The 141,979-nt window shown below is 42.4% G+C and overlaps 1 protein-coding gene and 2 long non-coding RNA genes across 5 annotated transcripts; 1 reads left to right on the forward strand and 2 right to left on the reverse strand.

The window, feature by feature from the left end:
- Window positions 1–20,905: 20,905 nt before the first annotated feature.
- On the reverse strand, window positions 20,906–52,769 carry LOC102027222. 3 transcript variants are annotated; one of them, XR_264621.1, is made up of 7 exons: window positions 52,326–52,769; window positions 41,732–41,892; window positions 37,768–37,862; window positions 36,103–36,194; window positions 30,852–30,978; window positions 21,863–22,108; window positions 20,906–20,979 (listed from the first exon to the last, which is right to left on the reverse strand). It is a non-coding gene; the product is annotated as an uncharacterized LOC102027222 (long non-coding RNA). The 3 variants fall into 3 exon arrangements; XR_001231908.1 differs by lacking the exon at window positions 20,906–20,979 and having other exon boundaries at window positions 21,190–22,108; window positions 41,732–41,889; XR_001231909.1 differs by lacking the exons at window positions 20,906–20,979; window positions 41,732–41,892 and having other exon boundaries at window positions 21,190–22,108.
- Window positions 52,770–72,819: 20,050 nt separating this feature from the next.
- LOC106147143 lies at window positions 72,820–91,973 on the reverse strand. The gene is made up of 3 exons (XR_001231911.1): window positions 91,785–91,973; window positions 75,065–75,220; window positions 72,820–74,176 (listed from the first exon to the last, which is right to left on the reverse strand). It is a non-coding gene; the product is annotated as an uncharacterized LOC106147143 (long non-coding RNA).
- Window positions 91,974–92,034: 61 nt separating this feature from the next.
- Window positions 92,035–103,224, forward strand: Dynlrb2 (dynein, light chain, roadblock-type 2). The gene is made up of 4 exons (XM_005409345.2): window positions 92,035–92,137; window positions 94,678–94,753; window positions 100,039–100,206; window positions 102,980–103,224. Exons 1-4 carry the CDS (start codon window positions 92,135–92,137, stop codon window positions 103,021–103,023), a joined length of 291 nt encoding a protein of 96 aa, XP_005409402.1. The 5' UTR covers window positions 92,035–92,134; the 3' UTR covers window positions 103,024–103,224.
- The last annotated feature ends 38,755 nt before the right edge of the window (window positions 103,225–141,979 follow it).

A 141,979-nucleotide genomic window follows, 5' to 3' on the forward strand; every position in this document is an offset into this window, starting at 1 on the left:
TGACAAGTGCTACAGATATGCAGATGAGAAGGGACTACTATGAACAAAAATATGGCAATACATTCAACAGCACAGATCTTCATCACAGATCAAGTCATAAATTCCTGGAAAAAAAGAAATAAATCATCAGACTTCATAAGAAATCATGGAAAATCTGGATACTGCTCTATCTGTTGAAAAAAACAGTTTAAAGTTTTTCCATAAGAAAAATTCCAGGCCTATGTGGCCTCAATGATGAATTCATGTATTTAAAGGATAAATATTACCAATCTCATATAAACTCTTTCAGAAAAAAGGGAAGAGAAAGTTTCCAATTCATTTAATGATGCCAGTATAACCCTAATACAAAAGCCATGCAAAGACAAGGAAGAAGGGAGGGGAAGAGCAGGAGGAGGAGAGAGCAGAAAAGAAAGAAGAAAAGAAAGAATAAAGGAAGGAGAAAGAAAAGGAAAGTCAAATTTCAAACCAATGTATATCTTGAACTAAATGTAAAACTCTTAAATAAAATATTTGCAAATCAAATCTAGAAATTTATTTAAAAATAATATACCATAAGCAAATGATCTTTATCAGAAATACACAAAATTGTTCTAATATCAGGAAATCAATCACTCTAATTGACTACATCAGCATTATAAAGAAAAATATATTAATAATTCATCTTCTCAATAGACTCAGAAAAGCATGTGACAAAGTTCAACTCCTATTCATGATTTCAAAATGAGCAAAGTCCCTCAATCTGATAAAAAGCATCTTTAAAACAACAGCTACTACAAATAATACCACACTTAATGGTCAAATGAATTGTCCCCCAAGCTAAGGAATAAAGCAAGGATTCCTGCACCTTGAGATCATAATTTAAGTGAGACAAATCAGACTCACAAGCTTACATATCACATTGTTTCTCTTGTATGGGAAAACCAAAGTATAAATAAACAGTAAAATAAAAGATTATAGGGAGTAGGGCGATAGATCTTTCTCAAATGGAAGAGGATCAAGAGATGCAGGGAAGAAGAGGGTGAGGGAAACAAGAACAAAGAACCGAGATTTGTTTTGCACACAGACCAACTGCACACAGGAATGTGAACACTATGCACTGCAGGCATGTACTGATAAAAAATTTTAAAAACGTGCAATAATGTAAAAAGAAATAAAAGAAATATACATTTGAAATAAACAAGTAAAAAATGTCTTTGCTCTCAGATGAAACAACTAGGTACATAAAAAATCCTAAGACAACTGTAAAAAAAAGTTCAAAAACTAACAAATGAATTAGCAAGATCACAGAACACACAGTAAAAATATAAAAATCAATTTCAAGACACTAGTAATGCCAGGTATGGTAGCTCATGCCTGTAATCCCAGCACTTGGGAGGCTGAGGCAGGAGGGTCGTCGTGAGTTCAAGACCCGCCTGGGCTACAAAGTGAGCTCAAGGCCAGCCTGAACTGCACAGTGAGACCCTGTCTCAAAAAGACAGAAAAAAAAAAAGCTAGTAATGAATAGTTACAAAATGAAAGTTAGAAATTATACCATTTACAACAGTATCAAAAATACTTAATAGTATTTAACACAATACATGCAAATCTCATACTCTGAAAACTATAAAATACTGCTGAGAGAAACTAAAAATTTTTCTAATAAACATCAATATATCACATGCATGGATCTGAAGATATTATTAAGATATAAATTCTTTTTTGATGTGATCTATACATGCAACGGAAAACAAATCTAAATCCTAGCAGGTGTTACTTTTAGAAATTGACAACCTAGTTCTGAAATTTATACAGAAATGTAAAGGACAGATTTGGGCAGTGTCAGCACAGGATGGACATATAGATCGATGAGGGAGAAAAATTCCTCGCACATATTTTCTTTATAAAGTCATCAGACAAATTTGATGATGAAAGGAGCTTTTAAACAAATGCCACCACAAAACCCTGATACCCATTTGGTAAAACATGAACTTTAACATCCACTTCAAGGCTCACATGAAAGTCAGTTCAAGATGGGTCACTGACCTACACATACAAATCAGACCATAAAACTACCAGATGAAGACTTAGGTTACATAGAAACATTAAAGTATCTACTAAAGAAAAGATGATGTTAAACTTGAGCAAAATGAAAAGCCATTGCAAATACCATTATAAAAATGTACAGACAAGCCACAGACTGAAAAAAAGCACTTGCAAAATTTATATCTGGCAACATTAATTTACATCCAGAATAAATACAAAGATCTCTTACAAATCATTAGTATACCTACCAACAGCTCAATTTTTTTATTTTTATTTTCAATTTTTTTTCAATTTTTAAAAATAGAAAGCTAGCCAACACTTTAAGAAGAAAGATATTCAAATACTCAATAAGCACATGAAAAAAAGCCCACTATCACTAACCACTAGTGAGGTACACATCAAAATGAAATGAAGGCCCAGGGATATAGCTCAGCAGCACAGCGCCTGCATGGCAAGTGCAAGATCATGAGTTCGATTCCTGGTACCAAAAAAAAAAAAAAAAAAGAAATGAGATACCAAACACAATCTCTAGAATGACTTCAATAAAAAGGCTGTCAGGTACAAATTCTAGAAAGTATGGAACAACCAAAATACTCCACACACTTTTAGTGAGAACATAAAATAGTACAAGCACTTCTGTAAACACCATGGTAGTTTCTTACTGCACTAAGCATACCCCTACCCTGTAATCTAGCAGTTCCAATCCTAGCTATCTACTCAAGGGAAAAGAAAACTAGCATCTGGGCAAAGACCTGCAAAAAAAATACTCATAATAGCTTTATTCATGACCATCAAACCTGGAGAAGCCAAAAAGCCATTAACAGGTGAATTAATAAATAAAATATGATATACCCGTGCAAGGTAATATTGTCTGCAATAAAAAGTAAACTATTGATACATGCAACATGGATGAATCTAAAAACAACATGTTCAACCAAAGAAGCTGTAGATGAAAGAGTATGTACCATTTGATTGCATTTATATGAAGACTTAAAATAGGCAATAAAAACTAATCTATAGAAAGACTACAAAGGGGGTGATGGGAATGGACTGGTGAGGGCCACAAGGGAACATTCTGGAACAGTATTAATGTTTTATCTGTCAGTTGGGGTGTCCATTATACACAAGTGTGTGTTTGTCAAAATCCACTGAACTATAGCTTAAAATACGTTTTGGTATATTTTTAAAGATTAGGCCCTGAGAAACTCATGAGTAGAGTCTTCCTAGGAATATATGCCAGCAGGGGGTAACTGATCTAATAGCCTTTGATCTTATAGTCAAAAGAGCTTGAGCCTAAGCCCATACTTATAAAGTGGGAAAATAACAGTACATACCTGAAAAGGTTAAATACTAGAATGCATGTAAAGTGCCTAGTATGATATCTAATGAAAAGCAGCAAATGGTTGCTTCTCTTTTCCTTTGCGTAGTTTTAAACCCACATTTTAGATGTGGGTTCTCACCACGGAGCAAAATTATCTTCAGTGTCATTAGGCTGGAGGGATAAAGCAACTAGTAACATACTGAAATTTTAAAAAAGAAACACCGTCCTTGTATTTTAACATTTTCCCATCAGTAGGATGCAGGTAAAACTACCCCGGTAGGACTGTATACAAGCCAACAAGTCTGTGAAAGAAAGCAGTGTGCCTTCAGCATTATCCTTCAGTCTGATGACTCATGAACAAACCACACGAAATCCCAAAAATCCTAAGTCCTGGGAGATAAACGTTACAGCCTTTCTGATCAAGCAAAAGTAACTATAGCAGCAACAACCTCCTCAGAGCAACGCACCTCTTTGGCTTCCTTACTGTGGTGGTGAAAACCCCCACCTTCGAAAGCTGCTGCTTCAGAGACAACGCAGAAGAATAACAGGGTCACAACTTTTGAAGTCACACAAGCCAGATGGATTCATGTGCCGGCAGTGCCATTTGTAGGGTATGGCACTGCGCACAAGTAACAAAACAAGGTGTATCTGTTTTCTTATCCATGAGCTCTCCCCCAAAGCAACCCGTTTCACTGTGTTGATATGAATAAACTAACAAATAGAGATACTAAAGATTTTAGCTTTAGATTTTAGATTTCTAGTGGTGGTCATATGAGCATTAAAGGAAGTAGTTGATGTTTCAACACTCTGTAAGGCTTTGAGCCTTTAAACTATGATACATCAGTCTTTGTCACCTATTTTCCAATCTGAAGGGGCACTGTAGAAGGGGGCCCTTATACTGTATATGGATCAAAATTCTAACATGCTCCTGATTTTTGAACCTGTACATGTTCATCTTTGGAAAAACACACACACACACACACACACACACACACACACACACACACACACACAGAGCATTCATCCTAAAGAGAGCTTAGAGGAAGAGAGAACATTGAATTTTTCAGCAGTCCTGACTTTCCTTCTTGGTAAACTCATGTTCTCTTCTATATAAAGTGGTGTCTTACCAAAACAAAATGCTGACTTTCAAAAATATGCCCTGTGGATTGTTAGCACTATTCACATTGAAAGCATCACAGAACAATCATTGAGGAACGTTCCAAGATTTGCTCATAAAACCAGTAATTTTTTTGTCATTCATTGCCATTAACAAGTAACTCGTGACCTAATAAATGTCACTATCCATTTTCTTTAATTAAAATAATAAATACTATGCAGTGACACAGATTGGCATTTATGCCTTCATTTCTGTGACGTGGGATTTATCACCAAGGCTTTCTTTGAGGGATTCCACAAATAAAGGTTATTAAGCTGCCACTGGATGAACTGAAGCTCAGGTTAATGAAACTGGACAAGAGAGGGCAGTGATGGATGAAGTCCTCATCCTGGAAGAACAGGGGAATCCCCACCCAAAGCAAGAAGCATCCCTGGGCTGCCCAAATGCGTGTTCTATTATTGTAGATGGCTCTGCAGATAATGCAGGGTCAACTCCAAAGCACCAGCAATCCCGCCAAGCCCATCCATCCAGTGTGGGTGAATGTGTGGGTTCTCCTTCCCCTGGGGAATCACTGTTGCCCACTTTATGGTTCATTCTAAGGCAGGAAGACTTGGATGCCAAGGGAACACAAAAATGACTCTATCCTTTCTCATATGAATCTGCTACCAAAAATAAAATAAAGTAAAATAAAATAAAATAAAAAGAGCATCACAGTGTCCCAAAGCCTACTCTGCAAATGTGGTCCTACGTTCTAAAAAGGAAAGAGTTGCCCTTCACAAATATAAAAATAACAGCAACAGAAAGCCAGCAAACAAAGACACAGGAAGTTAGGTTTGAAAGCATTTCCCCAAAGGATCTTTGCTTACCTCTGGGATTCTGCTCCTGCTCAAAGTAAAGATGCAAATCCAAGTCTGTCAACCTGAGACCCATCCCCGGCTCCGCTCCACCCTCAACTGATCCAATCCAGTCACTGCCACCCCCGCCCCAGCCCCCAACCTGGAATCCCGCGCGGTCACAGGGACCCAAACTGCCCTCCTGGGCAAACGCTCCAAATGCTGGCTCGGAGAAATACTGGACAAAGTGGAATCATACCTCTACCCTTGAGGTTTATGTCTGTGGATTTATTTACACCTCAGGACAGCAGACACCTCAGCTCACATCACCGGATACAGCTCCAGGCTCTGGGAGGAGGCTGAGCGGGCTGAGGGTGCTGATTGTACCCGGACTACCGAACCACAGGAAAGGCCCGGATGCAGGACGGAGGTCCCGGCCCCTCACACCTCTACTTCCAGTTGCTGTTCTCCGCTGCAGCTACCCTAGAAGGTATCTGTCTAAGGAATCACTGAGGCAAGGATTTCTCAATCAGTGGGTATTTCAAAGAAGAAGAAGGAAACACACCACTCTGCTGGAGGAGCCTCAACTCCAGTAGCAGCAGGAGATGAGTTCAGATTTTGCTTCTGCCGTGTACTGGAGAAAACAGACAGAGCAAGGACATAATACAGGTTCGGGGCACAGACTGAAAGCTTTGCCTTCCCATCCCCTTTGGTGCACCAGATAATCTAAAACCTGCTTTAGCCAGTGCATTTCATTTCTTTCTCTCACCCCATTTGAGGCCCAATCAACTAATAACTAAGACTTATTGCATGATTCCTACAACTAAGAGTTATTGCATGATTCCTAATAACTCAGAGTTACCACATGATTCCCACAGGGCAAGTGCTAGGGCATGGTGGATCGTTTCATTTTCAAGAGCTTTTTGAAACAACTGGAAATAATTATGCCCATTTTAAAGATAGGGAGACTGATTCACAGAGGAGCAGAGCACTGAGACTCAGTCTTCAAGATCAGCATCAAGACTACTGGGATTTTCATCCAGGGTGTATTAGAAAATTATTCCAGTCAGCAGACTGCAGAACTTTTTTATCATTTTGTTTTGAAACCCTGTATCATTTTTATTGTTTTTGCTTTGTTTTGTTTTTGTCTATGTTGTTGTTGTTGTTGTTTTATTCTCTTTAAACTAAAAAAAAGAAGAATGCAGAACAAAACTTCAGATTATAGAAAAATCACTGTGATAAGTTATTGGAGAATAGAAGAATACTTCATCAGGTGATGCTTCCCTCAGACCCAGATGTCTCTGAGCTGGTTGTTCCTCTGGGAAAACTGCAATATCGAGCTCCCAAAGTGGCCCAAGATACGTTCAAGTCCAGGTTTACATCACAAACTCCATTACATTCCTCTTTCCTCATCTACAGCTGCCAAGTTCAGGCAGCCTCTTCTATGTCAGGGGGGACCACATGAATAATAGATATGTCATTTTTAACTGTCAACAACATACCTTGTAAATGGTGTATGCAGGCTTTTAAATACCTAGTCAAGCATTCATCTGACATCATGTTTATACCACACTTTGCAGTGAAACTGGAATTGATCTAAAATATTTTTTAAAACACACACACATGTATTAAACTGTAGCACCACGCTTGCCTCAGTGCTTTTGTCTGTGTTTGGTATTTCACTGGGTTCTCCACACCCCATCCCCATGTCTCCATTCCTGTAACAACAGTCTGCTATTGAAGCAAGACACTTAAACTATTTCAGCATCACCCACAGTTAAACAGGCTCATCTTTCCCTCTGATAGGTATTGCACGGCAACGAGAGGGAACAGCTGTCTCTCATGCCTACATATAAATGACATTAAGATGATAGACAAACAAATGGTTTCTTCCCAGCAAGGCCCCGGCTGGTCACAGGTACACATAGCTTTGGGTTTAGATAAGGTGACATGAGTTTCCCATTTAACTGAGACGAAGGGACATTTATCCTAAGACAAAATCTCATCCCAGACTCACCTGCCTCTCCACAAAGTAAATCTTTGGGCCTACTTATCAGGGAATACAAAACCGTCATATTACAAAATAAATAGATCTGTGGCTGCCCCTCAATTCATCCATAAAGACTTCAGCAAATGCCAAGCAAATTATGAGCACTTCACTAAAATTGAAGTTTAATTAATAAGTGATTAACCTAAAGAAGTGGAGTATTTTCAATTATATTCTCTTGACACACTTTACTTTTAGAAAATTTCAAACACACAAAAGTAGAAAGGGTAGCATACTGACCCCACTAATACCCACCAGCTTCAGCAATTTATTGACTCAGGGAGATATTATTTCATTTATATTCCACCTACTTTCTTCCCACTTTTGGATTTTTGTGAAGCAAATTGCAGGCACTGTATCATTTCATACAGAAATCTCAGTTATCTTCTAAATATTGTTCAAAGATATAGTTCATTACAGCAGCCACAAGAAATGAATACACATGCACTGAGCTTCTGAATCTAACCCTTTCTCACCATTATGGTTGTGAACACATGAGGCAGGAGGAGACCCAGCAGACCAGGGCTCCTCTTCATGCAGTATCTCTCATATCTTCTCTTTGGTTCCATTCCTACCACCAGTGTCTTCTTGACACTGAGACAAGTCTGACTGCCTACCAGCTGATTGCCCTCCCTTGAGTCTCAAACCTGCCACTCCGCTGCTCTGGCATCTTTCCCAAGTAGACAACCAAACATGGTACCCTTATGCTCAAAAACATTCAAAGGACTCAATCACTGAGAACATATCACTCAAATGCCTTTGGCTGATGTTCAAGGGCCTTAGCCATGGGGCCACTATCTATCTTTCAGTCTTATCTCTCAGTATTTCCCAAGACACTCCAACATGTAACCACATAAGACTTCTCTGGAGTCCCTGTTCCCCGAAGTATCCCAGTCCTCATTCCTTCCTTGCTGTCGAGCTCTTATAAATATGATCAGTGAGACTTCAGTTGCAATGTAGAAAGCCTCCTGGCTTCACCAGGGAAATGGATAAGATAGTCTGGCCCAGGAAGAGGGAATGAAGGTCCCTGTCCGGTAGAGAGCAGATGTGCCAAGGGGAAAAGACACAAGAATAGAGCCAATCTCACAACCCTAGGAAAAGCAATCGCGTCAGGAGACAAAATAAGTGAATGATCCAAGATGCAGTTTCTCTCTGACTCTACAGAGAAAAGAAGAGAGACTACCCATAGGAGTAGAGGCACACCCATATGAGTGTGCCAGAGATTGTTCAAATGTAAGGGACCCTGTACAAGTTAAAGGAACATTGCAGGGAGAGTAGATAGTGCTCTTTCTGATACTGTGTACTGGGGCAAGGCGGCTTGGATAGGTTTTGTTCCTATGCCTTGATGAGCCGATGAATAGACCATAAAATGCAGCGAACTCGCAATGAACCCTAACGATTCCCTAACCCTTCAGCGCATGGGTGTGATCGTGTTGCTGGACTTCTCACTACAAACAAAAGGTATGGGCATGATACCGGGGCAATGAGCTGTGCACAGCCTCCTTGCCCATGGAAGGGGAGGCAGAACGATGAGTCACACTTCCTGCGGCCCGGCTCACGCTTCTTTCTCCCCTGCAGCACCCAAACTCCACACATCCGCATCCCACCCATCCAACATCTGTCTCCCGAAACCTCTCATTTTTCCCTTCTTTTCAAACCCTCTCCCTCTTCTTAGCCCCCATGGTCCTTCATCTCAACACTTTCCCTATGCTATTGATATTCTTCGTGCTCTGCTTTCCTTCCTGCTTGAAGGAAAACTCATCTGTGCCTGTCTGCATCCAACTCAACATCTGGCACTGAGCCGTCGCTCCGCAAACACGTACGGAACAAGGGAATAGATGGGACACCATGTGCTACATCATGAGAGCTAAAAATCCTGTTCTTTTTCATATCACAGGGCTCACTCATTTTAGTCTAGCCAAGCAGCATAAGAATTTGATTCTTGCGGTGTCCTTCTAAGTAAGTACAGGTAGACTTTGACTCCAAAGTAGTCACTGAACTCCTCCCTGGACACAGAAATTAAAGGCAGCTAGCACACACTGAGTATTTATTGTACTCCAGGCATTGTTCTAAATATTGCATTAACTCACTTGATCCCGATAAGACCTGTCTTGGTTACTTTTCTCTCATTGCTGGAACAAAGTACTTGACACCCAAAATTAAGAAAGAAAAGGTTTATTTTGCTTACAGTTTGTGGAGGTTTCAGTCCGTACTTGGCAGATTACAAGGCAGACTGGCACATGGCAGAGAGCTACAGCTCATGGTGGCAGAACACAGCAAAGCCAGAAAACACACACACCAGGGAGGAAATGGCCAGAAGCACCCTCTTTCTCTCCCTTACATATGCAAACTATCCACCCCAGGGCGGGTATAGCTCTCACACCCATAATCAGTCAAACTCTGAAAGCCTGCCCCATGGCCGCATGAGGCTTTTCGGGGGGACACACAGACACAAACCATAACAGACCCCAAGATAGACACAATCTCTCCAATGTGCAGATGAGAAAACAGAAGCACAGAAAAGTGTAGCATCCTATACATGGCACATAGCTAAGAAATGTTCGGGCAAAGACTCCAATCCAGAGAGCCTGCCTCCATGGCACACAATGCTTTGCCATCTTGCCACGGTGAAACGGAGCTGCAGTGTTGGAAGGCTCTCAGAAGTGGAAGCTATTTATATTGATCAGGAATCATTCTGTTGAGAAACCAATTTAATTAGCTATAGGAAAAACAGGAATTCATTGGTTTGGGTAATGGAAAAGTTTAGGGTAGAAGGGCCTGCAGACACAGCTGAGAGTCTCCAGTAATTTCATTAGGACTTGAAAGTCTCTTCTCTCCATTTCTCAGCTATCGCATCTCCTAGTTGGTTCATTCCGCAGCTAACTTGTTCCACTCAGTGCTTCCCAGAAATTCCACGTTTACACCCCCAGCTTGGTGACTATAGAGAAAAACAGCATTTTCCTCCCAAGGATTATTGCAAAAGTTGCAGACTTGAGTCTCATTGGTAGCCTGGGGTCACATGGCCTTCCCTGAACCAATCACTCCTATAGAAGGATGAGTATGTTGGTCAGCGAATCCTCCGGATGAGGAAGCTAGGGTTGTTTCCAACCAAATGGGTTGGAAGAAATAAAGAGGTTCACTAAGGAAAAATCACAGTGTTAACAGGACAAGAAAGGATTCTGGGCATGCAAAATATGTATTCACTTTAATATTTTCAGTTCTCTTATGTTCTACACAGACAGGGCTCCCTGGCCTCATGTCCCCCAACAATGCCTTCCTCTAGCCTGTGCCCCTGCTAGTTTGTCTCACAGCCTTCTCAAGCCCTCAGAATGCATGGGCCCTACACTTTCTCGCAGCCACTGCACGGCTCAAATTAGTCACTCTGTGGGCCCCTTCCGAAGCATATCAGAGACCAGCTGTGCAAGGACCTGTCACCTTCTTGTCAGTGAAAGTTTTCTGTCCAAAGAACTTTCGTCATCGCTCCTTTCTCAAGTAGCTGGATGTCACTTGAAGAGACAGCTGAAGTCACTCACAATGGCTGGTCTCAAATCAGCGCTCACTGGCCTTGTCAGTAAAAGCCTCACCCCGCAGCGAAAACTGTCACTGATCATGTTTAGATATGTACGCGGAGGTATTAGATTAGAAGAGAGAATGCACCAGATGGGAGTTTAAAAGAGGCCAAGTTGCAAAGGAAATCTTAATGGGAAGAAGTGAAAGCTTAAGGTCGGAAGTAGTAGGGGGCATCTCTTTCCAAAACCTAATTTATACTTCCCAATGAAACCAGAAAAACCACACACACACACACACACACACACACACACACAGAAAACACCTACATTATATGCAATCAACCTCATAAAAGACACACACATTTCTTACCAATGTGGTTTATAAAGACCTGACCTTAGCCAAGAAGTCAGTGTTTGCCTTATCTAGACTATGACAAATAGGTAGTTTTTGCTTTCAGATGAAAACACTGCTAAACAATGTCAAAAACAATATTAGTTCAAAAAACTAAATTGCTTTGTTGGAGATCAAAAGGAAAAAGAATCCACATATTGATAAAATTGCGTTTATTGTCTTTCTCTCCCTGTGCTCTTTATTTAGGGGAGGGCTTCCCAATCTCAGCATTACTAAGTTGGATAATGTATCGTTTGGGGAAGGTGTGACTCTCTTGTGTGTTATGTGATTTTTAGCAGCTTCCATAGCCTCTACATCATAGATGCAAAGAACATTCCCCTAGTCATTGCCAAATATCCCCTAGGGGCACAGTCACCCCTAGCTGAGAACCTCTAATTTAAGGATTCTAACACTATCATTAATATTACTATGGTATGATAATTGGCTCACTATGTATTAATATGCATCAGCTATTGATGAATATCATGCTTCAGTTTGTGCTAGTGCTGGCTGGGATTTCTGTTGATGATTAATCAACATTTATGGTTAAATACTGATGAGACTTATGCTACCTGGGTGACTGACAGTCATTGCTGCAACCATTTTTCCTAAACCTTGAGAAAGACCATGGTACGGTAGAAGAGAAGTTGCATTTTCAAAGCAAACAAGTTGGAGTTGAACTCAGAATTGCTAAAGAGGCTGCATAATTTGGGGTTCTTTTCCCGTCTTCCTTATATTTGGGTTTTTGCCTCTATAAAAGGGAGATTGTAATAGTTATCCCACAGGGAAGCTACAAGGTTTTATGAAAGGTGATTATATTCAACACGGTACTGACGTACACTAGAAACTAGATCAAGGCTGGTTTACCTTTAGGACACACTTGGCTGTAAAAGAGACTTGTGCTATGACCTGTGCTATGACTGAAAATAAACCCCGACATCCACTGTGAGGGTGATTAGTCATGCCAAGTGAAGAGCAATCACAGCCCTGCTCTGCACGTATAGCTCTTTGTTTTCCATGGAGCTTTAAATTGCCTTTCTATTCTCCACCAACTATTTGTTGTTATCAAATCCAAAGTATTTGCCGTGTTTCAATAATGTATAAAAGGCTTTCTTCTCAAAACGTCTCTTTTCTGGAGCCCCCCGGCCTTCCATTGCAATCTAAACAGCGTGGTACTAACTGAGCTCAACTACTTCCCTACAGTACTCTGCTAAGTTAGATCAACTTTTCCTGAATCACTGGGCTTCCATCAGTTTTACTGCTGTGCATCTTTTTGGTGCACATACTACTGCAAGCATTGGCCAAGATTAGGTCATGACCTTAACTCCATCTTCGTATTTCTAATGGGAGGAAAACATACCTCCCAGCTTGGGCCAAATTAGAGAGCTAAGAGGACTCCCAGAAAAAGTATGAATTTTCTCTGAAAGACTATATTTTCTCTTTTAAAAGTGTTCATTTTCCTTTCTATAAAATATAATGTTAATATGAATTTTTTCTGAGGTATTTAAAATCACATAGGAGGTTCAGAAAGATACAGAATATACGGCATCATATAATCCTTCCTACAACTCTTGGGAAGAATCAGACCCCATATTAAAAAGCACAAGGAAAAAGCAAAGGAATTAGCAGGCTGAGAACAGAGTCCACCTGACAGTAATTTGCAGAGGAGCTGGTCATTCTCTGGCTATACTCTTTCTCCTAGGATCTCTTATATTCTGATGACTTTAGACACCCTCGATGTCCTAGAGTCTCCCAACAGTGTATGTCTAGCTCTGACACCTTTTCTGATACCTACTCTACTCTGCCTACTCATTGCCTCCTCCTAGAATCCAAATTAGACTTCTCAGACATGAGGTGTCCAGAAACAACCCACAACTTTAACCCCAACGCCCACTCCAATCAAAGCCTCCTCCATCTCAGCTGATGGCAGCACCTCCTACCAGCTGTTCATTCATTTCTCTTTCTCTGAGACCTCACACCCAGTCCAGTGGCAGACCTAGATGGCTGAGACTTCGAAATATATTCAGAATTTAATAATGCCTCCTTCCTCCATCGCTACCACCCTGGCCCAGCTTTCCCATCTGTATGACAGAGCTGCAATAGTTGCATCATTTCTAACTTTGAGCCTCCACAGAGTCCTCTCCCTACAGCTGAGTGGTCCTTTTAGAACGTGAATAATGAAGTCACTCCTCTGTTCAAGACACCATAACTGTCCTACTCCCTGTGTGTTGCTCACATTAAAATCCACACACCTGGGAATGGCCTCCCCTGCCCTGGACTCTTTCTTAATCTCTTGGACTTCATTTCCTACTGTTTTCTCCTTTATTGCTCTACTCCAGGGGCCAGCCTGCCTACCGCTTCTTGGACATACCAGGTGCACCCAATCTTATGGATGGTCCAGAGGTGTTTTCTTTGCCTGGAATGCTCGCTCCCCAGATATCACACAGCTATTCCCCTCACCCGCTGTCAGTTTCTGCTCAAATCTCTTCTTCACTGCAGGCTAACCTGACTGCACCACTGAGCTGTAACCACCCTCCATTTCAATCTTTGAGCTGCTTTTTCTTTTTCCACAGCATTTAAGACTCATGTATATATATCATGTGCCCTGACGACTGTGTCACCCTAAGCTCAATGAAGGTGATAACCTTCATTTATGGACACAACCCAACATTTAGAACAGTGCCTGACACTGAGTAGATGCTCAGATACTAGGTGTCAAACAAATGCATTGAAAGATTCCATTTCCAAGACTCTTCCTAGAAATGCTGCAATACCTCAAACATGACTTGGGTTTGTGGAAAGCTTGAAATTTCCCAGAGCAAAGCAATGGAAAGTCGAGGCAATGGAGCTGTCCAAAGTGATGTACAAAGTAGCTACACGAGAGTTGGAGGTTGAGTGGTAGCAACAGCAGCATGCACAGTGGTTTGTACTTTGCAAAGGAAGCTGGCAACCCCGAGAGAACAAGGTTGAGATGGAGCCATGCTGACCATTAGGATGGCCAAAACACGCGGGAGTAGAGAATGGCAGGATGGTGTCGGGGGCAGCTGTGGGTCATTATCAGAAAGGGCCATTCTGTACCAATTTTAAAGCACAAACAATTGAAAATGGAAAAACTAATCAACAAAACTGACTAATACAGAGATCCAGGGAAGTTTAAAAGGCATTTTGAGTTCTCAAGGCGTATAATTAGATTGGAGTATTGTCATAACATAAAATGAAACTAGCTAGGATCATCTAAAAAATACTTGACTAGTGATCAAAATGTGCTGGTTAAAACAAAAGTAAAATATTGTATGTACACATTGTCATAGGAAAGACTTAAAAGTGAATAACATACTTGAGGAAGTGTAGTAAGATAAACACCCTGAAATTTAAGGCAGAAAGTAGAGCTTAGACCATCCTTTTGAAAAGAAACTTACTAAATGAATTAAGACTATTAAAGTATTCATGTGCTTTGGCCAGGAATTCTACTTCTAGGAACCTATGCCAAGAAAAATTCAGAATGGTGGCAGAGATTTATGTATAAATGTTCAGGATAATGGAAAACAAACTCCCCCAAAAGTATTATAATGATGATATAAATTATGACATTTCTATAAAGCAGAATGTTATGCAACCATCAGTAATTACATTTATGGAGCATGTTAATGACTTGGGAAATACAGTACTCATGTGTAAGGTCAAACGAACTGAAATAGGGACCATGCCACAAAGGACATCTGGTCTCAACTACTAGCATAAGAATTCATTACATTTTATACTTTATTTAATCACTTCTAGGGTTATCAACAAAGTTTATTGAACTTTTTAAGAAAAGCAAGAGTGCAGCCATCTTTTTTTTTTCATACAGAGAGAAGGGAATTAGTTAAAATTATATCGTTTTAGAATGGTTATTAATTTGGGCCCTGAAGATTATTTTCTTATGCCTAATGGATCATGACTGTGGCTTTTCTATTGTGAGACACAGTGTAGTTTTCTGGACTCAGGCTCCTGGTTTTCCAGATGAAGCAGAGTTCACTGGATCCCCCTAGCACAGGGCGCAGCCAACTCTCTCCGTGAAGGGTCAGATAATAAACATCCAGATTCGTGGGCCAGATGGTCTCAGTTCCAATGCTTCAGCTCTGCTGTTGTAGCAGGAGAGCAACCACAGATACCAAGTAAACCGAGGGCTATGTGCCAATAAAACTTTATAAAGGCACGCATCTGGATTTTGTCCATGGGCTACTATGATTGATAACTTTTGATAAACTGGAAGCTCAGACTCCATTCCTGAGAAGAGATGAGAAGCAGTATGGAAAGAGAACATTTCCTGTAGGCTCTTTCCTGTAGTATGGAAAGAGAATCTGGTAGGTTTCTGAACTGGGAAAGATCTGACTTTGAGACCCGACTCTCTTACTACTTGTAGCTCTTGTCACAAAATACTTTTATCACTGTGAGTCTTGGTGTCCTGTTTTGGGATCATAGCACCCACTTAAATGAGGCAACAGAAGTCAAAGCCCAAGGCTCACACCGGTAAATGAGAAGTTCTTGTTCTTAAGGTCGCTCTGAAAAGTAGGCAGATCACAACCCACAGGTGCTGAATGATTCAGAGGCCATGGTGTAGATAGAAGAAGGTAGTGGGGCTGCAGCAGGGAATAGGCGGGATAATAGAGGTTGTGCTGCAATAACTAATTACCCCAGCGTCTCAGTAGTTTAAAACAATAATATTATATCCTACATGCCACATGTCCATGGCTGACCACCAAAGGACTCTTATTCATTGCTTTTCCCCCAGGGCCATCAGGAGCTTTGCCAGTGAGGTGAGAGGGGGAAAAAGTGATCACACACAGGCAGGCTCTTAAAGTTTGCCCCCGAAATACTGTGCGTCACTTCCACTCCTATTTCATTGGGCAAAGCAAGTTACACAACCAGACATGAACAGGGGTCTAGAAATGCCAGCTGCCAGATGAACTGGAGCCAACAGAGCAGCTGCTTTTTGCATCTCTGCTGTGTGGGATTTGTCTTAAGTTGGAATACATGATTTGGACTAAATTCAAGGCCTGCATTTACATTCTCAAGGACTCTGTGTGTGTACGTGATTGTCCAAACATGAGACTCACAGGGTAGAATTTTACCATTCTCTCTCTGTGAAGAACGTGCAGGGGTTAACTTAATTTAAAGAATGGCCAAAGCACATGGCCTAGACCAGAAGAGATGCTCAACAAATATATTCTTTCGCTTCGTTTTTGTCCAACTAGCCCCCAAGGTTTTGGAAATCCCAAACCTGCACATAATTAAGCTGACAAATCTGTATGAGAGGAAGAGACAGGGGAGGAAGTAGAGGAAGTTGAGGAGGAGAAGGAGGAAGTAGAGCAAGAGGAGGGAGAAGAAGGCCAGTCAAGAAGTACCGGGCAAGTATAACAGTGCCAAGCACTTCCCATGTTCTCTCCTTCCTGCCTGGCAACCATCCCATAAGGCGGACACCATTAAGCTTCCAGTGCCAAGGAGAGAGCTGAAATGTCAGAAAGAGGAAGCCACGTGGCCCCAGCCCCACAATCCTAAGTATCTGGGTTTTCCTCACACTCTAGTCCCTGCTGGTCTCCAAGTTCCAGCCTCTTCCACATTGCATCTTCTAACTAAACCTGGCCTAGAATCTGCCCTCAGTTGTTCCATTGCTTGCTACTGCCTGTCACAGAAACAAAGCCCTAGAATGTATATACCCTGTGGCCCCACTCACTGGGTTTACATGGGAGGGAAAATATTTCCAGAAATGACGCAGGGAGACATGGAGAAGCGAGGAGGCAGAAACAGACTTACAGACAGAGGCCAAGACTCTAATAAGAACACAGCGGACAATTCTCCTGCGAGATGCCTTCACTGGGCCTCAGTACCCCTGTCTACAACCTGAGAAAGTGGTCAAATAAGGGACAAACCAGCGGCCAGCTTCAACATTACATCACTGGCTGGGTTTCTTAGACCCACTTAGCCGAAATCTTCGGAGCCTCTACTTTTCAGATCATCATCTTAATGTACAACACTGCCCATCTACCCACAGCAAAAACAGGAGAAGCAGTGGACTTTCTTCATAAGAAATGTGAATGGAGAACAGGCAGAATACAGTCCCTGAACGGCCCTGGCTAAATGAAGATCGGAGTCACAAAGGGAAATCACATTCCGCAAGTTCCTGGAGGGGGAGGAGAAGGGAGGAAGCTGCTGCTTCCAATAAGGACTCATTCCAGAAATCCCACATAACGGCCTCGCAGCACCCTGGTGTGATAAAGAGATGACTGTTTCGGTTGAGAGGATGGAGTCCTCCTCTGGGAGAGGTGGGAGGAGGATGTGGCGAGGGCTCTTTCCAAAGGGATTGAGCTCACCTCTTCAGACCGGAATATTGACTCTTGCATTTCCACTGTAATGACTTTAACCTGGTGAATACCTTGCCCCTGCCAAAAACCTGTCGCTATTAAGTATGTTTTCAATTGGGAAATGGAAGTGCATTGGTCCTGGCAGGAAAACGAGGGAGCGAATCTTCATTAGAGCCTTGGAGCTCAAGCCAGTATCTGGGTCTGTCAGGGTCCCCGCTGCCAACACGAGGGAAGGGGTGCTCTGCCTCTGCAGCCCAGAATTCAGAACCAGAGAACACCAAGGCAGTTTTCCCTTTCTCCAGTAAATTTCCAGGTTGAAAAACGAAAAGAACATCACCAAAGAAAGAACACATTCTGCTTTTTCATTTTCAACTAAAAAAAAATATATGTATATACAATTCCTCTCTGTCTGTATGGCCCCCTCTTCTGGGCTTTTCCTGTTCCTCCTCTGTTCTGGTCTCTCCACCCTCCACCCACAGAATGAATGCCTGTGGGCAGCCCCCACATCCCATGGCCCCCTGCCCTTCCTCCTAGCATGGCGCAGGCACATTCCACTGGCACTTCCTTGTGTACTTTTCACCTGCCCTCTCCCCTTTCTCGACCCTCTGTTAAACACCAGGAAAGCAACGATATCCCTGGAAGACCAGGAGCCTTGCAGGCTGGCAGGACAGTGGGAACCCCAGTCCCACCACCATGTACATCACTGTGAACTTCCTCGTTGGTGACATGGAGCCATGCGGACTTCCCCACAGGCTTCTTCCATTGGTGAGATGAGAAAATATCTGCAGAGAGCCTCGTGTAGGACCATCATGAGCTGCCCTGCCCTTTCTCCTCTTCACAGGCTGAGCACAGCAGCTCAGCTGAGGCCACATGCAGGGGAAGCCAGGAGACACATCGCAGGGGGGGGCATCCCTGGGTCCAGTATCTTTAGGGCAGAGCCCGAACAGGTAGCACCCAAACCTGGGATTTGGTATTTTTCTGTTTTGTTTTGTCTTGAGTCCATGTTTGCAGAACATAATTTCTCATGGGGAGTTGGTGCATGTCCGTAACACATCTTTTTTGTCATCCCTTTTCCCGTTCCTCCCTCTCCCCTTCCTGCATCTCTTGATCCCCTTCCCCTTTAAGAAAGAGCCATCTCCCTACTTCCTAGGATCTAGCTTTTATTTTGCCCTTTATTTATACTCCGGGTTTCTCATGCAACAAAAACCATGTGACATTTAACCTCCTGTGTCTGATTCATTTCACTTAGCATTATGGCCCCCAGGTGCATCCATTTTCCCACAAATGACTCAAATTTATCCCTTACAGCTGAGTAGTACTTCACTGTGTGTCGGTACATTTGCTCTATCCACTCACCTGTTGATGGACACATAGGCCACTTTCAAACTTTAGCTATGATGAGTTGTGCTGCTATAAACACGGGTGTGCATGTATCACTGCAACATGATGCCTTTCACTCTTTTGGAAAGCTACCTAGAAGGAAAATAGGCATGTCAGTCAGCATGATAATTAGAAGCACATTCAGAGAAGGAGGGGGTGGCAGCCTCATGTAAAGGGGACAGTGTGACAAGGCACAGGAGAACAGAACAAACTGGAGAAGCCGAGGATGTGGTAGTGGGAGAGTTTGGGGTGTGGACAGGGAGAAAGAGCCCTCTGGTCACTCCACCTGGCCTATGGAGGATACTTAGAAACACCGAATCTACTAGAAAATGAACCCATCACTAACAAGACTTCCTTGGCTTTGCTTGAAACCTCTCACACTCACTACCCTGACCCTCTGCACCAGAGAGGAAATCTTGGCTCTGCTGGCTGCCAGTATTTTTTTACCCAGGGCTCCCGGAGCTACAGAGTGGTTGCCATGCTGCTGGGTCCCAGGGATGTGGGAGCTGCCCAGATCCCGTGCCTATTTATTTCCCTAAGAGCCACACCTCTTCTCAGCACCCCACAGACCAGCAGTAGGCTGTGACTTAGCCCAAGCACCTCAGTGCAGGCAGCCGCCATCACTCCAAGGCCTTTGCGGCCAACAGGGTTTTGTGCAGTCTCACAGCCCATGTCTGGGAACGCACCGGGAAAGGATGGAGGCGGAAGAGCCGTACTCTTGCCCATCCCTGATCGCACAGGTGGCCTGGCTCCGCACCCAGGCACCTGTTTGCAGAGCCACACCCACACTGACACGCCTCTGCGCCTTGCCAGGCTGACTGATCAGCCCGGGCAGGAAGAAGCCCGGGTCTTGGATGTGGCGGCTGGGTTTTGGGACCTTGTCTTTGGACATTTGTATTCAAAAAGAAAAATGAAAACATGGAAAGCCATTTGCATTTCTGTCCGAGCTGTGCCAGGGGTGCTGTTCACGCACCCAGGACTGGGGTGGTGGGTGGGGCTTAGGGCCTTGTGCTTCTCTGTGGATTCCACACAAACAAATCTCCCACGAGCCAGCAAAACTCGTTCGCATTTGTATACTGTGGATTACAACTTCGGAGTGAATGCCTTCTTTTCCCAAACAGGTTTCCTTATTTTCCCCAAAACTTTTGAATTACTGCTATCTACAGACTACCAAAAATAATCATAATAATAATAATAATAAATGAGGAGAAACTAGAGAAATGGCACACAGAAAAGGGGAGAACAGATGGAGAAAAATAATTTCACATTATATGTTCATATCATACACCTATTTTATTGTTTTCTTTTGGTTTAATACCAAAGAAGCTGACTATACTTGCTCATCCTGTTTGTGACGGGGACCAGCGATCCTGTGCTCACACATCGCAGCTCCTTAACTGTCCGACTTCAAAGGGCATCTCCCTGCTCCGTTCCGCGAGGGGAACATGACTTCACCCTCGCAGGCCCCACAGGGACAACTAGGCACCATGAGAGAGAAGTGTAATGCTGTCGTTGCTGTTTCACAACTAGCAGAAAGAACCACAGTACTTGAAACGAGAAAGGTGACACGAGGTCCTGCCGCCAGACAGCTACCGCTCACGTGGTGGGTGCACGCCTTTCAGATTCTACCGTTGCACCAGACCCACGCCTTACATCATGCATGCACACATGCAGGCATGGGAGCACATAGACATTCACATGGGTCCCTGGCATCTGTCCTCAGAATTGTGTGGAGGACCCGGCTGGAGGCCCCTTGGGACACACAGGGACACTACCACCCACTGATGGCGTCCATGAAATGTCTAGGGCAGAAGCCAGTAAACTTTTGCTAAGGAAGGTGGATCATAAATACTTCGGGCTTTGCTGGCCCCATGATCTCTGTTGCAGGCACACAGCTCTGCTGTTGTAACACAGAAACAACAAATACAGAACAGTGATTGTGCCTGTGCTCCAATAAAGCTTTATTGACAAACCAGGAAGTGGCTATCTTTGGCCCAAGGGTGGTTCACAGATCCCTAGATAAAAAGAACATACTTTGAACTAGTAAGACAGCAGGGCAGGAGGCAGATCCAAGCACACATGCATGCACTTGCACACACACATGCCCCCATTGAAACACAAACTTATTTTCAGTGGCCTGTGCTGTTTTAACAAATACCTCAGTTTTAATGTGCAGCCTCTGAAAAATAAGGACTGCCACTGGATTAATTGAAATTCCCTTTCTCACCAAACAGCAATTTAGAAATAGCCAGTTTCCCTCTGTTTCACGGAGGGAGTCAAAGCGGCAGTCACCCCACCGCACTGTCTAAGAAATGCAGTGCAGGGGGGACAGGGTGATACCTCACTCACGCCAAGTACCCGAGATCACACACAACCGGCAAATGATTTATTAAAGACTACAAGATAAATATGGTACAGTTTTCAAATAGAGAGGCTCATGACATCAGCACAGGATGAGAGAATCAGGATGATTAATAGGGAAGGAGACAGGTTACAAATACCGAACACTTTCTCCACCTGTGGGAGGCTCTTGGAGAAAGCCTCTCCTGTCTGCAAACAGCCTTCCAAAATAGGGTGATAAAATACAAGCCTAATAACAAAGGCCATTTCGCACCATTTTCCCCCTAGGTTTTGAGATGTAATTCACAAGTCCTCCTAGAGTCCATCCATGAGCTTGTACGGTCTATTCTCAACAGGCACCTACAAGACAGCCGCGGCTTCTCTCCGTTGAATCTTAATGACCGAGCGGATCTTAGCTCGCAGCCCCCGGTTGGGAGGTTTTTCCTGTTCCCTCCCGATGCCCTCTCTCCCCGGATGAGCCGGGCCTTTCAAGGATCAGTGCCTGCACTTAACTCAATGTTCTGCTCAGCTGCCCACTCCAACCTCGCCCTTTCTTACAGCTTCTGCAGAGATGCGAGAGGTCTTCAGGGGATTTCAGCCGACGTGGGGAGGTGACACTCCAATTAAACCTTCCTCTCGCGATGGTCGCCTTGACCTCGCGTCCTCCCTGTGCACACACTCAGCCGCACTTGTTTGCTAGGCAGGTACCTGCAGAAAGACACCCTTCGCGTGCCCGGCTCAGCGCTGCGTGCTGGGGATGAGACGATTAAGAAGCTGCAGTTGGCGCCTTTCATAGCTCATGACCTATTCGGTGAGACAGAAATGGACACAAAGCCCCGGCCTTGATGCAATCGGCACTGTTAGTCAGGTACGGGAGCAGCGCTAAAGACAAGCAAATACATGCACAGAAAACACCTGGAAAGAAGCACGCAAAACAGATAACGGTGGGTGTCTCCCCTTTCCAAAAAGTGGGTGAGGGGTCAGTATTAGGCAAGAAAAGCCACTAGGGAACATCTGAGTCTATACTTACGTGTGTGTATGCCTTTTTCAAAAATGTTCCTAGTCTTCTTATTCCTACTACCACGTGACTTCATTTAATCCTGAAATGCCCTAAGTGAGCAGGGCCAGGACCGGGGTGAAGGGAGCAAGGCACCAGGGCATGCCTCTGGGAGGCGCTCACTGTCAGGGTCATGGAGGCTCAGGGCCAGCTAAGCACACAGAGAACGGAGCAATGGACTGACAGGTCTGAGGAGGGCCCTCAGCAAGGAAATGGGCCCTGAAGATCGAGAGGGGCTTCCCTGAGAGAGAGCTTGCTAGGCAGACAGAGCAGCATGTGGGAGGGTATGGCAGAGCATAATGAGTCATTCCCAGTGCCTACAATGTAGAAAGTGGGATGGGAAGGAGAAGAGAAAATGCACACAACCCCCAGCACACACATGCCTTAAGCTTAGGAAAGTCTTTCTGTGGCAGGGTCAGCGTGTAGGGCTCAACACCGGTGTCTAGGATGAGACTGGGCGTCCACAGGCCCTCATGAGACTCATCATGGCTGCTTTCCTCTGAATGGAGCCTGTTTCTATTGTCTTGATGTCCAGTTCTGACATCTCATCTCTTCCTTCTCCATCCTTTTCTTGAGTTCCTTCCTTCTGGAGATCACATGACTAGGCTAAGTCATCTAATCGTTTCCCACACAGTAGGCCAGACATTGTTCCAACTGCACACCCTACATGACCTTATTCACATTTCACAACAGCCTAACAAATGCGTTTTGTTATTATTCCCATTTTATAGATGAGGCAATGTGAGGTCAGTCTGCTTTAATAACTTACCCAGGACACAAAGGAAATGAATGAGGATGCCAGGACTGAAACCCACAGGGTGGTGCTGGACGTTATGCCAACTACTGTGCCTCCTGCTGGGGGTAAATTGCAAGTGACATCTACACAAGATGCACCAAGTGAGTGCAACAGAGGAGAAGTGAAGGGTCAAATAGCCCTGGTCCTACACCACACAGGCGAGGACTGCATAGTCACCCGCGCAGTCTTCCCATCAGAGAAGTCAGGAAAACTGCCTGCAGGAGGCTGGGGCTGAGCCCTTCCTCCAGAAAAGATATCAGGATTGTGCTTGTACAGTGTGTTTCTGTTCAAAGCCTTTCTGCACTTTAAATATGGTAGGGACATGGTTTTGTGCTCGTGTTATGGAGACATAATAGGGGGACATTTATCCAAAAGCCACTAAAGGAGGCTTTTAAGGAAAAGCGAGATGCAAGTCAACCGAAGCTCAAGCATGGATTGTTCCACTTCCGTGTGCTCAGCGTACAGTGCTCCAAAATCAGACCAGAGCTGTTAGCGAGCAACAGCTTGGCCATCCAGAAGTAGGGAAACCACTTTCCTTGGACCAGTTGTAAACACGCTCTCTGTGCCTGCAGGGCTTTGGATCTCCCCAGGGAGGTTGAGCTGCCCCAGTCACATCCCAAAGTTGGAACACCGTGACCTGAGAGAGCTCGCGGCCTGGGCAGAGAGACCTGGTGCGAGGAGCAGGCTGCCTGGGTGCTGACAAGTGGGGCGAGCGGCGAGGCTCGCCAGACAATGGCAAAGGAAACATCGCCATCTGGTGGCCGCAGGGGAGATGGGCTACCTTCCCCGCCATTGTCTCAAGCATACACAAAGTGAGTTCAGCCAAAAAAAAATTTAGATCATTTGGAAAAAGCAGGAGAGCCAGGCCTTTGGTTTTAAAGACAACAGAGGAACCAAAACTCAGCCCTGGCGCATGCTGTCTGTGGCAAAGGAGGAGAAAAAGGAGAGTAAGCGGAGTCACCCTACCAAATATGGATGCTCTTGGCAACAGCAAAACATTCTTCCCTGGGGGTTGTGAGAGACCTGCTCTCGGCCCAACACAGAAGGCCTTTTTGGTGTCCAAAGGACCAAGATAGACATTACAAGATCACACGAAGGAGGGAAATACTCTGATGATGTCAGTAACGACAGGCTGCAGACTAAAAGCACTGACGTCATTTTTGCACGCACGGATGAATACATAATTAATCAACTGAGCAATAATAATAATAGATAATTAAACAATCACTGGACATTAACTCTCACAGCAACCCCATAAGAAGTAAAATGCTGCTACTAGCTCCATTTTACAGCTGACCAAGCCGAGTCCCTCAGAGGCAGGCACACACCCTGAGCTGGATCCCCCGAGAGGCCAGAGCAAAGCACGGGCCCATCCGACCCAGTCCCACACTCTGCACCATCACCCAGTGCTCGTCCCTCGGTGTGGTCCATCTGCACTGCACACACAGGCACATACTAAAGCACAGCATCTGCAGCTCCACTCCAGATGCGCACAGTCAGACTGTCTGGGTGGGCTTGACAACTGGCACGTTAGCAAGTTCCCCGAGCCATGGGATAACCACCTACGTGTGCTATTGCTAAGTTGTGTCCCCCAGCTCCAGTGTTGAAACCCTGACCCATCATGTGATGGTGTTCAGAGGTGGAGCTTTTGGAAGGTAGTTGGTTTTTCATGGGGCTATGAGGGTGGAGCCCCTGTGACAAAGATTAATGCCCTGAAAAGGAGAGGAAGAGAACAGAGCTCTTTCTCTCTCCACCATGTGAGGATACATAGGGGCCATGTGCAAGCCAGAAAAAGGGCCCTCACCAAACTCCCACCTTGCCAGACCTTGTTCTTAGACTTCCCAGCCTCCAGAAGAATCAGGACTGTTAAGACACACCATCCATGGTAGTGCGTCTTACTTAGCCCAAGCTTACTAAGACGCAACGCCACACATCCTTGTACCTGCTCATACCAAATGCACGGTAGATTCCCACTGACTTAGTGAATGACCCAGCGTGCGAGCTCTACTGCACTGCAGCTTGGAAGAGATGCACTGAGTGTGTGCGGGTATAGTTTCCATCACGTGACCTCTTTCCTAACCGGGGAGCAACCCTGGAACCTGCTTTCTTTCAACCCTAAGAAGAGTAGGTCCCCTCCCTGCATCTTTAAGGATTCGTGGGGAAGGCTCTGGAGAGCAGAAGTGACAGCCTGGTGTTCTGCCTTGCATAGTGCTTTCCAATTCCAAAACTCTCTGGCAGACAGTCTCTCTTTAGGTGACTGGAATTACCCAGGACGTTGGGGGTCCGGATAATTATGATCGTGGTTTAGCAGATGATAACCAGACTGAGGGAGTTAGAGCCCTGCCCATAGTCACCCGCTAGCAACATGGAGGGCTCAGCCCGTAAGACAACAGAAAAACACAAGTTCACCAAAGAATGAAATTAGAGGACACAGCATAACACGGAAGAGGGGCTTACTAGCAGCAAGGAAAATCACCCCCGACAGCCCGCATGGCAATAACTAACAAGATACAGGCAGGGTTAAGGTCACAGGCAGAGTGGGGGGCCCTCTTGGGAGCAACAGTGAGGTGAAGCTGTTAGCACTCCTAAAAGTGAAACAGCAAGCAGAGGAGGAGGTAGTGTCATGAACCAGGAAGAGGGGCAGGAAGTGAAATGAACAAGTAACAAAGGCGGAAGTCAAAGCTTTTAGAGAATCATCGCTGACTCAGCTTTCTCACTCTCCTAAGCAGTAAGTGCTGTCTTCCAAGAAACAAGATGCCGGTGGCTTCTGGAGGGGTCCCAACCTCAGTTACCCTGGGAGTGGGCTTGAGCACTCCCTGCCTGGGGACATTCTGGGCCTGCTCTCAGGGATCACGCAGACCTTGGTCTTCTTTCAGCCCAGCCCACCCAGTGGTGGAGTAGCAAAGAGGCCAATGACTGAGAAGTTGAAACGACACGACATTTCTAACAGAAAAACTAAAAGCATATCCCTGCTGCTGAGATTGTTTACTCCTCTGCCAAACTGCTCTGGTGGGTTCTCTGCGGTTACACAGAGCTTTGAAGACAAGCATGTAATATTCTTAAGTACCTCTGAGACAGGTTTTCTTAACTTCGCCCAGATGGCTCCCTGAGCTGGCATGTGCCTTACAGAACCTCAGCAGCACCCTTGCCCCACCCACTAGATGTCGGTAGCACATCCCTCCCCCCTCAGCTGCAGCACCCCAAAATGCCTCCAGACACTGCTAACAGCTGGGGGGATAGGTCAGTCCCCCTCCCCTTGAGAATGCCTGTTCTAAGCCACTGTAAATTAACGAGCTAAATTCTTCCATTAACAATAGGAGAGCTAGCTTAGAGTGATGATTTAAAATAGTCTCCCTTTATTCAAATTCGGTGTAGCACTCACTCCATGATGTTCTGTTCATCATGGATTTTTTTGCATTAACTTTGATTTTTTTTTAATATTTCACTAAAATATTATCTTTGGTATCTGCTTAAATATACCCCAAGTATCTTATTTGCCTCCCTGAGTCCAGCCCTAGGCAAGGTGCCACCGGGGCCATTAACACCAGGAAGGGGAAACTGTCCCCTTTCTTTCTCTGTCACACATTCATTCATTCTTCCCCTACTCAGTCCACAGAATCTTAACTTGGCCACTGTTCACAATGGCTGTGCACAAGCTCAATGTGCAGTCACCGTGATTTCCACACATTTCCTGCATAACCGGGAAGAGTCATGAGAGGTGCTGTACTGAGTGCTATGTAAAGAGTATGTCTTAGTTACTTTTCTCTTGTAGCTGAGGCAAAATACCCAACTCCCAAAATTAAGAAAGGAAAGATTTATTTAGCTCACAGTTCATGGAGGTTTCAGTCCGTATTTGGCTGGCTTCAAGGCAGAGTGGCACATGGCAGAGGGCAAATGTTCATGGAGGCAGAAAACAGCAAAAGCAACAAGTGCAAAAGGGAGGAGTTAGCAGGCAGCCTCTTCCTCTCCCTTACATATGCAAGCTATCCACCCTAGAGGAGTGTAGCACTCACAACCATGAATCAAAACTCTAGAAGCCTGCCCCATGACTGCATAAGGATCTGAGGGGACATGCAGACACAAACCATAACAGAGCACATGAGAAGGGAAATGCTAAGAGGTGAGGGACCATTTGTAAGGATAAAGCAATTGTCCAGAGTAGATGACTGTGGTTTGAACTGGGAAATTAGCTGTGGACACAAAAAGGATTAGGAAGATTAAAATGACAGACTCAGTTAACCAGTTTTTGATTCGGGGGTACTAATAAAAAAAGACAAAATCGACAGATATTGGTGGTTAATCCAACGTAAGGGATAAGGGTAAGAGTTGTCAGGGGAAGATCCCAGAATTCTAATGCATATAATTGGGTGAAGATTATGATGAATCAGAAAGCTGCAAACCTGGAGAAGGAGCAAGTTGAGAGGAACCTGGGGTCCAGGATCACAACAAGGGTGTGGTGGTCAGGCGAGATGCCTGGGGTGTTACCACACAGAGTCCTTAAAAGGGGAAGGGGCTGGAGATGCCACTGCAGGAGTCCGGTCCTCAGATGGCACCTGAAGCTGTGATGTGCAGCAGCCTCCCTGGGAGGCCTGGAGAGTGACAAGAGGTGCTGGGACCCAGCCCTAAGGAACTCTCAGCTCTCACAGGCAGGTGGAGATCAACAACATGCTGAAATTAGTAGAGGGAAGTGTGATACCAACAGGATATTTGCATAACCTCACAGAATCTCCCCCTCGAGACAATTATTAATTACAAGGTGGAAACTGTAAGATTACAGTGGGGGAACCTGGCCCATGCCACCTCTACCAACTACTCAGAATTAACCTACAACAATCAGATGTGTGCACCTCATGTGCTTCCCGATACGACATGATGAGATGGACTCAGCACTGCCTCTGTGATTGTCTTGCCAAAAGTGCATCACGTCAGCCTAATTGTGGGAAAATGTCAGAGAAATCCAAAGTGGAGCACCCCAATATCTGGCCAGATACCTTCAAATCTGTCAAAGTCATGAGAGACTAAAGAAGACTGAGAAATTGTCCCAGGTTGGAGGAGACTGAGGACTGCAATGGACTGGGATCTTGTATCAGACACTGACAAGAGAAAGGACTAGTTGACCAGTTGGAGAAATCCGAAGACCTACAGAGGAGTTTCAAGTAGAGCATCAATGTTGGTTTCCTGGTTTTGAAAATTACGCTAAGGTTATGTAGGATATGAACATTCTTGGAAGATGGATGAAGGGTATGCGGGGATTCTCTGTTAATACTTTTGCAAATATTTTAGTAAATTGAGATACAAGTTTTTTAAATAAAAAATGTAAGTGGAAGAGGAGAAGTCAGCTAAAGAGCAGAGTAGTGGCCAGAGAGGAAGACAGGATGGCCCTGGGCAAGCCGAGCCAAGAGCCACATCAAGAGAAAAGCGGGTATTCAACGAAGCTCAGCGCTTCTGAAAATCATGTGAGAATTTTAATCAGTATAGAAGATTTTATCTCTCTTTGGGTAAACTTTTTATTTTAATAAGATAGAAAAAAATAAAAACAATACAGAATTTCAAAACAAGATGATAGGAAATTAACAATTATTATTACATTGCATATTGTTATCTTCAAAGTATTTGCTCAGATTACCAGGTACAGGCATGCCAAATTGATCAAACAATATAAGCACTAACTGTTCCTTTCACTGAACTAATAGAAATTAGTAGTACAATTATCTTAGCTATCTTGTGTATATATACATATCTTTTTTCCCCTTCCTTCTTTTCTCTTTTCCTCCATCCCAGTTGTTTTTTTCCTTTTGAGTAGTTTCTTTCCCTTTCACAATACCTATTGTACCTTTCAGATTTTATTTACTCTCTCAGTTTCTTACACTGGGGAGACAATACAATGTTTACATGTGTAATTCGGATTTATTTCACTTATGAGTATGGTTTCTAGTTATATCCATCTCCTTAGAAAAGCCTCCAGTTTATCTTTCTTTATAGCTGAGTAGTACTCCATTATATAAAAAATACCACATCTTTTTTATCCATTTCTTGATTGATGGACATTTGGGTTTTTCCAAGACCTAGCTATTACAAATTGTACTGCTATAAACATGGGTGCACATATATTGCTGTGGTATGTTTTCATTTCTTCTGGGAAAATATGTTTGGATAAACTTTTCATTGAATTCTAACATAAATGAAAAACTATACAAATAATGACTGGTTTGGTAAGTTTTTAAGAGACAAGCACCCATGCATAGAAGCCTCTAATTTAATATATAGAACCAGTAAGCCACTCTGTGTCCTGTCCCAGTTATTAACCCCCCTCCCTACAAAAGTAACTAGCATTCTGACTTCTATCACCATAGATTAATTTTACCTCTTTTTAAAAAATTTTTATAAATGGATCTTTACAGTGAGTCTGGTTCTTGCACTCAGTACTATATTTATGAGATTTCTCCATGTTGTCCTGTATAGTAGTTCCTTCTCGTTGCTATATTATATTTCATCACATGAATTTACCATGACTTACTATCCATTTCACTGTTGGCGACATTTAGGTTGTTATCACCCTGGGTTTGGTTATTAGAAATAGTGCTTCTGTGAATGTTTTAGTGTATATAGAGGTGTTTATCTGCTAGGTAACTATCTAGAAGTGGAATTTCAATTGGGATTTGCTCTGTGGATGGCACAGGAAACAGCTTTTTCAAAGAGTCATTAGATGTGTTTTTGGAGGTCTCAACGTGTATGGATGAAGCTCATGTTTCCACAGAATACTGCAAATGCCATTTTGTCCTTTACCCCCACAGCTCATATTTATTGATGTCGCTGAGAAAAAACTAAATGAATTCATTTCATGAAAAAAAAAATCACCTCCTAGAGCAAGGGAAAAATCTGAGTCAAAAATCCCTGGATACCAACCCCCAACAGTGCCATATTATTTGTTTTAGGCCCTGGGCAATCCCTCTCAATTCTCTTAATTTTTGTTTTCAGTTTTAAAATGTAAATAATATCTCCAGTTCCAAATGTAATCATGCATTTGGCATAATACCTGGCCTGTGGGAGAAATGTGATAATGTTCCTAAGAAAAGTACCCTGATGGAAAAATTTTGATCTAGCTTTTCCTAAATTCCCACCAAAGTACTTATGCAGAAAAGAGAAAAAATTTAAATCCTGCAAAAAGAAGCCAACCAAACACTAGTATCTCTGATAAATTTCTACTCCCTACAAGGCCAAGGGAATAAAAAATTAAAATATATCTGATAGATACTCCATGCTTTTGAGAATTGTCCAAAGTTTCTCTTTTGGATGTGAGTAGAAAATTCTTCTCTCACTATGGACTCCCACGTTTCAAAAAAAGCACAACCTATACCAGAAAGAAAACAAAAATAAATTCTACTACTTCTCTTAGACAGCCATGCAGACACTACAATGTGCAGAAATCAACACATCAGGACACAGGTGCTGGGAAACCTGGGGTGACGCCACCTCGTAGGTGTGTGATCCCCACAACACAGATGGTGCTGGTCTTCCTGAAAGCAGAGATTTTCATACCAGTCCTCCCATTTCCACCTAGGAAGGCTCAACTAGAGCAAGAAGATAACGGACAAGAAAACACACAGCAATCCATCCCAAAATAATGGTTTCCTACAAAAGAAGCTAGAACAATGATTACAAATTGTGTTATCTAAATCATAATTAGAATTTACCCAGTTGGTAGCACAGGAAGGTGGAGTGTTCCTCATAAAATCTCTCCTCCCTCCAGGTAATATCCATGAAGCCTTCAGCCAGACTGATTTCGGCAAATGTTTCAGCAACAAGCATTATGAAACAGCCCTATAAAATTCCAACCAGGAAAGAAAAAAGATATTTAGGAAGGAATGAAAATTAAGTCTGGTATCAGTCTTCCCCTTTATAATGTGAAATATCAGGAAATAAGAAATATCTATAGCTTGGAGGAGGAAATGATTGCAATTCAACTATTTTTATTGAGTAAACAAGAGGAAATTCTCAATTTTTATTGAGTAAACAAGAAGATATCATCTCGCACTGATATCAGCATCACTCATGTATTCCCCTTCAAAATAACTGCATAGAAATGCATTCCAGCTAACAGAAACATTATGTAAAATTAGGTTAGATTAGGCTCCTTTAATATAAAAGGACCATACTGAATATAAAATAAAGAGACTCTCCTTGAGCCCTGACAAGATTATTAGTTTCCCATGGCTATTGTAACAAATTAGCATACATTTGGGAGCTTAAAGCAACACGTATATGTGATATTAAAGTTCTGCAGGTTCGAAACCTAAACTATGTCTTACTGGGCTAGAAACAAATGCTGGCAGAGATGCATTCCTTCCAGAGGCTCTGAGAGAGGGCTGTTGCCCTGCCTTTCCAAGCTTCTAGATGTCACCTGTTCTGTGGTTCATGGTCCCTTCCACCATCTTTAAAACCATCAATGACCCAAGACCATCTCACACTGATATCTACAATATCTGGTTCTGTCTTCCCATTCCTTCTTCCTCTTCTACATTCCCTTGTTGTCACAGCAGGCCCACTTAGATAATCCAGGAAAAACTCCCTATGTCTGGGTCAGCTGATTAGCAACCTTAATTCCATCTGAAACCTTTATTTCCCTTTGTCATATCACCCAGTTTATTCACAAATTCTGAGGGTCAAGGTAGAGACATCTTTAGGTGACCACCATTCTATTTACCATACTGGACATCATTAACTAGTTCATTTAGTCTTGTCTCATTTTTATGAGGTAGAAATACAATTAACCCATGTTCAGATGAGGAAATAGAGGCTTAAAGTTGTCTTAGAATTCTTCCCAATTAATTTAAAACTTTTCTTGTTCATGAAGACTTTCCACACATTGTTCCTACTCCTTTTTTTCATTTTAGTGTACCACAAGTAAATATTAATAAAGAAAATATTAAAAAACACTCTTCTCACCCTACTTCTAATACATTTTTGCTGATATTATTATCCCCATTAGTACTCCAATTGAGACACCAAATTCTGTGGGAGTTGAGTGAGTTGGCCCAGGTTATTCAGGTAACAAAGGACAAAGTGAAGATCTGACCTCTGAGGCCAAGGGTTTGCTACTAACACCAGAGTCTTTCATAAAGTACATTCTTATTCAAAAACTGAGTATTTTGTTCCCTGAAAGAGCAAAGAAAAATTGATCATTTGCTGTGTTTTGTCCTAACATTCACTCTAGAACTTAGCCTACAAACCCAGAGCTTTACAAAACTGTAATTGTAGTACTCACAGCACTGCTCAATACATGGCCCTGAGAAGCAATAACATCAGTGAGGAGGAAAACACACCATTAATCCCATTACCCCCAGAAGCAGAAGGGTTTGGTGCTATTGGTGAGGAGCTTGGGCCACAGTCTTCAGGAGAACAAATGGGATTTGTATCACAAATTTGCCTCTTTGGGAGTTGACCCCATGATGAGCCACAGGACCCCGAGCAGCCAGCAAGGCTACTCCATAGCTACCAGGCCAATGGGTTACTTCCAGCTTCCTTAGCAAAGGGCTCCAGGTGTGTCTTCGAAAGCTACACAGAACTGCTGCTAGGTCTTGGCAGAGGTGAGTTTATAGAAAGACCAGCTGAGGAACATAAAATGTTGTTAGCTTATTTCTATCATGTGGAAAGGCAAAAAAAAAAAAAATCAGAAGATGTGGATTTAATAAGTAACTGGTATATTGTTTTTACTCTCTTCACACACCATAAATGTCTTTTCTTGTACAAAGAGATATTTGCAATCAGACTATGAGAAAATGCACATCCAAGTTCTAGTTACTCATCTATTTCTTCATTCTTGATGCTCAGAAAGTGGTCAAGGAGTAGCGTGACTATGGGGATACAGCCTAACTACAACCTCTCACAGTCTGGGGTGTTCCGGTCCGTTCACTCATCGGTTATTCCATGACGTAGCTTGTTAGCTTGTTTGTCTACTTGTTTTGTTTGCTTGCTTGTTTCAAAAATATTGGCTTAGATTCATTTGGGAAGAAAACCTATAGCATGCCTTGGAATCAAATAAATTGTAGATCCATGGCCAGTTGAACACTGGCCATGTTCAATATAGTTGACATAATTTTAACTACCATCCACCCTATTTCTACTATTAATTCTCATTCTCCTATTCTCTTCTATTATCATCTGCTTCAGTATTAATCAAATGCAATACGAAATGTATAAGTCAGCCAAAATAATGCTGTATAACAAACCAACTCAATGCTGGTCAGTGGCTTAAAACAGTAATTACATTTTCTTATAATCATGAATATGCAAGTCAACTGCAACTTACTTGGGCTAGGCTAAAGTTCAGAGTTTAGGTGTCACACAGTAGGGTTGGTCCAAGTTGGACCTAACATATTTTTAGGGGATCAGTCTACTGTACAGTTGCATTCTCATGCTAAAGCTAAATGTCCAACAACTACCCCCAGCATGTTCCTTTCCTGATTGATCCCTGGACCACAAAGGGCATGCCCAAATGTATAAGTACTTTTTTCATATTTATGCTCATGTCACATTTACTAGCAACATTTTATCTGCAGCAAATCCCATGACCTCACTGTCTTGGTTACTTTTCTCTAGTTGCTGAGACAAAATACCCAACAACCAAAATTAAGAAAGGAAAGGTTTATTTAGCTCACATTTGGGGAGGCTTCAGTCCATACTCGGCTGGCACCACGGCAGAGTGGCACATGGCAGGGGCAACAGTTCATGGTGGCTGAAGACAGCAAAGACAACAACCAGAGCAAAAGGGAAGAGTGGCAGCAAGCAGCCTCTTTCCGTCCCTTACATTGTATGCAAACTATCTGCCCTGGGGGGGGGGGCGGGGCGGGGGCGCGGGTGTAGCACTCACACTCATAATCTCAGCATTGGACTATGAATCAATCAAATATCTAGAATAGAAGCCCGCCCCATGACTGCATGTATCTTTTGGGGGTGCCCAGATGCAAACACTAACACTAACCCAATCTCAAGGAGCAGGAAAATACATCTCACTTTTAGCAAAGATGCTGATATAAAAGTACTAGTACAGGGTGTTGAAGAATAGAGGCCAGTTGTATAGTATCATACCACATTAAGATAGAATAGTGCTCATCGTTGTGAAAATGATAAAACTGACCACTGATAAATAGCAGTTAACATAACAACACATAAACACACTTTATATCTAGGGGCATAAAATAGAATTTATATGGACCAGCCCAATACTGGCATTTGAACTTGCAGTTTCTCTGACACAAGTGAGGTTAGGATTGGTCATAGATGGATCATCATGTCACGAGAAATGTTCAAGGGAGAGAGGGACTTTAGGTAAATACATGTTCCAAATTCTATTCAAATGGCAAAACAAAAGGTCTAAATAATACCCTCCGTAGTCCCTTTCAGCTCCACCTAGCCTTGCTTCCTAGCCCAGACCAGAAGTAAATGAAGACACCACGTTGTCCCTCCACTGTAAGAGTCACAGCACTTGCTGGCTGTCTTGATCATGGCTGGGGCTCTCAGTAGACAACACAGTCTTGTGGGAAAACCTAGGGCTCTGGAATCTTGCACCCCGGGGTCACATCTCAGCTGGCCTCGGGCCCACTGGACAAGTCCTTGACCGCTCTAACGGGCCTCAGTTTTCTCCTCTCTAAAATGAAAAAGAAGGACCAAAGTTTATGACACTTTGTGTAAGACAGTTTACTCTCTTAAGACAACTTGACCGCCTGGAGCAGTCGGGGAAGAAGTGGCCCAAGAAGGAAGTGTAGATTCACAGAGGCAATGAAAACCATGTTTATGGGCACAGACAAGGGTTGAGCTAATAGCAGCAGATAGTTTTGCTTTAGGACTCACCGTGCTTCCAATGCTTCCCCGATCCACCATTATGACTCCTAACTTTTCTTCTAATTTCCGTGTATGGGGTAAAGTCATGGTCTCTGGAGCAAGACTAGGTCCGCGAGGGCTCCCAGCATGCAACCCCTCTTCGCCGAGTCTCACAGTACTCCCAAGGCCTGCGCTTCCACACAAAAAATTCCTCTGTCTCCACAAATGAGACCACAAGGGCCATTTCTCCAGCAGCCCAGGAGATAGGAAAAAATAATAACACATGCAATAAAAGGAATTTTTATACAGAAATGTATTTTGAGGCTACGATATAAAGTCCCTTTAGCAGGAGCCACAATTTTCTTAAATAATCATTCCCATAATTGGCTACTTGTGGGAACAACTAATTGTGCATGTAATCATTTGCCTGTACAGCTCAGCATCAACCAGTAATTAAAGGCAGAGCCGTCTTTGCTAAATTTGGCTCTAGAAATAATAGTAATATTTCCAAGAGCCCAATGTCTCCCTGACAAGGAACTCTAAGCCCCATTCAAGTGAGTATTGTTAGGTTTTAAAAAGTCTTGAAAAGGGGAGACCCACATCCCTGCCCAAAGCAAACACACACTTAGAGAAGAACTTTAGGAGAATAACCTTCTGTTTGCATTTACTCCCCCAAAATATGTCCAGAGTATACGATATATCTTCTATGTGTGGGGTCAGACGCTTTGCTAAACTATCATCTCCTCAATCTTCTGAGCCCTTCTCTTCGTCCCCACTCTCAGAGGTGGGTAGAAAAGTCACCCAACTTTACAGAAACTGACCTTGATTAATTTCTTCCAGGTCATAGACAGGTCCCAAGTAAGTAGCATCTTCCTCCTCCCTCAGCCCTCGCCTGCCATAGGGCTACCACACTGGGGCACTCTGTCAAATACATCTGGGAGCTTGCAGCAAACCCTTAGCTAGTCCTCCTGGCTCTGTTTTTATGCCTCCTTTTCTTCTCCAAGAAAGCAAGCAGTGGTCTTAACATTAAAAGCAGATCATATTATCTGCTGAATGGCAGATGATTTATGTCTCCCAAAAGATAGAGCCATTTCTAACCCCCAGTACCTATGAATGGAATCTTACTTAAAATGAGATTCTTTGCAGATACAATCAAGGGTCTTCAGATGAAATCATTCTGGATTTAGGGTGGGTCTTCAGTCCAATGACTGTCCTCCCTACCAGAGAACAGAGAGGGAGAGAAGACACAGAGACATTGTAAAGCCATGTAAAGATGGAGGTAGAAATTGTAGGGACACTGAATATTCTGCCTGTATCCTCCACTTCCAGCCTCCTCTTTCCCATCCCCCCAACCTCCAAGACTCTCCTCGATCACCCTAAACCATCCCACACTGGCTCCCAGGCACAGCTTCCGGACGTTAGCCTAGAGAAATGTGAAGTCCGTGAAGGTTTGAAGTTCAGGGAAAGGAATTGATTGGATTCATGCAAACTAATACGTAATACAATGGCATAAAGGGCCCCTGATGATCTGCTTCACCTCTGACCTCTACACTCAGCCTGCCTCCCTGATCCTACTCTTTAAGCCACTGGGCAGTTTCCTCTACTCAGGAATGAGCAATATACCTTTCCACCACAGGACTTTTGCATAGATAGCTCCTTCCCATAATCCCCATCCAAACCACCTTTCCCTTGCCTTTTTTCCTAATACACGGGACAAAACTGATATCCAAAAACCTGATTATTATGCTATTAGAGACACAACCTAATATTTGGAATATTTAACTTAGACTTTACCAATAAACACTGCCTACATAGTTCTGTACTGAGTTTAAATTTTACCAAATCCCTCACAGTTTGGGAAAAGGATGCAGTGTTTTAGAATAGGATCTGGCAAACTTTTACCGTAAAATATAAAAGGGAAGCCAAATAATACACTCTTACAACTTCATAGGTCACACAGTGTCTATGGTAACCATTCAATTCCCCCTTGCAGTGTGGTATCATGACGCAGAAACAAAGGGGCTCACCTGAGTTTCTATAAAGCTTTATTGACAATAGCAGCCAGTGGGCCAGAGATTACTCATACCCATTTCAAAAGAAAAATCTTAAAATATCTAATGGTAGTCAACCTTCGTTTCGCTTCCTCTCAAATGCAGTCTAGCTATCAAAGCCGGAAATTGGCAAACCGCTCTAGGATAAGAATATAAAAGTACCCTGGCCCCTGGGGTCTGAGTTGAGACCTCTAAGAAGAAAGTTTTACAAGCAAAAACTTGCAGGAAGGCTTTTTCTCCCATTAAAAGTTAATATTTTAATGACTTTCTCTTAAATAAATGGATCATCTTTTGAACAAACTAATCCCTAATAAATGAGAATCTTTACACCAAACCGAACTGAGCAACTGTATTCCCACAGCTATGTCCCCACACCCTGGACTGCTTTAAAGATCCATTGATTACTGCCAAGCCTCCATTGGTGGGATTAATTAATTTATGAACTTGTCATTACAATTCATTGATTAAAATGTCCCTTCTTAAAGATTTAATTATATCCAAAGATAAAAGATCTGCTAATTATTGTCCTTTATCTAATTGAAGCTTTGTATTACAAATAAAGTTCAAAGGTTTAAGACAGTTGCCCTTTCAAACAGTTGGGCAAAGATGAGAATTTAATTAGAAGCAAGACACCATTCTCTCTGATCTATTCTAATGAGAAAAAAGACATCAGTCTGGACTAGATTGCTGGTCAGAGTAGGGGGACCTGAGAAATCTGTTAACCTTCTCTTTCACTTACTGGTTCTTAGCAAACAGCGCCGGTCCTGTGTGCTGTCAAAATGGCTTGGTTTGCTGGCACAAGAAGAATCACCCATGGTGTCAAGAGCAGGAATTCTGCCAAGCAAAATACACTGTGTTTTTAAGTATCCTAAAAATGCTGATACATTTAAAAGACTTAGGATTACTTTTTCTTTTCCTAAAATCATTCCTATGCTATTCTGAATGGTAAGTCAAAGTTCTTTGGTACATGAACCACTGAGATGCGGGAATGCCAGTTGAAAGACACAATTGCCCTAAAGTCAGGACAGCCTGGATTGAAGTGTGAATGGAGGACTGAAAGAGGAACCTCCTGGGCCTGGAACTATGTCTCGTGGTGAGGGTCCTGCAGTTCAAGAGGGCCCAGCATTTTCCCTTGCCCACACAGGAGTGAGGTTGGGTTATGGGAATCACTGATCTATGCTTGGTGATTGAGTGAAGCTAACCTATCTATGGGAAGCAAGCTCTGAGGATCCTTTCCTCCTCTACTGAGCTCTGAGGATCCTCCCTTTTTCCCCCAGACAAATAAGGGGCAGCAAACTGCTCTTCAATCCTTCTTTTCCCTCAGTTGCCTTCTCCCAGAATCTTAACTCATGAGAGGGAAGGATAGGAGAAGACACCAATAGTCCCATTGTCTATAAATCTATAACCACATTTGCCCATCCACTTGACCATACTAAACACAATATTTTAATCGTTGTTTGGCTCCTACATCTATCAATTAGCTTTGAATTGATATGACTGGACATTTTGATAATCTCTGAATTTCAGGCCTCCCAGTTGTTAGAGGAGAGCAGTAGAATACCTGTCCTCATGGTGCTGCTGCAACAGTCCCAGTGGAATGAAGAGACTTAGCAGGGTAGCTGCACGTGCTGAGAGCTGGGTGCACAATGGCTGTTAATAACGCGGTCTTTGAACAAGGAAGACAAGGAAGAACAAGCTCTCTGCCTTAAGGCAGCTCACACTGTGTCCTTTCCACGTTCAGAATGTTTTTATTCAGATGAAAGCAGGAAGCAAGTGATACCAAACATTGGAAGAGCTCTAGTTTCACATCTGTTCCTTTGAAACAGAAGTCATCTGCACAAAGATGTCCCTCACCCGTGTCCCCTGAGGCTGGAATGGGATGGGCACTCTAGGGCAGGGAAGAATATTATGTACTTGGTGGGGATTCTTTGAATATCTAATCACAAAAGCTGGGTTTGTCTGGGGAAATGCAGAGAGCTGGAGAGTTTGAAGAGATGAGCTAAACCACTCAAGATGTCAGAAGGAAGTATGTCTGGGGTACAGAGCTGAGTATAATGTGTGGGAATGTGAACTGCTGTCCTACAAGGACCAAGGTAATAAGGGTCAACAAGTGCAGACTGACCTGAGGATATGAGACAGGCAGCTCTTTAAAGTGCCACAGGACTGCTGGGTGCAGGTACCTAACACATCCTGTGCTATGGTACCGTCTAGGTGTCCTGGTCACAGCAGACAATGAGCTCTTTTTATGCACTTCACATGCTTTATCTCCTTAATATTCCTAGCACATCATAAGCATATTCTTCTACGGTACCTGTTTTACAGATGAGAAAACTGAGAGCTGTCAAGGTTAAGCCTCATAACTGCTAATCTTGACTGTCAATTTGATTGACGTGAGAGGTGCCTAGGAAGCTGACAAAGCACACTTCTGGGCAGGCCATGGGGTGTGACCTTGAGGATTATATCTGGTCCCTGGCCCCATCCTCTTGGGCTTTTCCCAGATCTCTGTTTCTTAAATGCCATGAGTTGAGAAGATTCCTCCACAATGCCTTTCTGCCACGTTTCTGCCTCAGGGCCAACTGCCCATGGACTGAAGCCTCTGAAGCTGTGAGCCAAAATAAAATCTCCCCTCCTTTAAATTGCAAGTGTCAGATATTTGGGCCCATCATTTAAAATCTGACTAAGACGAACCTTCTGGCCTATGTCACCCGGTCTGTGGTCATAGAGTGAGGGCAGTGGGTTCATATCTTAAAGCTGATTTTGGGTCACTGCATGGAAAAATATCCTGCCATAGTAATGAATAACATCACTGGTTACTTTCTGACATAGTAAATTCTCAGGTATTGTCAACTACAGACTATAATACTCAAGGTGTCAGATGGTTATAAATGATGCCTAAGCAAACTAGGTCAAATTTTTCCAAAACCACAACCAAGTTTTGTTTCTACTCCAAGAATCTATGATGCAGTATTTCTCATTTCTTCATCAGCAGACCTGAAGAGCTCACAAGTGAAGGTGCAGCTTAGGGAGCATAATCTCCCAATTCCCTGCTGTGCTGGACAAAAGAAAATGATATAAAGAGTCCCATGTCAATGGTTAGGCAATGAGGTTTAGTAATTCTTACAGGGTACTCAGCCATCAAAAATAACATCACAGATACACAAAAGGGGATCTTCAGTACTAAGGAGGAAAAAGGATACAAAATGGAATGGAATGTGCAGTGGCTACATATATACATATATATATATATATATATATATATATATTATATATATATTTTCACACACATATCAGAGGAGATGAAAGAGAGAAGGAAGGGAGGAAAAAGAAGAAGAATTTCTATCAAGTTGTTATCTCTATATAATTGTTATCTCTATATAATTGAATATTTGGGGAGTTTTGTTTAAATTTTATTTTTATTATCTAAAGTATACAGTCTTCTATAATTACCATGTATTTATTTACTAAGAAGAAAAAAGTACAGATTTCAAACCAGGTAATTTATTATCCTAGAACACAAAACAAGCTACATTTGAAACCCATTTTTCCATAGTTTGATTGCCCAGCCACCACACCTTGTGGGACTTCCAGAATAACTCACTCTTCACACCTTACCAGCCAGGTTGGACATGTTTACTCCCTTGGTGCCCAGGGAATGGTGCCCAGAAGCTCCTCAGGCTGCTGGCCTAAGACTCACTCTTGCCTCTGTCCCTTGCTGTCAGATAAAATCATGCCCACACTGGCCCATGGAATGGTTTACCTGTTGTCTCCTTGAGGTTATTACCAGATGCACATACATTCCTGAGACTTTGTCTCCAGAGCCCCCACTGAGAGCCCCCATCCACCTGGGTGCTCCAGTTTTTGGGTGGGTGCTCCAGTCTTCATTCTACAGAGACAAAACTGAAAATTCAGACCCTGCTCCCCAAGCCTTATCTTCACCATTTCTGATCATTTTTGTCATGTCTTAAAAACTCTACAGTTGCCAAGACTGAATCCCCAAAGAACTATAGTCTTTCTCTTCCATCCAACCCAAACCTTTTGCAGCTGTGATCCTTGCTAGTAGCTGAAAGCATATGCCTTTTGCTTTTGCTGTTGATCATTTTTATTTGTTGGTTGGCTTTGGTTGTGTTTTAACTGTAAGCACAGTGCCACTCTACCTGAAGGAGGTAGAAAGGCTTCTCTCATTTAACTCCAGTGGGACGTTTGGAAGGAAAAATAAAACTAGTCATGGAAGAGGAGAGGCCAATACCTCCCAGCAACACTGAGGAGTAGGACAAGGTAGTGGGGGCAAGCAGGAAGGAAAGATCCTCACCAAGCAGCAGGACATGTGTGACATGCAGGCTGACTCTGCCAGAGCCACACCAGGTGCCTGGGGTCATGATCACAGTGGAGTTCATGCTGTCCCAGCATTGTATGGTTGCTCTCTCCACTACTGAGGAGGGGGACACTGGACCCAAGAATCTCTCAGAATGTTCCGACCAGAAAGGATTGCAGGACACAATCATGAAAGCCTGTGGAAGCCCAAGAGGAGGCTCATCTGCCAGTTTCTGTTCTCACCCCTGCCTTCCCTCATTCTAGCATGGTAAATCTATCTATGCACACTTCCCAGGCTAACTGCCCTTGAGAGCAACACACCCTCTACCTCCTCCCTTGTCAACAGTTGAAGACAACCTGAAGAGCAGTGACCATAAAGTCCTTCAACCTACCTACAGGATGTCCTTCTAGAACCTTCTTGACCTGTGATAGAGATCCATGCCCATATGACCTTCTCACCAGCAGTCCACAACTTCTGAAAGGAGGTCGGATGTGCCCAAGGTGTTCTGCATCTCCAAACTATCACATGTATTGAGTCTATTTTCTTAGCCTACTGAGAAAATTACTTGATACTTGTTATGAATTTAAGAAACAACCTTACTAATGACATCACACTATTGAGCAGTATTCACTGTCAATTTACATTATGTAACAGAATGTGAAGCTCGATTTCCTTGTGTCACATTTATAATGATTAAATTATCAGCAGATGTAGTCATTCAGAGCTGTAACAAGGTCCTATAGGGTGTTAATTAACTTGGCACTTTTCTAAAAAGAGACATTCTAGCACACTTCAATAGGAATTGCTGCCACTTGGGAATACTTATTGGTCCTCCAGTAGCATACTTAGGACATAGTTCGAAGATTTTTCTTCTGTCCTTGTTGCTACTGCCTGGGAGGAATAATACTATCATAAACATACTGATCTTCCCATTTGGGTCCAAAACCCATACTGCAGCAAACTCTATTGATTCCAAAAGAAATCATCTTCTATCAATGATATAGTTATTTCTAACATTGGTGAAACAGTCAACAACTGCAGCTCACAGAAGCCCAGCAATTATGTCTATGAGACTTTAGCAATGTTCAGATTCCAGTGATCTTTGCTGGTTGGGGAGAATCATGATCCCAACAAAGGCTCAGAAACACTAACTAAATGGTCATCCCATAGATTTCACTTCTGTGATCTTAGAATTTTTACAGATTCTTCTAATAGGGTGAAGGTCAAGACCACAAATTGCTCAGGTTTATTTGTCACTATTTTGTTAATCCTTGAGGGCTTTATAATGAACAGCAAGTACTATACATTTTTATCTTTCTTTCTCCATTCAAAATGACTGACATAATATTTTAACATTTTTTCTTAGTGGCTTAGGAATGATCATAGCATTACAGTTATATGTTTACAAGATGTTTTATCATTTAAAAATATACATTTATAGTCATAGGTGAAATGACAAAATGTCTTGGATTTGTTCTAAAATGATCCAGTGGTAAAGAGGAAGAGAAACATATAAATGAAACAATATTGCCCATAAACTGTTAATTGTGGAAGCTGGCTCCTGGGTATATGAGATTTTCCTACATTATCTCTATGTTGTATATTTTAATTTTTCCATAATGGAAATTTAAATTACTTAACATTTTTAAAAGAGGATCAGTTTGTAAAAAAAAGTTTGTGATCCTTTGGATATAAACTAAGGGAATGATAGATTTAGGATGATCACTTTTGCAGTTAAGGCTGTTCCAAAGTGTCTCTTAGAAAATAGAATTAGGTGTGCATGACCGACACTTGGGAAATGTTAACTTATTTGAAAAAAAATAACCCAAGATTTTATTTCAGTTCCTGATTGAACTGAGAGAGTCTAAAATAATCACAACGTTTCTATTTTTTGGATATCATAGGTGCAGAAAAACTAGCAGTGAGACAGCCATGAAAGGTCTGTGTGCCAAAATGCACGGAGAAGGCAAGGAGGCATGGGAAAAGAAGTCTCACCTACAGGAAGAGCAGTTTGAAAACACATGAGCAATAGACGGACTTAAGGTAGTAACTTGGCATTGGATCCCCGCTTGGGTTTCAGTTTGCAAAGAAAGGAGAGGGTCACAGCCTTCCAACGAAGGGCAGGTGCACTAACACTCTAATTTTGTAGATAAGAAACAGTTCCTTCTCCAAACCCATGAAGGTGATAAGAAATAGAGCAGATATTCAAAGTCAAGTTGGGTTTGCTCCAAAGCTCATACTCCTCTTACATCATGACTCTCAGCTGATTCTAAGGATGAAAGTAGGAAATAGACAGGCTTCCTGAGCATTTCCAAATACAGGGACTGAAATCACACAACTCTTGCCCCATCACGAGCAGTAAGTTGTGGTAGAACTACTCATCTTTAAATCTGTGAGTGTTCAGCAAGAGAAATAGCAGTCTTCCTTTTGGACTGAGATGTGAGGAGGAAAAGGTTTTTCTGGTAGATGACAAAAGTTATAATGCATAGTATTCAGTAAAATAAATTTCATCATGGTTCATGATTAACTCCTCCCAAAGGAAGGACAAGAACTGGAAGACCACCTTGTATAGTCTCTTGGGTCAGGACCACTCCTTTCTGCAGAATGAGAAGCCTTAGATATTCTACCCTCAGGTAAAACAAGACCTGAGAATGGAAGATGTTTCTAGAAGTCACTTGAGTGTCCACAAAAGGGTAACACACGCATTTCTAGAAAACCAAGGAGACCATCACAACTAAATAAATCTATGGAAATTAAGTCTCAAGTATACATGGTGTTTTTTACTCTTGCCTCCTTTTGGAAAGTAAGAGAAATCTATTGAACACTCTGATACACCCTTACTATAAAGACCTGTTGAATTTTGAATTTCCCCCACACATATTTGTCTTTCACCACGGGGCCACTTTTGCACTTCAGATTTTAGCACTGCATGAGAATGCAGTGCATGGAGATACCTTTTAAAGAGGCATAGATGTACTGGCGGGATCCTAGGGAGTTTTATACAGACTCCACTTTGTAATCAAAAGAATAGGAATAGAGATTAATACCCCTAGCCACAGACTGTACATCCAAATTGGCCTCTAACCCAAGGTTAACCTAAAATTCAAGTTAACTTCATAAAGAGATGATAGAATCTAGGCCATGTGGTAAACTTAGGATTCAAAAGAGAACACATTGTGGATCTCAGGTCCATTGTGATCCACAGAAGCAGCTATTTGCAAGGAGTAGAATTTGAAATGAGTAATAAGAGAAGGGTAAATAGAGATAGGAGGGAAAGGGAGGACAACAGAATTATTTCAAGCAAGGAGAATGATGTACTCAGGTTGCTTGTTGCTTGGTCATCACTGATCAAGCCATATTGAGAATCATTTTCTCTATCATGTGCATTATGTTTGATATATTTTTAAATGGCAGAAGCTCAATTGAAAACAATTCCATACTCATATGGGATTAGATAGAAGTACTTTATTTTTCGGCCATTCTAAATAAGTCAAAGGATATAATAGTTGTGGCTGATTTTTCCCAGCTTCTGTGAATGTGTCTGTTATGGTTAGAACCAGAATGTCCCCCAAAATGCTCATGTACTCATAGGACGGTAATTAGATAATTAGATCATTGATTCAGAGCCCAGTGTGCTGTTATGAGGTGTGGTTTGATTGGAAGAGGCAGGTCATGGGGCCATAACCTGAAGGGTGTATCTGCCTTCTAAGGTCCTAGCTTCTCTCTCTGCTTCTTGGCCGCCATGATGTGAGCAGCTTTTCTCCACAGCAGACCGCCCACCATGCTGTTTCTCCCTTGGAACCTGCCAGCCATGGACTGAAACTTCTGAAACTATGATCCCAAATAAACCTCTCCTCCTTTAAGTTGTGAATGTCACGTATCTTGTCCCAGTGACAAGGAAAGTGACTAAGACAGTGTCCTAATAGATTAAATCTAAATTCTTATTAAGGCTATTATCTCTGTGGCTTCTCCTGTCTACTAGAGTTACTTCGTCCCAGAAGGCTACTAAGTGATCCTATGAACCAGTGTTTTCCCAATTCATTAGTGCTCATGGAATTTAGTTAGAAGGCCACAGTCTTGTGGGAATTATTTACAAATTAATTTGGGCCACTCTGCAAGAGTATTTTTCTAAGTAAGAAGTCTGCCTGCCAAAGACAATGGTGCAATTACCCTGCTATAAAAGGAATGTGAGTTTGACAAACAGGGAAAGAGGATGGTGCTTGTTGAATGTGTGGATGTGAGAACGTAGGTGGAACCTCCCACTAGTGGGAACCTTCTCTTCAGGAAACCTCCCCACCATAATGCAGTAACATGGCGGCCATGTAGCTTACCATTTCCAGTCACATGTGAGACATGCTTTCTTTTTGTCCCTGACACTGCACGTATACATAATTGACCATGAATATGAATTTGAGGTTTAAAGACAATATCATCCCTATGGGCCTAACCCCCTCACCTTCATGAGCAGAAAATATGCTTCTACCTCACTGTCCACACAGCCTTCTTGGTGACCTCTTGTCCCTTCCTTTGATGGACATACATGTTATCAGGGGTGGGTCAAACTTCAGATTTTCTTCACTGTGATCAGTCCATCTTACAAGTAAGGACACTGACTCAGACAGTTTAAACTGACCACAGATGTACAGGTATTTTCCTTTCTAAGGGTGTTGTGGTTGCCTCCATAAATCAGTAGAGTCTGTAATCAAAGATTATGCATGTAGGGGCTGGGGATTTAGCTCAGCGGCAAAAGCGCCTGCCTGGCAAGCGCAAGGTCGTGAGTTCGGTTCCCGGTACCGGAGAAAAAACAAAAAAAAAAACAAAAAAAAAAAGATTATGCATGTAAAACAGGGGGGCTGTGCTGAAATGTGACTAGGGAACACCCTAACTGGTGTATATTGAGTCTTATAGATTGAGGGTCTCTATCTCTAAAAGACTCTTGATTCCATGAGTGCTGGGTTTTGCTTGTCCATTCTTTTTAAATATATATATAAGGAGGGGAGGGAGGAACTAGTAATATTTGTCTGGAAGGTAAATGGCATGAGTAGAAGATCGTTTGCCAATATTTTCAGAAATGTCCCTAGAGTCCAAAATAGTAGTTGGCACAGAGTAGGCCTTCAAAATGAAACTTGAATAGTTGAGTACTGCGTTAGAGACTTACAGAAATAATGAATTTAGTCCCTATGAGGTAAGTCCAGCACCCTGATTTTATAGATGAAGACACTGAGGGAGAGGGGTATTTCTGTAATTTGCCTGAGGTCGCATGGCTTCTAAGGCACAGAGGGAGGACTCAGACCCAAGTGGTCTGGTTTTAGAGCTGACACTTGTACCCAGAAAGGAGCCATGGGCGATAGACATACCAGTTATCAACTGCTGTGTAATGAGCGTCCAACAGTTCATACCTTAAAACAAACCTTTTGTTTTTGCTCACAGTTTTGCTTGACTAGGAATTAGAAAAGGCTCAGCCAACCAGTTTGTCTCTGATGCATGTGGTCTGAGGTGAAGTGTTTGGGCTGAGAGACTCACTGCCAGGATGACACCTCCATTCCCACGCTGCTTCCCTGGCAGGGGTGACTGGAAAGCTGGACACCTAGTCCCAGGCCTGTCCACACAAAGGCTTAAAGCTCCTGGGAGAGATACTTCATGCCACTGGAAATGGAAGCTGCCTTAAATGGGTCTGCAATCAAGCACCTTATCCATGCCCTCAAGGGGATGCCATTCTCAATGGAAGACGTTTCCTGGAACCTGTGACATTGAGGTCCCCCAAGAGGCTCATTTGCTCACAGTGGGGTTGTGGGACAGTGACTGGATGATGGAGGTTTATAGCTAACTTGCTGTCATGAGGTGGGGTCTGCTCAGAAGAGGTGGGTCACTCTGTGTGTGTGACCTAGAAGGGTCAATCTCCACTCAGGTCCTCCTTTGACCTCTCGCTAGTTCTGCTCCACCATGCCATTAGCAGCTCTCCCCTACCATGCCCTTCTGTTCTGATGTTTCTTCTTTGAAGCCAGCTGGCCCTGGGCTGAAATGTGAATCAAAATAAACCTCTCCTCCTTTAAGTTGCAGGTATGTCCCAGTAATGAGAAAGTGACTAAGACACTGGCCTTTCTTAAATCAGGTGTAGTGGCACATACTGTAATCTCAACATTCTGGGTAGCAAAGGCAGGAGGCTCATAAGTTTGAACCCAGTCTGGGCAACTTAGCAAGACCCTATCTCAGAACTAAAAAACAAAATAAAAATGGGCCTGGGATGTAAATCACTGAGACAGTCCTGGATTTAATCCTCAGTACTGCAAAAAGAAAAAAAAGAAAAAAAAATCTCTGACCATTTTTTAGCCCAGCAAAATGGAAGTCCAACCAACACTGAGGATGGTGCCCATGTATTTCACTTAATTAGACCAGGACCTCATAGTTTGGAATCAGAGTTCCAGAAGAATGTTCTGCCTCAATGAAGCATCTATTGTGTCCTCACGTTAGAAGACTGTTTTGTCACTGTGACATTCATTCCGGAATTTAAAGACACATTTCCTGGCCTTAACACAAATCTCTTGACACCAAATGTTAATCACTCAGATGAGGGATGTTTTCCACAGTCATCTTAATGTGTGCTTCATGTTCCAATGCGCTATCTAGTTGTGGAAGTAAATGTTTTTCATTATCATAAAATTTACATGCTCATACATTGCACTGAAAGACTTATCCTGTCTTGGTGATAATAAACTCTTCAGTCATTTGGAGGCAAAACGTCATAGAAATTATTGTGAAATGGCATGACGGAAATCTCAAGGAGAGGAGAGACAAGGAAGCTAAAGAGGAAAAATAATACTGAGTTTTATTTCTAATTCACTCCACATCTTGAGAAGATCGCTTGAACTCTGGGAACCTAAGGTTCACAACTTGTAAAACAAAAGGACTTTGTGTATAGTGACCACCACGGTCATTCAACATTTCTTCTTTTCCCTCTACTCCTAATTCTACTCATAACTAGTTCTAGAAACATAAACAAAAGTGCTCCATCTCTTTAGATTTGATGATAGTGATGACAATTCTGGCAGAGTTAGTGCTTACCAAATATTCTGTGCACCACCCCCTATTTCTCAAGCTCTCCTGCAATTATGTGGGGACCTTGTGATTAGTTCTGACCAGTAGACTGTGAACAGAAACAACGATGTCACCCCCAAGCCAATGCAGATGAGAACTCATGTACACCTGCATTCAAAACCCATTTTTTAACCTCTTCCTTATATGGCTTTTTGCACATCATTAGCTATCCAATTTAGGAATGTGTTTCAATTCATCTATAAGACTCTATCGAGGTCTAAGATGTTTTGTTGACTCTTAAACCTTTTGTGAACAAAATGTGAAATTCTGAAATTGGTGTTCCATGCTCCAGAAGTCCACATTGACAAAGGTAAGAGTAATTGGATTTTTTTTTTTTTGGTTTTTTCTCCGGTACCGGGAACCGAACTCATGACCTTGCACTTGCCAGGCAGGCGCTTTTGCCGCTGAGCTAAATCCCCAGCCCTGAGTAATTGGATTTAAATTGATCAAAGAGAAACTACACCTGACTTTTTCCTGTTGGACCCATGTTCATTGAGTTCAGGGTTTGTCTTTGCTGTTTGTTTGATTGTTTGATTGATTGTTATTAAGTAGTCTCTGGTTGTACAGATTCCAAATCCATAAGTTTGAATGGAATCAGATGCAAAGGTCTTGGATTTGTTTCAGTTTGATTAAAGTTCACTGTTCTTTCCAAACACAATTCCTCCAGATTCAAACCCCAAATCCATCTAAGCAATGTAGAAGTATTGCAAGTCTTAATCCCTACTGAAATAGCCAGATCTGTTTTCCTGGGATTTGTTACAGTGAACTTGTAAATATTAGAATGTTTTGTGAGTACATGTATCACCCCCCTTGGAAAATTTGAGATTTGTTGCTCAACCTTAAAATGAGAAAACTTGTTAGACTTGCCACTCATAAACACAGCAAATAAATGAAAATAGGAAGGAAGAAAATGCATTTAACTTAAGTTCTACAAACAGAATAGTCAGTTCTGCTTCCTGTGTGTTCAGAATGTCCTAAAGGTGGGTATTTGCCTCCAATAAAAATACCCATAAGGAGAAGCAACGCCAATGAAGACTGTTCCTATAAATAAATTGAATAAATAGAGAAAAAATAGGGCTGCTAGGGTGAATGTAGATATAAGCATCCCTTAGGAACATATTCCTCATGATAGTGTTAGGGATTCCAAAGCAAAATGTCTAAATTCCTGTTGTACCCAAAGTGAAAGTGCCAATCAACCATCCCTATTGCTTCATTCCTACATATGGGAGAATGAAGATCACCAGGCTCATTCGGAAAGTGACTGTAACTGCCAGAGAAAGATCAACTCAAACAACAAGAAAACTGGTAACACGGAGGGCATCAAAAATAAATGACCCTCAACATCATCCTTAAAGGTACTGGCAAAATATCTGTAGTAATAAAACAAGAACGCAATGTTACATAAAAGGAATAACCTATGCACATAAAAAGACAGAGTGGAGAAAATCTTCAGAACTTAGAACAAAGTAACAAGTAGGGAAAATCTAGCAGAGCAACACCTGCTTACAGCTATGTGTATGATTATGACAGCAAAGAGCTACGAGCATAGTGTGCCAGACAGTGGGCTGCTTGCTGCTGGGGAAGGTGATTGAATGGACATGAGGTAACTCATTTTTATGTTACATACTCCTGTATTTTATGTTACATACTCCTGTATTAATTTTTAATTAAAAGTATAATCCTTACTTTAATCTCACTCATCAAACAATTTTTAAGGGACTGTCCCCATATGGACCGCCTCTCAGAGTGGAGAACATGGCAATCCTCTGAGAAGATGTTCTTATTTCTGTGTATCAGTGGATTTTTTTGAGGAGTCCATTAGATTAAATTAATGCTTTAGATTAAAATGTCTCAACTGAAGTTTTGCCCATGTACTTACTGTGGTATTGGAACATAAGAAGAAATAGGTATTTGGTCTCCACCCCTGGTTCTTGACAGAGAACTCAAACCCTTGTAATTTTCTGAGCAGTGGTCTTGCTAAGAGCATCTTTGGTTCTCATGTTTGGTCTTTGACCTGCTTCCTGACACAGACTTCTGAAATCCCTGGTGATGGGAACATTTTTTATTCTAATGAGGTGGCTATTGCTGGCTCCTGGGTAGGAGCTGGTCCCCAGAAAGACCCATTTAGGATTAACAAACTTGGAACAGTCTCACCCTTCACCCTCCTGGAAGGGGAGGGGGGCTGGAGATTGAGTTAAGAATCAGTCATGCCTATGTATGTAGCCTGCATAAAATCCCAAGCTATGGGGTTCAAAGAGTTCCAGGTGGTTGAACACAGAGAGATGAAGGAGGGAAGTGGACCCTTTCTCACAGCCCTCACCTTCTGCATCTCTTTCATCCAGCCCTTCATCTGTAGCCTGTATAATAAATCAGTAAATGTAAGTAAATTTCTGTCCTGGGTTCTGTGAACCATTCTAGCAAATGATGGAACCTGAGAAGGGAGACCTGGGAACCCCCAATTTAGAGCCTGTCCGTCAGAAGTTGTAGAAGCCCTTGAAGTGAGGATGGTCTCACAAAACTGAGCCCTTAGCCCATGGGCTCTGATGCTAACTCAGGTAGATAGCATCAGAACTGACATGATTCGTGGGACATCCAGTGGGTGTATGCCAGAGAACTAAACAGATGTTTAGGAAAAGCCCACTTCTGACAGGTGGTGTCAGAGTGTTCTGTGTTGAGAATAAGAACAGAGAAGGAAGCAAGTAGTTAATTTGTCTTTTGCCTACCCTCACTTACTACATCAGAATTTCTAAAGAAGAGGCACTGGAGATTGTTTTTAATAAGCCTCTCTCAGGTGATGCTTCCCACGCCAAAGTTAGGAGAACCACTGATCTAGAGCTGATTTGACCAGGACTGATCATGCTGGCCACCAATGCACTGCATCCCTCAGGTAGCCTGCAGCCTCCTCCTCTCCAACATTGGCTAGAGCAGCTACACAGTTCTAATTTCCAGATCGTAATAGTTGTGGCTTGATAGTCCAGATTCGAACTTGCAGATTATGGAAGCTATTATAAGCAGTGGGTAGCATAAACACAACAAACTGATCTGTCACCATTCTGAAGGCTGAGAAGAAGCACATGACCAGGTCACTCCAGGTCCTGAGAAAGGCCCTCTGCCTAACTTACCAATGGCCCTCTTTGGGTGGGACCCTCCCATGCCAGACAGCGAGCTCCAGTCTCTTTGTCTTCTTGCAAGTACACTAATCTCATCATGGGGCTCCCCTCTCATGGGCTCATCTCCTGAAGTCGCTGCCTGAATTCTTTTGTACTAGTGGCTAGGGTTGCTATGTGAAGTTGGAAAAGACAAAAATATGCAGTGTACAACATGGACCCTGAACTCCAGAAGTACTGGGAAATGGGAGGATGCTTAACATGCACAAAATTTGCACTTTCCAGAGCATGAACGCAACCAAAGCATCATTACAGTGCTCAGGAAGAGTCTAACTTGAGGTAACCTAAGGTCTTCATCTGTGGCTGGATGGCTGGCTGCAGCATGAACCTCTCTTTTTGAGATCAGCATTGTCACCTGACATCCTAACAAAGATAAAACAGGCTTCCAAAGCCAACCTACGCTGTAATACAAGCTCTTTAGATGCTGAGCTTTTGTTTACTCCTGAATAAATTCAATAAAGTGCAGTAACCATTATAATAAATGTAGATGTCACTAATTACAACACTAGATTTTAAGTGCAACACTAGTGTCTCAAGTGGCCTTTAAAACTGAGTAAAATCACAGCCGATTCAAATTTAATTAAAACTATCAGTTTAATTTAGTTTGCTTTTACAATAAAAACTATACTAACCCATTAACTGCATTCCGAAGCTCCCATTAGTGGGAGCAACCAGCAGCTTGTGGGCCTTTGCTTTGGTGAATAGAGCAATGCATTCACTTACCTTGTTACCCAGTGAAGTCTCTGTTGTTCAGGAGCCAATGAGCAACCAACTTGTGTCTTTGAAAGTGAGTTTCTTGTACTCTTCCAGGTAATTCACTCTGGGGTTAGAACAGGCTTTTGTCCAGCTTCTTGTGCTTTTGAAAATCCAGCCCCCGGAGCCTTCTGAGGACTTGATTATGGTATCCAATCTTGAGCTGAGCTCACAGGTGCTGAGAAAGGGTGCTAGAGTTTGGCTATGGTTTGAGTGTCTCCCCAAAGGCTCATGTGCTAGAACCTTGGTCCCCAGTTTGGGGGCGAAGTGATAGAACCTTTAAGAGAGGAGGTCTGGTGGAAAGTCACAGAGATGACACGATTGACGTTCAGAGATGAACAGACTAACAGCGGGCTTTCAGAGTGGGTTGTTACAAAGTGAGGCCACTCCATGTGGTTGGCCCTGGTGCATGTGGACAGTTCCCTCTGTGTTTCTCTGCTATAATGATGTAACCAGAATTACCTCACCACGGTGTTGTCACAATGTTGTTTGGACCCACCAACTATCAGACTCATAAGCCAAATAAAACTGTTTTCTTTATAATGTACCTAGCCTCCAGTATTCAGTTACAGCAACAGAAAATGGATTAAGGAAAGGGGCCTTTGAAAATGAATGAAAGAACATTGTCCCTCAGAACACGGAACAAAGTTCTCTACCTAATCCTACTCCCACTTCTGTAGAACGGATGCCTTGGATAAATGTCTGCTCTCCTTAGGAGCTCCTGTGTAGCACTAAAGAGATTGGAGCAGATATGATCTTCCCCAAATCCTACTTTCATGATCTTTGTCATATCCAGGTATTTCCTGACAATGCCTGTAATTCATACATACTAAATATAATGGGTTCCCAAGGCACCATCTACTGCAGCCTCATCTCAGACAAGAATATTTATGAACACATGTGGTTTAATGTTCCAGTTACTTCTTTTCTACTAACGCTGAAATAAGTACATAACAACTAAAATTACTCAAAATGCTTACCTAACATCATCTTTCATACTCCCAAAAGACCACATTTGGAGAATATTAGCCTTCCTGACCTCAGAGATCCCTTCCTGCTTCAGGGGTCTACAAGTCTATGAAAAAGAACTTTATTGCTTTACTCAGATAAGCAAATGCACACACAAAAATGAACTGCCTGCAGGGCTTGTCTGCCTTGAGCACAGAAGGTAGTTTCTGTTGAGAGACAAGCACTGATCAGAAATAAAATTCAGAGGGTTCTATATTTTATTTCAGAAAGAGATAAAGGCATCTAGTAATTTAGCAAATTTATGGCAAACTGTACAATCCAGCCAGATGTGAAGGAAAGAAAAATGAATCTTGTATGGAGGAATAACGAAAGCAAGAAGAGAAAGAACACAGATATGCAAAAGAGTCTGGAGTCTTTTAAGATCCAAGGGTGGGAAAAAACCTAGACTATGCCTGCGCTTTGAGACCATTAGTAAGTAACTTGAACACAAGTACTGAGCTCAGTTACTTGAACATGAGTACTGAGCTCGGTGACAGCTGATCTGCTAACAAGAGGGATACTAAGTGACCGATGGGTGGCCACTGAACACAGTCTGAATATGCTGGGCAAAGGGATGATTCATGTCCCACATGGGGTGGAGTGGGATGGGACAAGGTTTGACCCCACTACTTAAGACAGTGAACAGTTCAAAACTTATAAATTATTTCTTCCTGGGATCCTCCATTTATTATTTTTAGCCCCTTGTAATAGACCTGGGGGAACTCCTGCACATCGCATGGTAGAAAACTGTAAGGAGAAAAAGTTCATACAAGTAAAGCAAACAGTAAGGGCACAATACACACATATGACCTGCCTGAGTCCACCTCACAGGGATATCTTGCAAGAAACAAAAGGAATGTATGCACCATTAAGGGAAGAATTTGAAATTTCTATAAAAGGGCTGCATGTCTCATACAATCAGAACATTCTTCTTGTGGTGGGATTGATCAAGCCGGTGTAGGAACAACCGGTCAGCTACAGCTGATTTAGGTCACTTGCTGTCCTTACTGGCACAGCTGCATGGGTAGAAGCCTGAATCCCAGAAGGTCACAGAAGCCTGACCTCCCAGGTGCAGACCAGAGCAGCTGTCCTCTGCTGAGACACTCTTCTTGCGTTGCTGTCATCCAACAGAGCCAAGAAAGACCCAGTAGTGACTGCATAATGAGAGAATGAACATACAAACCCACAAGGAACAGACCATATGTGACAATAAAACTCTGCCCTACACCTTATTCCATCATCAACCCCAAGCAGGCAATAATGTTCAGTAATGCTCAACTTCCTTCATTTTTCCTCCACTTCCAACTTGGACCAATCAGAAAACCAAAAATGCTCCCCAGTCCAGTGTCTCAGGATGCCCTGGTTCTGGTTAGCCTGCCTTCAGATCCTGAGCAGGGAAGACTAGAAGCCTTCCCTTTCCTCTGCGAAGCCTTCCTGTTCCCCTGTCTGCTTTTGGGTCTCTGCCCAAAACAAGCAAAAGAGGCTGATACTCTTTCTAGATGGGAATCTCTGAATATGCGTATGGTCTCTGTGTTTTTTTGCTTCTTACTTTATTTATTTCCACAAATGAGATGCCCCTCATTCTGCTCCCGCCTGGAATTGCTCAAAGTATTGCCTGGGCTGATGTTCACCTCGCAGTCTGCTGGCTGAACTGAGAGACTGGCTGCCTGCCTTTGGGCTGTACCCACCAGATCCACACTTAATTCTTACATTGACCTTTTGCTCAGGACAGACAACCCAACACGTACATTTGTACAGATGCGCAGACACTACTGGGACAGGCTTGAATCATTTATAGATTCCATTGAATTATTGATGTCCTCATTCCATGTGTGTTAAAGGGTTCCACCAAAGTTTACCCTAGTGTATGCTCAGCCTGTACTGGGGCATTTGCTTCAATTTATGGGACATCAGAGCCAAAATGAAGGGGAGGGAGGCTTTTACCAAAAGTAAGTAAAGAGGATATTGCTGCTATTTTCTGCTACCACCCAAAGACCAAAGGACTACTAAACTCAACATATAAAGCATCTGATAAGTCTCAGATTTCTTTGATAGGGATCCACAAACTATGACCTGTGGCCCACACCTGTTTTTAGAAATAAAGTTCCATTGGCACACAACATGCTCATCTGTTTACCTCTTCCTTAGAGATGCTCGGGTCATTGTGACAAGGCAAAGTTGAGTAGTTGTGACAAGGATGCTATGGTTTACAAAGACTTAAGTATTACAAGAGGGTATTCTGTAAAAATCTTGTCTTTTGGAGAAAAAGTTCATCAGGTCCCGCTTAACCTCTTCATGAATCCTAATAGACGGGTACCCCATCATTCCATCATTTGATGGATATTCCTGAAGCATCCCTGAGATGCCAAGCTGAGCAGCCAAACACAAATAAGATATTATTCCTGCCCTCAAGGAGCTCCAGACAAGCTGAAGAGGGAGAGGAGAGAAAAAGGGAGGGAGACAGAGACAGAGAGACAGAGAGAGAGCAGGCACACAGTGAGAACCACACGCTCAGGGTGATGAGGTGTGAGATCAATAGCTGGGTTTCAGGGTGGAAGTCAATGAACAAATCACACAGTCTTTTTTGATGATTCTTCTCTAATCTGCCACCACCCAGGTGCATGGTTTACATTTTCCTGCCCCTGTTCTGTGCCTTAGGAAGTCCAGGCAGATGGTGCCTCCCAGGTCTCCTTGTCTGCTAAAGTCTCTCTGGGTTTAACCCATGAGAGGTACCTGAGGGAGACCAGAGGGTAGAGGGAGAGAAAGGCAGGAGCACATCCTCCCTGCTTCATGTGTCGCTCATGGAAGTTGGGTCCCAGCTTCTCCCAAGGATTCCTGCTGTCTGCCCATAGGGGTTGATAAAGCCTCTGTTACTGCTAGTCTCTGGGAACCTTACTCACCACGCCCTGTCCACTTTCATAGTCCTGCCCATACTTTGATCAATAAAGTCCCTCCCCTTGAACCATCTGAACCTGCATCTGGGCCATCTGTTTCTTGTTGGGGTCTTGACTGGGACCACTCTTATCTGGTCTTTAAATATTTCACTTAGTTAATCAACTGGCATAGTCCTCTCACTTACAACGATCGGTCAAAATACATCCATCCAACACACGCATGAAAAACAAGCATTATATCAGAGGATGGGCATCTAAAAGCTGATATCTATATTCATGAAAATGTCTTGTAACCAGCCTTGCTCAGTCCCATTCTGCTGATGTGCTTTAAGGATAAAAGCTCCTTCTGTGAGCAGTCAGAGTTTAGGTCAGGCCTTCTGTCCATACGAGCAGATGAACATCATTATAAGCCCCCTCTCAAGATCGCAATGTTCCCAAACATTATTGCCGTGCAGTCAACAGTTATAATAAGTAAGGCGCTCACAATAAGTGGCCCTGGCCCTTTTGTTCTCTTCTGAGTCAATCTCTTTATTGTTTTCGCTCCTTTGGTAGAGATTGTTTTAATATGTCCCATTTCTGAGCAAATTCTCTCAGCTCATCTTCAAAATTCTGAAATTCCACTTGGGTTCCCACCGGGCCATGTTTGTTTATAAGGTCACAAAAGGTTTCTTTAAGCTAAATCAAGCTGGGTAGCATTTCTGTGCCTGAAGTTTTCTATAAGCAATATCTGTAGCCAGACAGAGTGGGTTTTAAATCATTTGTAAGAGATTGAGCTCTGTGTCCAGGCTGACCCTAAGGACATTTCTTGCCTGTTTCTTTATTTTTTTATGTTGAATGACATAATGGATGTGAAAGTTCTTTGTGAACCATAAAGACCTTTCTAATGTAGGGGATTATGACGGTGACCTCACAGTTTGGGAACATCCTGTCCTCTTGGGTTTATTTTACTCTCCATTTTTCAGGCATCACTGGATTCTAAAGGAGACTCGGACTTTTTTCTAAGACCTCTTTTTCATTTGTGATAACATAGTTATTCATTTATTTATAAAATATTTATTGAATAACAACTATGTGCCAAGATTGGGGCAGAGCGCTAGGGCTGAAATGGTGTAAACATAGTTCTGGTCCTTTAGCAGTTTACCATTTACTGAGTTCTTATTATACATTGTGTGCTTCACACACATTACCTCTATTGCTCTTTACAGCTGTTCAGTTAATTGCATTATTTTCATTTTATAAATAACACGTAATAATAAAACAACCATGTCAATTATGAACATTTATTGAGTGTTGACTATGTGTCAGGTAGTGACCTAAATGTTTTACAAGCATCTCAGTCAATCCTCCAAGCATCCCTAAGAGTATTATGTTATCCCTTTTCCCCAACTAACAATTAACATTCTTGACCACTTCATACTGATAAGGCATGGCCCTAAGTACTTGACATGCATTATCTCATTTTCATTCTCTCAAGAACATCACGAAGGCGATACCACTATTATTTAATTGCCTAGATTTTAAGTGCTTAAGGAACAAACCCAAGTTTATATGGCTGGATTTCACAGAGTTGAAATGCAAAAGTTCTGTATAAATCTCATGACCTAAAGCACGACATGAGACTGCCTCATGAGAACATAGTTTATTTCCAGGATAACTACTCTCAAAGGAAAAATAAGCAAAAAGATGTCAAGGCACACATCACAGCCAACATCAAAGAGGGACAGTTGAGAACTCTGAAAGAAAATATTGTCCTTATTCACTTTCTGGTCTTTTTATCCATAGTGGATGGATTCCATCTTTCACATGTAGACTGCAATTTATCTTAATTACTATAGGATTTACACTGTTAATAAATATGATCTAATAGATTCCTAAAAGAGAGTTTCTCTTAACTTTTTGATAATATCAGTGCTTTCTGGGGAACTCTTTCAAGCACTTTAGGTAACCATGTCTTCCCAGGACATGATCACTTGCCAACTGGAAGATCTCAATGTGACTCACGATCCTCTCTCCCAAATAAAGGTAAGTTCTTATAAATGTTGATCATTTTCTATAACGCTACGTAGCATTCCTAATATGCAACAAAGTAAAAATACATGTTACCTTCCATTGTGATTATAAATCCACATCCAATGCTTTAAAAATCAGTTAATACTTCCTTGTGGTGTTTTTGCATTAATTTTGCTTCTACTAGCCACTCAACTGTTTGAAGACCTCTCTAACCTTCTCTCCCCAGCCCTGCATCTCCTGTTTGACTCTTCATGGTTCTCTAGTTCTAGACTCACCCTTCCCACCAAGTGTAAGTAACTGAAAACACTAATCCTAGCATATTCCAATGTTTCCTGAAAGTCTGCATAAAGAGAAGGTCAGCTTCCCCATCCAGGCCCAGTGTTAAAGCTCTTCCAAGTCTACCTGATAGAAATAATACAGAATGACCAGCTAAATGTGAATTCAGGTGAACAATAAATAATTTTTGGTATGGGGACATCTCATGCATATTTATGCTAAAAACAGTTTTGGACCTAAAATTCAACTTTAACTGAATGTCCATTTTTTTGGTAAATCTGACAAACATCCTTTTCAGTATATTCTCCTAAAGAAATTAGGTAATGAATCCCAAATTAACAACAAAGAAGTAGAAGTGCCTGGCTAAGAATCCCATTCTTTATAACTTTATTACAACATATCATGTGCCTCTAAAATAAGTGGTATACTGAATTGACCAAGATCTGGTCTGGTCTCTTCTTGAGATCTGGTCTGGCCTCTTTTAGCATGTAAGAACAACTGGTTTGACTCCATTTTTCCTTTGACTTTAGACTTTTTAAGAGCCCCTAAGGCTGATTCTGAAAAGTTAACTGCTCAACCATTTTTAGCATTCAGTGTCTCAAATATACCATTCGCTCTTGAGGACAAAGACTACTGAGTCCTCAATCAAAACATTCTGGCCGGCACAAGAATGGGCATGTCCTCACCTCCATTCTATGATTACAGAGCTTCCCTATCTGTGTGGTCCTCTTATAACTATTTGCTTTCTCATATTCCCTTGCAGCTACAGCAGTCATGTGACCTAAAATTGACCAATCAGTTGTGTCTTTGCTGAGATTTGAATTCCCAACTAATGTTAAAATTTAGGAAGAATGGAAAATGAATTTTGTTTGGCAGGTGGCCTCACATGCATATCCAATTTTCCTGCAAGAGCAAGGGTTGCAGTGATAATGGAAGTATCCAAGCTGGGCACTGTAATCCCAGCTATTCAGGAGCCCAAGACAGGAGGATCACAAATTTGAAGCCAGCCTAGCCAACTTAACAAGATCCTATCTCAAAGTAAAATTAAATAAATAAAAGAAGTATCCCTGGACCAGGTCCAGTGAAAAACAGTGGGGCAAATTATAGTGATCAATATTCTAGGGTAGGGGAAGCAATAGCAGTGCAGTGTGACTGGTTCTGGGATGAGCCCTAGCTATTGATCCTGGCCACCATCAGCTTCTTTTGTTCCTTCTCAGTTGTCCTGGCATCTTAGAAATTCTCCCCAGTGCTCTTCTGATAATTTCAGTTTTTTTCTCTAACCTCTAGAGACAGGTGTTGTTTGCACTCAAGAGGCAGAAAGACACAACAGTCTTACCCTAAGCAATCAGAATGTTCTAAATATGAAATTTCATCATTCACCAGAGAATGAAGTGAGAGAGTGAAAGGAAGGAATGCACTTTGAGAAAGAGAAGTTCCTCATTGTTTCTTCAAAATAATTTGTGAGATCAGTAGATCAGATTGGGTGACCAGAGGGCTGTGAGTTGAGGCCACACCCAGCCAGCATCAGAGAGATAGGCCAGTCCCTTCTCTCTTTGTCATGATTCCCACTTGGGGGTAGTTCTTTGGCTTTCTCCTGCATTTTTTTTCTTTTACCCAGTGCTGGGGATCCAACAGAGGGCGCTGCACATGCTAGGCATGTGCTCAACCACTGAGCTGCCCTCCTAACCTTCTTTCTGTATTCTTATGCTATTAGTCTGCCTGGTCATCAGAATTACACAAGGGTGATAAATAGTGACACTTTTTATTTTTACCTCTGTCTTCAAATGCATATGCATGGCTTTACTAAAAACACATGTACAATTTCCTTTGTTTTGTAATATTTCAAATTTACCCAAGCTTCCTTCCTCAGTACTCCTAGAGAGAAGTACAGAAGAACAGAATTTTTTCTGTGATATCCTGAAAGCTACTCAAAACATGTGCATACACACACACACTCACACACTCACACACACACATAATCTTTCTTTGTATCATCAAGCAAAATTCCTTGCATTAAGGAAAAATTCTACATGGCTATCAAATGGAAGGGATGAGACAGAAGAGGATCAGATGGGATGGGATAGGTTGGACTAGATTAAAACAATACAGAATAAAAAGTCATAAGTTCAAATGGAATGGGATGTCATGGAATGGAATGACTACATAATTAAAGATAATTATATATAATTGCATAAAATGGAATGGAGGAAAAAAATGGACGACAGCAAATGACTGATGCCTTATTTGTTACAGTATATCAGAAAATGGAAGAGAACAAATGTCTGATGTCTGATTTCTTTCAATGTATAATTTCTCTATACTTACAGAATTCACAGGGGAAGGGTTTGCGTGAATAAGTAGTCCCTGAGAGCCACGGCCCCTAACGCTGGGCCTTGCAGAGCCAAATAGAGGGAAGGTTCCCTCCACCATGAACACCCTCAGTTCAGAGTCTGATATCAGAAATCTCCTTTTATTTCTAGGTAGCAGAGGAGCTGAGTAGGAAATACTAAATTGTACATGGTGCCCTTTTAGTTCTGCCTTCCTTAGACCTAGGTAATTCCCATGCTTGGGCTTCTTGCTGATGCTGGTTATGAGACATACACAGAAAAAAGCGATTTTGAAGTGAATCACACAAACATAGAGTTTGGGCTTTGGTTATCAGGTCTGTTCCCTTTAGAAACACGATGCTGAAAGGCTCAGATATTGCTGAAATATTATATAAATTTGTCTGACACTTAGTTGTTTAATACATCTTCAGAAAAGATGTAGGAATTTCCACAGAATACTTGTCCGATAGCTACCCTAGGTCAGCTTTGGAGCCACGGTTGGCTCCCAAGGGGGACTTCGTCTTGCATCATCACAATGTCCCTGGAGACTTTATCCTTAAATAGTAAGCTGTGAGCCTAGAAACCCAGGGAGCTTGAGCCCAAGAAGGCCAATCTACTTAAATGTGCTGGTGGGAATGGAAGGCCTCTAGTAGACTATGAGAATCAAGGAAGTCCACAACAAGACTACACATATCTTACCTGAAGCTCCCACCTTGAGCTTACCTTTCTCAAAATCCACAGAAGATGATAAAACCCAAATTTACAAAAGGAATATGCTTAGAACCATCTAAATCCCAGAGTCCAGAACTTCAGCTGGGAGGATGATATTACTGTTATTATTATAAAGCATGTTCTCATGCAGTATTGTATTTGATGCTCCCAATGAATCTGTGACAGAGACAAGGCAGATCTAATTATTCCCATTTGCCCAAAGAAGCATCTAACCTTCAGAGCGTTTTAACACCTTGCTCATGTCACCAGAGCTGGTATGCAGCAGAACTGGAAGCAGGATTTGAGTCTTCTACCTGGATTGCTTGGGGGATAATGGGATACTTCTAGGTGCTTGTCTTGGACAACCTAGAGAACAGGATTCCTCATGAAAAGAAATTTTAGAGTAGGTACAATGACCACTTGATACTTAAGGGCTCTCACTCTTCTGGCTACAATGGCTTACAATGGCTCAGCATCAGGCTAACATGCTACATGCAGAATATCAATTAATAGGCCTCACAACCCAGTAAAAATGCCCCCTCTACTTTACAGGAGATAGAGACAAAGCCTGAGGATGGTAACTGTCTCCCGTTCACATGACCAGAAAATGCTGCAGTGCACAATTCAATTCCAGCTCTGTCTGACTCAAGACTGAGTTCTGCTCTTCACAAAGAGATGGCTTTCACATTTAAATATATAAATAAATTCCTCATATACTTCTCATCCTTTAATATAGAATGTATAAATATATGTATATTCAATGTACCTATACTACTCCTATTTTTTAACATGTGAGTTTTAATTGAAACAATAGAAATGGGTAAGGTCTGGGAAAGGAAAATTAAGACTGACTCTCTCTCTCTCTCTCTCTCTCTCTCTCTCTCTCTCTCTCTCTCTCTCTCATTTTGTGATTCTCCAAAAACTGAGCACAACACAAGTGCCTGACGCCTGGCTGGAGATGATCCAGGGATGTAAGAAAAGCCTAGATAAGGAAATATATTACCATAGACAGCAGGATTTGATCCTGCTGGCATCTCTGAGGAGGTGAAGTGCCTCTTAGAACTGCCCAGCCAAAGGAACAGAGGCAGGGGTCACTCTCCATCAGCTTCCATCCTGCTATAAGGACCATTCCCAGGGGTTTTAGCTCTCCTAGAGAGAAAGCTCAAGGTCGGCTTCTATAACTTGGGATGTATCCTACCTGCAGCTAAAATCAAGTTGTGCAAGAGGTGGCCAGACAGAATGCCAAAGAAATCCACTACCTACACCATGTCCTGGAAGGGGATCTTTCTGTCATGCTTGCTTTACTCAGCAGCCATTTTTCTAATTAAAAAAAAAGTAGGAAGTAGCATAGAGTGTTCACTTCAGCCAACCCTGGCTGGTAATTCATAGACATACACTTCTGGCTAAGAGAGAGCAGCGCAACCCACCAGCAGGAAAGGATGCCGGGAAGGTGCTACACAGAAGAGCCTGTGTCTCTTCCCTTTCAGACACTTGGATGAACCACACGGGCTCCCTTGCTAGGAAGTGAGGCTCACAGAAAGGAACAAACAGCAGGGAGAGTTTAACACCAAACTGCATCTGAACTTTCAACTGCATTCCTCCTGACAGCTGCCTTGGTTAAGGAGCCTGGAAAGTGCTTTTAGATTTTTATTCATGTGCAGACAGGAGAGGAGGTGAGGACACAATTCTGAGATGAAGAACTCTAAATTATGAGAAGAATGCCAACTGTCAATAATCAAAATAATTCTTCTCTGTATAATCAACACCACATCGGCACAGCTGCTCACAAGGAAACAATAAACATGAAGTAAAAATAAAAATCTCTCTCTTTTTTTTCATGCTACCTTACAAGGAAAATCTGTAGTGGAGCAAGGCTTTATGGAATAGTTCCTAAAACATGCAATCAACATTTTCTTGAAATTTACAGCTGGTGCATTACATCTAGCACACTTCTTATTACTTATATATTTATACCTTGTAGAGATGGTTTAACACTCAAATGCTAGTGACGTTTCTTTGGCAATTGACTGTGGACTGCCCAGTGCCATACCTTACATCGAGCCTGGAGAGTATACGTGCACATGTGTATACATGTTGCCTGAGATTCGGATCATGCGACCTTTGCTCAGCATTAATGTCCTTAAGCACAGTTCCTCAACTTGCTATTTGTCCCCTAGAATGACATCAGTCATAGCTGGAGGGGGAAGACAATATTAGGATTCTGCATTAAACACTGGGGAATCTGAAGTCATTTGTGTGTAAAGATTTGGCTATGGGAGAGATAGCTTGAGTTCGAATTGCACTCCGCCATTTACTATCATGTGACCTTCAGAAGAGCACTTGACCTCTGGAAGCCTCACTGGATTCCTTTGTAGAATAGGAATAAAAATACTCCCTCAGATGTTTGCTGTGAGAACTAAGTAAAGTAATATGTGTGATACACTCATACAATGCACAGCTCACAGTAATTGCATGAGAATGTTAGCTATTACAACTGTTGTGGAGTTGAAGAATATTTCATGACTTTATCTTGGATTTCCTTTCACTCAGTAGTAACAGCCTACCCTCCCTGTGACCTAGAAGGACTCCCACTTTCTCTCCACTTATTGTGTAATTTGGGTATTCATTTGGTCATGAATCGTCCAAACAGCTATTAATGTCTGGGTCCTCAGGGGCTTGGGTAGTGATATGAGAGGTCAAGTGTACCCCAGGGAAATTAATACAAGTACCCCAAGTCAAAGGGGAGTGGGGGTTGTATCAAATGATCCCCCCACTCTTTCTGGAATGTTCCTCCACATGGGTGCCTATAGTGCTGTGAGGGGCATGGCTGAGACTGGGAGGTGATGGAAAATTATTCTGCTGGGGAAGAGTTTCTCTTGAACTCTGTTAACCTTGGAGCTCACAGCTCTCAAAGAGGCAGACTCAGGCAACAGTAGAGAAAGATATGGGCTCATAAAATGAATGAGAAATCATATTCCTAAGCAGAAGAATTTCACACATCCCTGACAGGAACAGGCTACTCTGGAAGTGAAAAAGAAGCCACACCACACTAGAATCAGGAGCCCTCTGGCTCCGTAGTCTATCCAGTGTCATCATGTGGAATTAGAGAGAAGATATGTCCTTCTTAATGTCTGAAATCACTGACAGAGTCCTCCAAACATTCCCTAGGTAATAGTTAACATTACGGTCTCCAAGATTGAAAAGCCTGGCATGGATCCCAGCTCTGTCCTTCACTAACTCTACAACTAAAGGCGGGCCACTTGCTCTCCTTAAGCCTCAGTTTCCTCATCTGTAAGACAAAGATGGAAAGCATCCACCTCATAGGATTTGGGTATCACGCCAGGAGATAACGCAAATAAAGCATTTTGTTCAGAACATCAATAAATATTAATATTGTTATTTATTAGTGATCATTCACAGATTAATTTGAATGTTCTACACGTTGATAAAATTATATTAGCTACCCAGAGCTAAGCACAAGACCTCAAGAACATCCATAAGGAGTGAGTTGAGAGGAAAGACAAGGGATAACTGCGTTGGTGAACTGAGACGTAACCATTCATAGGAGAGCACCTCCTCAGCCTGTCATTCACACCCTATCTGTTCTTATACTGCACGTTATGCTAACAAGTTTAATTATCTGGCTTCCAGCTCCAGAACAAATTAGAGTAAGCTAATTTGATGGGAGCAGAGAACTGGTGCAAGGAGACATGCCGTTACCACAAGACGCGCAAACTCTCCCAGTTCCAGCCGGCCCTCCACTTTTCACAGGTTGCACCGCCACTCCCTGCACCGTTCCTCACAGGGTATGATCTCAATTCCCTTTTACACCTTAGCTCTGTCCATTAAACTGACTCCCATTTTTTATATCCTCATGAATCAAAATTAAATGCAATAATGCCCGTGTAGCCCCACCAACTATGATTGGAACCCGTGTTTTATGAGGGGATCACAGACTCAAATACTGCCTGAGACAGACAGCAGAATAAATGAGTTGGGAGGCCAGTTTAAGACATTAAGAAATGATGTATCTTGTGGTAAGGAAATGAAAATGTCCAGCCAAAGGCATTCTTATCTCTATCACCAGAATATCCAATATTCTGACCCAGATGGTTTGTGTAAGCCATTTGAGACATGGTATTTTGGCCTGACAAGGCTGAAGGAAAGAACAAATCTTTGATAAGTAAGGAAACATGAGCCACCATCTTGCTGCTGGCAGCCATTTTATAACCTTGAGAGAACCAGGTGCCACTCTCAGAAAAACAGGAAGGAAAGACAAAAGGATGATGCCACCATTTGCCAAAACAACCAATCCTAGACTGCACCCTAACTCTTACAAAAATAAATGTTCCCATTGTTTACTGTAGTTTGGGTTGGGATTTCTCAATTTACTCTCAAAAGCATCCAAAAACCATATAACTCCATTTTCAATTTTCAAACACTGTGATAGCCCAATAAGACTTGCCTGAGAGCAAGAATAAAACCCTTGACAATTGAAATGTGAAATAGTCTACAAGTGTAAAATACAGAATTTAAAAGACAGTGTAAAAAAAATCAAGTATCTCACTATTATATTCTTATTTTAATTGTATCTTGAAAGGACAATATTTTGAGTATGTTATGTTAAAATATATTCATAAAGTTCATTTCACCTGTTTATTATCATCTTTTTCTTTTTTAGTTTGACTACTGGGAAATTTAAATTAGATAGATAGATAGATAGACAGAGATATATATTCACATGGCATTTCTATTGCACAACATGGATGCAGTTATTGTACTTCTTCCAATTAGCCCAAGGGCATTAGGTCACACAAAACTATTTACTCATATTTCACTTACTGTTGAGAAAAATCTCTGAACTTTCCTTACCCTTTCTTGTACTAAATCATTTTCTCTATTCTATTTTCTATAGTTATTTTCTCAGCTGAAGAGAAGAAATTCACATTGATCTTAATTATAGTTTATCTTATGTCCATTGCTATGACCCAATAGGTCACCAGAGGAAATCCGTAGGGACAGTTTGGTTTGTCATATGGTGGGGAGCAGATCTTACTGCATTTATTGGCCAGGGTCTTTGGAGATCTCATAGTGTCTCACTTACCCTCCCCACATGCTGTTCCTATAGATAAAAATATACTTGCATGTAATAACTACCAAAATCTCATCCCATTTTGTTATAAATATAGGATTTTTTGGCATGCACTAACGTAAATTAATTCCCCAGGAAAGTAACTATTGTGTAAACCAAAGGACAGGTAGACATTTTTTCATCAGAACTTTAGAATAAGTTAATCACCACTTTAGAAAACCACATTATTTACTACAACATCACTACTGGTATTTGAGACACCAGAGTAATTCAAATGCATTCGTCTACATTGAAATGTAATTGTACACATGTGTATTAACAAACTTTATAAACCCTTATTTCAAAGTGTCAAATATAAAGAGAAAGTATCACCAACATTCAGTTGGAGTCGTACTGTCAGTTCAAACTACTTCATTGTATAAGAGGAAATCATCTGAGTATAGTCAATTTTCATATATCATAATATATGCATGCCTAAAAATCACTTCTATTTGCAAAACTACATAATAAAAATCACAGGGTTTGGGGAGAAATGGAATTAGGAGCACAATACCCCACAATTTTGATGGTTTCTCACACACACACACAAGAAGCTACTAAAATCAGTTGCGTGGTTTACACCTGTAGGATGGTGCCGGATGGTTAAGTATCCACCTTTTATGCATCTATCACACTTCACCTTGCACAAGAGTGGAAATTTGCGTTTGTGTATCAGACAGTGGAAAAGCTGCAGCTTGTTAGTTATTGTCAAAGAGGGAAAGCACGGCTGTGTGAATCTCTGAACTGGAAGGAAGGGAAGTTAGAGCACTAGATGTGGATGGATGTGGCTCATCACAGGCAAAGAACTTGTGGTAACCAGTAGATGTCTGAGTTGTGTGCAAGTAAAACTGTGTGTGTTCTGTGGGCTGAGCTCAGCTGTGTGCCAGTTTCTGAGTTCACCTCATGTTTTTCTTGCATAAAATGATGCATAGTCAAACACAAATACTCAAATTATTCACTAATATATCAACTGTGCTTGAAGCAAGTTTGCATTTTTAAAAGTATTAAACCAAAAGTCATGCTACTTCATTATGCCTCCTAGTATAATATTATTTTTTAATTATTTTTATTTCACCTTTATATTACATTCAAAACATTATGTTAGTGTTTGGAAATTACATGGTACAGATAGCTTGCATTGTCTGTGACATTCATTTCACAATAGTAAAAATGGCATTCCAAGTATATCTAAAGAGGGTATTGGATCTGAAAGGGTTACAAAACTGTGCTCTCACCTATTGGGAAGTTGTTAAAAAAATTATCTTGCTAGGCATTTGTTGTTCTTCTTTAGTGCGTTTAATCCATAGATTTGATAAACCTGTCTCCCACTGTGCCACTCAAATTATCAAAATGAATTTTTCCAGGACAGGACTAAATAAAGAGTTCCAGTCATGCCCACTCTGTTTCCATTAACCAGTCCTTGGGTCGTCGTTCCATCATAAAACTGTTTAACCTTTCCTATCTGTCGGTTTTCACCAAGAAACCCTGCCCAGGGCCTTCCTGGGGCCGAGCCAGACCACGCTGCCTGCCACAGTCACATAAACTTCCAGTCCAAAGTTCTTGCCAAAGAGAAGAGTTCACATTGTTGACCTTTTCTGGAAATGCCCAGACCTGCCAATGTTTCTCTTAGAAAATGGTACCCTGAATTGCACCAGAAACCAGTGTTTTGTGGTCTGACCAAGACAAGAAATATCCACAGATGAATATAGTACCTGTTTTGGTTGGGGGGTTTTGTTTTTACTAATAGAGACAGTTTTAGAAGGAAAGCAAATCTTGGACTAGAGCAACAATTCCAAAATCCAGTCACCGAAGGAACATTTTAAAATACACATCCCCAGACCCATGCCAGTGCCACGGAGGCAGACTTTCTGGAGGTAGATCCCGGAAATTAATATTAAAAATGATTTTTTGCAGGAGTTTCTGCTGTGGAGCAGTCATGCTCAAAAACAAGCATCAATCATCAGCTATTCCACATAAATAACTAGGGAATCCTGGCAAACTACCATGCTTTGTAGGAACTGGGACATCGAAATGTTGGTTTCTGAACTTGTAAGATACAGACTCATGCAAAGTAATTATGATTGCACAAGAGTCATTGTGTAAGTGTCTTTTTCAACCCTTTTTCGTTATTGCCACCTTAAAATAGAGCATTGTGATATATTTTTCCTAAGCTCCTCCCACTATGAGACTGTGTATATCACATATCTATTTATGTATTGTATGTATATTTGTGCTTTATACTTCCGTCTCCTAAGAACTAATTTATCCCCTCAGTATGAAATTGCTCCCTTGAGAATGTATGTGATAGAGGAATAAGGAAAGGATGACGGGAGCACAGAGAAGAGGGCAGCTAACTCCCTGGGACAGTCAGGGAGGGAAGAGGAGGAGTTGGCATTTGAGCCAGGTGTTGTAGGATGTGTAAGAGTCGGCCACATAGCAAAAGGAAGAAAGTGGTCCTAGGAGGAACAGCCTCCAGGCATTTGTGAAACATGATAAACTCTGAGGTCTACACCTCCATACAAGGGGTCTGGCATTTAAAACAGGAATCTGAGTATAATTTTACTTACAGACTGGCTCGTAGGAGGCATCAGATCCTGGGATCCTTTGTGAGTTTGAGGTGCTTAGGGAGCAGAAACTGGAAGAACACTAAGTTAGTAAAAACAGACATTTGGTTCCTTGAATTTCAGCCTACGCCTCAGATAGCAAGACTCCTGAGTAATAAATAATAGAGCACACTTTGGGCATAGTTCATCCGCCACACTCCCAGACACATTTCGAATACCATTCAAAGCAAGTCGTGAAAGCTCTGATTAATATACAACACAGAGCTCTCCATATATACTCTCAAGGGTAAAAATACTGCTGAAAAGCCAGTTCCTTTAAAAGCTGAGCCTCTAACACCACCTTGTGAATGATAATAAATGGCAAGCTAAGCCACAACGTAGCCTAGCCCCACTTCTGCCTCTGCGAGTTTTGCATACACACAAGTGTGTACTGAATCTTGGGCCGAGAGACCACGATGGTCTTCCCGTGAGATAAGATTTCCTATGAGACTCTTGGTATTTCCCCAACTCCAACTTGGTCAGAAATAGCAGCTCAAACTCTCAGCAGTGCTTCTCTTTTTCTTTTTTTCTTTTTCCTCCTAGTTCCCATTTAAGCAGCTTTAGGAATGTCCATCTCCTTGCTCCTAAAATAATACAGCTATTATTTTTCCTAAGGTCAGAGAAGTTTAGCTTTTTGACAACTTTCAATCTTGATGAATATTTAGGGAACAAGAGATTTAGATAAGGGACCAAAAAAATATTGTAATGAGGAAAAGCAACACACTGCCATCTCCACCCCGTCAGACCCAGATAGTTTATGTAAAAAATGGAGACTTGGGGTTCAGGTAAAGCTCCTCTTCCTGGTTTGCAGATGAACCCCTTCTCACTGCATCCAAGGAGAATAGTCTGTGGTGTCTAATTCCTTATAGAAACACCAGTCCTACTGGATGAAAGCCCTCTCCTTAGGACCTCATTTAACCTTAATCACTTCCTTGAAGGCCCTCTTAGCAAATAGTCACTGGGGTGGGCTTCAGCAAATGAACCTGTAGGAAGTGAGCTTACGACTCAGTCCATAATAAGCAAGAAAACAAAAGTGAATATACACATTATTGATTCCTTCATTGGCAAATATATTTTTGAGAGATAACTGTGTGCCTACTGCAGTGCTAGGTGACGGAAATATAACAGTGCCCACGATGGACCAAATCCCTTCCCTGGATCTTCGGAGCTTTTCATCTACTAAGAGCAACAAGCACCAAGCAAAAGCTACATAGCTAGCTTCAGAGGTGATAATGATAGGAAGAATGAAATGGTATTAGGCAAATGCAACAACCATAACTTTATACACAAAACAAGACGCTTGCTGCTATGCAGGATATGGCAACAAATAAGAATTTATGTTATAGATGAGAAAAAGGAAGCAAAAATCAGTACTCATGAAAGAAACACCATCATATCTGTCCCCTACAATTTATTATAATTGGAACTCAATTCATTTGAAGGAGTCCTGTGCTGTCTATAAAATAAATTAGGTTTATATATTTCTTAATGGTCACCATGGGCCCAAAAAACAATTACACAAGGATATTGCAGTATTGTTTGTAGAAGAAAAAGTAATAATCCAAGTGCCCATCATAAGGGGATTTGTTACATGTATAGAGCACTTCAAGGCAAAATTCAAAATAGGAGCCTAGGGCTATGTATACTTATATGAAGACGTGTACTAAAATATTACTGGGGTGAAGCACAAAATGACATGGGGAGTTTGCTTTCCATAAAATTTAAGGAGAGCCATGCAGATTCAAATCGACTTGCACATACACAGTTGTGAACAGGGGTTGCCTTCAGCAGAGGTGAAGGTCAGGAATAGCAAAGAGACATGTTTTCCATTATAAGTACTGCTCTACTCATGCAAATTTGCCACATCTGCTTAGAGAAAAATGACTTCAACAGCTTTATGAAGAAAAGCACAAAAGCCGTGTGGACCGTGCTAACAACAGAACGAGTTCATCTCACAATCACTCTCTATCCCAAGTGTTTGCTTAACAGGATGGTTAGTTATAAGAGAAGTGGAACTAGACGGGTCAGGACAAAGGTTTAAATACCAACGGGGGAAGCTGGGAATTGGGGGTAAAAAGAGGGGTGAAAGTATCCCGTCGAGCAGACAAAGGCACATGAGCTGTTTGGTCACATGACCCTTGGATGGGAAACAATGTCTGACATCGACAGACACATCACACGGGAAGACTGATTCGCACAGTGAGAAAAGGATTCCATTTTCAGATCTCTCTATATAATCAAAGACGTCTCCGTCTGATACAAACATGTCTTAAGACCTCTGAAAACCTTCCTGGCATTAAAACTCAGGAGCACAGGGGCTGAGGATATAGCTCAGTGGCATAAGCACCTGCCTGGCAAGCATAAGGTTGTGAGTTTGATCCCCAGTACCACAAAAAAAAAAAAAAAACCAAACGGCAGCACTGATTTAATTGTATCCCTCTTGCATACCCTTCTTAGGGCAAATGACTGATGGTTGTGAAGCAAATTTTTAAAAATAATTTTAATTTTCAAAAATAAGCCGGATTTGGTGAATTTTTTTCAGTATCACAAAGAGGCATAGGGAGAAGGCAAAAATTGCTAACATGGTGCCCCGGAATAAAAGCGAGGCAAGTTCTTCCGGTGGCTGCAGCCTCGTTCTCGTTGCCGGTAATGTTGAACAACAGCGTGCCTTGTTCCCCAGAGCTAGTTCTTTGGACGGCTAGGGCTACTAAGGACCAAAGCGCAGGCGCAAACTCTGAAGCCCAATTAAACTGTGGTTCTTGCCCCGGTGCACGACACCGACCCTTCTGTTAGCGTCCCAGGAGGCAGGAAACGCCTCACCTGAAACCGCTTTTCCTCCTTTCTGCCTCTCCAGTTCCTCCGCTTTTTTATTAGCTAATCCCAATTACAGCGCTTCGTTACTAACACCATAATCTCCGCCACTCTCAACAAGCATAAATTATGCAGTCCATAACAGTAGTCCACGTCTTAGAAAAAGTAAAACCTTTTCCTTTTAGTGATGGGGACTCAGATCTGTTAAGTCAACCCTTATGTTTTTTTAATTTATTTTTTTATTTTATGGGGAAAAGGGAAACAAACCTTGATAACAAAATAAGGGGAGAAGAGCAGTGCTTTCTGATTGGGGTTTTCCCTCTACTCATCTGCCTGTAACAGCTACGCTTGTTTTAGGAAGGAAATTACCGCCAGTGCCCGGCGCTAAAATTAACCATGCGCCGGGCATTTCCTTCCCCTTCGCGAGCAGTTTGCGGTAGCGGGAGAACCTTGGTCATTGTGTTAAAATCTACATCTGCCATTTACCAAAAGATGATGGAAAAGCACCTTCACTCACACCTGGGCCTGAACTGTGATCTGAGGGTACAAGCACCCTAGGATTTTCTTTCCAAACAAATGAAAAAGGACACAGCCCATGCCTGGCCTGGGCCTGGCGTAGGGTGGGTGCTCACCCGACAGCAAGACAAGTGTGATTTTGTTTGTTTCTTTTTCTCGTGGTCAGCAGTTGCTTCATCCAACATTTCATATGTTCCATTAATTAAAAGAAACATACCTTATCCTGGGATTGATTTTCAAACCCATTTATTACTCATTTCTCTGTGGTTTAATTTAATTAAATTGAGCGGCATATCAAATATTGATTTTAATAAAATCTTGATTAAGATTTGGGCAATTATCAAACACCATTTCTCATACCACTCCTGCATTTCAATGGAACTAACCTCAAAAGCCAATTTGCTTTTAAAATCAAGAAGTGATTTTAGGTATCTACCCGAGGCCATTTTCAGAAATAAGGAAAAAAAAAAAATGGCCTCCCAATCTTTTTATTAGCAAAGATAAGCAGTAAGTTCTAACCAGGGTTTAAAAGGCTTACTCTAGTTAATTACCTCATAAGTAAAGGAGAAAAGCAGAAAGAGAAATCAATTCCTTTGATAAGATTTAATTTGGCACCTACGGCATACACTGCCTGACACAAGGAAGAACTAATGATAGAGTCTGTTTTTATGGGTGCTACACATGAAACTCTTTAACGTTATTAAATACTAACCAGAGAAGTACATGTATTCTGACCTTTGAAACTGCTCTGTTGTGTAATTTATGATTATGGGCTCATCCTTAGGAGACTCTAATGTAAATGTGACAGTATAAATTATCAATAGTATCATATTATCAATTAACCAGAAGGATAAGACATATAATAAGTTAAATATTTGGTTTAAGAGTTAAGTGCTAACAAATTTCCAGCGCATAACTGTCACAGCAGCACCACCTAGAGGACGCTGGGGAGTAACACAGACTGATTTCCTCAATTTGCCCTCCTGGTTAGCATTTCCAAATCATGGTTCAAGTAAAGTATTTTAATTTTATCCAGATCATCTGGCATCTTCTTAAATCTCGAAATTTTTTTAATTGAATAATCTTAAAGTCACAACATATTTGGGCAGAGGAGCTCAATTCTCCTGCAGGAGGCGGTAAACCTGGATATGGTGCTGGAATCTCCACACCCTGGGCCGCCAGGACATGAGACACAGCTGTCCCCTCCCTCAGACACACACCCCTCCTTATGTTGTCCTGATCAGACACACAAACACGTAGGCAGAGTGGATATTTGGAAACACTTCAAAGTCATGTTCCTGAGCTCCGCTGCCCCACATTATTTAGAGGAGTTGAGAAGAAATGGCCTTTCTACTGTCAACTTGTTTACACCCGCAGATTCACTTCCTAATTCCCTTCTGCTGGCCAAAGCCAAATCAGTGTCCAAGGGTGGAGTTGAAGGAGAAGTGGCAAAACATTTCTTATTGTTCATAGCTCTCACTTTTCTTTCATTATTTTCTGCAGCTCTTTACCATCTGGAAACTTCCTTGGGGGCCTGTTAAATGGGTTAAAATGTAGATAATAGAATAAGTCAGCCTTTCATAGGGACTGGCACTCTCCCTGTGTTATCTGAATTCAGAATTTCAGCTGACTTTGCTGATGGCAGCTTCACAGGGGAATGGTAAAAATGCACACTTTGTGCTGGTAGGGTGGGGCCAGCAAGGCGCAAAAGGGTGCTGAATTTATTACCACTTGGAGGCACCATCTGCCTCTGGAAGGGAGACAGACATTTTGCAAGTCAAGGCATTACACAGAATGCCTTCGCCTTAGAAGCCGGGACTCCTATCTGAGCACACTATGTGAGAGAAGACAGCAGCTCAATGCGTGGAGAAGCTCTCAATGTCAGTTCCTGCACATGGGCCCAGTTTACCAAACCAGAATTATGTTTTGCCTAGAGAAATCTTTTCCCTATTCTGTACATTAAAGGCATAACTACAGTGACTTTCCTCCTTTGAAACATCATCAATTTCTTGTACATACTTTTCCCTCTGTCTCCCCCTATCCTCACCTGTTAGTGTCTATTGTTTTTCGGGGCTCAGATTAGATAGCACTAATGCTAGGAACCCTTCCAGCGTGCCCTCACAGTTCACAGGGGTGACTACCTCTGTGCTCCATTGTTAGAAACCTCTTGTGAAGTTTTGTAATAACTTGTTTCTTAACCATATCCCCCGCTAGGAGGCAAGACCATGAAAGCAAGGAGTACTTCTGTCGTGTATTCGCTGCATCCTGCAGATCTATCTCAAACATCCCATCAACACTATGGACAGCATGGTTGTCCTATACAAGCAGGTTTGTCTCGGGAGGAGTTCAGACATTCCCTAACAGTGTCCATTTCTGTGCTAAACATGTGCGTTGGTACCCACCAAATGCCCCCGACTCATACCTTGTTCTCTGAATCCCCCAGGTAGTTAGAAGAACATTCAGCAAGGCAAGCTGTCTCTTGATAGTCTAGGTTCGTGGCAGTTCTGCTTGGCTGTGTCTTCACCATCCCCAGGCTCACTGTAGGATCCACAACAACACATCCCAACTCCTGAGTCAGCTGCAAGAGAAGTAGTGCACCGATATATTTACAGAGGGGATCTTTCCGGGGTTCCTGGTATGCTATGATGAAGCAGCATTCTCCCTAGGAGAAAGAGGAGACCCTTACCTTTTGCCGCAAAATCTTTGCAGTTGACATCATAGCACAAGAAGAAGGAAAGGGAGCTCAGCTATGTGACTCAGCTACTACTGTGGCCATGGAAGGACTGTGACATTTTGGAACTAGACGAGCACAGGACCGTCTAGATAAGTTTAAGGATGTACAATAGGCACTCAAATACAGAAGCAGAGTAAATACAGAGTGAAATAAGATCTATCGCTCCAGGTCCTCCTCCTGTCAGTTGGATCCTGAGCCTCAGAAACATCAACCGCAAGACAGAGCTAAGCATGATGAACTCAGAGGATGATGGAAAGGGCCACTGAGTCAGAGCTCATGGAAGTTCTTGGAAAACTGTGCTCAGCTAAAAAAAAATGAGATGATTAAGTGTTAATAGAAGCCCACCCCACCGCCAATGTCCAATATCTTAGCTTTTGAAGATCTACCTTCATCTTGACAAATGTTTAAATAGGAAATAAAACTTACAGCAAAATTAGCCTGGTACCTATTAAATGATAATGGGTAGATACTGAGTGTGAGACCCAGGAAGAGATCATTTGGGGTAAAGAAGAGTCTTGTCTTGTTGTTCTCATAACTGTGTAGACAGAAATACACATGCAGCATACAATAAGTACTGCTCCTGTCAATTCTCTTGTGAGAGGATCATAATTTTTATTAACTCACAAAAGCATTTTTAATCTATCGGAAATTGGAAAAACATAGGATGTGAATTTCCAAAATTGACAAAGACATCAAGCCTGATTCAAATGACACATTAGGGGCTGGGGATTTAGCTCAGCAGCACAGCACCTACCCAGCAAGCGCAAGGTCATGATTTTGATCCCCAGTACCAGGAAAAAAAACAAAAACAAAAACAAACAAACAAAAAAAAATGACACATCAAACCCCAAGGAAGAAAATTCAAAGAAAACCTCATGTAGTGAGATGTCAATATGAGTGACACCTTCTCTGCATCCTTGCCCACATTTGGTGTTTCCCTTGTTTGACTTTAGCTATTCTGACATGTATGTGGTGATACTCATTGTGGTAATGTATGTGTGGTCATAGCTCACATAATTTACATTTCTTAGTGGCTAGTGATGTTGAGTATCATTTTCACCTGTTTATTTACCTTCTGTATGTCCTTGTTCAGGAACAATGTGGTACCAGTGTATGAGAACTGCCCCACGGTGGTGTGAGATGAAAGAACGAGCCAGAATTGCACATGGGGTAGTTTATTAAAGGACTTACTGACAGAAGCATGGATCTGGATGGCAAATACACTGGATCCTGATTTGGGTCAGAGGAAGAGTGTTAGGACAGAATTACTTCATCAAGCCAGGATGTGTCTCATTTATCTTCAGCTAAGATCAAGGACATCAGGCACTGATAATGTCAGTCTGGTCATAAAGCCCCACATATCACTCTAATGGTCTTATTTATTTATAATAGGCTTGGGAGACCAAGTGGAGAAAATAGGCCAGGATTACTCAGGCGCCATCTTGGCAGTTACAATTCAAGATGTCCGCATCATGGCAAAGGGAGTCCACACAATCTTCATCAGTGAATGTCTCTGTCTTCTGCCCACTTTCTGTTTCATTCTGTTTTGAGGGTTCTTTATTCAAAATAATGATCTTTTGTCACATACATGATGTACAAATATTTGCTCTAGCTCTGTAACTTGCTGTTCATTCCCTTAACAGGGGCTTTTGAAGAGCAGTTTTTAACTAGATGAAGTCTCATTTATCAATATTTCCTGTTACGGATTATCTGTTTGCTAACAAGTCTAAGAACTCTGCTTAGCCCTATAGCGTAAAGATTTTTCTTACTTTTTCTTAAAATTTTCAGTTTACACTGTACATTTTAAGGGCTATACAATCAACACCATTAGGAGACAAGCTACAGAATGGAAAAAATCTTACCGGCTACTCATCTGACAAGAGGATCAATATGCAGACTATACAGAGAACTCAAAAACAACAACAAAAATAAGTAATGTAATCAAAATGGGCAAACAATCTGAACAGATACTTCTCAAAACAAGTATAAAAGTACAATAAATATATGAAAAATGCTCAACATCTTTAACCCTCAGAGAAATGCAAATTAAAACTACACTAAGCTTGCATGACACCCCAATTAGAATGGCCACTATCAAAAAAATTGGTATAGATACAGCAAAAAAGAAATGCTTATACACTGTTAGTGGGAATGTAAATTAACACAGTCACCGTGGAAAACAATATACAGGTTCACAAAAAACTAAAACTAGAACTACTGTGTGATCTAGCCGTACCACTTCTAAGAATATATCCAAAGGAAATGAAGTCAGAATACTATAGAGACACCTGTGTAACCATATTAATTGCAGCATTATTCACAATAGCCAAGAAGGAATCAGTCTAGGTGTTTGTGTCAATACATTAGTGGCTAAATAAAATATTATATTTACACAATTGAGCTATAAAGAAGAATGAATCTTGCCATTTGCAGAAAAATGGATGGAAGTGGAGGACATAATATTGAGCAAAATATGCCACAGGAAGAACAGTATTATACATTTTCTAAATATGCAGAAATTTTTAAAAAATTAAAAAGAATGATCTGACAGTAGAGGGACTACTAGAGACTAGGAAGGGGGACAAAGGAAGTAGGAAGGGGGATGGGGAGAGAAAAAATACAAGGCAGAGTGAAATGATCAGTGCATGCTATGTGCATGTATGGAAATATGACAGTGAAACCCATTAGTTTGTGCAACAAATACATGTTAATGAAAAATATATTTTTAAAAAGCAAAAAAGAACTGCATCAAACTGGTATGCTAATTTGGAACAAAGAGACAATTCTTCATTTATGCACAGTTTTCTGTTTTTATCGGCAATTTGCAGTTTCAACACACACATCTTGTATGCATTGTGTTGGATTTATAACCAAGAACTTCATTTTGAGTAACTGTAAATTTTATATATTTTAAAAATTTGATTGATAAACACTAACGTCAGTTTCAGATGCCATTGAAATTTTTCCAACTATCCCCACAATCTCTTTCTTGGTTCTGGATCCAGTTTATGATCATATGTTGCATTTAACTGTCATTTTTTAAGTCTTCTTTAGTTTGGGACAGTTTCTCTATATTCCCCTGTCCTTTAAAAAAAAAAATATTTTAAAAATTTGGCACCCGTGAATTCATTGCTGGTACGTAAAAATACAATTGATCTGAGTATGCTTCTCTTTTAGCCTGTGACCTTGCTGTTATAGACTCATTTATTAGCTCTAGGGGCTTTCTATTGATTGATTCTTTGACATTTTATACATGGCTCAAACATGTCATCTCCAAATATGGACAGTTCTATTATTTTGTTTCCAATACGTATGCCTTTTATCTCCTTTTCTTGTCTTATTGCACTGGCTACAAGTTAGCGTTATGTTGAGTGTAGCAGTGAGAGAGGACATCTTTTTTTGTTCTCAATTTTAGGAAGAAAGCACACAGTCTTTCAACATTAAGTATGTTAGCTGTAGTATTTTGTAGAGATGCCCTTTAAAAATGCATAGAAATTCCCTTTTATTCCTAGTTTTTATCGTGATAAATGCTAAATTTTGTCATTTTTTCTGCATTGACTGATATGATCATATGATTTTATTTTCTTCTTTACTCTGTCAATATAGTGGATAATATTGATAACTTTTGAATAAAGAACCAGCAACCAGCTTTGCATACTTGGAATAAAACCCAGTTCATAATATTGTGTTATTCTTTTTATACTTTGCTGAACTTTCTTACCTAGTACTTTGTTAAGGACTTTGCATGAAGGATATCATCAGTAGTTCTCTCTTTCTTCTCTCTCTCTCTCTCATCTCATACTAGTTTTGACTGGTATTGGTGTGAAGGTAATGGTAACATTATAAAGTCATAGAATGTGTTGGGAAATTCACTTCTATTTCCATTAAGAGACTGTGTAACATATTAATTCTTTAAATATTTGGTAGAATTCTTCAGTGAATTTCCAGTGAATATTTCTTTTGTAGGTTTTTTGAGTTATGACTTTAATTTATTTTGTTCTTGTTTATCTAGGCTCTTGGAATGAGTGCATGTTATTAATTGAAGAGTTTTACCTTTTCTAATCTTATCATTTAGTGCTATTCATTTCCTTCTCATGACTTTTAGCTATGTTCCACAAATCTGATATATTGCATTTTCATTTTCTTTCATTATATCTTTTCTCTTGAAAGCTCCTCTTTGACTCATGGATTATTTAGAAATAGGGTGCTTAGTTTTCAAGTGTACAGATTTTCTTGTTATCTTTCTGTTTATTTCTAGCTTAAATCCACTGTACTCAGAGAATACATATGCTTTCCATTCTTTTAAATTTGTTGAAGCTTGTTTTACAGCCCAAGCTAGGTCCACCTTGGTACATGTTCTGTGGGCACTTGAAAAGGGTACAATATCCTGCAATGTTGGTTGGTGTGCTCCACAAATGTCAGTTAGAGCCTGAGAGTTGAAGACATTGTAAACATCTCTATCTTTGGTGATTTTCTACTTACTTTTTCTATCAGTTGTTGAGTGAAGATACTGATGCCTTCGATTACCATTAAAATTGTGCTTGTTTCTCCTTTCAATTGTATTATTTTTTGCTTCACACATGTTTGAGCTCTGGTGTCTTGTGCATACACTTTTTTATTTAGGCTTGCTATTGTCTACTTGATGGATTCACCACATTGTTATGTATGATCCTCTTTGACTCTAATAATTTCCTTTGCTCTGTAGTCTATGTATCTGGTATTCATATGGCCACTCTTGCTTCCTTTGGATTAATGTTTACATGATATATTTCTCCTTTTTTATTTTCTATTTGCCTATATTATTATATTTGAAGTGGGCTTTTAGTAAGCAATATAGAATTGGAACATTTTAATGCACTCCAGTGATTTTTTTTTATTGGTGTATTTAGACTTTAGCATAATAGATAGGTGGAGGTGGGGAGATGGAAGAGTGGGCTCCCTACATAACCACCACTGAACCATCTGGAAGTAGAAGACAATTAGTTAACACCCAACAGAGATAAAGTCCCAACTTTCTACTCAGCCTTTGACAATGCTCAGGAGAGGATGGAGGATCACAACAATGTGAATGTGGAAGTCTATACTCTCCATTTGGCTTTTGCTAGTCTTCTTCTGTGGTGTTTGGCTGGAGTAGTGTTGGGTTGTTTTTGTTTTTTAAAGAGTTTCTGTCTTGGTAGACTGAAGCTTTCCCAGTTCTTTGGGAAAAGACAATACTTTTGTTGGGACTTTTTAAAAGTGCCTTGTCTGTTCGCATTTCTGTATTGCTAGTTAATTTAAACTCCAATTCTGGGATATATAAAATTAAAAACAAAAAGAGGGAGCTTTCAACCATCTCATTCCTTAGGCACCAAGGTTCCTACCCAATCTTCCTGATACCATCTGTCTTTCAGAGAGCCCTTTTGCTTACATAATGTGCATGGTTTTCAGGTACAAGTAGAGGGCAGGAGAAGAAAGAGCACATCTATTTCTTTCCAGAATCAGAATTTATTGATCTTCTTTGCAGTTCTTTTCTGACAGTATTTATCTTTGAATTGTTGTGCCTCTGTAAGTTATATGCAATATAATTATTTATAAGACACGATGTAATTGTCATAGTATTTCTCATAGATTGTTTTATTTATTTTCCACTCTATTATTTATCCTTTCACTTTTTTGGTTCTTTGAATAATTTGTAGTATTACATTTTAATTTACTTATGGCGATTTTTACCATATCTGTGTGTAATATTTTATTGTTTGCTCTAGGAATTACACACCTTATTTTTCACATTTACTTAAAACAAGTACCTGACACTTCAACTGAAATGAAAGCTTACCCTCAAATAGGCCCCTTTACCCTCCCTTATTTATGCTGTACTCATTTTATACATTATATTTATCCACCTTGGAAACTCCAAAGAATGGTGCAATCCTTTATTTTGGTCATCAAACTTATTTTGATGACCTTATAAGGAACCACATACTGTGGGAATCTGCAAATTTTTTCTACAAAGGGACAGATAATAAATATTTTAAACTGTTTGGGCCACACAGTTCCTGCCACAAATACTGCCCTTATGGAGTGAAAACAGCCAAAGGGACACATAAACCAAGGAGTTTACCCGGGTTTCAGCAAAAATGTATTTATTAAAAACAGGTGGTGGCTGGAGTCTGGCATCTAGGCTCACTCCTGGTCCATCATGTTTGTCCAGATCTTTGTCATTTTTTTTCTTCTTTCATTCCTGAAATCCTAAATTTCCACCTTATGTCCATCTCATAGCTATCCACCTAGGCCTGGAAAATTCTCCTTCATAATTCTTTCAGTCTGTCTGCCAGCAACAAGTTTTCTTAATTTTTCTTCATTTGAAAATGTCTTTATTTTGCATCTCTCAAATGATCAGTGGTGTTGAACATTTATTCGTTTATTTATTTTTCTGCTTGTATTTCTTAATCTGGGAAGCGTGTATTCATTTCTGATGCCCATTTTTGAATTGGGCCTTTGAATTTGGGGGTCTGATGTTTTTCAATTCTTTATATGTTCTAGATATGTCTTTTGTCTGAGGGACAACTGGCTATAATTTCTTCCCACTTTGTGGGTTGTCTTTTCACTCTGTCGGTGATTTCTTTTGTTGTACAAAAACTTTTTAATAAGGTGAGATCCCATTTGTTGATTCTTTGTAGTATTTCCCATGTGGTCTGCGTTTTGTTCATGGACTCTCTGCCTACACCTATGTCTTCAAGAGTTCTACCTATTTTCTCTTCTAGTAGATTTAGTGTTCTGCTTTTAATATGTAGATCTTCGATCCACTTTTACTTTAGTTTAGTGCATGGTGATAGATATGGGTCTAGTTTTACTCTTCAGCATTAGAGAGCCAGTGTTTCCAGCACCATTTTAAAAAGGCTATCTTTCTTCCAGTAAACATGTTTGGCCTCTTTGTCAAAGATAAGGTGGCTGAATGTGCTTGAAGTTGTATCTGTATCTTCTATTCTGATCCTCAGGTCTGTTTTGTTTTAACCAGTGCTGTGTTATTTTTATCACATAGCTCTATAATTTAATATCAAGTCAGGGATTGTGATGCCCCCTGCCTTGCCTTTGTTGCCCAGAATTGCTTTTGCTATTCTAGGTCTCTTCTAGTTCCAAACGAATTTTAGGAATGCTTTCTCTAGATCTGTGAGGTATGCTAATGGTATTTTGATTGGGATTGCACTAAATATGTATAACAGTTTTGGGAGTATGGTCATTTTCATTATGTTGATTTTCCTATCCATAAGCAAGGGATATCTCTCCATTTTCTGATATCCTCTTTGATCTCCTTTTTCAGAGTACTGTAGCTTTCAGTGTATAGATCTTTCACTTCCTTTGTTAGATTGATTCCTAAGTATTTCATCTTTTTATGTTATTGTAAAGGGTGTCGTTTGTCTAATTTCTCTCTGTTTGTAAACACTGAGATTCCATCTCACTCCAGAAAGAATGGCTATCACCAAGAAATCAACCAAGAACAAATGTTAGAGGGGGTGTGGGGTGGGAAAAAGGAATACTTTTCCACTGTTGGAGGGAGTGTAGACTGGTGCAACCACTACGTGGAAATCAATATGGAGACTGCTCAAAAAACTAGGATTAGAGGTTCCATTTGACCCAGTTATTCCCCTGCTGAGTATCTTCCCTAAAGAATTAAAACATCATACCACAGCAATATATGTGCACCCATATTTATAGCACCACAATCTGTAATAACTAAATCTTGGAAATAACCCACAGGCCCATCAAATGAGGAATGGATACTAAAAGATGTGGTCAGGTCCAGTGATACAGCTCAGCAGCACAAGTGCTTGCCTGGCAATTGCAAGATCCTGAGTTCGATTCCCAATATCAAAAAACAAACCAAAAAAATGTGGTCTTTGTATGCAATGGAGTGCTACTCAGCCATAAAGAAGGATAAACCTGAGACTTTTATAGGTACATGGTTGCGATTCAAGACCATACTCATAAGTGAAGTAAATTACACCACGTGTGTAAACATAGTATTGTCTCCCTAGTGTGAGAAGCTGAATGAGTAAATAAGATGCAAAATGTACAATAAATATTGTGAATTGGGAAGAAACTGTTCAAAAGGAAAGAGAAATTGTGATGGGGAAAGGAGAAAAGAAGGGAAAAGATATATATAGATAGATAGACAGATATACACACACACACACACACACATATATATACACACACACACATACACTAGTTAAGATAGTTATGCTACTAGTTTATCTTAGTTCATTGAAAAGAAAAGTTTGTGCTAATATTTTTGGAAACAATATTTTGTGCCATATCTTATACTCTGAGTGACTACTTTAAAATAACAGTACACAGTGTATTAATTATTGTTACTTTCTATTATCTTGTTTGGAAATACTCCTTTTCTTCTCTTTAAAATAAAAGAAACAGTCTTTACTCCTCCTTACATTTCTGCGGGAGAGAGAGTGCTGAACTGACAATATTTTCCTTCAGCTTTCTAAACATACATTTGCCCTTCAGCTAGGATGAGGAACCCATAATCATCCCTATACAAATAATACTTAATTTTTCTCCAACTGCTTCCAAATTTTTCTCTATCTTCTGATTTTAGTATTTAGTCATAATATGTTTCAACACAAATTTATTTTCTTTTCCACCTTGGGATTCCCTGAGCTTCCTGAATCTATAGGTTTGGGTCTTTTAAAATATAAAAACATTCCATTATTAGTTATTCAAGTATTTCCTTGTCACTGGAGTATCCCTCCTCTCCTTTAAGACACTAGAGATAATTCTTAGATTCTGGGGCTTTTTCCACAGTTCCTTGAGGCTCTGATCATTTTTTAAAATATTTATTCTCTATCTCTCTTAGAGCAGATAGTGTCTTTTGATTTATTACCAAGTTCACAGACTCTCCCTTCTGTCATCTCTAGTTTCCTATGTAGCTCATCCAGTGAAATTTGTGTTACTCTTTTTTTGCATGCTTCAAATTTTTTGATGTTTTTATTTATTTTTTCTAATAAGCATTTTCTTTTTTATTTTAATGAGAATAAAAATTTAAAAGACATTAAAAACAATACAGAATTTCAAAACAAGATGACAAGAAATCAACAATGGTTGTTATATTGCATATCCTTATCTTCAAAGTAGTTGTTCAGAATACTGTGTCAGATATAGGCATGCAAGATCAAAAAAATTAAGCATTAATTGTTCCTTTCAATTAACTAATAGAAATTAGTAGTACAATTATCTTAGCTCTCTCGTCTGGATATATATTTTTTCTTCTTCCTTTCTTTTTTCTTTCCCTCATGTGTTAGTTTAATTCTACTTTTTTAGTTCTAAGATTTTCATTTTGTACTTCTTTACATCATATATTTTCTAGGATTTCTACATTTTCACTTCCCTCAAGAATGTCTATCTTTGCTTCTTGGACACTTTTACAATACTCACTCTAATTCTTTGTTTGATAATTCTAACACCTCTGTTGTGTCAGTGTTCCTGCCTATTCTTTCTCCTCCCTCACCTGAACTGAGACTTTCCTGGTGATGCCAAGTGACTTTGGGTTGCACCCTAGACATTCTGCATATTGTACATAAGATGTTGATTCTTACTTAAACCCTATAAAGAATACTGATGCTTCTGTTTTAGCCAACAATCCAGTATGGTTTTGGCCCCAGACTCTGACAAGTCCTTTGTGTTTACGATTCCAATGTAGGTTCTGCTTTCAAAGACTTGGAAGAATTATTTGGATCTGTTTTAAGTTTATTCCATCCAGTTGCCAGTTTGGGAGCTGGGCAGGGGGTCTATACAATAGTTCAATTCTCAACTTTGTTTGTGCTCAAAAATCCATATGCTCAGTTCACAGGTAAGTCCAAGAACCAGACTTTATGCGCGTACCTGCCTGAGTAATCACTTCTCCCTCAGATACCATCAAAGTCTCTGAAGCTCCCCGTTTTAGTCCTATGTGGCCAGAATGCTGAATATAATGTACACAGCTCTGCTGTGCCCTTTCTGTGACTGTTTCCGAGCCCAAGGTCAAATAGTGCAAGAACAGAGGGAAAAAAGCAAGGCAATTTCTTTCTCTCTCTCTCTCTCTCCCTCTCCCTCTCTCCCTCTCCCCTCTCCCCTCTCCCCTCTCTCTCTCTCTCTCTCTCTCTCTCTCTCTCTCCCTCTCTCTCTCTCTCAGAACCCAAAGCTCCTTTGCTCACAAAGTTTCCCCTCTGTTTTGGTGTCTGTGGTCCCTGACGGCATCACAACTGACTGTGATCTGAGGCACCAGAGAATAAAGAAAAACAAAGAGAAAATAAAAGATACCTCCCAGTCTCCCTGAGCATTAGGAGCTCCCTTTCCTACCAGAATTAGAGAACTTTTCCTGGAGCTTTCTGCACCTGCAGTCAGTGCCTGATTCTGGGAGTATGAGCTGATTTGAATCAGGACAAGGAGGGGAAATCATCACTGGTTCAATGGTACTTTAAATTGTAGTCTTTCCCCACTTTATGACGTTACTTTTCAGAGTACTTAACCACTTTCCCCATTTGCTGTGCACAAGTTTTATACCTGCATTCAGCAGGAAAGACAGAGTGAATGTGCTTATGCCATTTTACTGAAAACCAGAAAACTGTGATCCATTTCTCACCAATAGGGTGCACCAGAGCCACTGACTTCTAGACAGTAACCAAAGCTGAATTTCCAGAACAAACTTAATTTTGTTACATTGTATTATTTTTATATTATACTTTGCATATAAAGTATTATTTACCAATTGTTTAGGATTTTGTATTTACATTTTTTTAATATTTTATTTTTTAATTTTTTTAAGAGACATGTATATACATTAAAAATGAAATTTGTTTTTATTTTCTTTTCTTGCAATATTCCTCTCAAAGTGTTTTCGATCAAAATAGCTCTAGCTCCAGTAAAATAGTAAGTGGTCCTTCTTATTTTATGTATGATTTAAACTATAACAATATCCATAGATGAAATTCAGAATAATTGAGTTTAGTAATTTTGTTAGGATAAATACACATTAATATGAATAAAAAGTAGAATTAAAAAATGAATCACAAGTTTGCCAAATATAAAGTCTCTACATGATACTCAGTTTGATCTACACATCACCAGCAAATGGTGAGCAAATAAAATTGTGAAGTACCAAATAATGTGAATTACGTATCGATAAATGTAACATATGCAACTCAGCCATGCAAGTAAACTATACAAATTATCAAAACAAATGAAAGAAGAACTTTAAGGTGGAGAGACATACAATGTTCATGAATTAAGGGCTTATTGTAGTTATTTCAGTTCTAATTAGTCTATACACCTATCACGCAGTCAAAATACCAGCTATATTTTTGCAGAAATAAACGGTTTTATTCAAAAGCAATATGGAAATGTAGAGAAAAGCCAGACAATCATTTAAAAAAGAACAAATAGAGAAGTCTATACTGTAACAAGTGTCGAGACTTTATAATAACACATCAAATTAAGATGAATCGTACTGGGCTACAAACCAGATGAGTACAATAGAGAGCCCTGAAAGATGAACACACATACATGAACACTTTGTATATTGTATACTGTCAGAGGTGGTACCACAGAACTGTGGGGAAATGTGCTCTTCTCAGTACTCGGTTATCTGAGTACATTTTGTATTACTACAACAAAATACCACAGACTGGGTAATATGCAAAGAAACTAGATAATTGATTTTTATAGTTCTGACACTGAGAGGTCCAGTATCAAAATGCCCACCAGCATCCAGCAAGGCTATTCCTGCTTTGTTATCCTACCAGGGAAGGCAGAAGGGCAAGAAAGTAGCATGTGGGAGAGAAACAAGAAAGGGCCCGACTGGCTTTTATAATGAATCCTCTTTCCTAAAAAGAATGTACTTCCACAATAATAACATTAATCCATGCATGCAAGCAGAGCTCTCATGACCCAATCACCTCTTAAAGCTCTCACCTCTCAGCATTGCTAATTGGGAATTCAGTTTCCAACACATGACTTTGGGGGACATATTCTGATCATAGCCAGGGTGTCGATTTGATACTCATGAGAAAATAAATCGAACATCTTCTCGATCATGGAGTTGGGAAAAGATCCCTAAACATGACACCAAAATACTAATCTCATAAAAGAAATTAATATTGATTATTGCAATTACATTCTTTACAATTAAGACAACAAAATGCAATCCACAGGGCAGAACGTGTGTGTGTGTGAATGTATGCAGATCCATGGATATATTCAATAAAGAGCTTGTATCCAGAGTGCCAATGGGCAGACATACACACATACACACACAATCCAAAAGAATCGCCCAACAAATATACAGGAATTTTGCTCAGTTTCATCAACAGTGAGATTAAAACCACAATGAGATATGACAATACACATACCAAAATGGCTAAAATTTAAAATCCTGACAAGATTAACTATTGATAAGGCTGTAAACCCAAAATAATTCTCTTGCACTATTGCTGGATACCCCAGTACACTGGCATGACCCCTTTGGAAAAGTCAGGCATTATCTGAGCACAGATCTCACTCTATGATCCATGAACACCACCTCTATGTTTATACCCAAAATAAATTCATACCCATGTGCACCAAATGACAAATGAAATAATGCTTGTGGCACTGCAGTTCTTAGTACTAAAACCTAGAAACAATCAAAATATCTATCGATGGTAAAAGTATAAATAAATGTTGATGTTTACTTACAACACAGCAATAAAAATGAAAAAACTACTACTGCATACAACACAGATGACTGCCATATACATCATGCTCAGCATAAGATGCCCAAAACCAAAGATTGTGCACTGGATAATTCCCTGGGCAAGGTTTAAAATGAAGCAAGATGGACTATACTGCTAGAAGCCTGATATCTAACCCTGGAAGGAGGGCGGAAAGAGTGACTGGGAGTGGCCACATGGAAGCTCCTGGGATGTGGACAGTGTTTTACTTCTCTTGACCTGGTTGAGGTGGCACAGGAGTTCACTTTGTGGACACTCACCCACTCGTATACTGGTTTTATGCACTCTTCTGTCTTGTGTGTTATGGTTACCGAAGTCATTCTGAAACTAAATAGAACAGAGATCTTGAAAATAGCTTATAAGATTTTGTGGATGAATTACCAGAGCAAAGAAGAGGTACATAAAGTGCATGAGATTTAGTGCAACCTTCAGCTCTTCCTTTTCCTTCTCGGAGCAAAGTTAATAGATGAGGAAATATTTACAGTTTGCCCCCTATCCTGAGAAAGAGACCATCTGTGAACGGCAATGCACTGAGATAGGAATTAGAGCCAGAATTCAAAAGTGGGAATTGTGAAAAAGCAGAAATGGAAGGTTCTAAGTAAATAATGGGCTGTCTGAAGGGAGAAAAAAAAATGTTCTTCACTGAGAAAGTCCACTGTATGGATTCTGGATACTGTTCCCAGGAAGGACTTGAAGCAAGAGGAGGTTAAACAGAAGGAGGAAAAAGGAAGTGAAGCAGAATGATCAGACAGAGGGAAAAAAGGAGAGTATAGAAAGGAGGGAAGAAGAAAAACTGACTAGAGGAAGGGAAAATTCAATAAAGAAATACAATTAAATGATCCATATTGTGTACCTGGGATTCAGGCGTTTCATACACATCAATACCATTTAAACATCACCCACTAAGGTGGACATTATCTTTCTTATTTTACTAATGAGGAAACTGCAGCTGAGGGTTTGTTTATTCAAGGGAACACACCTTGAAACATCAACTCTAGCTGCATGCAACTCCAAATCCTGTGCCCTAGGAAATTGCTCAATTCCATCAGGGAGGATTTCCTTGTAGGAAGCAATTACTTGTGTTACAATTGGGTCCTGAACAAGATTACTCCAGAGGCAGCCTTTGTTCTAACAAGCAAAAAATGGTTTTGAAAATCTTTTGAAGCCCTAAATCTATATATCTATTAATGTAAGATATTAGGTCTGTGACAGAGAATACTTATAGATACCACTTCCATCCTCTAATTCTGCCTTAGTATTAAGGGGCATTTTAGAAGAATCTAGTGTCTATGTCCTGGAGGGAAACTAGCAGAATACTAGTAGTTATATTTAGGTTGACAAACAATGCCTTGTGAGGAAAAGGGGGCATAAAATACAGTATGATCTAATTTATAGTATTTGCCAACAGGCAAGAATACCAAAGATAGGGCCAGGAATGTAGTTCAGAGGCACAGCTCCCGGTCCTGGCAAGCACAAGGTCCTGAGTTCAATTTTAGTTACAAAAAGAAGAAAGAAAAGAAAGAACACCAGATAGCTATAGGGGATGCTACAGGAAATTCCAAGGGAAAACTCAAAGGCACGAAGTTACCTGGGTTTCCTCAGGCCAACCAGAGAAAAGCGAATTATTAAAGAGCAAGAAAGACTCCTCTCTAAAAGAAAATCATCGCGTTATGAACAACTTATATGAGAAGTAATGGAATTTGTCTCTGCATATAGCACAGTTTGGGGTTACATCAGAGTATTATTTGCAAATAAAAGTATTATTGACCAATACTTTCACTTAAGTTGGAAGTTACTTAGCACTTCTGAGTCAAAACAAAGTGAAGGGATGGAAAAGGAGAAGAGGGTAAAAGGAGAATTCACCTGTACTGACGACAGGGTAGAGACGTGTCAGATATTGCCAAGGCACTTTATACGGCACAGCCTGGGATATTCATTATAGTCCCCCAAATAGGCATAAAAATTAAACCAAGCTTTCTCCAAGGAATAATTAGAAGTGAAAATCAATGAGAAGAAAATGGCTCATATTCTCTTCATTGATTTCCTGTGCACAGTGAGTCAAACTTGACTGTGGGTTGGAAGTCAGTTGGGCTACTTCTCATTTCCTTTTCAGCACTTGGGTTCTCCTGTCAGTGCCTTTCATGATGGAGTCTTTCTTTGCTCTAATCACAGCTGTCAGCTATCGAATGAGTTTGACACCCTGACTCCAGAAATGAGGGAATTCACACCCCATGCATATGCAGTCAGCTCCTTCATTAACGCTGATTGACATAAAAGATATGGTGCACTGCCACTGATTTTTATACAAAAAGCTCAAATGGCTATGTGTACATGCAAGTAGCAATCCCCTTGATCAGAAATACTCAGAGCCCAAAAATCAGTCTTTCAGACAATGAGGCCAGTATTACTGTAAAGATCTATGTTTTTATTACTGCAAAATGGTAGTTAACAGGAAAATCTTTATACACACACACACACACACACACACACACACACACACACCAGATTCAGATTTCTCTCCTGAACCCTAACTAACCTTTCCAAATGACCTCAGTTGGAGTCCCAAGTAGTCAGTGCAAAAGTGTGAGGTTAACTGACTTTCTGAGAAGTATAAATTCTTGAAGGGGAAGAAAGGGGAAATCTTATGTCCTGAATCACCTCTCCACCCCCAGCAAAAACTGAAACAGAACTAGAGCTTCTCAGAATGTTCTTGTATATAAGTTATTATCATAAAATGACAGAATCCAAGCTGAAACAGATCTAGTCCAAAACCACCAAATGCAGAGCTTTCCTAACAAATCCTTCCTAGTTTCTAGCTGACACCCTTGGCAAGGAGCACATCTTGTTTGGTGTGACACTGCTCTCTGAAAATGGAAGCACACACTGAATCCATATCATCATAAAGAAGTCATGATAGCATGGTCCTGATGGAGATGCATTCCCACCTTATAATTTCATTTCATCACCAGTGTTTGTCCTCTTCAAACCCCAGGAATTCAGGTACCAGCCACAAAATTTCCTTGCTGTACTTCCTTCAGCCGTTGGTCTCTTCCTCCCAAGCTACAAGAATATTATCAACGCCCTTCAAAAGGTCAAATGACTTCTGGTAAGTGGCCAACTCTTCAACCGAGTGAAGAGCAATAAAAGACGATACAGACAACTAGGTAGGAGCTGCGAGCATAAGATGTGTGATCGCTTGCTGTACTAGTACTGGCTCCGGGATAGGGAGATATACATGAATACATATGAATGAATATATATGTATATGTACATGGAGAGAGAGGGGGAGGGAGAGAGCTAGAGAGACAGAGACAGCGGGGAGAGAGGGAGAGAGGGAGGGAGAGACAGAGACAGGGAGAGGGAGAGAGACAGAGAGAGAGGGAGGGAGGGGGACAGATAAGGGCTCCATGCTGTCAGTATAAATACGGAGGAAGGGGTGTGTCGGCGCCGCACAGGGCAGAGCTAAGGCACACGTTACAAGGCAGCTGAGTCTGTCACCAAGTACCTAAGGCAGCCCAAACCCGGTGTCACATGAACCCACTCTGTTTATCTGCCCCAACACTTATCACCGTGGACATTACAGCTCTGCTGGTGGCATTTGGTCTGTTTCCCCAGCAGAGCCCGGTACGGAGCAGATGGTAATCAAACAGTTCCTGAGTGGCACTTACATCCAATGCATGCTTAAAGGACTTAGAGAACTGCCACTCCTGCCGCAGCCAAGCCCACGCCCCTCTGCCCTCCTCAGTCCCACTGCTCTTCAAGTCCGGAAAGAGCACAGGCGTAAGCCACCGGCCACTTTCACGAACCTTCGCCTACGGCGGCCCGGAGGCATCAGGTGCTAAGTCAGGGCGGAAGAGCCGACCCCCGCGGCTGCTGCCCAATCGCGATTGCGCAGGCGCGACCCCGAAGCTTCCGGAAGGTCACTTCCTCCCTTGTCTCCTAGCAACGGCTGGAAGCGCTGTTGACAGCCAGGGAAGAAGAGACGCCAGGCTGAGCTCAGAGTCTTGCTGGCCACGCGATGGTAAATTCAGGGTCTCCGTCACTGCCCCACTGTCAAGGGCGCCGACCTGCGTGGGCCTTTGCTTCCTGGCTGCCTGGCCGCGGCCACGGATGTTGGCTCCAGAGGCTTCTTGGAGGGGCAAAAAGACCCTGGAAAGGGGGAAAAAGATGCCTAGATGGGGGGAAGCTGTCTTGGGGGTGGTTCTTGCCAAGGATGATATTTGGAAAGGGGAGAAAGAGATCGAGGAGATGAAAAATCTTGGGAGTTAAGAATGTTTGTGAAGGGGCAGCGGAGAGATGAAAAAGAAAAAATCTCGGGGCTGGGGATTTAGCTCAGCGGCACTGCGCCTGCCTGGCAAGCGCAAGGTCTTGAGTTCGATTCCTGGTACCAGAAAAAAAGCAAACAAACAAACAAAATCTCATGCTGAGGGGGGAAGGAAGAAATGGAACAGGGAAAACAAGGGAATGGAGGTGGGGGACAGGAGACACTGAGGAAGAAGAAAATCAAGAGAAAAGAGGAAGGGAGAAGAGAAAGGTCCACAAAAAAAAAAAAAAAGAAAAGAAAAGAAAAGCACAGTAGGGACTGGAGAAAGCAAGGGGTGGGGGACCTAAGATACTGCACTAGGAGGACTCAGCAATCAAGAGAAGCGAAGCTACTGGGAGAGGGAGGTAAACAAAGAAAAGATAAACAGAACGATGGTTGTAAAGAGCTGTGGACGTTGTCTTAGAGATCATCAGAAAGGTAATACAGGATTGACTCCCTGTACAAGTATTGGGCTTTAGTGCCATGTCCCAAAGCGAGATGGCAAACATTCATCAAGACATAAGATAGCCCAGATGTGCTGCATAACCGGTGAGTCACGTCGTGGGAAAGTTCCTCCTTCCATTTGTTTAAGCCGTTAGTGAGGAGAAAGCTTCTGGCACTCCAAGTCCTGTCGTTTGGTAATTTCTGTTTTTCACCTGAAGCGAGGTGACTCTGGGCTCAGTCTGATGGGATTTCAGTTCAAAGCTTTCCCTGCAGTAGAAATCAAAACTTGTGCCCTGTCTTCATTTCATTTTGCTTTCACAGTTATTTCTGTTTATAACAAATAATACCAGGTTTCCGTTTATTTTCATGATAAACAATTTCCTCTTAAAATACATTTATTTAAGCTTTTTGTCAGTGAGGTTAAAGAGCATGCTAGACAAATGATATAGTGTTTAAAATAGCAAAAAATTTGAACCTAATACAGCAGGGCCTGAAATTGAGAAAACATCTGCTATAATGGTGGAAAAGATAACTACTCAGACCACATTAAGTGCAAAAAAAAACCCTATCTTTTGACTAAAGTAACATAATGTTCACCTATGTGATGTGGGGGACAGAGTAGAATATCACAATCCCTCATCAGTAGACTGCAGAATACTCTTTAAATTGAGAATATCCAGTGACTGCTCAGACATGAACAATATAGGTGTGATGGAGAAATGTGAATGTTTAAATTAAAATATTCTATTACAGTAAAAGACACATTATCATTAATCCTTCTCAAAATATTCCTCCTTACTTCAAACACATTTAAAGTCTTTAGTTGCACTATCACGGCTGTCCCCATGTTCTGAATCAATTCAAAACTTTTACCTTTCATTGTCTTTTACTTTGGGGAAGAGCCAGAGTTGCACAGTGGTAAATCAGAACACTATAATGGTTTTATGAGCCTGATTTTCTATTGGATGGTAGAACAGCAACAGGATAACTTCCAGAACCTCTTCAGAAAATGACAAGAATTATGACATGAGTGTGTTAAAAGCAAATGGCATTAATTTGAGGAGAATTAATGGCAATGTGTTTGTTAGTGTATAAAATTTTTAATTTAATCGTTCACTTTATATTTTGATCAGCTTTTGCATGTTTAGAAAATAGTATTCTTGATTTTGGCATCTTCACAAAAGAAGAAAACTTGGTACAATAGAGTTTATGCAAAAAAGTTTAAAACTCAATCATGGGATTGAAACATAATCATTCATGATTTGATAGTCAGCTTGCACCAAAACTCAAGCTATAGTTATCAAGAGAACCCTGGAATCCTGGAACATGTTATTTTCTACAATACCCTTTTGAAACTTAATCATCTGAATGAACACCAAGCACTAATGAAAATTACAGTTTCTCATTAAAATCCACTTTTAGAGGAAGGGAAGACAATAATATACAAAAGGGGTTTTTGTGAATACAGAAAGATCAACTTATTAAAGCTGATACAGGGCAGATTTCTGTGCAATGTGAAAAGTACTTTTCTAGTGAGAGTACGTTTCTTGTGAGGCAATTTGGTCTCTGTCACTAAAATGGAGCAAGCCCAGAGAACTGTCAGGGTTGAATGCAGGGGAGATCTTATATAGCTTTGTATATAGGGCTTGGTGATTTCCAATGTGGCTTTTAAATATCCAGGATTATAGAACCCAGTACCTTAACTTTACATTAAAGAAATAGGGGGGACATGTATCATTCTGAAGATCATTCTCCTTAGGACTGATATCACCACAAAGACCGTTTTGATTAATTGCCTCTCTGATCTCTTCCAGACAGAGGTAGAGGAAACCCTAAAGAGAATCCAGAGCCATAAAGGAGTTATTGGAACCATGGTCGTAAATGCAGAAGGTAAATATGTCACGGTGCGCCTTCTTGACAAATAGAATTCAACCAAGAGTTTGTTTATTGTATCAAGCCTTGAAACAAATATCTTTCAATTTGAAATACAGAGCATATTTTGTAAATTTAGTTATGGCAGTTATATATCAAACATTGTTGAGTACCTATTATATGCCAAGCACTCTGCTAAAAGCTGGGGATATTCATATTAGCCAGGCATGTCTAAATATTCCTAAGAAACACATAGATCATATCCTTTTTAATACTTTAGTATTTCTCTTTCATCATTCAGGAGTGCCAGTAAAGCTGTCATGTTTAAGATAGGAAGACCGTCATTGCTGGCAGTTTGTTTTTGTGCTAACATCATAAAAGATGCAAAGTTTTAGTCTTCATTTTAAGTGAAATTGTTCCTTTACCACAATTAGAAAACATCACTTAGGACTCATCTGCATGTTATTTATGGTATTTGTGCATATGGCATAAAAAGGGCCAGTGCAGCTCCACCTATGACATCTGAAGACCCACCAGACCTTTCTTTCTCCACACAACCCTCCTTAAGGATGAATCCACGTAGCACCTCCTCATGCTCAGCCATGGCAGAGACCTCTGAAAGGTGCCTGCTGGTTTCACTGCTAATTCAGATATTTGTAAAGGCAAGAGATACCAGAAATTCCAGACTGTTAGTTGAAATAATTCAATACTTCCCATAATTCCTGATACAACTGTAAATCTGGCATATTATCAGCTCAGTCCTGGCAGAATCCATCAATACATCCTTAAAGTGCAGCTAGAAACCAAAACTCTTATTTAAACTCTGAATTTTAATTCATTACCATTAAGAATGGAAAAGAACATATTGTCTTTTACCAGAGGTTGTGATTATTTCATGGAATGATAAATGTCAAGTGCACCCCCTAAAATAGCTAACACTTAATAGAATTGTAATTAAATAATTGTGAGAATGTGGATATTTTAACTAATTTTCACATATAAAATATTTTATTTTTTATATAATTAAAAAATATTAATTCACTCAGCTTAAACACTCCGAGGGGAGAGAGGATCTACGATCGTCCTTCTAGGTAAGTCAGGAGTCATGCCACACAGCTCCAGGAAGTGACCCAGGCCCCGTGAGTGCATCTTGTTAAACTGAGTTTATTTCCAAATATTTGCATGCACTCTGCTGCATGCCTCACGTGGGCTCCCTGCATGATTTCACAGAGCTGCCTCCTTAGCTTGGCTTGGGCTGCAGTGCTTTGTTTATTTCAACAAAGTCCCTCACACCTGGTGGCTTAAAACAGAAATTTATTCTCTCAGTCTGGAGGCCAGAAACGGTACTGAAGATACCATCACGTCACAGTCTTTTTAAGGTTCTACCAGGAAAGCTTTCCTAGCTCCTCCCCAGCTTCCGGTGGTTGTTGTCGGTCTTTGGTGTCCGTTGGCTTAGGGACGCTCCACCCCAGCTCCCATGCTTCCGCAGTCCCACGGAATCCTCTCCTCTGTGTCCTCTGTTATGGGATTGAGGCACAGAATGGCTTCATTTTACCTACTGGTGTCTTCAAAGACTCTCTCCAAACCAGATGACCATGTTTAGGCTGGACTTGAATTTGGAGGGGGCGGGGGACCAGTGGAGCTGCGTTCTCCCATGGCAGCCAGGCCAACTCATCTAATGTGCTCCATGGGACAGTGTTTTCAGAAAGCACATAACCCTGGTAGTATTCCTCACATGTCTCAAAAGTAGCCACACCCGCCTCTGTAAACCTACTCCTAGGAGTTTATACTAAGGAGAAACGAAAAGAATTAGATAAAAGAATACTCACTACGGCATCATGTGTACTAATAATAGGCAAATAAGACAGTAAATCCATCCCAACCATAGGGGAAGTTTAAAATTTGTAGTATTTACAAATACATTGAAGTATAAATTTGTAATATTTACTTGATGAGCATGACTCTGCTCATCAGAGAAGGCCGTTTCTCTCCCTTTCTATAGCCACGTGCACATTTGAATAGGGAGAAAGTAAGGCTATGTTATAGAAAGTAATTGGAATTAAAAAGCGATTTTTACTTTATTTTCCTGAAGTTCCTGAAAACTTCTCGCATCTAAAGGCAGCAAAATATTTTTAATATCCATTAATTTTTAATTACCCTCTCCTGGGATAAGGTTGTGTAAGGATTCAGGGCACTTTTCAAGACTTATATGGATAGTCACTTTTTGCCTGAAAGTTAAATTAACCTTTTTCCCCAAAATATACTTGAGGGGCTTGTTTTTATGGTCAGATTATTAATACCAGAGTGCAGGAGAAGGGTGTTTATTAATAGTACATAGTGTCAGTTGTGTGACCAGAATGCAACGTTATCAGTGCTCAGTTTCAACACCCTACTCAATTTTAGATGAAAGTATCAGTCATTATAGTACAGCTATCTGGCTTTCAGAAATCTCATGAAATTTAGCACAGAAAATATTTAATTAATTTGGCATTTGCATCTCCTTGTTCTGTACTAATGATTTTGGTCTACTAATTATAGGCAAATTACTTTAATATATCTGACATCGTATTTGTGGTTAGCTAGGTCTAGTGTGTTTATTGAATGGGAGCTCCTCATAGGCCATGTTAAATATTAGTCCTTTGGTCTCGCTGTTGTGGAAACACAGATTACCTCCTTATGACAATAAGGTAGACTTAGCAATTTATCAATCCTGAGTCACATAGGTTTTGATTAGCAGAGCTTGTTTATTAACATTGGTTTCCTATTTATAAAACCACTCATTGTTTAGAATATTACAACATAGTCATTCCATTATATACTAGTGAATATAAATATCTCTCTCCCACACAGTCACATCTGTCATATATTCTTATGTATATAAGCCAAATTCCTGTAGGCTATTAATTTTAAATATTCTTGGCCTTCTAACAATCCACCACTTGAATTTCATTAGATTTTATCAGCCATCCAGCCAGTTCCTTTTATTTTGAAATACAATCTAGCAACCAAAGTGCAAAGGTACAGTTGAAGATGATCCAGTGAAATAATAAGTACCAGCTTACTGGGATTATATACTTATATTTTAGAGCAGCACCATACATTTGGCAATATCAAACTTAAAAATGCACCTATTCTTTGTTCTAGAAGCTCCATTTTAAGAATTTATTCTATACATACATACAAATGTGAAATGACATGCCTAGGGTCATATTGTTTAGCCTGGTTTATAAGAGTCAAAGAATAGGAATAGCCTAAATGCCTGTCAAGAGGACAAATTAGTTAGTACATTATAGGACAGCCACCCAGCAGACTATTATAGTCATTAACATGAATGAATCACCTCTGCATAGACTGAATCAAGCAATTTCTTTAACTGAAGAAAGTTAAGGTACAGAATAATGACACCACTAAATATTATAAACACAAATGTATACCTTCTGGAGTTGACCTAGAATATACCTGGAGGAACACCAAGAATACTGTGTGCTAAAATTACTCTTTATTAAGTTATTTTTTAATTACCTCACAAGGTACTCAGCAAAACTCACTAAATAGCTCTTGTTTGTTTCCAAGGATCTGCAATATATATGAAAAACGCCCACGTGTTTCCATGATGCACCTTATTATTCAGAAAGGCTAGCCGCTTTATTTATTGAAGTGGATCATAACTAAGTAGGCCTGAACATCTGATTCATAATCTTGTCATCCACACTTTAAATAATTTATTCGGGTTGTATTTCTTTTGCTGATGCTGAGCAATGCAGACTTCATAGGCTGTCACTATTTAGGATGCAAAATAAAAGTATTCATCAAAAGTGATCCTCAAAGGTTGAGCGCCAGCAACATTTCTGTTTCCTGTTTGTTAAAGATGTGCTTTGTGACCTTCCATCAGGTGTGAAAGACAACTTGGTCCGTTTCAGGGGAGGCATGACCAATAAATAATAATGCAGAAATTAACAGTTGTATATAATACCTTATCTGTTGACTAGGCTTCCCTATAAGTTCTATACTTATATTCTTTAGCGAGACCTCTTCTGGAGATAGTAGTTATCTTAAAAAGAAACTAGTCATTTTGGGGGTAAAAATGGATTCCATCCAACAGTCTCATGAAAATTTGATAAAACCTTCGGTTCATAGTACTCTTCTACTCTCGAAAGTGCTCTTTTTGTGAGCATTTCTGGAGCTACACTTTCTGAGGGAAAATGGAGATCCAGGTGAGGGTCTTTTATAGATTGGCCTTAATTCAGGCACTTAAGGAATGTGTCAGTAATCCCACTTTCACTCCATGTGTCCCTGCACAGTAAAGGCACATTTGCAAATAAAACCCCTGGAATTCCTAACTATTTGACAGCCCCCAAAATACTGTGAAGGCTCTCCTTGTTTAGATATAATAGTGTATATATACACTGCCTATCACAGCACCTGTTACATAATAGGTACAAAGCACTGGCTGACCTGAATTAGCTGGATTGATTTGAGCAGAATTGAATTATACTTGCATATTTGTCTGGATAGAATCTTCCAGCTAAATTAATAGATTGTGTTTTATACTCATATAATAGAACAATAGAGCAATCAAGTAGCCAAGCTTACTAATGTTTAAAATAAAACATGAGTGCAAACCAGGGAATGCTGTGAAAAAGTACATAATCTTTGTTACCTTGCCTTTCTAACATAAAATGTAAGGTTTGCAAAATACTGTACGAGGTGTTAGGGACAAATTTTGAAAAATCTTTTTTGATGACTCCAACGTGGGCAGCGATATCACTTTATGTTTCTGGTTTCAGGAAGGAAGGCTCATACCACTCCTCATACAAAGCATTTCAAAGCAGACTTGCTGTGGATAGGATGCTGGAGGGAAACACTTTATGTAGAAATGCACTCACTTAGGGCTCAAATAATCAATGAACAGCTTCCAAATGATGAACACACAGTGTACACACTGTTACCTGCAAAAATGTAAAGACTGATTGTCCAAACATTAGGAGATTGAATGTCCACAAAATATTTAAGTCTGTCAAGATTAAAACTATATTATCAATAAGAACAACTGTATGCTCCAACCTAAAGGAGGAAAAAAGCAACAGTCAATTTCATAAACATAGTTTGACTAGATTTATATTTAAAAATCTATGTAGAAAAGAAAAAATTGTGAGGCTGTAAACTAAAATTGATACCAGTAGTATCTGCTGTTACTTTTTCCTCTTCTTTGCAGTTAGCAGTGTTTTGCAGTAACTTTATGATGTTCATACTACTTTTATAATCAGAAAAAAATGTTAACCCAAAATCAAATTTCGTAATAGGCATCCCTATCCGAACCACTCTGGACAACTCAACCACGGTTCAGTATGCAGGCCTTCTTCACCAGCTCACAATAAAAGCCAAGAGCACGATCCGTGATATTGACCCTCAGAACGACTTAACTTTCCTGAGGATCAGGTCAAAGAAACATGAAATCATGGTAGCTCCAGGTAACTTGGCATTTCATTGTGTATTTAAAGCACCTTTCCACTTTACTGGTTAAAAGCCTTGTTCCAAAGAGCGGGGAATATGGATTTTAATATACAATATAAAGCATGATTTGCTTGGGTTACAAAATGAAGATGTTTGAATCTGAAGATTCCAACTTGAAAATTTTATGAAATTAATGATCAGTTTGACCTTTGATTAAACTGAATTTGCCCATTTTGCATTTACTGTTAGTTAACAAAAAAGTAGATGTAACTTTCATTTTTCAGTGAATCAGGCACACAGACTGTACAGCATGCAGACACGTGCCTGGTCTGGAGAATAAAGTGGGGAGAGCCCAAAGAATAAAGTGTAGCCATCCTGGCCTACAGGAAGGCAGCATCCACAAAGCATATCCGTCTACAAAGAGTCACTAAATGACTATATTGTGCTCCTAAATCCAGCCTAGAACAAAGTTCTCTGTAGCGCATCTATCAAATCAGAATTGCCACATGATGGGTTGTCTTTTCACACTGTTGGTGATTTCTTTTGATGTGCAAGTGCTTTCTAATAAATGAGATCCCACTTGTTGATTCTTTGTAGTATTTTCCCTGCGATCTGGGTTTTGTTCGTGAACTCTCTGCCTACCTATGTCTTCAGGATTTCTACCCATTTTGTCATCCAGCAGATTTAGTGTATCTGTTTTAATATTTAGAACTTTGATCCATTTTGACTTTAGTTTAGTGGATGGTGATAGACATGTGTCTAGTTTTAATTTTCAGCATATGGAAAGCCAGTTTTACCAACACTATGTGCTAAAGATATTATCTTTTTTCCAGTAGCCCCTTTGTCAAAGACAAAGTGGCTGAATGTGTGTTTGTAGTTGTGTCTGTATCTTTTTTTCTGTTCCACTGATCCTCAGGTCTGTTTTTTTGCCCATACCATGCTGATTTTATCACAGAAGCTCTGTAATATAATTTCAAGTCAGGGATTATGATGCCCCCTGACTTGCCTTTGTTGCCCAGAACTGCTTTTGCTATTCGAGGCCTCTTCTGGTTCCAAATGAATTTAGGAAAATTTTCCCTTGTTCTGTGAGGTATGCTAATGATATTTTGATTAGGATTCCATTAAATCTGTATAACAGTTTTGGGAGCATGGTCATTTTCATTTTGTTGATTCTTCCAATCCGTGAACAAGGGATATCTTTCTATTTTCTGATACCCTCTTTAGTCTCCTTTTTTAGAGTACTGTAGTTTTCAATGTATAGATCTTTTACTTTCTTTGTTAGATTGATTCCTATGTATTTCATTTTTAGATGCTCTTGTGAAGGGTGTTATTTCCCTAATTTCTTTCTCAGTGAGTTCATTGCTTTTGTATAGGAATGCTATTGATTTTTGAGTGTTGCCTTTGTATCCAGCTACACTACTGAATTTGGTTATTAAATCTACAAGTCTTTTGGTGGAGTTTTTGTGATCTTCTATGTAGAGCATCATGTCATCAGCAAATAATGATAGTTTAACTTCTTCCTTTGCCACCCTCATTCCTTTTATTTCTTCTTCTTGTCTAATTGCTCTGGCTAGTGTTTCCAGAGCTATATTAAATAGGAGTGGTAGTAGGGGATATCCTTGCTTATTCCTGGTTTTAGAGTGAAAGCTTTCAGTTTTTGACCATTTAGTAGGATTCTGGCTGCTAGCTTGTCATAGGTGGCTTTTATCAGGTTGAAATAAAGGCTATCTATTCCAATTTTCTGTAGAGTTTTTTTTTGTGTAGGGTTTTTATCATGAGTGAGTGTTGGACTTTGTCAAATGCTTTTTCTGTATCTATTGAGATGATCATGTGATTTTTGCCTTTGTCTCTGTTAATGTGTTGTATTACATTTATTGATTTGTGTATGTTGAACCATCCCTGCATCCCTGGATGGAATAAATTTTAACCAGTTGTCCCTCAGACTAAAGCCTTATATCTAGAATACATAAAGAATTAAAAAACCAGAGCCACCCAAATTCAAAGACGCAATCCAAAAATGAGCATCTGAGATGAATACACACTTCTCACATGAAGAAATAAAAATACAAATAAATATACGAAAAATGTTGAACGTCATTGGTCATTCAAGAGATGCAAATTAAAACAACACTGAGATTCCATACTCATAAGTGAAATAAATGAGATTCACATGTGTAAACATCATATTGTCTCCCTGGTGTGAGAAACCGAAAGAGTAAATAAGGCCCAAAATGTACAATAGATATTGTGAAATGGAAAGAAATTATACAGAAGGAAAGAGGAACCAGGATAGGGGAAAGGAAGGAAGGGAAAAGGAAAAAAATACAAGATATTTATACTACTAGCTTCTTTTAGTTCATTGGGAAAAAAAGGTTTGTGTCAATATTGTTTGGAGAACTTTTATGCACATATCTTGTACTCTGAGTAACTACTTTGAAGATAACAACACTCAGTATATTAACTATTGTTATTCTATTTTTATAAAATTTTATTTTTCCATAAAATAAAAAATTAGAATATCCAAAAAACTAAATACAGCTTTGTAATTTCATTTGGAGAGCATTTTTATATAATGGCCCATGCCTGGGACACTATCCCCAGACCAATGAACTCAGACTCTCAGTGGCCAGGCTGGGATGGGAAGTTTCTAAATACCCAGATGATTCTGATGAGCAGCCATCAGTCTCAAAGGCCATGTGATATTTGAAAGAGAAAGGAAGATCAGCAGCTGTGTGCCAGTACTAAGTGGAATTTCTAGGGTGAATTAATTTTGCCCACATCTCTCCACAGATAAAGAATACCTTCTGATCGTCATTCAGAATCCGTGTGAGTAGACCTGCTACAGTCACATCTGCCCTCACGACACTGGAAACACTTTCCTCTTTAATGATTCCTAGAATTATATCCCAGTCTAACTAAGTTGTGGACATTATTTTCTATTTTTACATCTGAATTATTAACTTGTCTCTTTTAGTCCCTTTTGATTGCACTGTGAACTTGTACTTTTTACTAAATAATAAACAGATTTTGGTATATATGTCTCTGTTTTTGAGAGCTGAAGGATTCTAGAAACTGAAAGCTTCTAGCCTTTTTTGGGGCGGTTCTTTTAGTCTAGGACTAGCTGTCACCGAGCTTAGGAGTGTAACTTTGCCCATTTCCATGATGGTGAGAAGGTGGAGCATGGTTTGCAGTTGAGCTCAGCCCCAGAGCTCAGTACCTCCTCCAGCCCTTACCAAGTGTTTCTTACCACCACTTCTGTCACACCAGCCCAAGGGGACCAGGTATGGATCCTGGGAAAGGCTGCACACATACAAGATAATGCCAGAGGGTTTTATTTTTACTAGGCATTTCAAATATTAAAATAATGTAACAAATACAGCAGATTTCCACATACACTAAGCTGCTTAGATGTTAATAGTTTGCCATATTTGCTTTACCTATATCCTCCTTTTTAAAAGTAAGTGTTGTATTTTGAAATAACTGGAGATTCATGTGACATGTGAAATAGGAAGAAATTGTTCAAAAGGAAAGAAGAACTGGGGTAGTGGGAGGAGAAAAGGAAGGAAGAGAAAAGGGAAAAAAAATTGAAAAAAGATAAAATGGAAACAAAGCTTTGTAAATAGGGAGGGGAAGATATGTTGAAAGGAGAGAGGATTGGAAAAATACAGAAAATATATCATGTACTGGTACAAATTCCCTATGATGAATATGATCATTATGTATATCTAAAATGTATCAAGAAATTTAATTATATGCAAAATACAGAAGCAGCAGAGATCCTGCATGCCCCTTACCCAGCCTGCCCCTGGCAACATCTTCCAGGGCCCTAATTCAGTGTCACAACCAGGAAACTGACACTGCTCAGGTCAACATACAAACCAACCATCTCCATCCCTGGTCTCTTAGTACGCTTGTGTAGCAGCACCCTACTCCCACCCGTGGCCCCCAACCATCACTCGTCTGTCCTCTATTTACATAAATTTGTCCCATCGAGAATGTGATTCTCTAAATGAAATAATATGATAAATAATCATCCGAGATTGACCTTTTTTCACTTGACATAATTCTTTTGAGATTCGTTGAAAGAATAAGAAACAAAGCCTTGCAGATAGGGCTGCAGGCTGCCTCTCCTTCTGAGGCTCTGTCCTTTCACCCTCACAGAGGACTCATCTGGCGTCCAGTTCACCTTGCACTGGGGCCCCTGGGCACCTTCACCCACATTCCTGCTGCTCCTCCACAGCAAGCCAAGGGTGGAGAATGGTGTAGTGCACTTCTTACTTACATATCCCCTGGACACCACATTGCACTCCTGGAGGCTGTCATGGCCAACCCAAACGGAGGGACGAGGATCTCAGCAAAAGGAAGACCTGAGGCAGATCCTCAAGGCTTGAGTGATGCCAAGTAGTGGCCTAGGACACACATGAGTTCCAAGGCCTGCCTGGGGGTTGGGGGTTTCATGTCACCGGGTCAGCATGGTTCCGAGCAGAATTCTGACTCTGTCTCAGAGAGAAGAGAACAAACAGGAAAATGATCCTCAGCTGTAACAAGAGTGGGACCCTCAGCCCAGGGGTGAGCCCAGAAGAAGCGATTGTTTGGCAGAGAACTTGTGCTGCGGCAGATATCTGACTTTGAGGCAGGTCCCCACACTTTCTATGTTAAAATACTGCAAACTTACAGAAGATTAGAAAGCATAGCACAATGAGCATCATATAAGCTTCACACATATTCGCCAACTGTGAATATTTTGTGACATTTGCCTCACCTCTGTGTGCATACATATCTCATATGTAGATATATATTTTTTACATACAGATCCTACAAAAGCTGCAGAGGCCATAGTACTTTAAACACTTCAGCAGGTATTTCTCCAAACTAAGGATATCCTCTTACATAACCACAACACCAGTTTCATACATATGACATTTAATTCAACATAATTATGCCATCTAACATACAACCATATTCAAATTTCCACAGGGGTCCAAATAATGCCTTTAAGAACTGCTCTTTTAAAAAATCTTGGCTCCTATCCAGGATAATATGTTGTAATTTGTTTGTCATGCATCTTTTTTTAAAGCTGTGTTTAGAAACCTTTATCCTCCACTTCTCTACCTTTAGATACCATCTACTTTCTATTTGCCCTCCTTAGAGTCTCCAGTGCCAATTGTTCCCCACCCCCACCCCATTTTCTTTATCCTCTCCTGGTTGGGCCCAGACACAGCCTGTAACTAAAAGTAATTCACCGGAAGAGCAGGGCTTCATCGCAGGTAAGGGCTTCCCCATCATCCCACCTCTTCCTTCAGCCAAGGAAAGTCTGGGTACCATAATAGAGGACTCCTTCATCTCTGTACAGTGTCCACATCTGCTCAGAGTTCCAACATAAACAAAATCTTGCTAGATTCCAAAAGGCAAGGAAATGCACTAATGAGGAGAAATCCCTTCTATTTTGGTGTTACAAATTTTCAAAGCAAAAGAAAACCATAGGATCCCCTTGGTTTTGCAGATGAGGATTTCACCTGAGCCTCAGGTCAGGTATCCTCAAGGCAGCAGATACGTGACCTTGTGTTGGTCTGATTATGCTGGTAGGATTGGTACTTATAACTGAATAGGATCTCTAATGAAATCTCTCCATACCCTCCCACAACTTGTTTTCAGAAAGTACAGAATTGATCATTGTTTTCAAGTGTCCCAGAGATGATGTTTGATTCCAACACCTGAATAGGGCATCCCTCCCCCTACTTGTGCGACCCACCCAGAGCTCGCCAGCAGATGTGTGGCTGAGTCCCAAAGCCACTTCCTTCCCCCTGGCCTGGCCAGAAATTTCAAGCCCCATTTGAGATGGAACAGTGTGAAATCCCTGGCAGGTGCAGATGGTACCACCACAAGTGCCAGGGCTCCATGTGGCTGCTTCTGGGAAGAAGGCCTTTCGATCCCACCAGTCAGGGAACTCACAGCAGTCTTGCCAGCACCTTTGCATCCAGAGGAAACTGTGAATCTTTGTCAGAGTAGAGCCTGGCAACAGAAGGCAGAAGTTTCCAGAGCCAGTTACAACTGAGGAGGATGCAGTGTCGGGGAATGTGCACTGTCCCTCTCTACCTGCTAGCTTGCAGACCTTTGCATTCCCTGTTGGATTCATAGCAGCATAGTTAATCCACTGTATTTAAAAGATGCCTGGGCCGATAGACCGAAGGTCTGCACTCACCCAAAACCATTGGTAGAGCTTTGGTTTCCCATGAGAAGAGCAAGATTGTACTCACGTGGTGCCTCTTCTTCAGCGAGCTATAAATTTTACCTGAACAATAGGAGAGCTATTTGCAGAGTCTCTGGAGGAACATATCCCAACCATAAATAGTGGTGATAATGAACTTGGAAAGGCCAGCTTAATAAAATAACTGAGTGCATTTATGCATCATTAGCATTATGAGCTCCCCAATCTTCATCTCTGGACAATAGGACCCTCCTGGCAGAGGTTGGAAGAGCCCACCTAGAGCTCCAGACCAAGATCACATATCCTCCTCCAGAACCCAAATTACCAGAAAGCAGTGCTTGGAGGGATTTTTTTTCCCCTCTCCTCTTGGATTTTGAAAACTTGTGTTATCTCCAATAACATGTTTGACATGGGGCAAAATATCCTCACTGTTCTAGCATTAAAAAATTATATTATGTCCCTGAAGTGGAAAGTACAGCACATGTAGGTGAACTGGCCCTGTTCATTCAACCAGTATTTGGTGTTATATATTTTAGAAAAAGGTGGGTCATGTGTGGATCCATAATGGAGCTTTTAGAATATCCAGCCAAGATCTTTACAAAAGATAAATCCGTCTCTCAAATCTGGAGAACATTGAGGCTCCCGCACTTCCTTAATGCAAAGCCATCTCTAATAGCGGAGACTCGGGCATCCCCGGGGAAGTTTGGCATAGTTAGGGTTAGTGGCACCTCGTTGGTATAGCTCCTACACAGGACTGGGCACAGAGGACTGGCTGTTCCCCCAGCCATTTCTTGAACCCAAAGAAAAGAAGACTGAAACTTCTCATTTCTTCCCAGTTTCTTCCCCCCAAAAACGGCCCCTTTCTTATTTCCTTGCACCATATATGACTTCAGGACTCCCTGGCTGCATGTAGAAAAAGTTATGTTTCTTTCTTCAACTTTATAGCATGAGACACAAAACAGTGCAGCTGGAAGAGCATGAGGTCTAGAGCTGCACTCTACTATTTGTCAACAACTTCTCTGAACCTTAGTTTTCCTACCTACAAATGTGAAGAGTGTCCACCCAATGACCTTTCATCCTGAATCATACACTACAGCATAGATGGCAATTATTAGTATTCATAAGTAGCAAAATAAACCAAATTTGCCATAATGCAATCCATTTATTACGTCTCCCTGTGGCCTCTTCTTACCTTCAACCACAAGCATGAATAGAGTTGTTATTCTGTTAGATACACAATTGTATATGATTCCTTTACTTGTAATAATAATAAGCATGTCCACATTCCTACCTAGAATTTCTGCTGGTTTTTCTTAATATCAGAATGCAATTGCTCCCATAGGAGTGAGGAGTGAAGCTCTTGCCTCAGAGAGGCCAATGAGAGATGCAGCCTCGACACTTAGAAGAGTGATGTCACTCAGCCTGTATTCAAAGCCAGGTGTTGAGGGCAGCCCTATAGTTTCCAGAGGGGAAGCGAGCAGGCAGAGCTCAGAGGGAAAGGACGCGGCAGCCTCACATTATAACACAAAGCGAGAGGATGAGCATTCTGTGTGCTCCCTGAAGTTTTCTACGCCCTCAGCTTCATTTGGATCCTTGGGGTTCAACGAGGTGGCCCTAATGGCTTAAAATAAGGCTTTCCCTTTTTGTACTCTGCCAGAGTGGGTTTCTGTTGCCTGAAATTGAAAGGACCTTAACTAACACATTTGGGCTATATTTGGGTCACCTCCGGCTGCTTTAGACAGACACAGCCAAGGAAGCAGAGCCAGCCTGGTGGCTCCCCAGGAAGTGTGTATTAATCAGAGGCCCTAGCAGATGGAGCACGGTCACCCACTCTCTTGCTCCCTAACATGCCTTGTGACTTTGACGAGACTGGAAATAGGGCACGGATGGATCTTCAGGGTAGAGTGTTGGGGGATGAAGAGGCCCTGCGGTGTTGCTCTCACTGGGAAGCAAAGTTTCTATTTCCACCTGGTGAGTGGCCTCTGCCTCTGTCACTGACCAGAAAGAGAACTGGACTCTGGGCAGGTGCATTCCCAGGGCCCACACCAGGTGGTCAAGAATGTCTGGCAGGCTGGAGAGCCATAGGAGAGACAAGAGGGCAGACAAACACAGGGCAGACTCACCTAAGGGGTTACGAACCTCTGCCCATGCAAGGCCATGTGGTACGGAAGAAAGGACACTTTTGTAGCCAAATGAGTCAATCTTTTCTCCCAGCCCTGTTGTCAAAAATGAAAATGAGAATCAAAACAAGAACTGCAGCAGCTGCTGCTAGCGTTAGTTGGTCATTTACTTTGTTACAGACACATTGGATTCACACAACAGTGTCATTCTACAGATGAGAACACCAAGACTCAGACCAATTTCACAGGTTTGCAAAATCAGCCAGGCTTTTATGTGCCACAGCAGGCATCAAATTCGTTATCCCTACATTGTGTGGTCGCCAGGCACGTGGTAAAGAACTGAATATCTCTGAGCCCCAGAACCTTTGCATGTCAAACACATGTCACATTGTGGGGAGACTAAAAGAGATTACACAAAGCACCTGACACTTTGCAGATGTGCAACCATGAGTAGTTGCTGTCATTATCATCATCATTATTACTGCCTAGAGAACCAATAAATGGGGGACATAACCTCAGTAGTAGGTATGTTATCACCATAAATAAGATCAAGGTCACAATTTTGCTACTTGATATTATCCTATGGAGCCTTTCAAATCATTTCCTCAGAGCCTTTTGAATCCCCAGAATTTAGCTGCCCATCGGGTCAGCAGAATGCCAGAACCTTATTCCAACCATGAAATGTCAATCTGTACCATGAGATACTCAAAGGATTGATCTCTCAATCAAGAAAACATCTAGGAGCACAACTCATAACAGCTAAATCTTGGATGCAACCTATACGCCCATCGATAGGTAAATGGCTAAAGAAAATATGGTATATATCCACAGCGGAGGACTACCCAGTCATAAAGAAGGATAAATCTGAACCATTTGCATTTGAGACCCATAGTGCTGGAAGAAATATATAGGACACAGAAGATCAAATAGCACATGGTATCTCTTAGATGAGAAACCCAAAATATAAATAATTTAGAGAGCAAAGTAAAAGACAGATGATAGGAAAGGAGGCAGACTTTGTGGAGATGACAGGGGATTTGGAGATAGGGCAGATGGGAGGGCAGGGAAGGGAAGCGGAAATAAAAATGAGTAAGATGCAATATGTGTGTGTACCAATTCCTTAAAATGAATGTAATTATTATGTATTGCCAACACATGCCAATAACAATTCTACAGCTACTGTTCTGAGTGTTCACCACGCCTCTACTTTATCCCCCTCACCGTGTCTATGTGCTGTATCCCCTTCCCACTCTGCCTCTACTTGTAACCAGATGGAGCAATTCTTCCCTCCCCCGTCTCCACTCAACCTAATATATGAACAGCTTTACTACTCAGTCTGCCTTGCTGGGTCAATCCAATTCATCAGGCTGACTTCCTGGCCTATATTGACCAAATGCATCGACTCCACAATCCAGTCCAGACAAGGCAAGTGCATGGTACGTTTGACAGTGCGTTTGGCTTAAGAAGAAAACTATGTGGTTCTTATCCCCAGCACCTTGCAGCAGCTCTGATGGGGAGCAAAGGCGGTGTCTGAGGGGCAGTCAACATCGCCATCCCATCCCTATTTTAGAAACATTGTTTCTTGGATCATGGGATTGGTTGCAAAGGGACCCGCCAAGCTAAGGGGCTCCTTTGACATAGGCATCCTTAGCTAAATCTCTTGCAAATACTTAAGGTGGGATTCTGAGCAGTTATCAGCTTTCAGATGTGAAGTTCTCAATTCAGACTGCAGAATGGATGAGGAGGGGTCCTTGACTCCACAAACCTACCTCTGCACCTGGGCCTCTATGACCTACTGCTTCCGGGACAGCCTTAAGGAGCTCCCTGGGCCCAGGAGAGTGAAGGCCCAGCTTCTCAGAAGAGCCCCCCACAGTCCCAGCTGCACCCTTTGCAAACTGTGGGTGGGCAGCTGTATGGGAAAGTCCAGAAAACCTGTGGGGGCTGGGCTGGCACCAGCATCGTCAGATTGCAGTGCACCAAAAGGTGCATCAGCTGGACCCTTTACCCATCACAAACTTTAGTCATTGGCCGACTATGGACCTTTTGGTTGGGTGTTTGATAATATCTCAAGGCAAGTAAGGAGAAGTAATTGTCTAATGTCTCGAGGATAAAAGCAATAATAATATTAGTAATACAGGCACAACACCCCAGTGAGGGCAGGAAGATGAGAGAGGGGAATTTGTCTGAACGTGTTTACCTGCTCTTACCAAGCCTGACAATTTCCAGGAGAGGTAAACGGAAACTATTAGCCATTTATGAAATCTCAAATTAATAAACATTGCTGGCTCCATCTGAGGATGTGAATGAAAGGAAGTACTCTTCTTAACCAGGAAACTGGAAACCAGGTGGTGTCGCACTCTGGAAGCATTGACCAGAAATTTTGCCCAGTACTCTGCGCAAAGTAGAGATGGGTAACATCATCCCTGCCCAAAAAGCTCCTGTGTACCAACAGGGATAAGTGTGCAAAGACACGTTTTCAGTACAGAGAGATAAGAATGCAGCAGCAAAAGGACAGTGGCCATCCAGATGGAGACGAAGGGCAGATCGTGCCTGTGGATTTAAGGAAGGCTGATTTAGGGCAGACTGTCTTGGCTATCCAAGGCTGAAGAGGAGTTTGCAATCGGATGCGAAGAGAAAGAGCGATCTGGCCAGGAGAAAATGCAAAGCGAGGTGTGTTCTACATCAGTGGTTTTCAAATCTTGCTTTAGGAATAGCAACCTTGGCTCACACAGATCCTTGATCAAAGATAAGCAAAGCAGCCCCACGAAGCAGAATAGGGCTCTGCTTCCATTCCACCTGCCTCTCTTGACTTTGGCCATCACAGACTTACACGCGGTGGTCCAGCGGGGGTGTCCCACAGAACTCTGGGGCTATACAAGCAGACAGGAAACCACTGCATTAACCAATACAAATTCTGGAATCACAATGTTGCAAGCCAGAACTGGGATGGCTGGAGAAAGCTGTGCCTCTTTCAGGCCACCCTGGAGCATCCAGCTTTAACTCTCCTAGTTGAATTTAATGGCTTTGTTTTTCCTTTGGAGGGGTCCGAAGTCACCGCCATGAACATCTCCTGCAAAATCCACCACGCGTGTAGCTCTCTATCTCTCTTTACATCTCAAGCACCTGACAAACAAGGGTCTCTCTTCTCCCTCCACTCTTTCCGGCTGCAAAGCCCAAATGTTATCTAATGCTCACCTGCGGTGGACGATGTCCCAAGCTGACACCTGGGACCTGACAGCGCATGGTGGCCACTGTACACATCCTCGGTGAGTTAACACCCTCTTCCAAGTCTCAGCTGATCAGTGCTCAAAACAATCTACTGTATGTTAGGGTTTTTCAAACTTGCCTGATTATAATAACCCATGGTACTTCTTAAAAATTCAGGTTCCCACGGCTGTGATCATTATGTCATGTGTCATTTTTTTTCAATACTGGAGATGCAGCCCCAGGTCTCGCACATGCTCTACCACTGAGCTACAACCCCAACCCTTTTTATTTTGAGACAGAGCCTAAGTTGCCCAGGCTGGCCTTGGATCCACGATCCTCCTGCCTCTCGGCCTCCTCAGAGCTGGGATTACAGGACCAGGCCTCTCCTGCCAGCTCTGTGTCTTTCCATTTCAAGTGGGGTCTCTGGAGCAGAATCATAGGTGTCAGCTGTCAGAAATGCTGAATCCTGAGCCTTACCCCAGTGTGCTGAACCAGAATCTTCATCTGATAAGATTCGAGGGTTCTTGCTCCTGTGAAGATTTGGGAAGCCCTGTTCTATTTTTTGCGAAGGGCCCTGGTAGGGAGGCTTAGAATAAGGCATTTGTCAACGCTGCAGATCTGTCCTCTTCAGGAATCTCCCTCTGTGGCCAAGGCCAGGCCACCCAGAATCACAGTCAGTAACTGATAAGAAGAGGAAAAAAGGAGGCTTGTTTAATACAGCAAGTTACAGCCGATCCCAACGAAAGAACAAGAAAGGAAACTGCAAATTCACCCAAAGCAGGGGGTCCTGAATCCCCATCCAAGTTTCAAACATTTGGGGCATCCCCCAAGGCTATTCCTGTGGCACTGTTGTGTCCATAGGGTGATGCTGCTCTTACCAGAACTAGTGGGTTCTGTGTTGATTTTTTTTTTGAGTCAGAGCCTCACTATACTGCCCAGGGTACTGCCTTAAATTTCCAGGTTCAAGCTATCCTCCTGCATCAGCCTCCTGCATAGCCAAGACTATAGGCATGTACCACCAGGCTCACTTTGGAGCTACCAGGCTCTGAACAGCACAGACAATTCCTTGGGGAACCACCGAACCAGCAGGTACCACCCGCCTCACCTGTGATCACCATCTTTTCACATGGCCTTTGTCCTTACACCTGCCACCTGGGAGGTCTGATCAGAAGCGGGTGCTGTCTTTCTGCTCGTACACCCTGCATAGCCACCCTTCTGGTCTTCACATTCGGCAGCTTTCCTGACCACATGCTGTAATCAGAAAGGTCCTTTGGCCTCACTGGGCTGAGTCTGTTTGTCATGACTTTCTCTCCACTTAGAGTGAGTTCTCCCCTTGGAAGGCTCCCAGACCCCTGGGTGAACAGATTTCCAGCAGTCACCTGGACAAGCTATGTGGGGCATACTTTGAGCTCAAACCAGGTTCCTACAGCATATGTTTGATGCCATAGAAAGCCACGGGGCCCACATTCTGTTCCAGGTTCTTCACAGATTTGAAATTCAAAATAACCTTCCCTTGTAAGCCTTATTATTCAGAAAGTGAGGTTCATAGCAGGGCAGCATCTTGCCCAGAGGCACAATGTTCAGTGCAAGTCCCTTCCTGGACACTTCATTGTCTGTGCCAGCCAATGCCTGCTGAAGAGAAATTACATGAATTGTGAATGCGGGCACAAGCCATGTTACCAGTCTGGGGACAAATAGGGACACACACTTGAAATAAGGACAAACTTACCACTGGGTCCTACACCTCCTAGATCTTCCAGACATCTGGGTTCCCTCAGACCCATTCCATCAAAGTTGTTCCTAAGCTTCAAACCTTGGCCATTCCTGTTACTGCCACAACTACATATAGGCTGTTTTCTCCAGGTTGGACAGTAGCCCCCATTATGACCAGAAACTTTGTCACGTGTGTGTGTGCACATGCGTACACACACACATGAAAATATTTTGAAAGACACACACCAAGATATTAACCACAGTGATTTCTGAATGAGTGAGGTTTTGCTTGATTTTAGTTTTTCAACCAATTTCTGTATTGTGTTTCAAAACTTCACTCTTTTCTTCATTGTAAACCTTTATTGAAGGATGATATGCATATGAAAAGCACACATCTCTTAAGTACAGTGCTCAGGGTGTATCCACAAACTGAGCACAACCCCTATCAAGACCCTGAGCATGGCCATCCCCAAGAAGTGACCTTTGAGTTCCCATTTGGTCCCCAAGGTCCACCAAGTGGTCACTGAGAGCCTGACTTGTATCACAAGACCTGAGCTGTGTTCTCCCAGTGTACCCGGAATCTGACTGTTTTGTGTCCAGCTTCTTTCAATCTTCATTACTCAAGTGAGATTCTTCCAAACTATGTATGAGGGGAGATCGCGCTCATCACCTTTCATTGCTTTGAAAAGCATAGGAAATGTCACAAATACTCTTAACAGAAAATAGAAGCAATAGAAATCAGTACTTTCAGCCACTGGTCCCCAGACAGCAGCGGGTCTGCCATCTCAGGGCAGAGTGAAGAACACCCTCTCCCAAAGCATAAGTTCAAATCCTGATTCTGCCGCTCCCCTCTCCATGGAATATTTGAGCCGTAGTTTCTTAATCTGTAGAGTGGAGATCTGCGTAATTCCCTGAATCAGATGCTGGTGGCTTCCACCTTGATCCCTATGGATCCTTTGATCATATGTCTCTGCTCTCCCACTGGCCTTGGCAGCTTGGCTTCAACTGTCCTTGGGTTACTAGAGCCACTTTCCAGGGAGTTTATTCAGCCAGTACCCAGTGGGTGCAGCAGCATGGAAGTCCAGCTGCTCCGCAGCCAGGGGAAGTGAAATGTACCCCACAGTACCCCCCTCTCTGTCTCCCTTTCTCTTCTTTGCTTATTTCCCCAAAAGCTTTACTTTAATAAGTCACATGCACATCAATAATGATATTATACTTGCGTGGAATGTCCTTATTCTTGGAGATGTATGTGGAAGATTTGAAGAGTCATATATATGTACATATATATATATATATATATATATATATATATATATATGTGAGCAAACATGAGAAAACATAAACAGGTGAGCTCCAGGCGAAGGTCATAAGTTTTCATCATGGTATTCTTTCAACTTTCTGCATGTTTAAAAACCCAAAAGATTAGGGAAAAAGAAAATGCAAGAAAAATGGCTTTTTTCAGCCACAGACTCAATGCAAACACTACATCTCCGACCTTGAAATGGTATCTGCGGAATTCATTTTTCATTAAGATAAAAGGTAGCTCTTTAGTATATGGGAAGGAGACCAACAGGTAGAGGGACAGGGAAAGAAGGAAAGGAGAAGAGGAAATAAAAAGAATATGCATGGACCAATTCCCCATGATGAATGGAATCAGTATGTATTGCAAACATGTACTAATAAAAAATAACAAACAATGTTTAAAGTCACAGGTATAAGAATTCCCGTACATCCAGGGTCTCCTTCTAGGGAACCTGGTCTCATAGACCCTGAAGGTGGCTGTGTGGTACGCTTGCATAGCTGTACGTAACTTGCCCAGCCCCGGTAGATGCTCACACCTGTTGAACCCCTTCCTGTGTGGGTGGTAGGCTGTCCTGTGTGGCCACATGCCTCAAATAGTAAACTCCCCAGGGTTGGAGGGCACCATAAACCTACTAGACTCCTGCAGTCCTGAATTATCTTCCTTCTCCTATCTCTCTCTCTCTCTGAAGAGAGCTACAGCAGCTTCTAAATTAAATAACCAGGGACACAGACACCCTCCCCCTCCAACCCCAGCTTTATTGCACTGCAATCAGCGCAGCCATCCCCATCTTGAGTGGAGACGAAGCTGTGGAGAGCGGATATTAAAGGCTCTGGCTGCTGCGAGATGGGAGGCAGATTCCTCGACCACTCCGACTGCCCTGAGCATTTGCACCCCCTGTATCCCCACCCAGGCTGGCGAGGAGTGGGGCTCGCCTTGGGCAGGAGTGGGCAAATCCGTAGGCATCGTTAGCTCCCACACAGCTTCCTGCACCCCCAAACCGAGAGGCACAAGCACATATCACAAATAGGGGAAAGCATAGGTGCTATGGGATTATCCTTTCCTTTGAAAAGGCAATTTATTGCATTTGAATAATCCATGGGATTGAAGCAGATTCTATGAGAAGGCTTTTGGCTTATTCCCTTTGACAGGAAGGGATCACAAGGCCAGATGCAGGCAAGAGGCAGTTGCTTAGTAGGAATCGTGGGTGCCAGGCACCGCTTTCGATGGTTAAGTCTTTGGAGGAGGTATGCCCTCCTTGACTGACAATTGAAGACATGGAGACCCCCAGGAAGGTATAGGCTCACCTCAGCCCTGCTGCTGGGAGGGTTTGAGTTGAGGCTGAACCCAGAAAAAGCTTTTGGCTTATTCTCCCTCATTCAGGTGTGTGCTTCTGACACTGTTTTCTTAAGCAGAACCAATGCCAGGAATTTGGGTACAACGGATGTGCTCATTTCCTCTGGTTTTACCACAAAGTGAGTGGTTTAAAACAATATAAATTATCCTCTCACAGTTCTGCAGACCAAAATCTTTGCTATGTCCTCTTAGCTTCTAGGGTGGTCAGGGACCCTTGGTGTCACTGGCTGATAGCTGCGTCAGGCCGTTGTCTCCGTCATCACATAACTTCCTTGTGTGTGTTTTCCCATCATCTGCCCTCTTCTTCATCCCTCCCGTCATCCTGATAAAGGGCTCACCCTATGCAAGCATGACTTCATCCCAACTAATTATATCTGCAGCAACCCAGCTTCCAAATAAAGTTACACCCCTAGGTACTGAGGGTTAAAACTTCTACACAGCCTTTGGGAAGACACAGTCCAATCCAACATAACAGACATGTGCACAACACTACAACACGATGCAACTCCTAACAGAGGCAAAGAGGCCAGAAACTCAATTTCTAAACAAGGAGATTTGGAGAGACAGTGAGGAACTTGACCTTTTCCCCTACAGAGGCACATCATCAGGGCACCCCTGATGTCTGTCCTCAAAGTTTGCACTCAAACTTTGACCCTGAGTTTTCATCTCCATTTTTATTCACCTGCTACAAAGGGGGTGATCCCAAAAGAAGAGACCAGGTCAGCACTGCACTGGGACAGGAGTCAAGATGGTGTATAGGAGACCCATTTTCTAACGTGACACCCTCTGAACTGAAGTGTTTTGGGAGAAAACACCCTGTAAATCTGCTCTGGCTGAGATCCTACTTTCATAAAGCACTTATTTTAGAACAGGGCTCTCATTTGCCAGCATGGAAACCAACACTAGATGACTTTAGCCAGAAAAGCGTCTGTGTGTAGCTCACACAATATCTGGGAAGACTGAAGGGTCAGCTTCCATCAAGGCCAGGAACAAGATGACTAAGAAACATCCAGGACCAGTTAGAATGAGTCCAGTGTAGACACTAATGCCACTGATGGTCCTCCCCCCTGGCCACCCATAGGCCTTGGACATCACTACTCCTGCCCTCCATGCTGCTAGCAATAATCTTCTGTCTATTTGTTTAGGCCACCGGCTCCAAATTCAAAGTCATTCCTTGAGTTTGAGCCTAGATCATTCATCTAAGGACTAGCTGCAAGGGAGTCTAGGAAAGCATAGATGTAGCCATTTTAGCTTTAAAGGAGAGAGAGAGAGACAGTCACTGCCTTTTATGGGAAGTCACATTCAAAGGAATTCCATAAATGCATAAAAGGAGGTTCAACTGTTGGGCAAACAATGCAAAATAGCTCTCAGGGAAGATCCATCCTGCTTATCTAAAGGTAAGATAGGGGTCACTGGGCCAAAGTGCTTTGAAAGTTTCCATGGGGCCATAGAGATAGATACAGATTAGGGACTGCTATCAGCTGCAGATGGGGGTCAGTGGTGGCTAACAGTATAGGACTTCTCTTTAAGGTGATAAAAATGATCTGTAATGATGAGGAGGAGGCCAAGGAGAGAAAACAAAGAGACTGAGAAAAAGCAGCTGCTTTTGCTGCACCACTAGGAGAAACAGATCCCAGGTCTGATTCCCGGGGCTCCAAGAAGAACTCGACAACTGCATTCATCTGCTACCACTGTTAAAAGCCAGGCCACCTCAAGAGGAACTGCCCTAAGAGGCCCCATGGGCCATGCCCTGGATGCAAAGGAGACCACTGGAGATTGGTCTGCCCTCTGAGGTGGAGGCCCCAGAGCTCAGACCCATGCTACCAGTTAGTCCAACAGGAATGAGAGGGCTTGGGGCATGGCTTGCCTTCTCCCTCTGGCCAGACCGTCATCTCCATCGAGGAGTCCTGGGTAATCATGACTATGGAGGAACAAGAAAACAGCCTGTCGCTAGTCACAGGTGCAAGTCTCTCGGTCCTTCTTTTCAATCCTGGCCTTCCTTCCAGCCATCATACCTCAGTGAAAGGAGTCACTGGTGAGGAGGTAATATGCTATTTTTGACAACCCTTAGGCTGTAACTACTTATTAGATCCTTCTTGCATATATCTGTCTTCCTGAGAAACCACTTTGAAGATACCACCACATACTACAGCAGCCATTGATATTTTCCTACTAATCTATCCATAACTGTGTTAAGTTTGGAATGTTCCTATCCTGTTTCATAATGTATGTTTATTATTATGTGTTTCCTACAACAACCATTGAGAATAGTTAATGATTTTTCAATAGATCACTCATGTATAGCTCTATTTTTATTCTTTAGAAGCCACTTTGAAGATACCAAAGTATAGCATAACAACTCTTGATAATCTCCTACCTCTTTTGTCTCTAACTTACTATTATTTGTCTGTTTTCCTGAGAAACTATTTTATAGATAATAATACATAAAACGATAACCATTGATAATTTCCTACCATTTTGTCTGTAATTTGCTAAGTCCCCCCTATTATTATGTTATCCTTCTTTTATTCTTTAAAATAAAAAATTTAAAAAAAAAATAAAAATAAAAATGATCTGTAATTAGTGGTGGTGCTTACACAGCTTTATGAATATACTAAGAACTGTGATTTTTATGTATTAAAAGGGTGGGTCTTATGTTGTATGAATTATATTTCAATGTAAGAAAATAAGAATGAGACGGTGTTATGATTTAGATGCAGAATGTTTTTCAAAACTCTCATGCATTCAGAGGTAGAGCTTTGGAAGGTAATTGGATCATAGGGATGCTACTCTTCTCAGTGGATTCATCTACTAATGATTTCAGCTGCTGATTTTCTGTTAGGAGGTGGGGCCTGGTTAGAGGCAGGTCACTGGGGATGTGACCCAGAAGGCTATATCTCCCTCCCTGGCTCCTCCCTTTTCTCTCCGTTTCCTGGTCACCATGACCTGAGCAGCTCTCCTCCACCCAGGCCTTTCCACCATACTATTCCTGCCTTGGAGCCAGCTGACTATGGGCTGAATCCTCTAAAGACCAGGAGCCAAACCAAACCTGTCCTCCTTTATATTGTGGTTGTCAGGCACTGTGTCTCATTGGCAAGAAAGACAATTAAGACATTGGGAGAACCACACTCCTCCAGTTTACAGAAGGAAGAGAAGGCTTTCATTACCACATGATGGACTGGGTACTGGACATGGGCATAGAAGATTGGGGTGCGTGCCCCATAACAGTGATGCAATCTGATGGACAGACATGTTAGTCTCCTGGAATGAAGCCAAGGGGTCAAATATGGCAGTGTTTCCAAACACCCCATTTTTTTTCAAAATGCCTCCATCTCTACTCTCTAGAGACACATATTCCCTGCTACTTCTGCTCAGAATCAAAGAGTGGCAAGGCTCTGTGAGGATTGGTTTTCTTCAGGAGATGGAAATTTTTAAAAAAGAACTCATTTGGAGGCAGTAGGAGGCAAGAACTACAAAACTTGAGAACTAGAATATGGATTATACCACAGAGTCAGACCCTGGGCCATGCCAGGGACTGCCCGCTGAATCTTGTCCTCAGTTCTGTGAGGTGGCTCGTTATCTCCCTTCCACAGATGAGAAAAGTGAGCAGGAGGCAAGTATGTGATTGGCATCTGGGCTGACTAACTTCTGAATCCTCGACCTTCACTACCTCACCTTCCTTGGGCGTGTTTATTGCCGGTTGTAGCATCCGGGAGACTAACAAAAGTGGAGATGAGTGGGGGAATACAGGAAGAGAAGGGAGGGAGCAGCTGTAGGAGAGACTAAAGGACTTTTAAGGACAAAAGGGTCTAATTTCTAATGTTAGTTGCTGAGGGGGTATGCTTCACCCAGGCTTTAGGTGACATTTAAGATCCAAACCATAACATGGAAGAAACATAAAGGCATGGGTAGAGCCAAGCTCACTACACTACCCAAGCTCACTTGGGTAAGTGGGAACATTTTGGCAGGAGATAGCTGATTGGTTGATAGAAGAAGATATGTTTCCCATTTGTATCTGTTCTGAAATAAATGAACAAAGATCAGATTTAGAGATGAGAACTTCCTACCAGAAGCCAGAAGTCAGAGCTAAATGTGAACTTGACGTTGTAAATCCATGTTGGAATTCACAGGTCCTAAATAGCAGGAAGACTCCTGTCACTGTGAGCATTTCACATTTCTTACCTCCCACATTAGACTTTGAGCCCTTTCAGGTCAGGATCCAAATGTGATTCACTTCCAAAGTTCCACTGTTCAGCATATAATAGATAAGCACCATACATGTTTACTGAATGAATAAATTCAGGGATAAGACCTTATATGAATAGATCATTATTATATTAGTCAAAAATTATATTTGCCTACAAGTGCAAGAAATCATTTCAGTGTTTGAATGGCTAAGAAATCTGAAGGTAGACAATTCAAAGTCTGTATACACAATGTCACGAATTTACTATTTGCCAGAACTGGCCACAAAGGATGCTGGGAATATAATTAGGGTGAGGCAAGGGAGAAAGGAGTTGATAGACAGGTGACTGGAGCCAGTGTACTATGACTGAGATGGGGGGGTCTCTTGCATTCTCTTCAGCCCAGGGTGCAGTCTATCTGGAAGGCCATCACTGTTCAGATCATTGCAAGAGTGGCAATTTTCCTGATGATAGAGGTGTGCCAGTATGGAAGAGGAGAATCAGAAAGATGGACCAAGCCTTCAGTTACACAGCTGGGACTCAACACTGACTCCGGGGCACTCAACAGCTCCACTCATGCCTTCATATTTCTCCCATGTTATCATCTGGATCTTAAATGTCACCTAAAACCCATGTGTAGAGACTTGATCACCAGCCTGTGGTGCTATTGGGAGGTGGGGGACCTTCTAACAGGCAGAGCCTAGTGGGAGGAAGTGAGGTCACTGGGGGCATGGCTTCCAATGGGGAACTGAGCCTCTGGCTTCTTCTTCTCTTCCTGCTTCCTGCTCACCGTGAGATGAGCAGCTGTGCTCTACCACATGACTCTGCCATAATGTATTGTGCTGCTACTAGCCCAAAAGCAACAGGGCCAAGTAACTATAGACTGAAATCTCTACAGCCATGAGCCATAATAACCCTTCCAGTTGATTTTTCTCTGGCATTTTGTCACCACATGAGAAAGCTGATTAGTATACCTCACCACGGCTGGGCCAGGCTGTGGGTTCTCAGCACTCAGGCACAGAGTAGGATGGTGAGGGAGGGACCCAAACGCTGCTTGTTGTCTTATTCTCTTGGTCTCCTGGCTCCTCCCCAGAGGGCTATGTGTGCCCTTTCGCAGGTACCTCACTAGTGAGGGTGCGTCAAAGAAATTAAAGGCCTCTCGGTGCTGTAGCTTTGCCCCTGCATGCAGCAGGAATGGGGGATAATGTGGGGTTATGCACGGCCTGACTCATCACCAGGGGCTGGCATAGGACCTGGGGCAGCCGTGGCTGTCAGGGGTGCGGGGTCATGCCAGGAAGGGTTCTGCCTTATTTGCAGACTCACAAGGCCTCCCCTTCACCCAGCCATGCCAGCTGCAGTCACAGCCTCTCTGCCAACCCTCCCCCAAATGCACAGTGCTGCATTACCAGAAACTTCGAGGGCACAGCAGAATGGGGGGCATGACACTGTGTGACTTATTATAAAGGACTCAGTCATCAGGTGGAAGGGGACCAAGGCTGAACACAAGAGCCACTACAACCAGGCACAGAGTGAGATTTAGACCACAGTGTGGTGCAGCTATTGATACGCATGCAAAACTCACCTTCCCCAAGCACCCTCACCTTTGTCTGCAGTACACTGTGATCTTAGGCCTTCTTTTCTTCCCTTCCTTCATTCTTTCTTTCCCTCCTTCTTTCCTTTCCCTTTCCCTCTCTCCCCTCCCCTTCCTTCCCTTCTTCCCTCCTCCCTTCCTCCCTTTTTTCCTCTTCTGGCGAATTCTGGTTGATTGTAATCCACAAAATAACAGCACATTGCAGAAGGGAGGTAGCTGCCCTTAGAGTTTGATGACTTTACACATGGGCTTCACAAGACAAATTGCACGGGGTTTGAATTTGCTGGTGTTTGAACTCAGCCAAGTGATTTCAGCCACTGACATCAGGCCACCTTTCTTAATCCCCAGCACTGTGAGTCCAGCTCCTGCCCTGTCTTCTGGACCACATGGTGGCTTTCCAGCTGGCCTCTCTGAAGCACCCCTATGGTCGTGCACACACATCCCACCTGCAGCCTGCAGCACGCGTGCGAGTGTATACACGCCAGTCCTTGTTCCCTGCTCCTCACTCTTTTCTTTGATCTCAGGATAAAGACAAAGCCAGACAAAGCCAACAAAGCCTGAATGGTCTGGCTGCTGCCCATTTCTCCCCGATCCACCTGTCCTGCCACCTTCCACTGAATCTCACCCCACTCTCCCCCCACCCTGCCCCCAACCAGCTCTCCTGGCTCCCCCCACTCCAGTTCCTTCTGATGGCCTTGTCCTCGAGTTCCCGGGCCTCTCTCCAGCCATGAGACCTTCGTACGTGATTTTTTTTCTGGTTTACTCCTCAGTCCTTCAGCGCTCAACTCAGAGGCCACTTGCTGGGGGAGACTTCCTAGGCATCTCTGGCCAAGTCCCGCTCCCATCCCCTCTGAGCTCCACTTCCTACCCCCCCCCCGGCATTTGTCAGGGTTGCACTTTTCCATCTATGCATCTACTGGGGTGACTCTCTGGACCCCGAGGCCAGCACTGCTCAGGCTCAGCAGGCATCAGATCAGCTAGATATTTTGAAAGGCACAGAAGCCTGACTCTGCCTGGATTCACCTGCTGCTGCTCTGGTTGTAGCTTTGCCATCTCCACTTTTGGAAGCTTCTCAGGTTGTTTTAAGGCAGAATGGAGAATAAGAGCACTCTGGCTGGGCTGTGTCGTGGTAGGAGGAGCAAGGTGGGCCCTGCCTCCCAGAACACCCTGGGCCTGAGTTTATTCCTCAAGTTGAGCGGGGCCACAGCCAGCAAACACAGGCTTCCCAGCAGTTGGAAAGGGCAGGGAGCAGATCCTTCCCAGAGCTTCTGGAAGGAACATGGTCCTGTCTTGATTTTAGCCCAGTGAGATCCATTTCAGACTTACGATCCACAAAACTACAGGATGGTAAATTTGTGTGTTTTGAAGCAACACAACGTTTGTGGCAGGCTTTTCACAGCAGCGATAGGAAAGCCACTCCCTGCCTCCACCTCTGAACTGACCTCACCAGGTCCCCTCTGGGCCCCTTATCCATTTTTTGTGCTGCTGCCACAAGGGCCACATAAAGGCTTCCATCTGATCACATCACTATGGAGCATAGAACCTTCCAATGGCTTCCATTGTCCTTAGAATAAAATGTCAATGCACCACTGTGGTCTGAAAGGCCCTTCGACTCTTCCCGGGCCCTTCCGGCCTCTCTGGGCATACCATCCTCGCAGGGCACGCCCTTCCTTCTCCTAAGGGCTTTGGCCACCCAAGGTGACATTCTGTTCAAGCAGCTCAGCATGTTCCCACCTCCAGGTGTTTACTGTGCAGCTCCTCTTTCAGGGACACTTGTCATTTTGCCCCGAAGGACTCGACCTAGAGTGCTCCTCTGATGTCCCCTTGAGTTAGGGAAGCTGCTGTCCCCTCCGCAGATCTGATCATATCCCCTCCTTTACCCTCTTCTTAACATTTGTCTCCAACTGCAGTTATCTTGTGCATTTTTTTCCCTTACGAGATTGTGCAGACGGCAGGTGGTGGGGAGGTTGTTTTTCTCTCCCCTTTGTGTCCCCCAAATTGTCTGCTCCTTGGGAGCTGCCTAATTATTTCTCATGGCTCCAGCACAGTGATGAGGGCTGGGCGGTAGCAGCCTCCGGACTGATGCACATGAATGGATGAATGAATGAGTGGATGAGTGAATTAGTGAGGGGTGTAGTGGCTGGCACACAGTCAGTGCTCAATAATGGCCATTTTTTAAATATTATCCTCACCAGAAAGTTAGTCCCATGTCAACAGCAGAGTTGTAATACATTGCGGCATCCACATTACCTTCATTGGCTCTCCCCTGGGAAGAGCTCCTGTGATGCCTTGGGTATCAGTAGCCCCAGGTGTCAAGTTGGAAGCCACAGGGGCCTGGGACGGGGTGCAGGAAAAGTTCGAGCTGGCAGAGAGTGGTTTGCTGCCTGTACACGTGGACAGGAACTTCTCTTAGAGTTCTGACTCCAAGACAAACAGAGTGACAACAAATGCCCACTTCTGGAGCGTGTGTGAACGCACACACTCGCATATGCACACGTGCACACACACAAACACACACGCACACACACACACACACACACGTGTGTCACCTCAGCCCCCAGGACCCTGCCAGGCAGATCAGTGGTAGGGGAGCCTCTGGAGGGTGGATTTCAGGCGCCGCCCCGGGCGCCGTCTGGAGCAACCCTCCACCATTAATACTCCCCGCAGCTGCGCGCACGCTTTTTATTGGGAAGAGTATAAATAAACAGCAACAGGAGTCTTGAAAGAAATGACCCCCAGAGGAAACCCGATCCTCAGCCAATTACATCACTTCTGTTCACATAATTGCCTGCTGAAATGACAAGCTGGGTGCCAATCCTCAGAAGACGCCAGTACCGGCCACCCTGGGCAGGTGGCAGCCCCCGCCCACACAGGCAGCCTTTGTCTGCTGCTTCAGGAAGGGGCGCCCGGGGCAGAACAGCAGAGCACGTGCATCCGTTTCAGTACATGCGTGCATGCGTGCGTGCGTGCGTGGATGAGTTCTCACGGGGGCAATTTTACCGACCAGGCAGTGCATGGGGACATTTGGGTTGCTCCAACTGGCATTTGGAGGGTTGTAGTCAAGGATGCGGCTCACCATCCTGCGGTGCCCCAGACAGCGCTGTCACACAGAGTCATCCATCCCAGAGCAACAGTAGGGCTGCAGCAGAGACTCAAGGAGAAACCTGGGAAACCCAGACCCCCCAGTTTTTAAGTACCCTGCAGGTCAACAGAGCTGATTTGCAAGCTGCACTATGCCAGAGCTTGAGCTTTGCCCCAGCCAGACTGTCACCCACATCTGTCAAGCCCCATATATCATCTCTGGACCCAGTGGGAAATGTGAATGGTAGGGAAAACATAACCTTTGGTTTCCTGCAGATCTGAGTTCAATTCCCTACTCTGCCACAAAACCTTGACCGTACTAGTGAAACTCTAAGGGCCTCAATTTTTCATCTGTAAAATGGCCCAATAGTGTGTCCCACCAGAGAATAGATATGATACCGTATGTCGGCACCTTCAAGTAGGGTCTAACACAACTGGATCTCAACAAACTGTAGCTATAGCTGCAATTGCTTCTGCTGAGCTTGATATTCAGAGCCACAGAGGTGCAGGTTTTCACTAAGGCAGTGAGACAGTGTGGGCCAAAGGAACGGAACTGAAGGTGGAGGGGAGGCAACGGGGAGAGGATGCGAAGCTTTGCATCCAGTGCCCCTACCTGGCATCCGCACAGCACTGTCGCTTATTTACAGGCAAAGGCCCAGGATTCTCTTTCTTATTGAAACAACCCAGCCTGGAAAAGCAAAGTTCCAAAAAGGACTAAGATGGGTCTGTAAGAGAGGGTGGATGGGAAGATGCAGGGAGGGATCACATACACACACACACACACAACCTTCCAGGAAGGGAAGACAACCTATCTTCACCGCCTGCTCCTTCCAAGTACTTTTCATACAGCTCGTCTGACTGTCCCAGAAATTCCTGTGAAGTCATAGTGTACCATTCCCACAGATGGGGAAGCTGAGGCCCAGGGAGGTTCATTAATTTGCCCACAGGTGTACATCTGGGAAATGAGCCCTGACGCCAATTCATGTGTCTTTAGCACTTCCCCTCAGTTAAGACAGGGGCCGCTAGGAGCTTCCCTCTGCCTCCTCTCTCCCTCACTTCACTGACTGCTGACCACAGTGAACAGACAGCCCAAGCCCCAGCCCAGCCTCCTGGTCTGAAAACACTGAGTGTGTTCATGAGCACAAAGAGACAGATCACCAGGAGCGTCTAGATGGAACATTCCTATTACATAGGACGTTTTGATGGTGTGAACGTTCTATATCGATGCTGTCCAGTACAGTAGCCAGTAGGCACAAGTCATGGTGCACACAAATTCAGAGCAAATTTTCTGAGTTTATTTCATTGAAAGCAATTGGAAATTTAAGTTAAATAGTCACATGTGGCCAGGGGCTTCCATATTGGACAGAGCAGATAAAATGTAAAACCCTCAGTGTTGTGGTTTGGGGTTTTGCAAAGGGAACAATACAATACAGGACACTTAATAATAAGATTATTTATAATAGTCACCAAAGAATCATATACAAAAAGAGAGTGCAGGAAATCTGTCCACACACTAAAGACCAAAGAATCCAGCCAAGGGCCTAGATCCCATGATAATGTCCTGCATGAGTCCAGCTGAAGACCTACAGCCCATAGCAATGCCTTCCACAAGTCCAACTGGAGGCCTAGAACCCATGACAACATCTCATGCAGGCCTGGTTCACAGATTTGTGCTGGGAAGGCCCAAAGGTCAGTGGTGGAAGCTAGAAAGTCTGTGCAAGCAAGACAAAGGATCTGTGCTAGCAGACTGAGCCAGGAAGCAATGTTCAAAGTAAAAATCAGAGCTCCTCTAAAAAGTCCCACAGCCATCCTCAGCAACAGTGAGGTCCCCGAGCTCCTCTGATGATGAGGAAAGCTGAGTTCCCATCAGGAAAGCCAACGCGACAAGCTTCTCCAGGAGACTGGCAGTGTACCCTCTTCCCCTCTGGAGCCAGGAAGCGCTGCTCAAAGTGAGGATCAGAGCTCCCCAAAGCGAACTGAAGCTGTTCTCAGTGACAATAAGGTCCCAAGCTCCTTTGACAAGGAGAACAGCCAGGTTCATCAGGAAAAACAGTATGACAAGCTCCTCCAAGAGAACTAACAGCTCCTTACAACTTCTAACAGCTCCCAACTGCTTCTACCAGCTCCCAACAGCCTCTCTCAGTTCCCAACAGCCTCAGTTTCTTCTCCAGGTCTGCCTGTTATGTTGCTGGCAACAGTCCTCAGGTGGGCCTCCCACACCCAGCACCATGCTGGTTCAGTTCAGCTGGATGTTACAAGTTGACCATCAGTTGACAATCTGCCACACTTAGTTTCAGAGGTTTTTGCCCACCCCATCCTTCTCAGAGATTCCTTCCACAGAAATTTCAGGTTTAAGATCCACCAGCCCTTGCTCTCTCTGAATGAAAGGGGGAAATAGCCTCTGGGATGAGCTGAGTTCATGAAGAAGCCCTCCATTCATGTTTCCAGGTAGTTGCAGGTCATCCAACCAATCCACTGACACATGCTGACCTGACAATGTGCCAAGCCAAGCTTGATGTGGACACCATCTCTACCCCAGAGGAGGTCCTAGGCTCACAGCAGAAGTTAAAGAATAGCAACAGTCATGACATTATGATGGTGGTGACAGTGACATTGATGATAAAGGCAGTGTAAATGAAACAAGAATAAGCCCTTGAAGTTGCTCTCTGTATTCAAATCCACATTCTACCACTCACTATGAGACCATGAGCAAGTCACTGAGTCATTGACTGTCAGACTTCTCTTCTGACAAGTAAGGTTAATAAAAGCAGGTGGCTGACAGTATTCAATAAAATCTGCAATGTGCACCCATAAGCAGGCATGAAGTAAGAATTGAATAAATGCTAGCTTGCATTATTATTCTTCACTAGTATTTAATCCGAGCAAACCATTTTCCATGGCAATGTCTTACTTAGTCTCACACTGACTCTATTCTCATTCTTACTTGACAGATAAGAATCCTGAAGCTGAGCTCAGTGGATAGGACTTGGCCACCTTCTCAGAGCAGGTGCGAGTGCTATGATTTGAACCCCAATCACCATGACTTTAAAACTTTGAAAATTGCTTAATTACCTAGTGTGCTCTGAGTTAGAGACCACAAGTGCTCTCAAAGTGGTCTGGTGGGAAGAGAGGACATGTTGGTACCTGCTACGCAACTAGGATGGACAAGTTACTTGACTGTAGGAAGACTCGGGCGCCTGCCCATAAATTAGGACCATTTCAGTTATTGCACCAGTTCCATAGAACCACATGGGTCAGTAAACCAAAGAGTCCATGTAAAATCATCACGCGGCGGTGGTGCCCAGGGAACACCCACTATGGGTCCACATCATCAGCCAACACAGCCTGGCACAGTCAGCACTCAAGAAATGCTCCCCCATGACCTTTTCTCTGGCATCCCCCTCTTTGATGGCCTGCAGAGCTAATCACCAAGCTCTTTTACCTGGCAGGGACTAAGAAGGCTGCCATTTCCCCATGTGGCTTTTGATGGGGCAGCCAGATAAGGCCACCCTGAGGAAGGAAGGTAGTGCTGGATTGCCCAGTGTCAATGACAACCATATGGGGAATTATAGAGAGACCTTCCCAGTCCTCCTCACGGCCCAGGAAGTTTGTATTTGTAATCCCATGAAGAGTTATTGGAATTCTAGGGAGTGAATTCCAATCTACCACTTCCAGTGCAACCCACAGTGAGAATAAAGACACTGAGGCATATGTGTAGTTATGGGGAGTCAAGGGGTCCTAGGTCCAGCCATGACAATGGCTATCCAGAACAAAGGCCTCGACCCAGGACTGAACCCAGATTTTATTCATTTGTGAAGAATGGAGTGGGTTGAGGATGAGTGACTGTGAGAGTGGTGGGAAATATGTAAGTGCCATGAGCTGGGCCAGGTAGGAGGCCTGAGATCACCTCCGCCATATGCAGCAAGAAGGATATGCAGAAAGAGTAATGTGCATAACTCAGTTGAGATAGTATCTAATATTTTGGGGTCTGTGCTTCAGCTCTGATGTGTAATCTCTGAAGCTCCAGGAAGTCGTAGCCTCTATTCCCGAGGCTTGATCCCAGATGACAGCATGGAGCATTGGCTCACACATCCTGCCTCATTCATGGGAACAATGGAGCTCAAGGAAACAAGCCTGCAGTCTCCAAAGATTAACATCAGCACCTCAGCTAGACCAATATGCACTGCTTAAAGTCAATTGAAGTTGTAAGGAAAAGTCCTAGCCAGCTCAGTACCTATCAGTACAGAAAATAGGGTCAAGCTCAGCCAAAATGGAGGCAATTGCTCCTCTTTTAAGGAGAGTCACCTGGGTGGTCCTCCACAAGGAATAACTGCTGTTGTTGCTATTGGTGGTGGTAATGTGGATTTTATTGAGGATTTGGGGAGATCTAACCTCTTTCAGTTCCTCAACTGAGAAATACAAAGTTGGCAAACTGGGGTCTCAGGATTGATTAATCCACACTGGGATCTTTGTTCAGCATCACTACTGAACATCACAGCCCCCCACCACCACCAGGCTGAGGGAGACACGCCACCCTTCACTATCACCAGCGTGACTTCCACTGCAGATATTGCACAAGAAGCCCTGAAATTGCTGCTGATCAGCTGAGGTGGGGGCCACCAGGGCACCGAGAGGGTATTTATAGACCTGGCGCCAGTGCCTGAGTCCTCGGGAACCCGAGAGGCCAGCAGCTTTCCTGCCCGCAGGGAGACCAAAGAGAAAAACACCAACATGCTCAGACTTTGGGCCCCAGTCAAAAGCCAGGGAGGGTGAGTCCAAGTTCTTCTAAATTTAGCACATTCGGCCAAACCAGTTCTCCAGCTCACCTGGCAGGCGTCTCTCTCAGTGGCTGAGCCACAGCACTCATCTGAGAGGCAAGGACACAGATGGAGCCAGATCCAACTCTGCTTCGTCCCCATGTTTGTCCCCATCACACGCCAGGGCCTCTCTCCCACCTTAGACATCACCAAGGGATATCAACGGCTTGAGGCTCAAATGTTGGCACTACTGCTGGCTCTAAACAGCCTTAGGTCTTTGGCAATGTCTTTACTTCATCTGTAAGGTGAGAAGAACCTCAGACATGGGTCTTTACCTGGTGAAGCATCATCTCACCATCTCTTCCAAGGGAAGCTCCAGGCCCCTGAGCCTCAGCCTCCCTATCTCTTCCAGGAGGAAGTCACACCTCAGAAAAATCTCATGAGGATGAAGTACAGTGGCAAGGTGGAGGTGCCAAACCCAGGGTTCCCAAGGACTGGGTGCCAGACCCAGCCCCTGCAAGATGAGCCAGGGTGGGACTAGAATTGGAAACTCCCTGTACTGATTCTCTCTTTCTCTTTCAGTAAGTTCGGCGTGCTGATTTAAATATTGCCCTTGTGCTGTCGGGCCTTTTCAGAAGTTTAGGGGAAAAGCGGGAGTCATGGCCATTGTGGCCCAAAGGCATTTCTCTCTACCTGACCTCAATTCTATGGTCTGAAGGTTCGTGTTCCCCTAAAGTTCATACGTGGCAGCCTAATCACGAGGTGATGGCATTAGGAAGCAGGGTTTGGGGAAGTGATTAGGTCATGAAGGTGATCTCCATGAGTGGGATTAGTGGTCTTCTTAAGGGCCCAGAAACCTTCCTTGTCCCTTCTACCCTGTGACAACACAGAGAGAAGACATCATCTGCCTGCCAGGTGGGCCTTCGTCAGATACCAAATCAGCCCACATCACTGCGACTTTGAACCTCCCAACCTCCAGAATTCAGGAATGGATCTCACTGGTTTCTAGGCTACCCAGTTATAAACACCCACATGCAACTGAGTAGCATCGTGTCCACTTAGAAAGCCCTCACACTCTTACAAGTACCACCATCTTCATAATAATTATAAATGCAGTAATATTAGAAAAACACTGTTAAGCACTTGCTATGTACAGGCACTGAGGGAAGAGTTTACATGAATTATCATTTTGTATAACTTAGCTATTAATTTTTTTGGGTATCAGGACTGAGGTTTATTGAACCCAACAATAAAAACTATAAAACAGCAGCACCAACACTCACGATTTCATTCTGTGACTTTCTCTTATATCTGCCCCAGTGGGCTTAGTTGAGTCCCAGGGGAACATGCCGCAGGGCTCGTGGATGTGCCTCTGCTGTGTATTCCATGGAGCCTGCCATGTATCCCTGCCTGCCTGCTCTAGCACCTTCTCCCTGTGAGAGGGTTGGCAGTTATGGCCACAGCCCATGGCCGGCCCTGTGTCCTCCAGGTGGCTGCCATTCTCTGCCCAACAGCCCCCCAACTGAGGAAGCACCTGTCCCCATGCACTGCATCCTGTTTCCCTGGTTACAAAACACCTCATCCTGCAGTCTTAATGCCACACCATGTTCCTATGAAACAGCTGTTTGATTTTTTCGCTCAGATTTGACTGTAGCTACCTGGCCCTCGGGGAGTTCAGTGAGCGCGCATGTTCCTCAGACACTGACTCTGTTCTGGGACCAAGCACCTTAGCTTGGAGTCAGTCTCTAGGAATGCTCCTTTCCTCGGAGACTCAGTTAGTAACCCTCAGGAGGCCAGGCACCCTCCTCTAGATTTGTCCAGGCTTGTCTTACTCCTGATAAACTCAGTGGTTTGCAGGACCCAGCTGGGGCTTGTACTCAGAACAAGCTACAGACCAGCGAAATGGAACCCAAACATTTTAGCTGTCTTTTTAGTCCTGGGATGGTCTTGTAATGACTCAGGCGTGGCCTCCCTCTGTCTTTCATGGGAAAGGTTGTACATTGTAAGTGTGGGGAATCCCTTTCAGCTCATGATGACTGTTCAATAAACAGATGGTCAATAATTTAGATGAAATTTCATTCATGCATTCGTGCATTTATCAAATATTTCCTGGGTTCTGCTGTGCACCCCTGGGTGGCCCTGGGGTAGCCATGGGAACTCAGTGATGTACACGACATAGCCCTACCCTCGAGCAACACACAGGGGAGTGGTGGGGGGCAGGTACATAAGCATCATGAACAAATGGGTGCAATAAGGGACTTGTGGGACCTGCACTCCAGGGAAGAGTAACTAGTACCATGAAGGAATCATCTGGGTGAGGCTGTTACCAGAGAATTTTCAGGGGGAAGAGACAAGAAAGATCAGTCCTATTCAGGGAAGGGAGGGGACCAGAGAGAAGGGAGTCATTGCCCAGCTGGCCACAGTGACCTGTAACAAGGAAGAGGACTTGGCATCTCCAGGCAGCCCCTTCGAGGGTGGGTGAGGGACTGCATCTCTGAGACTTTCATCGAAGAGGGAAGACAGGGGACTTTATACCTGGCTGCTGTAAGTTACTGACCAACATTCATCCAGAGGGGTGAGATTGTCATTTCCTGCTCTCCGACTCTAGGCAGCTGGTAGGCGCAGTTGTAAGGCAGGTCCTGCAGTCACCACAACTTGGTGGCCATCAGGGAAGCTACCAGGCAAGAGGAGGGCCATGCAGGCTCCAGGCAAGCGGGGTGCCATCAGAAGGTGCCCATCAGCAGTCAAGGAGGAAGCAAGATCCTGGTTTAAAAACTGGGGCAGCAATACAAGATATTGCTAAGGCTGCCCCAGCCAGAACGAAGGGCTAGCGCTCAGACTCAGGAAGGTGCCTAAGCTGGCTCTGGTGCAACTTCTTTCAAGGATTTTAATGCAGGGAGTACAGCTTCCAAATGTGCATTTTCAAAACACCACTCCTGCTGCAGAGGAAAGAATGTGTTTAGAATTTCACACAGTGATACCTGTACCAGCGGAGATGCTTGAAAGTACTTCATGGTATGCTCAGGTTTATTACAGCAGCTAAAGTTTTTAAAAATGTGTGTATATATTTTATAGATCTTTACACAAAGGTGCAATAATAAATAGAGGCAGTGTAAACAAATATATATTCTACAGAATTGAGTAAAATAGATGGGAGAAATATGGCAAAAATAAAAAATGTAAACTTAGCAAATGCTAGATTAGCCTGGAGGGTAGGATCACAGAGAAAATAAAAGAACACATTGTGGTGGGGATGAGAAGAGAAATCAGAAAAGAGCAAGGCAGAGAAGGCAGGTTTCCCAGGACTTAGTCACTAATTGGATGTGGGCTTGCAAAGGAAAGAGCAAAAGTGTATGAGGTGGGGCCAAGGTTGTAGCTCAGCCGCACAGCTCCTGCCTGGCAAGCACAAGGTGCTGAATTCGATTCCTGGTACCAAAAAAAGTCTATGATGCTTTCATTTCTTTTTCCTTCCTTCCTTCTTTCTTTGCCTTTCTTTCTCTTCCTTCCTTCCTTTTATTCTTTCCTTTTGTGCAGGTGGAAACCTAGTTTTCCTTAAAAATTTGTGTCAGTAAATGTTTGAAATGCATAATAAATACATTTATTTGGGGGAGTTAGCATATATACATATCACATCTGATCATTTTTACTTCTCCTCCCCTCCCTCTCTTAATCCCCCGTGCGATGCTTTCATTTCTCAAGTTAATTTCTGATGTGTTAACGACAGGAAGGTAAAGAATTCAGCTGAGATCAGACCTATGACTTCAGCCTTTCAATTCCATATCCCAGCCAGCTAGGAACACCAAAGCCCTGTGCGCTTCAGCCAGCCCACGTTCAAATACAGAAACAACCCTATGCATGGACCAACGTGGTCAACTATGAAGACAGCCTGAGCCCGAGAAGGCCCGACACAGAGGTGCCAGGGTGGCAGTAGGCAGATGAAAGGTTCTTGTGGGAAGCAACCCGGGCGGCTGGGCTCTCAGCCTGTTGAGTCAGCACCCTGGCTACTGCCTGTTACTCACCGTGAAATGACACGTGTTTGGAAATTTGGTGACATCTGGAGTTTCGGTTTTAATCAGGCTGGTTTCAGTGTTTCCTTTCCTGGCATGGAGTTATTTATGGGTATTTTTCAAAATTGCCTACAGGGAATGCCATAGAAAAGCCCCTCAGCTGGGTCCTGCTAAAGCTAAGGCTTGAAAGTCTGTGATATGATGAGCATTTGCATCAAGGAAGAAAGGACCAGAGGCCATAAACATACGGGGCCAATGCACTCACTCAGAAAAGTTCCCCTCACCTCTTGCCTGTATGCCCCCTTTGAAAGTCACTCCTCTGGGATTCTCTTACTTCATCTTTAACAATGGGGGAAACATGATCAGTAATGTACTTAGCAACTGCGTTATTTTGAGACATTTTATGCTTTGTCTGTCATCGTCAGCTTTCCTCCAGCACCTCATCTCGTTACTCTTTGTGAATAAACCTTGGACCAGAAGCTCCAGGTCTGTGAGATGCTCTCCTTTGAGTTCAAAGGCATGGTCTCCACACTATTGCTACCTAGCCACACTCTAGGATTCTGGCACTAACCAGGACAACCCCAAGAGGGATGTGATTTACCCCATCCTCTTTCTTCTCTTTGATGACGGTGGTGCTGTGCAGCAGCAATTCTCAAAGTGTGGTCCCAGTACCGCTGCAGTCCCTAAGACCCTTCCAGGGACCTGTGAAGTTGGGCTATTGTCATATTAATAATGCTGAACTATTTGCTTTTTTCACTTTCATCTTCTCATGAGTGTCTGGTGAAACATTCCAGAAACTACATAATGTGAGATATCACCACAGCTTGAACACAGAAGCAGACATAAAATCTATTAAGCCAAATATTAAAGTTATTTAAAAACAGACAGAAGAATGTCACTCTTCTCACTATTTGTATCTTAGAAAATATAGTTATTTTTCATAAAAATGCTGTTATTCGTGTTACTATATAGTGGGTTTATTATTGTTATATCTAAATGAATGTATAATTTTTTAAGTTTTCAATTTAATTTCTAATATGTTAAACATCAGTAGATATCGCATGTTGTATACAAAAGTCTTTGGAGTTGTCAGTCACTTATACATACTTAATCATATAATTTTAAATATAAAGACTCTAAAAGAAGACACAGTATCATCTTACCTAAAAATTGACAATAAATTCTTATTATCATGGAACATCGAGTGTTCCAGTATTTCAGATTGTCACACACATACATGATTATTTTTTCAAATCAAGATCTGAAGTAGTCTACAGATGGTAATTGGTAGCTCTGTGTCCTAGGTTCCTTCATCTCACTGATACTTTATCTTTGTTAATTCCTTTGGTGAAAGAACCAAATGCCAAAGTACTTTGTTGTATGATTTTCCACACTCTAGATTTGACTAATTGCATCAGTGGAGCCTGGTTAGATAGCTCTCTATCTCTATTTCCTGGACATTAGAAGTTCAGTTTAGAAGCACAATCATATCCAGGTTGGATAATATTTAGAAAGGTAATTTCTAGGTGATGTGTCAGCCCATAACAAGGCATTGACACTTGGTTGTCCCCTTTTTGGTGAAGCTAAATGTGGTAACTACAGAACAAGTATATGCTCAGAACCCAGACCAGGGCCCAAAGTGTGATTCTCCCATTTTCTAGCTATCTGACTTCTTGGTACCAAGAAGTCTTGGGGACAGCAGTACCTGACTCTTGGATTCCTTGTGAAGATTTGTGATGTAGCACAGATGAGACACTGATTAAAGGCCCTGACCTATAATAGACAGGCAACAATGGTAGTGCTGGTGTGCCTAGTGTTAATAATAACTGTACTGAGGAACAGTTGCTGTTGTTGCTATTGATGGCGATGTAGATTTTCCTGAGGATTTGGAGAAACCTAACTTCTCTCAGTTCTTCAACTGAGAAACAGGAAGGGAGAGAAAAGGGGTCTCAGGACTGATTAATCCACATTGAGCTCTTTGTTCAGCATAACTACAGAATACCCTGGGACCTCTTGTCTACTTGTTTGCCAAGGATTACTCCTCCTTCTCTTCCTCCTTTTCCTTCCATCTCTCTCCTCTCCCTCCTCTTTCGCCTCTTCCTGTTCTTCCTTTCTTTCCTCTTCCTCTTTCCTCCTCCTCCTGTTCTTCCTTTCCTTCCCTTCCACCACCCCTGCTCCTCTCTCTCTCCTACCCTTGCTCCCTCTCCTCCCTTCATTCATGCAGAGCAGCCAAAGTACTGCAGACCTCTCCACCACGGGGGTGCCCTCAACCCAGGAGCAGGATGTATGCTTTGTCTACACACCCAGCCAAAGTGGCCCAGGCCATGTTGGGCTCTTGCTGCTCAGAGGAGCACCCTGCTCTCCCAGGAGAAATCTGGATAGGAAATGGAGCCACGTGAGCACTGTATCCCCAGCACCTCTGAGCTGTTCCTATATTAAAAACATTCACGGGGCTGGGGATTTAGCTCAGCGGCAAAAGCGCCTGCCTGGCCAGAGCAAGGTCGTGAGTTCGGTTCCCGGTACCGGAGAAAAACCAAAACCAAAAAAAAGTATTCACTAGTGTCCCCTAAAGAGCACCAACCCCAAAAGGACTTGGATGTCTTTGGGCCTGCTGTGCCACTGACCCAAGGGCCTGTCACCTGGCTCTCCTTTCCTGATGTGCCAAAGTGAAAGGAGATTCAAGTAAAATGTCTGGAGCCCCCATCTCATTCTTTGTGCTTATGAAAAATGTTAATGTTCAGAAGATTTGGGTAAAAGGGGCTGGGGATTTAGCTCAGTGACACAGCACCTGCCTGGCAAGCTCAAGCTTGTGAGTTCGATTCCCAATACTGGAAAAAAAAAAAAAAAAAGAAGAAGAAGATTTGGGTAAAGTGTTTGTGCGATTTGGGGGCATGTGCTATCTTTGCAAGTTTTCTGCAAATCTGAAATTATTTCAGAATAAAGTTTTTAAACCAACAAAAAATAATAAATTAGAATTTCTACTCTACTCTTAGCACCTACTGTGGATCCCCGGGTAAATCCCTGGGCCTGTCTGAACCCCATTTTTCCTCTCATAGTAAGTTGGGACATTAAAAGGAAATTGGACTTGAATATGCCTTATTAATAATGAATGAACATGAAGGAAGTGCATATGATTTAATAGTTTGAATAGGTTATTCCTTAATCCTTAAACAAACAAACAAAAAACCACACCTAGATAAGGAATCTGAAGCCAAGAGGAGCTATGTCATCACAGCACGCCACATACGTGAAGGTACAATTTGAACTCAGATCTAAAGCCATGCTCCTCTTGGTGCACCAGGAGTGTCACTATGACAATAAAATGATGAAGGATGCAAGACATGGAGGAGAAAGGGGACCGAAAGCCTCCACAGTCAAACAGGAAATGTGACCAAGGGCAGATACCATCTTAAAGACACAACCACAACATTCTAAAAAAAAAAATCACCAACCACAGCCCTGTTCCTCCACAAAATGGCCCACAACATCTGAATTTTCTCCTTTGTCAGTTACTTCTTGTTATGCTCCAATGGCTATGAGAGGGGCCTGTGTGTCTCTTTGGAAGTGAGAATGTAAACAAGTATGTCGCACAGGTGGCACCCTGGGACTCCATGCATGCCGCGAAGATAGAACCTGCCAGGTCCCCCGTCACCTCCAGACAGCACAATTGCCGTCTGTAACAGCAGAGCCCAGGGTTCCGTGTTCCACAGCAGCAGGCCAATGGAAGGACAAGCCTGCCCCACCTCACTGAACAGGTGTGCAGTAAGGTGTGTGTGTGTCAGAGTCTCTCTGCACGCCACAGCTGAAGCACGGACCCCAGCCATCCTACAGCCTCAGATCATTCTAAGGCCCTTAATCCAGGAGGCTATCAAGTTGCACCCACAAGTCACCATCTGGCTGGGGGCTTCTCTGACTGGGTGGGGCCCCCTGATACTCTTTAGTTACATCAGCTTGGATGTCGGTCCCAGGTGAGAGTCACAGAGACTGTCTGCCTCCCCAGTTGCCACTTCCCTTCTTTCCCCACTCTTCAGCCAGTTTCCATTGCTTTTTATGGAAAAGAGAAGATAGTGGATGTCATGGAATACTACTTAGGGGACATTTGCTAGAAACCAGCTCCATTTGGGGGGCTCAGGTTGTTCCTATTGTACAGATTAGAAAAGTTAAGGTGATATCATTCAGCAAAACCACTTAGAGTTTTGTTTTTATTTTTTGAGACAGGATCTGCCTGTGTTTTCCAGGTTGGCCTCAAACTTAAAATCCTCCTGCCTCAGTCTCCCATGTAGCTGGGATTACAGGCATATGCCACTGTACCTAAAAATCTAAAGTACAAGTTGTCTTACTCTAAACTATACTTTTTCTAGTAAAGCCTAGGAATCTCATGTTCCTGATATGGTCTTCTGGGCCACCTGTCCAGCTCTGTTCCTACCTTGTGCAAACTAGCAGGTCTGTAGGAGGATGTATCACTAATTCACGCCCACACTGGAACTTCCTGCTCACCTGGTATCCTGGAGTCCCCTCCTGTTATGATTTGTGTCTAGATGTCCCCCTCAAAGCCTCATGCAGTCATGGAGCGGGCTTCTAGAGTTTTTATTGATCCATGGTCCAATGCTGGAATTATGGGTACGAGAACTACATCTGCCCTGGGGCAGATAGTTTGCATACAATACAAGGGTGGGAAAGAGGCTTGCTCTCCTCTCCACTCCTCCTTTTTGCTTTTGCTGCTTCTGCTTTTTTCTGCCACCATGAACTGTTGCCCTCTGCCATGTACCACTCTCCCTTGGAGCCAGTGGAGTATGGACTGAAACCTCCACAAACTATGAGCTAAATACACCTTTCCTTCCTTAATTCTGGGCATCAAGTATTTTGTCTCAGCAACAAGAGAAAGGACACCTCCCAATCCTTGAGCAAGATGGCAGCTGTTCCACCCAAGTGTCCAGTACCCCTCCAACTCTCCAGCCTGCAGTTCCCGAGAGTGGCCCATTCTGCCACTGGGTCCCTGGGTTCTGGCTCTTGGCTGGCTGTTGATCATGAATGCTAAATTCTGTACTTGGCTCCATGCCCTGCTCAGAAATGCTCCTGGGCCATCCCTGGTCCAATGCCACCACCTTGGTGCCTCTAAGAAGTGGTTCAGATGACAAATGCAGACTTCTCTAAAACCTCAGGATTGGATAGCTAGTGGGGCTGCTTTATGGAATCTATAGGGGTAAAAGTGCGTCTGTGTGTGAGTGTGTTTGTTTGTGTGTGTGTGTGTGTGTGTGTGTGTGTGTGTAGAGTAAGTCCTCAACTTCCAAATGAGTTCTGTTCTGCAGAATGTTTGGATTCATTTGGGAGCCCAACAAAGTGAGTCTTTTACACCTTTGACACAAATATACAATATAAAGCATAAAAAAACCAAGTGGGAAGTCCATTTGTACCTGTGAAAGTTTGCAACTGAAATCTCTATTAGTTGGGGAGTTACATACATAATCTCTCATAGACATGTAAAGCTCATTTAATCACTAGTGACCTCCAAAACAGTTCTAGATATATTGCATATAAAACTTTATGTATATATGCATTGAATCTCATTTAAACACGTCTTTCATATATTTGTATAAATATTATATAAAAACCTCAAAGATAACACACACACACACATAAATCACATTACATCATTCAATACTGCAATGATGGTGAACCTTTGAGAGTTTTCAATGATAACAAGCAGCCTGCTGCACACATGTGTGCCATAGGTTCAACACCACTGCCAGTGTCTGTGCCAATGCCTGCTATAAAGCTATATCCAATAATGACATATAATGGAATTTATATTTTTACATATATGAAATATTGAATATATATACACCTATGAAAATCTCATTTAACCATTAAATAGTGACTAGATGTTAGCAACTGAACTAAATATATATACTCATTTAAATACAAATCTCATGGGTGAATTTCATTTAATCATTGAAAAAGACTATATGCCAGCATATAGTCTCATATAGCATATATAATCTAATTTTACGTATCAATGGTATTGTGTATTTAAATAAGTGTCGTATTGCTACAACCCCACCTATATACATCCATACAGACATATGTGTATAAAGGTGCTTTCATTCAGAACATCCCAGAGGCAGGCTCAGAAGTCACCCTCAGGGCTGAACAAGGCCGCACATCTGGTGCCCGTGGTACCTGCTCTCAGCTGGACTCTCGACAGCCCCCCAGACCTACCATCCTCCCAAGTCCCAGGACCCTGCCTGCCTCGGTGAGGGCAATTCCAGGTTCCAATGACTCAGGCCCACGCCCACACCTCACGCTCGCCCCAGATGCCTTCTTCCCTCTCCCCAACTCCTAGACCAGCCCACCTCCAAATGTTGGTCTGCCTTCCCTTCAGACTCAGGACTCCTCTCCTCAAGCTCTCAACTGCCTGATCCCTCACTGCAGCCTCCGCGGCAGTGCAGGTGGACAATCCCATGGCCCGTCGCTGTCCCTACTTCTGCCCTCCTTGGCTTTGTCTATTGTTGTGCAGAAAAGCTGCAAAAGCAGGAGTTAACCAAGGCCACCCCTCTCTGCACCTTCCTGGGGCTCCCAACTCACTTGCAGTGGAAGTTCAAGCCCTTATTACAACCCCTGAAGCCTGCCCACCGATGCACTGAAATCATCTCTCACGGGCATGTGCAATTTCTAGATGCAGTCTGTGTGCACCTAGCATGTATTGAGAGTGGGTGAGAAAGCTCTGCAGAGAACTCTGCTCCCTACTAGGACAGACACACACAGAAAGTAAGGAAGAGCTTCCTCTTTCATCTCAAGCTGAGGGTGAATGGGGCATTATATGTACCTCTTAAAATGTGAGGGACACAGTACACTGGTCACTGGGGCCCAGACACCCCAACTGGGAGAGGTAGTAGTGGACCACCAGATTCACAGGGGCTGATTAAGAGGCCAGTTACTATACAGAGTTTGTCTGGCCGTGACAGTAGACTGCCCACAGTCAAAAGAGGGAGTTGCCAAGGAACCCGAAAAATTCCCTGAGAGAGGCAGAAACGTCAATGAGGCCGGGAGAATGAAAGCCCCATCTGACAACAGCACCAGTCACAAAAGATCTCTCCTGCTCTCCCGTCCAACCGAAAAGCAGCAGAGCAAGTGAGGTTGAGAGAAGACTTAGTACCGAACGGAGTTGGCAATCACGGTTGTTAACTGCACTCCGGCGATGGCTGAGGACTGGTAGGAAGTACGTGCTGCCTATGAGTGACCAAAAGGTCCTGAAATCCACCAGGACCTCATCTGGGATCGGGAAGGACTGCCCTCCCCCCAAAAAACGGACCTAAAGGGAGCCTGAGTGCAGGATGAAATCACTTGTGTGATACACTCCGTCACTGCTTATCCGGTACACTGGTATTCATTTAATAGTTGACATTTCTGACCAGATGGGTGTCTCACCGCATTCCTCTGTTTTCTACTTTCCTCTTCCAGCACAGTGCCCCATCAAAGCAGGGACAGTTTAAACATTCAGCATTTGTCTTACAGATGCTATATCCTGAGCCTGCACAAGGCCTTATCCAATCTGCAGGAAGGACCATGAGAAGCTAGAGGTAAAGAACTGTCCAGGTTGACCTGGGCCACCCACCTAGGATGGAGTCATGACCTTGAAGCAGAGACAAATCAGCACTGGAAAGGATGATGACAACGATGATAATGGCCATGATGACATCAAGAGCAGAAAGCAAAAGGAAGGCCACGAGGAGAACTCGGGTCTCCCTCGCAGTCTGGCCCACACACACTGAAGGAAACGAGATGGGCTGTGAATGATGAGTGTCACACCATCTTCTTGGCGCTAAGGGTGCTGCGGGCATGACTGTGAGAACAGCTCTCTGGAGCTCTCTGCTGAGGATCCACCTTTCTCCCTAACTCTTTTAGGTAGGGACAGAGTAATCCAGACTCCAAGCTCCTTTAGGCAGGGACTGAGTAACGCACCCCAGCACCCATGAAGCTCCCAAGGCAGAGGGAGGGCCCAGCAATGGCTACCAGACAGAAGGAAGATGGAATGAACGGGTAGAAGGATGATTGGGGTGGGTGGGTGCACAGATACATGCACAGATGGGTGGGTGGACGGATGGATGGATATATTCACAGACACATAAATACACGGATGATGCATGGATGGATGGAGAGGCACACATGGACAGATAGACAGATGGACAGATGATCTCATGTAAGTCCCTTTTCCCAAAATTCTCTTACTACAAAACCGGGAGATTTCCTCTTTCTCCTTTCTGCA

This window comes from Chinchilla lanigera, unplaced genomic scaffold, assembly GCF_000276665.1.
Source record: "Chinchilla lanigera isolate Chin_1 unplaced genomic scaffold, ChiLan1.0 scaffold00121, whole genome shotgun sequence".
NCBI classification, from domain to species: domain Eukaryota; kingdom Metazoa; phylum Chordata; class Mammalia; order Rodentia; family Chinchillidae; genus Chinchilla; species Chinchilla lanigera.

Coding starts and splice junctions, on each gene's coding strand:
- Dynlrb2 (XM_005409345.2), top strand. Junction 94,754..100,038: donor CATGGTCGTAAATGCAGAAG/GTAAATATGTCA, acceptor ATTTCGTAATAG/GCATCCCTATCCGAACCACT. Junction 100,207..102,979: donor TGAAATCATGGTAGCTCCAG/GTAACTTGGCAT, acceptor ATCTCTCCACAG/ATAAAGAATACCTTCTGATC.